The 130,803-nt window shown below is 43.0% G+C and overlaps 20 protein-coding genes and 1 pseudogene across 31 annotated transcripts; 10 read left to right on the forward strand and 11 right to left on the reverse strand.

Moving 5' to 3' along the window:
- The first annotated feature begins 1,784 nt into the window (after positions 1-1,784).
- Positions 1,785-3,717, forward strand: LOC127765813 (uncharacterized). The gene is made up of 3 exons (XM_052290774.1): positions 1,785-2,165; positions 2,564-2,730; positions 3,253-3,717. Exons 1-3 carry the CDS (start codon positions 1,898-1,900, stop codon positions 3,463-3,465), a joined length of 648 nt encoding a protein of 215 aa, XP_052146734.1. The 5' UTR covers positions 1,785-1,897; the 3' UTR covers positions 3,466-3,717.
- A 6,026-nt stretch (positions 3,718-9,743) lies between these two features.
- Positions 9,744-11,287, forward strand: LOC127768504 (cysteine-rich and transmembrane domain-containing protein WIH2-like). 2 transcript variants are annotated; one of them, XM_052294098.1, is made up of 3 exons: positions 9,745-9,964; positions 10,051-10,384; positions 10,564-11,287. In XM_052294098.1, the coding sequence occupies exons 1-3, from the start codon at positions 9,916-9,918 to the stop codon at positions 10,607-10,609; spliced, it is 429 nt and encodes a 142-aa protein (XP_052150058.1). In that variant the 5' UTR covers positions 9,745-9,915; the 3' UTR covers positions 10,610-11,287. The 2 variants fall into 2 exon arrangements, with proteins under 2 accessions (XP_052150056.1, XP_052150058.1); XM_052294096.1 differs by lacking the exon at positions 10,564-11,287 and having other exon boundaries at positions 9,744-9,964; positions 10,051-10,507.
- Positions 11,288-13,454: 2,167 nt separating this feature from the next.
- Positions 13,455-15,662, forward strand: LOC127766480 (40S ribosomal protein S3a). The gene is made up of 6 exons (XM_052291516.1): positions 13,455-13,586; positions 13,705-13,810; positions 14,618-14,755; positions 14,826-15,011; positions 15,107-15,307; positions 15,393-15,662. The coding sequence occupies exons 1-6, from the start codon at positions 13,528-13,530 to the stop codon at positions 15,489-15,491; spliced, it is 789 nt and encodes a 262-aa protein (XP_052147476.1). The 5' UTR covers positions 13,455-13,527; the 3' UTR covers positions 15,492-15,662.
- A 294-nt stretch (positions 15,663-15,956) lies between these two features.
- On the reverse strand, positions 15,957-20,422 carry LOC127766479 (protein NPGR1). 2 transcript variants are annotated; one of them, XM_052291515.1, is made up of 7 exons: positions 20,281-20,416; positions 20,009-20,207; positions 19,124-19,434; positions 18,764-19,037; positions 17,217-18,430; positions 16,981-17,128; positions 15,957-16,572 (listed from the first exon to the last, which is right to left on the reverse strand). In XM_052291515.1, the coding sequence occupies exons 3-7, from the start codon at positions 19,325-19,327 to the stop codon at positions 16,238-16,240; spliced, it is 2,175 nt and encodes a 724-aa protein (XP_052147475.1). In that variant the 5' UTR covers positions 19,328-19,434; positions 20,009-20,207; positions 20,281-20,416; the 3' UTR covers positions 15,957-16,237. The 2 variants fall into 2 exon arrangements, with proteins under 2 accessions (XP_052147475.1, XP_052147474.1); XM_052291514.1 differs by lacking the exon at positions 20,009-20,207 and having other exon boundaries at positions 20,281-20,422.
- Positions 20,423-22,022: 1,600 nt separating this feature from the next.
- LOC127769039 (surfeit locus protein 1) lies at positions 22,023-25,448 on the reverse strand. The gene is made up of 6 exons (XM_052294738.1): positions 25,218-25,448; positions 24,994-25,097; positions 24,637-24,887; positions 23,909-24,092; positions 23,329-23,612; positions 22,023-22,492 (listed from the first exon to the last, which is right to left on the reverse strand). Exons 1-6 carry the CDS (start codon positions 25,354-25,356, stop codon positions 22,423-22,425), a joined length of 1,032 nt encoding a protein of 343 aa, XP_052150698.1. The 5' UTR covers positions 25,357-25,448; the 3' UTR covers positions 22,023-22,422.
- An 884-nt stretch (positions 25,449-26,332) lies between these two features.
- On the reverse strand, positions 26,333-29,150 carry LOC127768904 (ADP-ribosylation factor-like protein 8a). Its single transcript, XM_052294576.1, has 5 exons — positions 28,866-29,150; positions 27,886-27,967; positions 27,654-27,808; positions 26,790-26,951; positions 26,333-26,705 (listed from the first exon to the last, which is right to left on the reverse strand). The coding sequence occupies exons 1-5, from the start codon at positions 28,901-28,903 to the stop codon at positions 26,588-26,590; spliced, it is 555 nt and encodes a 184-aa protein (XP_052150536.1). The 5' UTR covers positions 28,904-29,150; the 3' UTR covers positions 26,333-26,587.
- Positions 29,151-33,045: 3,895 nt separating this feature from the next.
- On the forward strand, positions 33,046-35,735 carry LOC127768534 (uncharacterized). The gene is made up of 4 exons (XM_052294142.1): positions 33,046-33,399; positions 34,107-34,431; positions 34,810-34,903; positions 35,005-35,735. Exons 1-4 carry the CDS (start codon positions 33,137-33,139, stop codon positions 35,304-35,306), a joined length of 984 nt encoding a protein of 327 aa, XP_052150102.1. The 5' UTR covers positions 33,046-33,136; the 3' UTR covers positions 35,307-35,735.
- A 456-nt stretch (positions 35,736-36,191) lies between these two features.
- LOC127768533 (peptidyl-prolyl cis-trans isomerase CYP65) lies at positions 36,192-39,934 on the reverse strand. The gene is made up of 11 exons (XM_052294141.1): positions 39,648-39,934; positions 39,230-39,292; positions 39,034-39,137; positions 38,839-38,930; positions 38,657-38,746; positions 38,486-38,561; positions 38,034-38,395; positions 37,686-37,942; positions 37,298-37,586; positions 36,921-37,031; positions 36,192-36,822 (listed from the first exon to the last, which is right to left on the reverse strand). Exons 1-11 carry the CDS (start codon positions 39,773-39,775, stop codon positions 36,634-36,636), a joined length of 1,761 nt encoding a protein of 586 aa, XP_052150101.1. The 5' UTR covers positions 39,776-39,934; the 3' UTR covers positions 36,192-36,633.
- A 115-nt stretch (positions 39,935-40,049) lies between these two features.
- On the forward strand, positions 40,050-42,411 carry LOC127768535 (uncharacterized). The gene is made up of 5 exons (XM_052294143.1): positions 40,050-40,345; positions 41,244-41,388; positions 41,476-41,546; positions 41,640-41,843; positions 42,108-42,411. Exons 1-5 carry the CDS (start codon positions 40,094-40,096, stop codon positions 42,135-42,137), a joined length of 702 nt encoding a protein of 233 aa, XP_052150103.1. The 5' UTR covers positions 40,050-40,093; the 3' UTR covers positions 42,138-42,411.
- Positions 42,412-42,598: 187 nt separating this feature from the next.
- On the forward strand, positions 42,599-51,824 carry LOC127768532 (pentatricopeptide repeat-containing protein At2g16880-like). 8 transcript variants are annotated; one of them, XM_052294137.1, is made up of 8 exons: positions 42,599-46,784; positions 47,266-48,048; positions 48,140-48,218; positions 48,645-48,859; positions 48,967-49,047; positions 49,633-50,301; positions 50,860-51,025; positions 51,100-51,824. In XM_052294137.1, exon 1 carries the CDS (start codon positions 42,635-42,637, stop codon positions 45,029-45,031), a length of 2,397 nt encoding a protein of 798 aa, XP_052150097.1. In that variant the 5' UTR covers positions 42,599-42,634; the 3' UTR covers positions 45,032-46,784; positions 47,266-48,048; positions 48,140-48,218; positions 48,645-48,859; positions 48,967-49,047; positions 49,633-50,301; positions 50,860-51,025; positions 51,100-51,824. The 8 variants fall into 8 exon arrangements, with proteins under 8 accessions (XP_052150097.1, XP_052150099.1, XP_052150093.1 ...); XM_052294139.1 differs by having other exon boundaries at positions 51,117-51,824; XM_052294133.1 differs by having other exon boundaries at positions 47,266-47,336; positions 47,939-48,048; positions 50,860-51,822.
- Positions 51,825-54,602: 2,778 nt separating this feature from the next.
- On the forward strand, positions 54,603-58,154 carry LOC127765093 (endo-1,4-beta-xylanase 5-like). Its single transcript, XM_052289899.1, has 6 exons — positions 54,603-54,724; positions 54,901-54,983; positions 55,197-55,246; positions 56,195-56,417; positions 56,542-56,705; positions 56,796-58,154. Exons 2-6 carry the CDS (start codon positions 54,923-54,925, stop codon positions 58,020-58,022), a joined length of 1,725 nt encoding a protein of 574 aa, XP_052145859.1. The 5' UTR covers positions 54,603-54,724; positions 54,901-54,922; the 3' UTR covers positions 58,023-58,154.
- Positions 58,155-58,361: 207 nt separating this feature from the next.
- On the reverse strand, positions 58,362-61,326 carry LOC127765094 (uncharacterized). Of its 3 annotated transcripts, none has more exons than XM_052289901.1 (6): positions 61,138-61,326; positions 60,149-60,370; positions 59,567-59,742; positions 59,180-59,471; positions 58,973-59,054; positions 58,362-58,468 (listed from the first exon to the last, which is right to left on the reverse strand). In XM_052289901.1, exons 1-5 carry the CDS (start codon positions 61,212-61,214, stop codon positions 58,997-58,999), a joined length of 825 nt encoding a protein of 274 aa, XP_052145861.1. In that variant the 5' UTR covers positions 61,215-61,326; the 3' UTR covers positions 58,362-58,468; positions 58,973-58,996. The 3 variants fall into 3 exon arrangements, with proteins under 3 accessions (XP_052145861.1, XP_052145862.1, XP_052145860.1); XM_052289902.1 differs by having other exon boundaries at positions 58,406-58,522; XM_052289900.1 differs by lacking the exon at positions 58,362-58,468 and having other exon boundaries at positions 58,679-59,054.
- A 281-nt stretch (positions 61,327-61,607) lies between these two features.
- On the forward strand, positions 61,608-65,075 carry LOC127768973 (elongator complex protein 5). The gene is made up of 9 exons (XM_052294647.1): positions 61,608-62,183; positions 62,281-62,373; positions 62,675-62,850; positions 62,923-62,969; positions 63,578-63,647; positions 63,806-64,032; positions 64,120-64,209; positions 64,316-64,391; positions 64,525-65,075. Exons 1-9 carry the CDS (start codon positions 62,014-62,016, stop codon positions 64,728-64,730), a joined length of 1,155 nt encoding a protein of 384 aa, XP_052150607.1. The 5' UTR covers positions 61,608-62,013; the 3' UTR covers positions 64,731-65,075.
- Positions 65,008-67,984, reverse strand: LOC127768972 (endo-1,4-beta-xylanase 4-like; annotated as a pseudogene).
- A 476-nt stretch (positions 67,985-68,460) lies between these two features.
- Positions 68,461-73,249, reverse strand: LOC127765800 (endo-1,4-beta-xylanase 5-like). Its single transcript, XM_052290760.1, has 5 exons — positions 73,040-73,249; positions 72,864-72,925; positions 70,241-70,463; positions 69,978-70,144; positions 68,461-69,879 (listed from the first exon to the last, which is right to left on the reverse strand). The coding sequence occupies exons 1-5, from the start codon at positions 73,098-73,100 to the stop codon at positions 68,653-68,655; spliced, it is 1,740 nt and encodes a 579-aa protein (XP_052146720.1). The 5' UTR covers positions 73,101-73,249; the 3' UTR covers positions 68,461-68,652.
- A 5,110-nt stretch (positions 73,250-78,359) lies between these two features.
- LOC127768726 (adenylyl-sulfate kinase 3-like) lies at positions 78,360-84,342 on the reverse strand. Its single transcript, XM_052294355.1, has 7 exons — positions 83,937-84,342; positions 82,824-82,964; positions 79,947-80,096; positions 79,760-79,878; positions 79,606-79,690; positions 79,428-79,474; positions 78,360-78,748 (listed from the first exon to the last, which is right to left on the reverse strand). The coding sequence occupies exons 1-7, from the start codon at positions 84,121-84,123 to the stop codon at positions 78,650-78,652; spliced, it is 828 nt and encodes a 275-aa protein (XP_052150315.1). The 5' UTR covers positions 84,124-84,342; the 3' UTR covers positions 78,360-78,649.
- Positions 84,343-85,587: 1,245 nt separating this feature from the next.
- LOC127768458 (mitochondrial outer membrane protein porin 5) lies at positions 85,588-89,151 on the reverse strand. Its single transcript, XM_052294038.1, has 6 exons — positions 88,998-89,151; positions 88,807-88,874; positions 86,723-86,833; positions 86,553-86,639; positions 86,277-86,485; positions 85,588-86,198 (listed from the first exon to the last, which is right to left on the reverse strand). Exons 1-6 carry the CDS (start codon positions 89,047-89,049, stop codon positions 85,892-85,894), a joined length of 834 nt encoding a protein of 277 aa, XP_052149998.1. The 5' UTR covers positions 89,050-89,151; the 3' UTR covers positions 85,588-85,891.
- Positions 89,152-89,881: 730 nt separating this feature from the next.
- Positions 89,882-94,260, reverse strand: LOC127765150 (uncharacterized). The gene is made up of 8 exons (XM_052289989.1): positions 94,014-94,260; positions 93,717-93,882; positions 92,846-92,956; positions 92,515-92,649; positions 91,781-91,885; positions 90,955-91,124; positions 90,763-90,862; positions 89,882-90,411 (listed from the first exon to the last, which is right to left on the reverse strand). The coding sequence occupies exons 1-8, from the start codon at positions 94,151-94,153 to the stop codon at positions 90,169-90,171; spliced, it is 1,170 nt and encodes a 389-aa protein (XP_052145949.1). The 5' UTR covers positions 94,154-94,260; the 3' UTR covers positions 89,882-90,168.
- A 1,116-nt stretch (positions 94,261-95,376) lies between these two features.
- Positions 95,377-98,602, reverse strand: LOC127768314 (uncharacterized). The gene is made up of 4 exons (XM_052293868.1): positions 98,375-98,602; positions 97,909-98,185; positions 96,536-96,593; positions 95,377-96,450 (listed from the first exon to the last, which is right to left on the reverse strand). Exons 1-4 carry the CDS (start codon positions 98,518-98,520, stop codon positions 95,840-95,842), a joined length of 1,092 nt encoding a protein of 363 aa, XP_052149828.1. The 5' UTR covers positions 98,521-98,602; the 3' UTR covers positions 95,377-95,839.
- Positions 98,603-98,781: 179 nt separating this feature from the next.
- On the forward strand, positions 98,782-109,923 carry LOC127768312 (uncharacterized). Its single transcript, XM_052293867.1, has 11 exons — positions 98,782-99,038; positions 99,614-101,117; positions 101,308-102,678; positions 102,868-103,169; positions 103,820-105,498; positions 106,548-106,965; positions 107,056-107,218; positions 107,470-107,573; positions 107,644-107,735; positions 107,860-108,111; positions 108,186-109,923. The coding sequence occupies exons 1-10, from the start codon at positions 98,824-98,826 to the stop codon at positions 107,934-107,936; spliced, it is 5,925 nt and encodes a 1,974-aa protein (XP_052149827.1). The 5' UTR covers positions 98,782-98,823; the 3' UTR covers positions 107,937-108,111; positions 108,186-109,923.
- Positions 109,924-123,371: 13,448 nt separating this feature from the next.
- Positions 123,372-124,961, forward strand: LOC127767107 (strigolactone esterase D14). Its single transcript, XM_052292332.1, has 2 exons — positions 123,372-124,134; positions 124,226-124,961. The coding sequence occupies exons 1-2, from the start codon at positions 123,623-123,625 to the stop codon at positions 124,656-124,658; spliced, it is 945 nt and encodes a 314-aa protein (XP_052148292.1). The 5' UTR covers positions 123,372-123,622; the 3' UTR covers positions 124,659-124,961.
- The last annotated feature ends 5,842 nt before the right edge of the window (positions 124,962-130,803 follow it).

Raw genomic sequence — 130,803 nt, forward strand, 5'->3', positions numbered from 1 at the left:
TAAACTCCTAACTTTTTTTTCAAACTACCAACTTTTTTCTAAACTTCTCTACAGCCTCAAGAAGTCAAGAAGTAACGTAGTACACGACTCATGTCAACCGAGGCCCCGGCGCGATGTTTCTTCAGTTCATCGGCGCTTTTCAGACGACGCCCCTGGTTGAAGCAAATGAGGCGAGCAGCGAGCGACACGAGTGCCACGTTGCCGATCCTCAACAGAAAGAAAGGCGGTTTTAACTTGATCATTAATCCATCAACATTGAACAACGACGCTAACCATGGCAACAAAACAAACGGATACGTCCGCCATAACGCACGGGATCGCGCCTTCGCTAACCGAGTGCCGGGACCATGTACATTACACGTTATCGCATCCAGCCAGTGGGAGTTGTTGCAAGAACGGAAGCAGAGAGAGCTTCTCTGCTTTGCTTAGGCTCGCAGTTTCTTATCTCCAGGCGCATCGTCGCAGCCTTCACCTCATCGCTGTGCCAATCGCAGCGTCTGCGCGCCGCTACCCTTGAGCGAGAAGAAAGTGTGGAGGCGGACACTTGCTCGTGTCGCATTCGGGCCATTTCCATGGCGTCTTGCTAGATCAGGCTGCAGGGGAGAGGGGTTGGGATGGATGGATGGATGGATGGATGGGCACCGTTGCTTGAACACCAATCCAATCCATGCGTTGCCTGCTACATAATCGCTGATCATATATGCTCGTGTTGCAACGCGACAAGCGCTAGATCCACGGTGACACGCCCGTCTCAACCTAACCTATCGCTGGCCGCTGCGGATGCGTGTTCGGGGGCTTCTTCAGACTCTCGCCAGAGCGTGATGCGTGCTTGTTTGTTTAGATGAGACTAAAACTTAATTACCTATCACATTGAATGTTTGGACATTAATTATAAATATTAAACGTAGACTATTAATAAAACCCATCTATAATCGTGGACTAATTTGCGAGACGAATCTATTGAGTCTAATTAATCCATGATTAGCCTATATGATGTTACAGTAAACATTCTCTAATTATGGATTAACTAGGCTTAAAAAATTTGTCTCGCGAATTAGCTTTCATTTATGTAATTAGTTTTGTAAGTAGTATATATTTAATACTCTAAATTAGTGTCTAAATACAGATACTAAAGTTTCCCTGGATCCAAACACCACCTTAGCGTTTTCAGGGGCGTGCAAAGCTGCCGGTTTGTAGTAGTGAATTTAATATGGGGATCCGACCAAACCGGCTGCTTTGGGTGAAAGCAATGAGATAACCACCGCCGTGGACGCGGCCGGAGCGAGGAGAGGGGGAGAGATCGGATCGTCCGGGTTGGTTGCTTACTGCAGGCTCCGGTTAGAGGAGTGTCTGGCACTGCATGCTTTGCTCGGTTGCTCCGGGCAGTGGCCTGAAAGTCTGAAACTGTTTCGCTGATACACAGAATGGATTATGGACAGTGTTGCAAAGGCTTCCAGAGAGTGTGTGGGTCAGTGGGTCTTCGGGTGTGTCATGCGTGATTGAGTGAAGCAATTAAATGAACGAGATTGATTTGTTGTCTTCAGAAACTAATCAATCTCCTATGCAAAAAACATTGGGGAAAACAATGAGAACTGATGAGTGATGAAAGGGATGGTGATTGTCTTTTAGTAGGACGTTGCAAAATGAAAAATGTAAAAGAAAACCGAGCTACTCGCCTACTCGTACTGATTAATGGAAAATGCACTCTATTCGCCACGTATCACGTGTGCTCTCATATGAGTGGTACCAACCAAAACGCAGTATAAAACGCTAGCCACTTCCACCTGCGGCGCTCACTCGCCAAGCCTCTCGCAACCTTAGCTACAGTCCTACAGAAACAAAAGGAGAGCGCGATCAAGAAACGGGCGTTGCGCGACATCGGCGCGGGTCGGCGCAGATGGGCAACTGCCAGGCGGCGGAGGTGGCGACGGTGGTCATCCAGCACCCGGGCGGCGGCCGCACGGAGCGCGCGTACTGGGCGATGTCCGCGGGCGCCGTCATGGCGGCCAACCCGGGACACTACGTCGCCGCCGTGATCACCTCGCCTCCCGCCGCCGGCGCCTCCTCGGCCACCGGCGCCGCCGCGCCTGTCAAGCACCTCAAGCTGCTCCGCCCCGACGACACGCTCCTGCTCGGCCGCGTCTACCGCCTCGTCAGCTTCGAAGGTACGCACGTACTAGTACACACGCCGCGCCGTCTGCTCTGGTTGCATTGCGCGTGTGCCGCGCCGCGCGCACGCTTGCGCCTAAAAGTTGGTCAGATTCAGTCATTCGGATGTGCTCGCAAGCATGCTGCAATTGGCAGCACACTGATGATAAAGATGAGTTCGTGCCCGTCGCGCTCGCAAAAATTGCATTTTCTTTTTGACTAAAACGGCAGGAGAACCATTTACTCTACTTTTTTGGTGTCGTCTATGATCATCTCTCTTGCATTTCTGGAGTTCCATTGAAAGTTTGGAGGCATCTCCGATTAGTCTTCACTTTTTTCCCCATTATTTTGGTCCTGTCGCTTTTAGTTGCCAAGTGAACTGCATGATTGTGTATTCGTGTGCGTGTGTGACCAGAGGTGCTGAGAGAGTTCGCGTCGAAGCGGCATGTCAAGCTAAGCCGTGTCACGATCAAGGCCAAGGATGACGTGGAGGAGGAGACGAAGCCCGCCAAGCCTCGCCGCCGGCGAGGCAGCGGCGGCATCGCGCCAGAGGAGGAGTACTCCAGGCGGTCATTCGCAAAGGTAGTACGTCCAAGCCCAATGCATTCTCCCTGTTACGGAATTTCATTTGACGTTTGCTTGTACGTGCACCGTATCATGATATCATATCCCAACTGCTGGCTCCCAGAATCCCCTGTGATCTGACCCGTCGCCATCGGTGGATCAAATCTGAAGCCCTGATGAATCACGCGCAAATCGCCATTACTATTTCCAAACTATACTAGATTTTGCTTGCAACGTTTGACCACTCGTCTTATTCAAATGTTTTTTACAAATATAGAAAACGAAAAGTTATACTTAATGTACTGTAGATAATAAAGTAAGTCACAAATAAAATAAATAATAATTTTAAAAAATTTTGAATAAGACGAGTGGTCAAACGTTATAAACAAAAACTTAAGAATCTCTTATATTATGGGACGAAGGGAGTATCCTATACAGAACTATGTTACCTTAAACTGTCGACATGGCCATGGCAACAACTCTTCATGTCCTCGTGAATATCCAGTAAATCCACTCACTCTCAAGATTCCATCTGTCCAGGTCATGCGCCAGAGTGACGAGCCGGAGCCCGTGGCGAGGGCGAGCCCGTCCGCCGCGCCGAAGCCGGAGAGCGACATTGATGACCACGCCGACGGCGAGGCGGCCGAGCCGGACTGCGACCTGGAGGCGCTGCTGCCGCCGCACGGGGTGGTGTTCGGCCGGCGAGTCGCCCGGCAATGGAGACCGGCGCTGCAGAGCATCGCGGAAGGGTGAGGCCGACCCACTGGCTCAGGCTGGCCGACGGCGAGCCGGCTGCAAGACTTCGTCGTCGACTCGTCGTTTCCGAGCACACAGCGTAGTACTGCAGTTGTAGTAGAAAGTGAAGTAGTGACAAGTCTCACTGGACGTGTAGCGTGACAAGTCATGTAGAATAAAGCTACGAGTACCTTGTGGATATATCCAGCTGATGCATGTACGTATACTATGGATTGATGATGGGTGTAACGTGACAGATCGTATACTCCATTTAGTTTGCACCTAAGAGGCCTTGCATGTGTCCGAAATAATCTAGCTCTTACTGTGTCCAGACAGCTGATAAGCGAGAACAAAGCAATAAAAAAACATATTTAGGTAAAAAATATATATCTATATATTTATGTTATTAATGATTTAAAATCATGCTAAAAAAGACTACCATGAAAACCCTACAAAATCAACTACAAAATTAACTTTTAAATAACTGATAACAGGTTAGTAAATAGAAGACGAGAGACACCACGTATTGCTTCCAGTATTCGCAATGAAAGCCGTTCTTATTGAGTGGTTTCAAGTGCCGTATAAAAGGGAGGAATTCTATGGGATGGGATACCGTGCTAACAGGATCGCTCCCTCTCCACCTCTCTCCACCTCCTTAAGACGGGAGAGGCTGACGCCGGTGGCACGGAGACACTAAGTACAGATCCTTCTATCTGTGACGGGCTCTAATATGTTTAGAAATAGCGGGCCGTCATAAGGAAGTCATCTCAATCGGGCCGAAAAATGTCCAATTGAGATATGGTCGCACAGACATGTTAGATGGGCATAAAACTTAAGCCCGTCACAGATGACCCCGTTTGAGATAACATTCATATCTCAAACGGGCCTCAAGTTGTGGCCCGTCACAGATGACCATCATCTGTGACGTGCACCAACTTGAGGCCCGTTTGAGATAACAACTAGGCTCGTCACAGATGACTCATCAGTGACGGGCTATATACTTAATCTCTATCGGGCATTAACTAAAACCCGTCACCGATGACTATTTTTCCATTTTTCATATGAAATGTTTATATTTGTAAGTTGACTATAGCAAAATAATTTAGTGCAGTATAATAATTCATTTTATGAGTCAAAATAATTTTACGGGTAGTAAATGATTTCAAATAGAAAAATGTCAACAACAAAGTTGTATAACTTATCAATATTTACAACTTTTAGTTTGGTCATTTTCAATATAACATTTTTTTGAACAGTTTGAATTTGAATTTAAAAATATGACAACTTCAAACAACATTTTCAAATACTAAATGATTTCAATTGAAAAAGTCATCAACAACAAAGTTGAATAACTCATCAAGATCTAAAACTTTTATTTTTGTTATTTCTTCATCCGACGAAATGTTAGTAATATTATTCACAAATTTTACATATATGTGTTATAGTTTATAAAACCAGATAAGAGATATGTCAATTTTGTGAACAATGTTACTATTACTTTGTCGTATGAAGAAATGACCAAAATAAAAGTTTTAGATATTGATGAGTTATTCAACTTTGTTGTTGATGACTTTTTCAGTTGATATCATTTAGTATTTGAAAATGTTGTTTGAAGTTGTCATATTTTCAAATTCAAATTCAAACGGTTCAAAAAATGCTATATAGAAAAATGACCAAAATAAAAGTTATAGATTTTGATGAGTTATACAACTTTGTTGTTGATGACTTTTTCAGTTGAAGTCGTTCGCTGATCTAAAATTCTATTTGAACTTTTCAAACTTTGAATTTCAAATTTCGAATTGTTTAAATAGAGTCAGATGGAGAAATGACCAAAATAAAAATTTTGCACCTCGATGAGTTCTACAACTTTGGTTTTGGTGACTTTTCCATTTGAAATCATTTAATAACCCTAATTTGACATCCTGGCCTAGGGCATAATAGGATTAATAGAATATTCATACCAACATGTTACAACTACTTTTCCGGAAGCCAATCTCCAAAGAACTTTGACGTTAAGTGTGCTTGGTCTGGAGCAATTTCGGGATGGGTGACCGACCGAGAAATTTGAACTTATGCATAAGTTAATGCCCGCATAAGTTAATGCCCGTCACAGATAAGGGTCATCTGTGACGGGCGCTAGTTGTGGCTCGATTGAGATAGGTCATCTGTGACGGGCTATAGTTTGACTGGTCGTCTGGGTCAAAGCTATCGGTGACGGGCTTTACTTAGGGCCCGATTGAGATAGAATCATCCGCACACGAGTGAGGGCTAACCAAAAAATAAAATGTATTTATTTTTGGATTATACTCATTTGTGACGGGCATTAACTTATGCATAAGTTAATGCCCGTTACAGATGACTCATCTGTGACGGGCTATAGTTAATGCCCGTCACAGATAAGGGTCATCTGTGACGGGCGCTAGTTGTGGCTCGATTGAGATAGGTCATATGTGACGGGCTATAGTTTGACTGGTCGTCTGGGTCAAAGCTATCGGTGACGGGCTTTACTTAGGGCCTGATTGAGATAGAATCATCCGTGACGGCCGTTTGCCCGATTGAGATAGCTCTTCACATCAGTGACTTCTAGCATGTGACGGACGCCATGCCCGATTGAGATGGGGCTTACCGCCCGATTGAGATGAGGGTATCCGTTCTAGTGAGACGCAGCTCATCCGCTGCCCCTCCCCCCTTACCCCGTAGTTACACTAGCCACGGCTGACCATTGCGTCGCCCATGACGCCCCCTAGGCCCCAGTCGACGTAGCATCTCTGCCATGAGCTCCCTTGGCACAACCCTCCCGCCTAACTCTAGTGCCTCCTCCTCGGCGTCGACGCCGGATTGACGCGCCGTCGCCACTTGCGCATCCTTTCTCCAGTAGTGTTGTAGTTCCCATCACGACGCTGCTATGGGATGGCTCCCTCTCCGCTCAAGTCTCTCTCTCTCTCTCTCTCTCTCTCTCCCTCTCTCTCTCTCTCCCTACGAGCTTGGCTGCCACCGCTGGTTATGAGCTCCGGTGTGGCGTGGGGAATGGACGGCAGAGGACGCAGCCGCAGCGCCAAGCTCCGGTGTGGGACGTGGACGGTGGGGGCACCTGATACCTAGTGGAAATCACCTGACACCTGGTAGGTATCACTTGATAGTATCACCTGATACATGATAGTAATCGCCTGATACTTCATTGGTATCACTTGATACCTTGCAAGTATAACCTAATACGTGATAGAAATAGCCTGATACTTGATAGGTATCACTTGATACCTCGCAAGTATCACCTACTACGTGGTAGGAATCACATGATACCTGATAGGATCATCTGATACCTCGTAAGTATCATCTAATACGTGGTAGGAATCGCCTAATACGTGATAGTTATACCTGATACCGGTTAGGTATCGGAACATAAAACCTAACCAGTATCATCCCGTCCGAACGGGATTCCGTTGTATAGCAGCCCTCTATAAAAGCTAAGGCCACTCATCTAAAAGTATTCTTATATTATAAGTGACTTCAAATAACATCTTCTATTTTCTACGTCAGTCTTTTTTAAAAAAAACATGTCACTCTTGATTTTTGCACTAATACCAAAAATCCATAAACTAATATAAACTCACTACTCTCATCTCCCCCTCTTGCCCCACCCCTCTATGGGATTGACATTTGGCACCACTGTGCCTCCCTCTCGACAATGAGCTCTAACGCCACAACCTCTTCTCTCAAGTGAGAGACAAAGGACAGTGGACGCACGGACCAAATGAGGACGAACCTACGCGAGCTTCCAAATTTGGTGATGGATCTAACCATTTGCCATCACTGTGGTCCTTGCACTGCTAACTGTCACTCCACCTTAATCCTGGTTTGGGTTATCAACGATGGTGACAACTGCCGATGAGTGGTTTGTTGTAGCCGCTCCCCACGAAGGTTGCTACCATCGGTGGCCACCTACATCGTATGTCCTTGTCTAAGACAAGAAAACCCAAAAAAAAAATGCAGACCAACCCTATGATGGCAATAGCAAGTTCCTTCTAGTCGCATCCTCCCTGTAGATCTGCCCCCCTCTACCCGCTCTGCCTATCATCCCTCATCCCTCTTGATCTTCCTCTCCTCTCTCCAATCACCACTTTTCCCAACCGCCAAGAACAACTCAAGGGCATGTGGTGGGAAAGGCGAGACCTGATCACCGAACGTAGCTTGTGAGCCATGGCCTCAACCCTATAGGGCACATGTGCCATCGTACAAAGCACGAGAAGCCGCACAAGCAAACTACGTGGGCTTAAGCCGGAGGGACAACTCCGACTTGATTTAACAAAGCGCCACTCACTATGTCTTCGGGTTGTGAATGGCCTACCGAGTAAAGAATATCTATCTATAATGACACATGATAGCAGGGGATTGAGATCATCTATCTTCAAGTTACTGTGTCTGTCGACGTTTGATGTCTCGACTACGGTATTTGCATGGCATGAGGATCGTTGATACTAGGATATACGTGAGACTGAGGTAAAAGAGACGGAGGCGAGGGTTTTTATACAGGTTCGGGCCCCTGAATTGTCAAGTAATATTCCTAGATCCTGTTGGCCGAAGCCGGTATTGCTCTTATTCATGATAATCACACCAGTATAATATTTGGGGTAGCCTATCTAACTGTTGTCGACATAGCGGTCTGACGATCTGACTCGTAGTCGACAACAGGGTAGCCTTCCTCCTCGAATCCGTGCCCGGCGAGATCAGAGATAGCGCTTTCGTCTCTCCTGACAATATCTGGAGACACCGTAGGGTACTAGCCGTGCTTATCCCTAAAGTCGATATCCGACGGCGTGTCTTGGCGTATGTAGGCTTCTATGTTGTCTGTGTTGGGTGTTGATCCTCCTCCCTCTCCTCCTAGGGGGGCTTGTATTTATACCCATAGGCGCCCCCTTGTCCAAGTAGAACTAGGGAAACCAATATGGATACGATCTGAGTAGTCCTTGTCGTTTTCATGTAGAACTCTGGTTGTCTTTCCTTATCCGGAACTCCTCCTATATCCGAAGGTTGCTTCCGTATAGGACATGGTATATAGTGGGTCCTGCCGAGATTTAATCAACTATTATTAGGTATGTGGTATCCATAACCCTGACAATGTCTTTGACATAATATATGGGTTAAGGGTTTATTGGGTTCACATGTCAGTGACAAAGTCACTTAACTTGGTAGAAGATCTTGATTCATGCAGGTGCGCTCTCAGCCCTACGTATCGTCGACGTCATCTATTATCAATCTCAGCCCTCTCAAGTGCGAAATCTAATGCAAGTTTAGAGCACGAACAAGTGATGTATGCCTGCAGCGATTAGAATGTGAAAGATGCACAACGTTAATTTCTGCATACGGCCAACCGAAATTTCCATTTCGGAGCCCAGTTTTGTCCATGAGCGAGCCGGGTAGTGGCCGTCGGTTGGCCCGTCCACCATCAGGTATTCATGCTAGCTAGACACAGCTGCTACCTAGCGTGAGGCACTGCTCGAACTTTGTACTCGCCCGTGAGCTTGACAATTCAGGAAGCAAAGCCTCGCCAGCTTCAGCTAATTCCTCCCGGTCACTCGACTGCTGCTCGTCTCGCGTTGCAGCCTTGCAGGCCCGGTCCAAACGGCGAATACTCCAGCAACATACACGTGGGGATCTGGGTCTGGTCTCTGGGCTGAGCCATGATCAGAGAAAGAGCATTGCATTGGGTTTGCTCAGGGTTTCGTCAGTGCCGTTCGGGACGTGGAATGGATGGATGCGTGTGGGAGATGGGTTGGACTGGCAAATTAAAGCCACAGTGACATGACCTGACATGCGTGGTATGAGTATGACCGGTGATGCATGAGTGAGTGAGTTTAGTAAGTTTACCCTCCGGGCTGCAGCTGCAGCTGGTATCTGTGTCTGTGTGTGCACTGTGGCACGCGTGCACGCAGCGGCGATGCCTCGTGCCTTTTTGCGACAAGAAAAGTGCCTGCAGCATCCCCGGACGAAGCAAATTCCTCCATGCCGCGCAGTGCCCGAGTTTGGCGAAAGATTTTGCATGCATCATGCATGGCCTGGCATTGTACCCTTTTTACTCGTATGATAGTGGTACCCTTTTCCTCGTATGGTAGTGACTCGTCTCGTTTGCTTTCAAGACCGAGCAGGCTAGCCTAAGCAAAAAAAAGTCTGATGAAAAACCGTGTCAGTGCCGAGTCTCAAGCCTAGCCGTCCGGTTCTCCGTGTTCCTCGTTTAATTGTTGCCGAGAATAGCCATGGTTCCCTTGCCATTTGCGCGCAATGACCGCGACAAAATTAGCATAAACTCCGTCGTCGATCCGGTCTCGACCTCTCTCTCTCTCTCTCTTTCCTCCCCGTTTCTTGTCCTCCGAATCAGATCGAAACAGACAGCGGCCACCACATTCTTCCAGGTTCCAATCTTTGATTAGTTGGTTGCGTCTCTAGGCTGCAGCAACACGAGGTGATCGATCGATGAGCTACTACAATCCTCACGCCCATGTCGGCGTCCCCCCGCCACAAGGTCAAGACACTCAGACGTGCCAATCACAAGACTTGCAGATGTTATCTTGTTCCTGAACAAAAAATGCGGTTTGCTCTGATAACCAGGATACCCGCCGCCGCCGATGGATGCCTACGGGAAGGCCGGCGGCGTCGACGATCACCACCTCCACCACCAACATCATCAGTACCCGCCGCAGCCGCCGCCGCCGATGGATGCCTACGGGAAGGCCGTTGGCGTCGACGACCACCACCTCCACCACCAACACCATCAGTACCCGCCGCAGCCGCCGCCGCCGATGGGGTACCCGGGGGCGCACCCGTACCACCCTCCGCCACAGCCGTACGGATACCCGCCGCCGCAGATGTACCCGCCGCCGTACGCGCAGCCGCCGCCGCCTCCGCCGCACCGGCACGAGCGCCCCTCGTTCTGCCAGGGATGGTACGTGTACACAAACAACGTAATTAACCTCGCACCACACTGTCAAGCCTTGTGAATTCAGAATTCTGGTTTCAGGAGGGACACAACTCCAACACGTTCTTTTTAAAAAAAAAAACTTTCTGAATGCAGCTGTGATCACGTTTTTCTTGTATTCTGAATTCCCTTGTATACGTGGTCAGCCTCGCGGCCCTTTGTTGCTGCTGCCTCCTGGACGTATGCTTCTGACGACGAGGAGAGACGATCGAATTACCGAATGCAAAGCCCTGCTAAAATGGCGTGCTCGGAGGGAATCTACACGACGACGTACGTGGATGGTCCTTTCTACGTCATCGCAGGCTAGACTCTGGTTGGGTAGTACACTTGAATAGATTGTAGCTGTCGAGGTGCATGTATAAGTGGACATCTGGTTGTGTAACTTGTGCGTGACTATATGTTGTCTGGCTGGGATGATCGAAGAAGATTACTCAAATTCTGCTCCGGTGAAAACTTCATTGTTGTTACTTAGGTATTCGATCGCATTTCTTCTTGTTTCCTGGAAAACAAACTGTGTGTATAAGCCCGTCTTTTTTTTTTTGAAGCCTCAACCCTTCAAGTATAAGATGTAGTATCTGAACTCACACGCACGAACTCACACCACCACACGCACACTACACACAACCAAGATCTACGCAAATACCCAAAGGCTACACGTGGCTGAGAGATATGTGAAGTCAACTGGCTTCGCACGTGACAGGCATGTCACTCTGACCAATGTGGCACATTCACGTGTGAGGCTGCAACAGAAGGAAAGGGGAATAAAACCCCAGTGCGAAACCCGCGTCGAGCGGCGCTCGAACACGGGTGGTGGGCGCTCCACCGAGCGGCCCAACCACCGAGCCAATGGCTCGTTCGCGTGTATAAGCCCGTCTTATCCTAACTGCAAAGCCCAAAACCCGCTATAGCGCAGACAGGTTGCAATTGGCAATTGGCTAGGCGCTACCACCCATAGACCAGGCCCATCACACGTTTTTCGTTCCTTCTTTTCGGACAGAACGATGTCGTCGAGTCCAAACAAACTAATACTCCAAAAGGGGAGTAGTATTTTCTAGTGATTGATTAATTTTTATAAGGGCCCCTTTGAATCGCAGGGTAGAAAAAACGGAGGAATAGGAAAAACACGGGATTCTGACAGGAATTAAAGTGTAAAACAGAAGATTGCAAAACACAAAAAAAACACAGGAATTGTCGTTTGATTGGAGCGCATGAAAAACGCAGGAATCGGATGAGAGAGATAGACTCAAAGGAAATTTTCCAAGAGGTTGGAGCTCTTGCTAAATTTCCTCCAAAATCCATATGCAATGTGCCATTCCATAGGACTTTCATAGGATTTGGAAAGCTTCAATCCTTTGAATCAAAGGGCCAAATAGAAAAATTTCCTATAGGATTTGAATCCTATGAAATTCCTACATAAATCCTTTGATTCAAAGGGGCCCTAAGTGTTAACGGTTATCGGACAGTGAAGACGACAATGACGAAGCCCGAACGGTCGCTTGACCTAGCCGGAAGGTGGCTCCACCACAGATGACACGGGGTCTTTGTCACAGCCGTCGTTAGGATTGAGGCGAGAACGAGCAAGGGTGACGATGACGAGTGCGAGGCGAAGCAATGGAGTGCATCATGCAAACTAGGTACTCGCATCTTCTTGAGCTCTCATGTTAGCTATTCCCTCCGTACAAGACGTTTTGACTTTGGTCAAAGTCAAACTGTTTTAAGTTTAACTAAGTTTATGTGTAAATATAGCAATATTCATAATACTAAATTAGTGTCATCAAATCAATAGCTGAATATATTTTCATAATAAATTTGTCTTGGGTTGCTATTACTACTTTTTTCTATAATTTTGGTCAAACTTAAAGTCAATCTGTTTTAACCAAAGTCAAAACGTCTTATAACCTGAAACGGAGGAAATACTTCGTTTGGTGCTTCGTTGCCGCACAAACATGTTTAAGGTCATATTAGTGCTCACATATCTATCCAGACCCTTTACTTCTAATTTGGTCTCATGCGAATCATGGAGGTTTCTTTTTTCTGTTGTGATGTCAATTGGTTTCAGCTCTACATTTGGAGATTTTCATACATATCTTGGGATTTTATCATATGACCTAGACTTAGATTTTCTGTAAATGCACTTCATGAATGTTTTATGTATGATTCTCTAGGGCAAAAACTAGGATGTGGATGCCATGATGTTGGATTTTGATCTAAAGTAGTACTTTGCTTTATAATGGGTAGGGAGTACACATCAAGATTATGTGGGAAGTCTTCTAAAGTTAGTATCAACCAGTACCCTAAAAGACAACAGGGATACACGATATACACGATAGACTCTTGCTGCTACATTTTTAAAAAATAATTGTGTGGAGTTAACTTTCTGGACCTAAGTTTAATGTGTTCGTTGGGGAAGTGAATTTCATGTTGGATGTTGGAGTAAGTAGCTTCCTTTGTAGAGGACATATACGGTGAAAACGAACTAAATGTTGAAAACTCATAAAAATCATATCTAAAAGTTTTGTAAATTCAAGAAAAGTTTACTAGAGACAGGTATAGATATGAAATACATCATCACCAAATGTTAAATCCAAATTCAAGTTCGATTAAGAGAAAAAAAGACAAAATTCGGATGAATTACTATTCACCCAAAACTTGTCTTCTTTTTCTAAATAAAATTGAGTTTGAACTTGAGATTTGGTCAGAATGTATTTCATATCTACACCCATTACTAATATTTTTTTTCATAAATTTATAAAAATTTTTAGATATGATTTTTACGAATATCCAATACTTAACTTGTTTTCACTCATATGTCATCTTATTTGTAGGAAATGATTTTTACTTCTAGAGAATGTTAATATGCAGCATGGGCCTAATAGCATTCCTGGATCACTAAAGTGGGCCGTCCAAAGGTGACTCGAATGGGCCTTTACGCATCGTAGCCGTCCATCTAGTGGAGCGCCAAATCCAACCGTACGATCAAATGCCAGAACCCTCAAACCTCCTCGCGTATATAAAAGCTCCCCGGGTCGATCCGGAGATAGGGTTTCTCCTCGCCGCTTCCACCTCTCTCGCGCCGCCGCCGCCGCCGAGCGCCTGGAGCAGCGTCAGCCATGGCCGTAGGTAAGAACAAGCGCATCTCCAAGGGGAAGAAGGGATCCAAGAAGAAGACGTGAGTGCCCTCCTGCCCACCGTTCTCTCCTCCTCCTCCTGCTTAGAGATCCAAACCCCTTCATTTTTACTCGCTAGTCGCTACATGGGTTGTTGATGCAGCTTTGCATTTCTTGCAGCGTCGATCCCTTTGCTAAGAAGGACTGGTATGATATCAAGGCCCCGTCGGTGTTCAATGTGCGGAACATCGGCAAGACCCTCGTGTCCAGGACACAGGGTACAAAGGTATGAGCACCGCTTCCTTGTTCTTGGCCGTTGTATAATTCTCTGTTGTGTTTGCGCTAAGTGTTTGCTGCCTAACCCTTCCTGTGAACGAAGGGATCTATACGACCTTGACATTCTCAACTCGCCATGTGATGGATTTTGCAAATTTTGTAACTTTGCTATGTGTGTGTGTGCACTGCGTATGGTAGGATTGATCTATATGCTGTACTAAGGGCTAAGATAGCATGGGAAATATATGATGTATTATTAGCATGTTAGTTCCATTTTTGTTCCTGATGAGAGGTTACAGATGCTGGTTTGGATGAGCTTAGTTATTCCGAATAGATTTGTCTTCTGGTTTAGCTTGTCTAGTTGTACCTCCCAATTGTTTATTTCATCAAACGTCAAACAGCGTGGTTCAATTGTTGAGAGCTTCCTTTAGTGTGGGATTGAGTTTGTCTTCTAGTTTCACTAATTTGTGTGTTTACCTGCCTTTGTTTTTCTGGTTATGCACTATGCAGTATTAGTATGCATAATAAAACATAATGCCATATTGTTGTTACTTGTTAGGGATTCTTGTGCTGTTTTAAGACGTCTGTATAACTGTACTGCAATGGGTACAAACATTCTTCACTGTAGAGTTTTGGGGTTGCCATATGTAGGATATATGAGTAATTTTGTTCATATATTTGATGGTTACAGTGCTTCAATTGTAGGTATTATTTTAATTTGTCTGTTCATCATGCTTTAGGTCTGTCAACCTCTAAACCTGTAGCTGTCATAATTTATGATATCATCTGCTGATTCTCAATATTTCTTTCGTTTTAGATTGCTTCTGAGGGCCTAAAGCATAGAGTGTTTGAGGTCTCCTTAGCTGATCTCCAGAACGATGAGGATCAGGCGTACAGGAAGATCAGACTTCGTGCTGAGGATGTGCAAGGGAAGAACGTGCTCACCAACTTTTGGGTAATTATTCCTTCATAGGAGAAAATTACTTCTATTAGATTTATTTTGTTGCTAACCAGTTCTATTGCAGGGCATGTCGTTTACTACCGATAAGCTCAGATCACTTGTTAAGAAGTGGCAGACACTGATTGAGGCTCATGTGGATGTCAAAACCACAGACGGCTACATGCTGCGTCTGTTCTGTATCGGCTTCACCAAGCGGCGGCCTAACCAGGTGAAGAGGACTTGCTATGCTCAAGCGAGTCAGATCAGACAGGTAATTTCATTTCCAAGGTCTCTTACTGATTGATGTATATTGGTCCACTGTTGAGCAGCTGCTATATTTACTGTCTTTGATTGCAATCTGCCCAGATTCGTCGCAAGATGGTTGAAATCATGGCCAACCAGGCTTCAAGCTGTGATTTGAAAGAGCTAGTTTCAAAGTTCATTCCTGAAGTTATTGGGAAGGAAATTGAGAAGGCGACATCCAGTATTTTCCCCCTTCAGAATGTGTTTGTCCGCAAAGTGAAGATTCTAAAGGCCCCGAAATTCGACCTGGGGAAGCTCATGGAGGTGACTGTTGCATTCAGTACCGTTTCATTTCAGGCTTTATGTTGTGTCAATCAACAAACTTGACATGACTTGTCTCTTGTTCCAGGTGCATGGTGACTATGCCAAGGAGGACATCGGTACGAAGCTTGATAGGCCTGCAGAAGATGAGGCCATGGCCGGGCAGGAGGTCGCTGCTGCCGAGTAGAGATTATCACTTATTTTGCTGCCCGTTTATTTAGACAACAAGTAAACAGCTATCTAGTTGTGGATCGTGAACATCCTAGCCTGTGTCAATGGCAGATATTCTGAATAGTTTGTTGGGATTACTTGCCAGCTGCATATTTGCTTTCTGATGAGAAATGAATGTTTTTGAGTCTATGCGTTTGCTTTGTTTGGTCTTGATGAAGTTGTTAAGAATTTTGAAGTAATTGTTTGGTCTGGAGTAGTTGTTTTGATCCTGGCAGTCTTTAATTTCTTTGCTTGCTTTTGCAACCTGATAAAAAGGCTGTACTCGCCATTGATCCGTGGGAAGGTATAAGCCGCGTAGCTGTGAGTTATCAGTTACCACAGAAATGTCGAAGTGCAATGCATGTAAAGTAAAGAACGCCAAATGTTTTTTTGGGCTGCATGATGATATATGGACCGTTGTCTTCTACAAATTCTACAAACCTGATCCACAAAATAATAAATCACCTCCATTCAATGGGAGAAAAAGGCTATGCATAACATTATTTTTCCCTTGATAAAGGCAGCATGCTTCATTCGATTGCATTTTTCCTACATCTTTCAAAATCTAAGAACGAACAAAATTGGTAAGGACGTCAACAGAAAGACGCTCACAGTTGCAAGTTTGCAACTAGATCCACATAATTTCTGATTTCTACAGAATGCGTTGCCACAGTTTGAGAAGTGAGAGGTAATTTCTACAAGGAATCCTGGGCTATTGCGTTCCTATTGCAGCATGATGGGGAGGTGCTCTGAGAAGTCCTGTATCGGCGATAACTCCTGGAGCTCGTAGGCTGCCTGGAAGCAGTCGGCCGCTTCAAGCAGTGATCCTTCAGATTTCAAGACGAGTCCAAGGCGCAGCCAGGCTTGATGGCTTGTGGGTTCCAAACGGAGGGCATTACGGAGGAACGTTCTTGCGATCGACAATGATTTCCCTCCAAGAATGGTTAGAATTCCTGCCATGCAAACCATGCTTGGGACATAGTCTGGATCGATGGAGAGGGAGAGCGAGAACGCCGTCAGGGCTTCCTGGTGCAAGGACTGAGCCTGCAATATAAGGCCTGCAGCGGAGGCTATCATGTTAGCATTTTCCAAAATCATAAGCCGTGAAATGAATTACTACTATGTTAGATGACCATAGTACCAAATAATCTGAAAGGTGCATTCCCCCAGTTTTGTTTTTTTTGGGTTTAATTTTGCTCAGACACATTGACTAAAGTCTGCCAGTCACAACAAAATTTTACCAAGCACTAATAATATAGCTTGAACTAGTAACACGAGTACACGACACCATCGATCATGTTTCAGGGGAAGGCCTATCTTCTTCTGGATGCAGCCAAACTCAAACTTCTTCTGTATGGCCAAGGCAGAACCTGATTTTCTGGAGGTGTTTGCAAATGAACCCAATCTAACATTGAGGTTCTTTATGCTGCACATAAATATATTTTGAAGTGCTTGAGAATATTTACCTCTGACATGGCAGCACTTGGGAGAGAAAGAACTGATAGATTTGGCTTTGTCAAGACAGACATTTGAGTCATGCCATGATTCAAGCTTCGTGTATATTGACGCCAAATCTAACCATGCTTCCATCTCTAAATTCTGTAGGGATTTAACCTGCAAAGGCCAAAGTGTATAAGAAAGAAGAATACAACACAAACATTTTGAGTTCCAAAAAGAGGTGAAAGGGACAATGTGATCGTACCTTGTCATAAGGGGTCTGCTTCCAGATTTCTTTCTTTGCTTGGATTATTGCAAGCAAACTCCGAAATGATTCTACTGCAGACTTGAACTGTCCACGTGAGGCCTGAATGTGTGCTTTTAGCCTCAAAATTCCCATCTGATCCTCTTTCTCAGCCTCATCTATTGCAATATTTGCTACTGCTTCGGCCTCTTTTAAATTTTGCTGAGCAGATAACACAAGAATCAGTAACTTCCAGGCACTAACTAAACTTCCCATCACCATCTCAACGCATTCTGTTGCACTTTCAACAGCTGCATTCAGTTTACGCTGCATTGCATTTTCCCAAGCAAGGCTATACATAATTTCAGGGCTATACTTTGCCATTGCAGCAGCATCCTGTAGCAACCTCAGTGCTTCATCTTGTAATCTCAATTTTTCTGCATGAGAAGTGGAGGATCTAGCAAAAGGTCCATAGCAAACACCAAGAAGATGGTTTACAACACTGACAAAATGGAAATCATGCTTTCTGAAAGACTTCATGGCTTTATCTGCAAATTTTATTCCTTCAGAAGCACGCTTTGGGTTCTTACAACATAGTTTGGCTCCTAAAAGAAGAGATGGAATATGAGGCTTCCCTTTCCTTTCTAATACGTTGAAACCGTTCCTTATAATGTTTAAGGCGCTATCATCCATGCCAGCTGCACTGTAGCAGAGCGCAAGAATATACCATCTTTCTGATCGGTTATAGGTTCCAGGCAACAACATTTCCAGATGGCTAGCCAAGATTTCATAATGGCCTGATAATGAGAGTGCAAACATCAAATGGTTCACAAGGTCAGGATCCCACTTTATTTCTTGAAGGGCTAACTTTTTTGTAAGTATCAGCAACAACAAAATTGCTTCCTCCATGTTGTTCCTAGGAGTTGCTGGCTTGTGTTGATCAAATTCTTGAGTAAACTTCACTTGAGCACCACAATACAGCAGAGTCACTGCTAAATCTTTTTGTAAATTTGCAGACCTTTGAGAATCCAAATTCCATGGCTTTGCAAGAGCCCTCCTATATGCGATGATGGCTTCCTCACAACAACCACTCCTCATCCAAAGCTTAGGAAGATATTCTAGGGCAGAGTGGAAAATGTCTATCAACTTACACTCTTCAGAAGTACCTTCGGGGACACCATATGGCCATGCAGACTCGACAATGTCTATGATGGTTCTGCATTCTTCTGCAGCATCTGCCATTTCAAGATAAAATAAGAGTAAAATTCCTATTGGATGTGACATAGCTCTTCCAAATGAGAGATGATCAGTAGAAATAATCACTCCTATAATGTAAACAAAAGTATCACAACAATTTGGATTTGTCCAACACATATGTTTCCACTTCTGTTTAAAGTCTTATTAACTAAGATGGTAGCCCACGTACATTAGAGTAACAGTTCTTTTCCCAGGGCTTGGAGTTGCCCTCCAAATTTCATATGGCAAAAGTTAAAGTTCAAAATGAGAAAACATACAAATCGTTTTCTAAAGAAGAAAAAAAAAACATAGGGAAAGAATCTGGTCAGTACCTGTCACTCTACCAAGACCTTCCAAAGACTTCGCTTTAAGCAATATGGCCTCGAGAAGCAAACTTACAGAGTGCATAGACATATGCATCAGCATTCCATTCACTTGTGAGGTTTTCTTTCGTGAACGTGGAGGACCTCTAGGCTTGACACTGTCAGCAATAGCAGTAGTCATTCGTGGCATCAGGCTTCTTATATCAATTCCCTGAAGAACTTGCAATGCTGCATCAAAGTTTCCTCTCTGATGTTCCAGTCTACCCAGCAATGCCCGGGCTTCCTGTTACATTAGCCACAATGAATACAACACTGAGGAAACCAGAAATATAGCTTATCTTCTCGGAAGAGGGAAGGATTCAGACAAACCTCATAATTTAGTGAAAGGGTCTCTCTCAGGTCTGATTCCACTTCGCTTACTTGGTTGTCATCAGGAGTTGATTCTCGATTTCCTATCCTTGAAGAAGAACCAGTTGCTGAGTAATCCCGCGTCGCAAGAGATTCAGGCGATCGAGGCATTTCTTCAAACTTGGATTGGTCCCCGCTACAACTGCATAACATAATTGCCGGCATTTTCTGCTGTGCTGATGATTTACTGTAGATAAATATCTATCTCTCAAGATCTCCCCACCAGACCAATGGGATTAACCAGTCATCAAGTATATAATATACTATAGAACCTGACAAGTAAAAATGGAAGGTGCTTAGTGCACATTTTAAGTAATCATACCCTAATAATTAATTAAAGAATAGAGCTGTGGTGCTCTGATGAGTAAAAGCCGGGATGTTTTATTCCATTATCTAAAAAAAGAATACAGCTGTGGTCCTTGATTCTTGAACTTGCTAGTCTGATGTCATCCTGGTCACTAAACTCTGAAATGCATATTTAGGACTCTAAAACTTGTTGAACTTGTCGGCTTCACTAATTTGATTGGGCTATGGTGGCTTGGAGAGGCGAGTCGGAGGTGGCCAAAACAGAGCACGCGGCGGCGCTGACGGCAATCCCGAGCTCCAGCGGCCAATTTGCAGGGGCGGATCCAACTTGGGACATGGGGGTTTGGGGGAACAAACAACAAACTGTTTGTTACTTGTATTAACGTTAAGGCTCTGAAATTAAGAGAAGAGCTGAAGAACTTCTTCCAGAATCCAGATCTAGAAGAGAAGCTAGGATTAACGAACGCAAGCAAATTCCAGACAGAAGTAGTCCCGGCGGGAGAGAGAGATGAATTCTGAGGAGGATACGTGGGTGCTCACCTGCAGGATCCCCTCCCCTCCCCTCCCCTCCCCTGCTCTGCTCGCCACCTCCCCTGTTCAGCCGCGAGATGGCGCAAGGAGCGAAGCATCCGAGACGGAGATTTTCTTTCTTTTATACGCAAGGAATGGAAGGGGAAGATACTCAGAATGCTCCAACTTTTATCCCAATATTTTACTACTTCAAAACTATTGGATATTCCTATACGATAACCGGTAACCCATGTATCAAAAGAAATTAACAAACACACCTAGTGATTGTATCGACAACAAACCTTTTGGACCCGTCTAGGGTATCGCAGATGTTATGGTGCAGCTCTTGTGTTCTCCGCGACCGCGCTCACCCTCTTTGTTGATAAATTTGACATTGTGTCATTCCCTAGTGTCCAGCGTTTACTTGGTAAAAAAAAAAACTTTTTCAGACCACCAACATGGCAACATATCTAAGGGGAAGCTCCTCCCTTCCCTTAGAAAGGGAAGAGAAGTGCAATCTTACATTATCCTCCCTTTTTGCTATGTTTTGCTCATGATTTGTTTACAAATATGCCCTTATCATTTACACTTTGATACTTATATAGCCAGCCTGGCTTTACCGCACCTTTCTGTAAGTGTAAAAAAGCTTGGTAGCTTTACTAATGAAGGGCCATCGTATTTATTGGCCTCCTTTGTGCTAGGTGCACTGCCATGTGAGAGAATGGATTAGGATTCTGCAGTCAAAATTACGCGACTTTGTCACTAACATGTAGACCCGATGATTCTTGGGTCCACATGTTAGTGATAAAGACACCGTGTATTCTACTAGAGAGGATCTCAATCTGCGAGAGAATATGTCTCTTTAAAAATAAGAAAAAAATGGAGAGAGAGAGAGAGAGAGAGAGAGAGAGAGAGAGAGAGAGAGAGAGCAGGTGAGAACTGGAGAAGAGGAAAAGAAGGAAAGAAAAAAAGCTGGCAACGCAGTCATTCTGCCATGATTCCAGCTCCAATCACTAGGACGGCTACTCTTTGACATTTTCGGCCCCCTTCCAGACCTGTCACCGTGCTGCCATTGGTTCGCTAGAACCAAATCAATCCAGGCTTCGGAGTCGCTGATGCTAGTGATTTTTACTACTGGACTCATCATGGTAATATTATCATGCTTGCAGATTGCAACACTGCGATGTTCTCATGGTGCTCATTTTAGTGGAGACAATGGAGTACTGCTGCTACGTGCAAACTCTGCAAGTCACGTGACCATTTGTTCCCCGCCATTGACAGTTACCGGTCATGGACACAAGATGCCACATTGCATTCTCGCAGAACACGCATGGCCAAGGAACAAGAATCCTATGTTCAGCTATTTTTGAGTCCAAAACATGGTGTCCTGTGTCCTAGTCCTGGGTTTATTGTGGCCGTTGAGAGAGTGAGGAGAATTTAGGTGACCTAGGATACCTTTCGGTGTTAAATAAGTGTTTTAGTGTAAAGCACATGCTTATCATTTAAGGGGTTAGTGTGACGCTCCTTAATTGAGTGAAATATCAGCATAGCCGCATAGGTGCATATAAAAGATGGCTATTTATGCAGAACGTTGTACATGGTACTGACTGACTGTGCAAGGTTAGCCGGCTAGCATCTACTCTTCTCGAGGTACCATCACATGCATTCTTGACCTGCTTTTGCCAGAGAGCACAAATGTAGGGTTCAAAAAACCCTTTACCTATTCACATCTGCCCCCATTTATCAGATGGCGATAAAAGGGACAACACTTGACAGCAAAGTCCACAGGGTAAGCAGAAAAACAGCATCGACATTCAACAGTTCTATCAATTGGAGCAGAGACGAGGACTGAACAACACTGACTATGTACATTGTTGGGCAGAGGCAGCACACAAGGCCGAGTTTAGTTCCAAACTTTTTCTTCAAACTAGGGTGTGTTTAGTTCACGCTAAAATTGGAAGTTAGGTTGAAATTAAAACGATGTGACAGAAAAGTTGGAAGTTTGAAAAAAAAATTAGAAACTAAACCAGGCCTTAGGGGCAGATGTGTAACAGATTCGATGTTTTTATTTTTCAGATAAAATCAGCAAGTACTGTAAAATTGCTTCTGCAAGCACCATCAACCTCGTGGACGACTAGCTCATTGAACAAAAAAACTACAAAGAATAGAAACAAATAACAATGTCTACGTTGTTTCCTCAATGTAAGTTCCGTAACAAAAGAATCAAGGATATCAGAAGCTGCTAACAAAACTTTTCTATCCTCTGAGTTCAACTACGAGATGCCCATATGGATGCACATCATATCAAATGTGGCAAGACTACTTTGATCATTGCCTGAGAGATGAAGATGCAGTACTCAGGTTATCGAACATCTCTTTCTGAAGCAGCGGGAACTTGAGCTTCATAAATAAGTACAAGATGCAGGAGACAGGTTTATGTTCCGCTATAACTTAACCTTCTTTGCCTTTATCCGCTTTGCAGCCATGAAAGTCACAGCAGCAGAAAGAGTGTACCTAATAACAACGAAAGATAGTAGGTGGTCATAAACACACAAATACACCAGCAAGAATGATACCAACTGTAACCATAGCAGTCAAAGAAACAATTATGTATCTAGCTGACGATTGCAAAATTTTAGTGCATGATTACAGCGAGAAAATTTGCCTGCATATATATGTGCCATATGCAAGCTAATCTGATGTAATATGGGCAGACCTTAAGAAGAGTTTGGGATAATTTTTTTTTTCTATAAAGGAGACACAACAGCTTTCCAGTCTCAGCTGAAACAGAACAACACAGTACATAACCAGCCCAGAGAGTTTGGAATACAAACCCCATACTATGTGTTCCTACTCCAGTCCAGAGTCACATTCTTGTAATGTACATTCTCCAGTTTCTGCAACTCAATTTTCACTACAGTATTGCATTTCATGTGCATATATGATATCCTACCACTTAGTTGGAACATTATTTAGTGAAAGAATACCACATAACTATCTAAGGAAGCAAATGGTATCAACAGATTACACCTGGCAGTTCTGTAAAGACAAAAGGCTTAAATGCGATAGTGAGTACCCGATACGGTAGGAAATTGCTCTGAACCTTTCTAATATGAGCAATAGTATCTAACTATCTATTGGGAGTCTTAACATTTCTAGTAATAACAATCCAAGAATGAATGGAATAGTCATAATCAAGTAATCAACTAGATAGCACTTATAAAACTTGTCAAGTAAAGCTGTAGCAATTATTATAGATCATCATATAAAAATGTAGCAGTTATTATAGATTTCACACACCCCACCAACAATGAGGAATGTGCAAGGTATTGAAGTTAATAGGCACTTACCATGTAACGGTGTATTTTAGATGGTCATGTGGCATCACGGAGTGATGAATCAAAGTACTGACATCTTTTGGAACAGGATAAGGATTTGTTGGAGAGACATCCTCATTTATATCTTCTATATAAATAGTATTTTCAGGGAGGCCACATGCACGAGCAATCATGGGAACATCCACATAAAACCACTGGCCAACACTGGGTTCATTAGCTGGAACAAATATGCTGGGCTTCTCACTTCCTCGGATAACTCCCAAAACTCTTACAGGAGGTTTTACAGGTTTTTCAATCTGCAAAAGGTGGAAAAGCAATTTGCATCAAATTTATGCACGGACAATAATCACAGTGGTTTCCACACACAAACCATCAACAACTACAACCAATGATTTAAAGCACGCCTGGTTGGTTCTTCATAAAAAGATATTTGATAATGTGCTGTCACATTGTTATCATGCACAATGAGTTTATGTACCATGTTGCTGATAAGATATCAATGCATAAACTTGATCTGATGAGCAAAGCAGAAAGCATTAACATTTTTAAGCAATAGGTTGGAAACGACGCAAATAAAGGAATGCAAAATCACCTCACAAGATTGTTCAGGCTCCTTAGAGTTAGACCAAAACTTCCACCATGAACCTTTTCCATCTGTCTTTTTATCAGCCTCTTTATATTCTGGAACTTCTCTAACGCCCTGGTGATCCTGTACGTTCTTATCACGCCAATCACGAGGAACCCACCCTCTATTCACAAGTATAGGTGGCCACGAACTGACAATATTTTTCAGAAATACAAATATTTTAAGAAACATGGAAGAAATAAGACAATGTAGTTTGTTTCTATGGTTCAAGCAAGCAATACAGCATCAGGCAACTATGTTTCTTTTTATGTGTTCTCTGTGTTAGTAACGTGAGGAGAAACTTAATTCAGAACTAATTGTAAGATCGCAACATCTTCACGGGGAAAAAAAGAAGAAGAAAAACTTTGCTAATACCGGTCCAAGCATGGATAGATGGCATATCGCACAACACAACCTCAAGTGGAAGTTCAGCTTATCAGAAATGTAATGTAATGCAGAAACATTTATTAGAAGCTATACACCCCAATTTGAGATTATGGCTTGTGCAGAGCTTCTCTACTGAGACAAATAATGATACGTTAGTTCCATTTTAGTCAGGTAGATCTTATGTTCATCGTTGATTCGTTTCTCTATCCTAATCTTGAGAATAACTTAAACCAAATTGATGGCATCACGTTCACCGGAACTAACAGTTTCATCGCAAGAGCGCAATGCTGTTTCCAACAACCTTTTACCTGCCATGCTCACTAGACCGGGGTATCAATGGAGTGACCACATAATACCCATTCTCCGTCACACCAGAGATGCTCCTGGAGCGAGGCCCGACGAACACCGACCTCTCCTCGTCGAAATCACCCTCGCACACGATCCTCCGGAACTCCAGTGTGGCCGGATCGACCCCGGCACTGAGATCAGACGGGGCCATCTGGTTCCACGCAATGGGCTCCATCTCCAGCCTCCGCGTCCTGTAGTCCAGCATCTCAATCTGCGACAGGGCAAGAAAAAACCACGGCGTGAGGCCTCTTCCCCCCTTCATTTCCCTAGACATAGAGAACGAACCAAGGCGCGCATGCGTGGTGTGAACTTTGAACCTTCTCCTGCCTCCGGAAGAGCTGCCATGAGCCGAGGCCGAAGGTGATGGCGCCGGGGGCGAAGAGGAAGAGCTTGGACCACGCGCCCGCCTCCTTCCCTGCCCCTGCGAAGGGAAAATGAACCTAGTTAGAGCGAGGGGGGGGGGGGGATCGCACCGGTGGTCTCGCTCCGCAGATGTACTCGTGTGGCATTTCGCGGGGGCGGTGGAGGGTTGAGACCTCACCTGGTGGTGGCGGTGTGGCGGCGGAAGGAGGCGGCGGAGGTGGCTGGGAGGCGGCGGAGGTGGAGGGACGGGACGGGAGCAGGCGGTGCCCGCCGCCGCGCAGCCGACGGCGGAGGAGCTTGGACAGCGCCGCCGCCATCTTTGAGGTCAGGGGATCAGGGGGCTTGGACCGGAGGAGGCCGCAAGACAGCGGCGACTAGAACTAGAGTCAAGACCCCCTTCACCCTTGGTCAATTGGAGTTTGATTTTTTGTTTTCTTATAAACGAGTTTGAAATTCGTTTTCCCGTTGTTTGAAGCTCGTAACTGGTATATACTGCCTCCGTTCTTTCATTTTTAAATAGATAACATAGTTGACTTTTGAACATATATTTAATTATTTTTTTATTAAAAAAATTATGTACCTATAATTTATTTTGTTGTGAGTTGTTTTATGACTAAAAATACTTTAAACATGATTTATATCTTATATAGTTGTGTAAGATCTTTGAATAAGATAAATATTTAAACATGTTTGTAAAAATCAACAACGTTATATATTTAAAAAACAGAGAAAATACGTGAGATGATATGTTTATTCGTATCATAGATTAAATTAAGTATTTGGAATCTAAAAATGTTGGAAACAAAGCTTTGTAACTTATAACACTGGAAAACAGACCCGGGGGAAGACAAACCTCGGTCGATAGAAAATTCTTCGAGTAGAAAAACTTCATAGTAAACGAACGTATGCCGATAGAAAATTCTTCGAGTAGATAAACTTGATAGCAAATGAACGTACTTTCCCTAAACCATTTCTTCTCATAACGTGCAATTTCCCTTTTGCACTTCTAATTTCATATCAAATTGTACAAGTAGAAATCCCTTCTAATTTCATAACAAACTGTACAAGAAATTGCAAGGTGGTGCTCCAGCACCTTTACTTACCTGCACACATTATACAACTGTTCTCCCAGGATGATGCAATTCACTTAAAAGAACCAAATACATAGTTTAAATATTTCTCTCATGCTACATATTATTACTCTCAGAGTCTCAAGCACAAATTTGCAATTCATTGCAGCATCGATTTATCAACATTTTTGTCTCCCTTTAGTTTCATCCAAAGTAAACAATATGATCCACAAATCACGCATAATTTCAAATTCACCAAGCAAGTATGCAACACGAGGGTGGAACCTCTTGTAAGTCGGAAGGAAGCACATGCGTGCACAATACCAGATGCAGTCTGCCAATATAATGCCAAAGCAGGTTACAAAATTATGAACACAACCTCCCTGATCAACAATAACTCTTGCATAATTTACAGGCCAAGTGCTACGCAACATGCAAAAAGAGAGAATCTGCGTACTTCAAAAGCTAAAAATTTAGATCAATTCTTCTTTTTTGAGTGCTTCACGAGCCAGTCGATGACAGAGTCAATGTTTGTCGAGTTCTTGCATGATATCATGAAGCATGCAACTTCTCGGTCAGTGATTGTCTTTAGCCCCCTGCAATGTCACATATAACTTGTCGAACACAGGTTTGTGCGTAAGAAAACCTTATCGGTCTGTAATAGCTTAGCGTGTACTTACATTACGTCTGTGAAGCTTTGCTTAGGGAAAGCTTCAGGTTTGTCAATTTTATTGCCAATGACTAGTAATGGGATCCCAGTCAAAGAAGGCTTGCTCAGAAGATCATGGAGCTCGCTTTTGGCAATAGCCATGTTCTCTCGATCGGCTGCATCCACAACATACCTGCAGGAACCCAAAACATTCCCCATGGTTTGTAAAGTCAATTATTGCCACCAGCAACGAAAAATAAAATAATATAACAACGAACCAGATTTTAAGGGGAGAAGTCAGCTAGAGGGGTTACATATTAGAATTTAGAACATGCGCCAAGTGAACAAAAAAGCAAAAAAAGAAAAATAGAAGATAAAGATAAACAAGACATCATAATTATCTTCAATAATGCAAAATTAAAAAAGTCTGATCAAATAAATAAAAGCATCATCTTTTTCTAGAATATCCAATATCCAATAGGCAAGGCAAATTCAAACTGACTTATCCTTGCACAAGGATAACTACGACATAAGGCAGAGGGAAGAAAAGTGCAGTATGCCTTACAAAAGCCTAAGAACAGTTTAGTTGAGAAATAAAGAGGTTAAACTCAAGAACATAAGATCTGCACAAAATCCCATGTTTCACCTAAACTATCCAGGTTAAGCTTTTGAAACCAGTGAATGTGCACTACAATATGAAGCTACTTCTGTCTATGGGGTCTAGTAATTAAATTTCATTGATGAAGTTTGCCTAAATTTCAGCAGTGGTCAAATCAAAATGACATGAAAATAATTGGTTAGCATGTGTAAGCAACAACCAACTAAGCATGACAACTACTGAGTATAGTGCAATTCCTGCTGCACATGCATCAAATTAGACAGGAAAGGAACTTACACAATTGCAGAAACTGCACGACAGTATCTCTCCCACATGCTACGGAATCTTGGCTGGCCTCCAAGATCCCACAATTTTATTGTGACATTACCTTTGGTCACCTTTCTCATGTTGAATCCTACAGTAGGAATCATGTCCTCACTAAAGCCTCCTGTCTGCAGATTACATGGTGATCCATGAGAAATCATTATAATTCAGCAAGTGAATAAATAATTAAGAAACTGATACTTACAGCAATGACATTCACAAGCGATGTTTTCCCAGCATTTTGAAGCCCTATCAAGGAAAGCTCCATCTCTTGCTTGAAAAAAAGACTGCATATAAAGGAATATATGTTGAATCCTCATCAAGCAATATTAGTAACAAAGCATATCCATTTTACTCGCTAATATAAACCAGAAGTTGGCCCACATGTCATTACGTCGAAGTAGTGCCTCAAAGAAACAAAGGAAGTTCTCCACTACCCAATCAGTGCATGTGATGAGGGCTCCTTTGTTTTCATACTAACTTACTTGGCCACCGCCGGTAGGTAGATGTGGAACTAATCATAGCCTACCACAACTCTTTTTCATACCAATGATTGAAATTCAGTGCAAGCATGGCCAACATCGTCCTAATTCTACAGTCCATGATACAAGAACTTTGTAATGTGAATATTCATGACAATTAACAGAGTAGACCCCTCTGTTACATACAAAATCACTCTGCAAATTCTGTATCCCCTCACCTCCCTTGAATTTTTGATTGACACGTTGAATGAATACAGTTGGGCAGGCACGTTCAATTAATACAGTGATTGACGCGCCCTGATAATACTTCGATTGGCTTATACGATACTCCATTTGATAGTGTTGTTCAACAGATAAAAAAGCTTCTGCCATACAATGTTCCTACAGCGTACTTGTAAGTAGCAAAAGGGGCCAAATCTGAACTTGGAAAAACAGAAAAGGACCACAAGAAGCCAAATTCCCCTACGTATATCGGGAATAAACGCGGGTATGCGTGTATCGACCCATCAAAAACAACATTTCCCGTTAGTCAACGTTGCAAAAGGAAAAAATTATCTCAATACCATACTTATTCGCGCGCCCGCAAAACCATCCAATCCAGTAAAACTATCTTATCCTAACCCAGATCCCCGACGCATCGATCGATCGATCGATCCCCTCCCCCGTCAATGCCCCACGCAAGAGCGAGCTTCGACGAGCGTACCTGCGGAGCCAGTTGAGGAAGGCTTCCCAGAACCCCATGGCGTCGTCTCCTCCTCCCCCCTCGCCTACGAAGCGGGGACCCTGGGTGGTGGTGGCGGCGGTCGCCGGGAGCCGGGGTACGGACGGCGACGGGAGCCTCACCGGTGGCGGCTCGCGCGGGTTTACTTTATTTGGAGGGCAGAGCGTGTGGGAAGGGAGGGACGGGGGCAGCGCGGATTGGGAGGAGCGAGCGACAGCGAGGCGAGGCGAGAGCGACGGCGCGAGGAGGAAGAGACGAGAGGGAGGAGGGGATGGTATTATTATGTGGCGATCCACCAATCATATGTGGCCTCGCGTGCTAGCTCGCCGTTTTGTTTTGTTTTTTTTTTTTTCCGATTTGGATGTGCGTGATTGGTCCAAAGGCTCCAACAACCAACCCTGGTGACGGGATCCAGTTCGGTTCCGGTATCTGCTCCCCGGATTAGCGGTGGTGGTAAATGATGATTTGCGGTAGTAGGTGAAGCTTTTTTTTACTCCTTCCGTCAATTTTTAATAATCATATTTCATCTTATCACATAGACCAAAGATAAATAATTTTATTTATCATTTATTTAAACGTACTAGTACTAGTCATTTCTCGTAAACAAGCTATTCATAAATATTTACATTTCTCCATACCTATGTAGCTAATTTTATGTGAAAAAATGGAGAGATCTACATTAAATCTGAGAAATTTATTAAGAGGATAGGCTATTGGATTAAAATATACCTATCAAAATAAATTTTTTAGATTTAAAAATGTGATTATCAACCGTAGATGGAGGGAAAATGATTATCAAAGTAAATGGAGGGAGTAAACAAAATGTTTTAAGTCTCGCCATCTCTGGACCAATTGTTTCAGAGGTTTTGACTCACCGGGCGACTTCTTTGCATGGGCATTTGGCCTGATGAGGTGAACCCAAGAGGATCATCATATATAGCCCAATCGAGTCGAACAGCTCGTGTCACCGTGTAGATGCACGTAGACTCGGTGTTTGGTTATTTGCATCTAGCGTTGCTCTAACTTCGCATAGAACTGGTGTAAATGTAATGCAGGGGTGTTTGGGGGAAACTATTTTAACAGCTCGAGTGGACGTCCACCCGTTTATTACATGTCATTTAAATAGTTATGAAAAAAATTAAAAAATATATAAATAAGATAGATCAACATGTTATATATCAGTCCACAAACATGCAAGTTGAAATTTAACTTCTATAAGTTGTAACAAAAATAACAAACAAAACTTAAATTACTATATACATATTTACAATTAAATTTGTTATTTTTGTTACAACTTGTAGGAGTTGAATTTGAACTTGCATGTTTGTGGAGTGATATATTATATATTGATCTATCTTGTTAATTTTTTTGAAAATATTTTATAACCAATTAGTTGACATGTAATAAACGGTTGGACATCCACTCGAGTTATTAAATCCATCTACGGGTGTTTGGTTGTCTGCACAGCCGTCGGCGTCGGGTCCTGAGTTTGCTTGTGCAAAACGGCCTCCTAAAGTTAGACCCAATGACAACGATGGGATTCAAGCTCCTTTCGTTGTCCAGGGCAAGGCGGCAAGCGGATACAAACGTTGGGTATGAGCGAATGCAAATGCATGTGTAAGTAAGTACGCGCTGGTGTTGTGGTGCAGGGTGGGACTGGCCGGGACCGTGTGCATCCGGTCACAGCCAGGCACAGCGAAGCGGCCGCGGCGATCTCCCTTTGACGAGGAGTGCGAGGCGGCGAGATAGCTTTATTATGATAAAGTAAATATATTGCTTTAAAAATAATGCTCAAATGATAAATTTAGTGTAAATTACATCAGCAGTTCACGAACTTATCAATCTAGCGCACAAACTTGTAAAAATACTCGTTTTGGTGTATAAACTTCTGTTCGTGCGGACTAAGGCCAAAATAACACTACATGGCTAATCCTGTTGATTTAAGTGCTGATTAGGATACCATATAAACATATATGTGAGAATATCGCTATTTAGAAATACATATGTTCACTAAAAGATAGAATGAGATATACATGATAGTAGAAAAAAAATATAAATACTGATCAATGACACAAGAGTTAGAAATATATAGAATTCATTATTTCAATTATGAATGATAAAATAAAGATCAAAATTATAAATATATTGTTTTATGAATATTCAATACATGTATGCATGTCACATTCTAATCAACACCAGCTTGGTATAAAGTTAACAATGTCAAGTTATTTTCACACACAAACTAGATAAGTTCAAATACTGTAACGAGCATTTTACAAGTTTATGTATACTTAAATACTTACCTAACAAGTTTATATACCGTCAATATAATTTACTCATAAATTTAACAATGAATATGTTGATATATAAAAATGAAAATTCAGCTACAGTCATGCAACCAACGAAAAAAACATAATCTTTTCCGAACAATACTTTTGTGCAACCAAGAAAACAAAATCTCTGTCGTGAAAAGAAAAGGCTCATGGAAGCATCGACTGAATTCAAGCTACCGTTAGAAGCCAGAATTTATTGATAAGAATAATGTGCATCGCATGTATGTCTGAATAATGTGCATCGTACCTATGTCTCGTGTTTCAAACCTGGATAGTAATGTGTCTTGGTGAAGTTTGGCGGATATGGTGTTTATAAACTAGACACACCCATCACATTTTATCAAACTCGTCCGATAAATTCGTGGCTAGCTACTCTCCCTGTCCCAAAATAAGACAAACCCTGGGTTTCTGTGTCCAACATTTTACTGTCTGTTTTATATGAAATATTTTTATAATTAGTATTTCCATTGTTGTTAGATGATAAAACATGATTAATACTTTATGCGTGACTTGCCTTTTTAATATTTTTCATAATTTTTTCAAATAAGACGGACAGTCAAACGTTGAACACGGAAACCCAGGGTTTGTCTTTTTTTTTTACGGAGGGAGTATATATGAACCGGAACACATCTGAATCTGACACAAAGCAAAGCATCGCGATTGAGTTAGTACTATACGACCCTGCGATGGAAAGTGGATTTTGATCCGTCGAGGGGATATCTTCTTGTTGCTTGCATGTCACTTAAATGGTTATGAAAAAATTTAAAAAAATTTGAAAAGATATATTAACATGTGATATATCACTCCACAAACATACAGCTAAAAATTTAACTTCTACATATCGCAACGAAAAAAACAAATTTGACTTTGGATATACGTTAACCAGCTGCGGTTTGATTTGTTTTTTTACGAGATGTAGAAGTTGAATTTGAATTTACATGTTTGTGTATTGTTACATCACATATTAATACACCTTCTTAATTTTTTTATTTTTTTTCATAAGAGTAAATTTCACAAAACTACGTGTTTTATGGTTCAAGTTGCAGAAAACCACACACATTTTGACACTTGGCACTTAAGTATATATATTTTGGTAGTTTAGTTTCACAAAATCACACTATCGATGAATGGATTCACCCGTGAGATGATGTGGTTGTTCCATCTAGGATGGGGACGTGGCATCCTGTTAATTTTGTGTGATGGCTGGTAATAGGATGCCATGTCCTCGTCCTATGTGAAACAATCACATCATCTCGCGAGTGAATCCATTCATCGATAGTGTGGTTTTGTGAAACTACACGACCAAAATATATGTACTTAAATGCCAAATGTCAAACTGTATGTGGTTTTCTGTAATTTAGACCATAAAACATGTAGTTTTATGAAATTTACTCTTTTCATAATGACATCCAAAGAACAATAGAATATCCGGGATTAAAATAGTTTTCCCCTTCTTAACCTTCAAAATTCTGTTGCGCCGGGTTTCCTCGAGTTCCGCGCAAACCCCGTCGAAAGAGAGATCTGTTGTTATCCACGGAATTTAACTTCTAGAACTAATTTCGCGCAGCTAAAATAAAGATAACCATCGAACTGAGCGGCTATCGCGGGATACGATCCCATCCATCCGTTTCCCGTTGGACGGCACTGATCTGGCCGAACATTTCACCATGCGGATCCATCGGGCGAGGGGGTCCCGCAGCCGCCAAGGCAAATGGGCCATTTCCTTCCTTACAATAAAAGGAAAAAAAAATCCCACGCGTTTTTATCCGCAGCGATTATTTCCTTTTTTTTTTTCGTTTCATTTTCACCGCTATAATAATAGTACTAGTTTGTTCCAACGTACTCCCGCTTCCATCTAATCGCTTCTCCACCGGAGCTGCTTTAGGGCGGCGGCGAGATCGATTCGACGGGAAGCCAGCCATGGGAGGGGGGTCCATCCGCGCGGCGGCGAAGGCCGCCATGATCGGGGGCTACCGCTCCGCCTCGGCCGTGCGCCGCGCCGTCCTCCCGGCCTCCCCGGCGCCCCAGACAGCCCCATCGGCGGCGGGCGAGGGCCGCAAGGCGGCGTCCACCTACGCGGCGATCGACGACTGGGTCATCCCGGACCGCGAGGTGTTCGGCCCCGTGCCCACCCACGAGGAGGCCATGGCCGCCACCCTCGACCTCAAGGAGTCCTTCCAGTTGTGCGTAACTTTGCCACCACCTTGCCCTTCACGCTTTTAGTTTTCTCATAGCCGTTGAATGTGCTCGTGTGATCGGTGATCCTATTGCTCCATCCGCTGCATGGTTGTGGCCTCCGGTAGTTTTATTCGAATCATGCATGTGTGTGGTGTGATCTATGGTTCATAGTTATTGGACACTGATGCGTGGATAAGTTTATTCATTATACAATGACTTCTAGCGGACTATAATTTCTTTTGCAGTAATGAAAAAAAAAGTTATTCGCATCTATTGGCTTTTGATGAAGTGACGAAGCATATATTCATAGTATTTGTAGTAGAGCGTTAGAGTAGTATTACTTGTGATGTTTTTCTCCTTGTTTTTAGAAATAACATATATAGAGATTGTTGCAACATGATGTGCCTCTTTGCTGTTCATTCACATGTTTATTTTAAATATGTTTAAAAGTTTTTGAATCTTTCTTTCTCATCACTGCTTCTTAATTTGCAGTATGTTTCGACAATGAATATCTCCATATATATATATGCGAAGTATGCCTGAGAAAAATGTTAACAATATGTAGACAAATTATTTTGAAGTTGTTCAAACCGTAAAATCATTCTATTGTGCTTTTGTTATTTTCCTTCTATATAAAGGTTTTATGCTTCACTGCTCTTCCTTGTTCTTTACCCCCCAAAAAAAAACTGATGACCTGTTTTCTCTTAAATAGTGCTAAGTCTGCTCAATTGGAGCCTCTCCCCTCTGGTGACCTTGATGTCCCTACAAAGGTGGGTCAGGAGGGTCTTGTTCACTCAGAAACACCTCAGGATCTTGTTCATTCAGAAACACAGGGTCTTGTTGATTTAGGAGCATCCCAGGATCTTGTTCATTCGGAAACATCTCAGGGTCTTGTTCATTCGGAATCATCTCAGGGTCTTATTCATTCAAAAACTTCTAAGCATGAGGATAACCATGAAATTTCACTTGTTTCCTCTGGAGCCCCTGGACGCGTTGTGCAAGCGTTCACAATGCTACAGGATAGCCCTGAAGCACAGGTACTTACCACAAACTTTGCCAATGTAAATAGAGTCAACTACTAAGTTGTTGTGCCATCGCTTGCTAGCGTCAATGAGGATTACATGTCTCTTTTTCAAACACTAAAAGATAATGATGTTTTGTGAAATCTGAGCCCTATTATTGAAATTTCACATGCAAGCTTGACATTTGATCACAAAATCTCTAGCCTTCATATTTTCTGGAGTAACACTTTCCATTTTATTATGTTAGTTTGGTTCAAGCGCTCAATTTATTCCTTATTAAAATATCCTGGTTCTACTGCAAGCATAGATTCTACTTTTAAATTCTGAAAGTTCTTCTCTTTGGAAGCTTATAAAAGTTGTTACAGATCATTTTATGATAACTGTTGGTTGCAGGAAGTTGTTGCCTCACTTGCTTCTGATCAGAATGTTTGGAACGCTGTAATGAGGAATGAAAAGGTTATGAAGTTTTACAAGACCTATGCGACGAGTAAGTATTAGTCTAGGTGCCCGGCCTATTTTGCTCATCTGATTGAGTAGATTTTTCAAAATTTAACCTGCTATCCGCTCTTACTACTTTCCCTCTCTCAGAGCTTAACGAAGATGAGGTCGAAGGCAGTGAGTCAGACTCCGTGCAGAACAGCAGTGAGTTGGGCAGCGCTGGAGAAGCGTTCATGTGCTACGTGGAGAAAATGAAGGCACTGGTGTCTGAGATGATGACGAACCTTTCAAGCATTATGCAAGATCTAGTTGCAACCTCGGACGAGGGCCAGAGCAAGGGGAAGCTGAAGACTATGATCCTGGACTCCAAGAAAGATTTTGCAAATGCTCCATCAGCCTTCGTCCTCTTGGCTATTGCTTCGATCATGGTAGTTTTACTTAAGCGCGCGTAGGCCATTTGCCCAGTCATAATGATAAAATAATAAGGTAGGATTCTTTGGTGTTCAGGACATTCGGGTTCTTTTTTTGGTCAGATTTTTTTTTCTTCTCAGTTCAACAAGTAGTTGACTGTACGAATGAATCCTCGTAATCGTGTTCACCTGATACATTGAGAGACATCGCGAGAGCTTGAAGTCTTTGGTATTGTAAAGTTTTCACTCTCCTTATAATATAAAGCCAGCTTCTGCTGGATCTTTCAGGAAAAAGAATGGCAGGAATGCATTGCATGGTTTTTGAACTATTTAGGTTGATGATACGTTCGTGTACGTCTGGATAGCATGTATTGTCATCGCGTGCATACAGTTTCATACTTTCATTATTAAGCTATCGGACTATCGCGAATCCATTTCGTGTTATTCTCAGATTTAAAAATAATAATATACACTTCACTGATAAAAAAATAATAATATACGCTTCACTGATAAAATCAAATTAGCTACGATGACACGTGTAAATCATGCACACAAAGCAACAGATTGATTCAAGTTGATTTCAGTGATTACTGGCAACAAATTTATCAAGTTGATTTCAGTGATTATTGGCATACAAATTTATCGGTATAAACATGCAATGAACCAACAATATCAACAGTTCCAGATTGAGCATAACTCTTGCCATAACAATATCAGCAGTCCCGGATTGTGGCAGTAAAAGGCTTTTCGAATCAACGAGGGAAAGTTAAGATCCCCTCGGCGGCTCGGCCCTCTCAAGTTTTATTTGTAATAATTCAGACACAGACTGATGGAAGCATGAATTTCCAGTTATTGAACCAGTCAAATTTCCTAAGTCCCAAGCATCCCTCTTATAGCTCAGTGTGCAACTCTGCAGAGAAAAGAATAAGGTAAAATTGAGAAAACTCTCTTTTCATAGTCACGAGAAATACTGTCTGACAGTCAAATACACATACTTTCATCAGGGTTGACTCTTGCTCTAACATAAGAAACGCTAAAGGCTTAGAATTGAAGTTCCATTTCTAGCTTACACCAACTTGCTTGGGAAGTCTGTTGTTGTATAGAAGAAACCGCTAACAACATGGCTTTGATTTATACAAGACACAACATAAGTTTACAGTAGAAGAATCTAGTAATACCTTTTGCCGCAAAACACCCACCCAGAGTGGATCATGTCACTCAACTCGGATCTGCTTACAGAGAATCTTAATTGTGGACCTTGAGCATCTTAGTTTAAATCCATAGCAGAAGATTGAAGAAATGCCACAGTGCTGCTACCAAAGTTTCCACTAGCCATTTCTTCTGAGAGAAGGGGAGGTTCATCAGGAATCTACCACCCAGAGAAATCCTTAAATTCTACATTAGACACACTCGCTTTTCTTTTCTTGTTTGAATCATCTGCAACCACATCAGCAAAGCCAGCTGTCCGAGCTTTTAGGTACTTGCCAACGCCACCACCAGAGCTAGTTGAACCAGCAACGCCAGTGCCTGGATTGCTATACCATGATCCCACCTTATCCTGAATTACCAAGTAAAATTTTAAACAAATGATATAAATAAATGAAACAAGTTCATGATCACAAGTTCATTACAGAAACAAGATGATAGGCAACATACATAATCCTCATCCCTTTTCTTCTCCTCTTCCTTTGCCTTTTCTTCTTCTTCTTCATCTGGTTCCGTGTAAGGGTTCACAAATACACTTACTTTTAATATCTTTATTTCCTCCTGTAGATTAAGGAAGAAATAAGAATCACATGTTAAAAGAAGACCGGAAGAAGAGTAGAAAACAGCAGTATAAACCAGTACAGCAAATCAAAGCTAAAACATAAATGAATACAAAAAGCAATCCTTAAAAAGCAGCATACTGCAATTGCATAAAAGCCAATGGATCCATATATTATAGCAACTGTTTTGCAACAAAATTTATGATAGTTCATGTTTAAAATCGAGTTAAAAATGCAGATGGAAGTAAAAGTAACAATCACACTAACCAATGGTCGATCGTCATCATCAACAGGAACCTTTTCCATAGCTGAAAGAGTGGTCAAGCCACCGACCACCATGCCAAATACCGTATGCTTGAAATTTAAATGTGGTGCGGACTTGTACAAGATGAAAAATTGGGACCCGTTGGTATGAGGCCCAGAATTAGCCATGCTGACAACACCTCTTCCTGAATGTATAAGTTTTGAATTCAGTTCATCCTTGAAAGGTTTACCCCATATGGACTCCCCTCCACTTCCTGTGCCAGTTGGATCACCTCCTTGAATCATGAAATTTCTGTAAAAGGAATTATTAAACAGATAAGATTTAGATATGACCATAAGTATGCATAAAACAAATGACTAGGTAAAAAGGACTAATGTGATCAGAACATACTTGATACTACGATGGAAGATAAGACCATTATAGTAACCATTTTCACAATGTGTGAGGAAATTTTCACATGTCCGAGGTGTTATATCACAATGAAGCTCCAAATTCAAATCACCATGGGTGGTATGCAACTGAACATATCCCTTCTTTTTTGGATTCTTTTCAACCTTAACATACTCAAGTTCATTTTTGGTGACAGGATCATAGGCAGTTGATGTGAAAGAACGTGAAGCTGCTCCTGTGGTGTAACGGCTTTTAACCTGAAATCATTGAATCATCTCCATCAGAGAAAATCCACTGCGTATGTAACACAAACCAGACAAAATACATTGAGATGATACGAAAGTGTACCAGTTTCGCATTTACAGGAGCTCGATCTCCTGCCATGTGCATTGCTATTCTAGCAGCTGTTTTCTCAGCAGTAGCAGCCTTTGCTGCGGCTGCACTTCTGCCATGAACAGAAGCAGAAGCAGCATCTACAATACTGAAAGGCTGATGAGGTTTAGGTTCTTTGCCAGATTTTGAGTCATCCTTCTCCTTTTTTGCCAATATAGCAGCAAGTGCAGCAGCTCTTTCCTTTTGAGCTTTCTGCCCTCCCCCACCATGCAAAAAAGCTAACTTTCCCTTTTCAGTTCCAAGTTCCTTAATCATTTGCTTAAGATCACCAGAAATATTTATGTTGTAGGTTGGATCATCTTTCATTCGTTGCAACTCTGAGCAACAGTCATACAGATAAAGCATGTAAGTTAACTAGGAAATAGCAATATGAAAGAAGTAAGAGTGAAAGAGGGACCGGAATCAACCTTCATCTTCAAGTTTGAGGCCTTTCTTGACATGGTCAAATTCACCTAGGATCTTGCTATCAACCGCATTTGGATTCTTCAAAGTTCATAAGATGAATATAATTAGATTACAGGGCTAAATGTCAACAAATTGACACTGAGTACAGTAGACATGCAGTTCTAAATACATACCTGAATTGTTATCAAGTCATTTCGTGTAAAGGGCTCATCAGTTAGCAATTCTCTCCAATTCTTTGGCTTGATGTTGAGTTCTTGGATTGCCTGCATTTTATGAGTCAAGAATGCATGAGCTAAAAAGTACCATAGGTCCATAATACTAAATTGTTCACTTGAAAAAGCTCACCAAACCCCACCTCATAACAGAAGACGTTCCCAGTAGTCTTTACAGCAACTATATGCGTGAATTCTGTAAAAACTTTATTCAAAACAGGGCACTGGAACTCTCCTGCAAGAAAAAGGACAGATATTTAATGTCCGAGATAGAAGAGTACATGTACCGTAACATTTGGTTCAAGATACTCTGAAATTTTTGCGACAGTTTAACTCACCATCTGAGTTCTTGTGGAATGTTAAAGGCATTAGATCTTCCTGCTTGAGTGGTGTTCCTGTTACTGGGTGCTTCCCGAACTTCTTAATGTATGGAATTATGCTCCTACATTTATACACAGGCAACACAGGATTTTCAGGATCTCAGTCTCTAATATTTTCTCCAAAAACATATACAAAGAAGAACAATGAACTTACATCAAATCAAAGACGCTTCCATCTGCTGTGCACACTGGATCCTCAAATGGTAAAAACGTAAGCCTAAACCACCAAACCAAATAATTATAATCAGTGGAGAACGGAGGAAATTAACATTTGGTATACAGATCCATCCACTACTAAGCTCAATCAACATAATCTAAAGGTTAAATATCATCAAGTACTGAAGTTGACCACAAAGAAATTACTATACTTTGCTAACCGCCTTAACTGGTAACATATCAACTAAAAGATCAACAGGAAGCGCAATAATGAAGTTTATGCACTAAATAAGAAAAGCTACAAGCTCAGGCTCTCCCCAAACCCTAATTAGAATAGTAATGACTAGCAGAATACACAGAAGGAGGAAAATCTCCCTTCCGGCTAGTTCCAAAAACAGTAGAGGAAGGGTAATTACGCGCAGCAGTAGAAGGGAAGGCGCTTGAAGGGCGTGCCGGCCTCCTTCTGCTTGGCGCCGCCCCACTCCGTCGCCCACTCCGTCCGCGTTATGAACATCCGGTCCTTGCTATGCTGCTTCTTCCCCATCTCCGATGAGCCTACAAGATCGCGCCTACAGCCGGTGGTGCTGGTGCCGCTGCTTCTGCTGCTCGCCGGCGGCGAGAAAGAGGGGAGATTTGACGGCGAGGAGCGTTTGGGTCGGATTGGTCGGGGAGAGAGAAGGAAGAAGAAGCCGATTCGCCCGCGGCTCGGCTCGGCTCCGGTTGGAATACGGCTCGAGCCGCCGCCTCACTAGGTCGGTCCAGAGATAGTTTCGGCTCAGCTCGGCCCATCTGGAAAGCCTATGGGCCGGCTATGGCCCATGGATAGAGCGCAATAGCACACGCGAGATTCGGGGTAGCGCAAATGGGCGGCGGCGGCGGCGGGAGGCCGACGGCGAGCGGGGCGAGCAGCAGCAGCAGCAGCGATGATGACGGGGACGCCGCCTGGAAGGCGGCCATCGAATCCATCGCCGCAGTGGGTTTCGGCCTGCCGCTGTCCAACGGCGCGGCGAAGGCCACCTCTGGCGGCGGCGGCGAGGCCAGCCACGGCGTGGAGCAGCAGCCGCCGCAGGAGGGGAAGGCGCAAGCACCTGGGCTTAAGCTTTACCAGATCAAGGTTATTTCGTGATTTATTCTTGTTTGCTGCTGCTTCCCGTTCCTTACTTATAATCGATTGGTTCGTTCATGCCCCCCAGGGATAGGCAGTTAGGTGAGTAATGTGTTACTACTAACTTAACGCATTCACTTCTATGATATTCTAAGCTGTTTTGCTTCCACACAATTATTTGTTCTATGGTTGATTTGGATACTTTGGGAAAACGCATACTACTTCGTATGAATTTCCTAGCAATGTTACTACCATGGAGAGCACATACATGAGTCATCAATTTACCTATGACCCCCTTCATAATTCTAATAGCAATAACTCCTGATGGTTGGTACCCTTCTCCATCTACCGAGATTCTCGATGAAAAGGCAAATCTAGTGCCATTGTGAATGATAACTCTCAAAAGCATATATGACAACTGACAAGAATATAAAAAAAATTAGCAATTTAGGAAAAAAGAAAAATAGAAACAAAAGAAAGAGCCATAGATTTTCAGAAACATTTGAGATACTCTGTCAATTTTATCTCATCAGTTAGCATCATCTAATTATTGTAGTGAGTGTTGAGTCAACCGATGCATGGCCATTTGAGAGTTAAGCTAGTGGATTTTATTCATATATCCTATGCAGTTATTCGTAGCTCTCTTGCATGGTTTTTTTATGCATAATTGAGTTGATCCAAACTGGAAAGCCTAGAGAGAAACTGTAAGATGCTGTGACAGTGTTATTGATTTGGAGCTGTAAATCTGTAACTACACCACCACAGTTTCACCATTTCATTATGGTGAGCTGTTCCTACTTTAATTTTCTCTTTGCCTTTTGTTCAGTTATGTTTATGTGTTTCCTTTTATGGTTGGGAAATTTCATGCTGCGTTGTAATCTTTCAAGTTCCAAATGGTTTGTTTCAGGTAAGGAACATGTTGGACAACATGTTAGAGAAAAACCTTGAAATAGTGAAAACTACCTGTTCGAACTTGGCCGATCCTATGGAAACAGATGGAGGGATAAAATTATTTAAAAAGGCTCCACCTGGCATCAGAATGGATGCCATGGGTAAGTGTCGAACAAGTATTATTTTCAACAATATTATTGGGTAAGATCTCTTGTGTTAGCAAAACATACTCAACTGTATATTTCCAGATAAATACCATGTGCAACTGAAGAGACCAAGAATTCTGCCTGGAACAGATATCGATGAGAAATCCAAGAAGGTTGGATAGCCATTATCATAATATAATTATAACCATGCTTGAAGTTTTTTTGTTTAACTTATAATACTATTGTTCCGTTGACCATGATTTCAGTTCAGGCATATGCTTAAGTCTGTTGCTGTTGATGGCAATGATATACTTGTTTCCGCAAAGAAATCATCAGAAAGATCATTGGCTAGATTGGAAGCAAGAGAAGCTGCAGCGAAGGCAGCAGCCAAGAGGGAAGAAGAAAGGGTGCGGGAACTGAAGAAGACTAGGGGAGAGAAATGGCTTCCTTCAATTGCTAGACAAATGAAGGTAAGACCAAACATAAAATGCATACTGTAATATGTTCTTCCAGAGAAAGGCCCGGGGGTCTTCCAGCTAGCCGGCCCGGGTTCGATCCTCGCTCTTCTTGATAAATTCCAATATGAGAGTCCCTCATTTTTTATCTAGCGTAACATGTTCTTCCATTGATAGTTTGGTGGGATTAGGATGGGAATCAATTGATATTTGAGCGGCTCTTCTACACAGACTATGCAATCACACATTGAATTGCTCCTCTTTCTTTTCCCTGCGCAGGAAGAAAAAGCTTGGGAGCAACGGAAGTGATGATGCCACCATCATATCAATAGGGGTACCTGTGCTAATCTCTGATGCCATCATCGGCACTTCGGCAGTGACCTTCTTCACTTTCTGTCTATGACAAGGGACAGTAGATAGATCATAGATTAATGGATGATTTTGCGGTAGCTGATAATTCAGTTCTGGATGTCAGCATTGCTCTGATCCCTATATGGGCCTTCTTTGTAGACAATTTTGTATTGTAACATTCCAGGATCTTGTGTGATGAAAGTAGCGTATGTATGCATTATTTGGATATGAATCTAAAAAGCTCAAACAACTATAGTTTTGTCTGAAGTTTAGAACCGGAAGAAAGTGGCGAGTTGTCACCAGCAGTAGCTTCAACGAGGCTGGCCAATTCAGCCCATGGGCTGCAGCTTGTAGCCTCTTTACGGCCCAACCGGAGCCCTCCCTTGCCCCAGGATTTCTCCGCTTCCCTCGTCCCCCACCTTGCCGCGCCGTCACACCGCCGCCGCCTCCTCGCCATGGACACCCCGCCGTCCGCCGCCGCCGCCACCGCCACCGCCACCGCCGTTGCGTCAGACTCTGATTGCGACTCCGCGCTCGTCGCCGACGTGGCGGAAGCGCTCGTGTCGGCGTCCCGCCTGCCGGAGCCGCCGCCCATCCCCGCCCTCCTCGCCCTCTACCTCCCGCGCCTCGCCGCCTCCCACCACCCGCGCGTGCTCTCCCTCGCCGCCTCCCACCCGGGGCTCGCCTCGCCGGACCTGCTCCTCGCCTACCGCCGCCACCTCTCGCCGCCCTCCTGCCTCCCCTCCCTCGTCCCGCTCCTCCCCGTCCTCCCCTACCGCCACCTCCTCCCGCTCCTCCTCTCCTTCGTCCCGCTCGACCCGCTTCGCCACCTCCACCGCCACCTCCTCGCGCACCTCCCCACGAGTCCCCTCGCCGATGCCGCGCTCTCCGCCTACGCCCGCCTCCGCCTCCCCCACCTCGCCGCCCAGCTCCTCCACTCCCTCCGCCGCCGCCGTGGCGTTCGCCCTTCCCTCCAGGCTGCCAACGCCGTCCTCTCCGCGCTTTCGCGCAGCCCATCCACCTTGCCGCAGGCCTCCCTCGATGTCTTCCGCTCCCTCATCGAGCTCCGCCTCCACCCCAACCACTACACCTTCAACCTCCTCGTCCACACGCATTGCTCCAAGGGCACCCTCGCCGACGCTCTCGCCACGCTCTCCACCATGCAGGGGTTCGGCCTCTCCCCCGATGCCGTCACCTACAACACGCTCCTCAATGCGCACTGCCGGAAGGGCATGCTCGGCGAGGCCCGGGCACTGCTGGCGAGGATGAAGAGGGACGGCATCGCGCCCACGCAGCCAACGTACAATACCCTCGTGTCGGCGTTTGCTAGGCTTGGGTGGATTAAGCAGGCGACCAAGGTCGTGGAGTCCATGACAGCCTACGGGTTCGAGCCTGACCTGAGGACGTACAATGTGCTCGCCGTGGGGCTGTGCCAGGCGGGGAAGGTGGACGAGGCATTCCGGCTGAAGGATGAGATGGAACGGCTCGGCACCGCGTTGCCGGATGTAGTGACTTACAATACACTTGTTGACGCCTGCTTCAAGTGGCGGTGCTCATCAGATGCATTGAGGCTGCTTGAGGAAATGCGTGACAAGGGGGTGAAGCCGACTTTGGTCACACATAACATTGTTGTGAAGAGTCTTTGCAAGGAGGGTAAATTGGAGGAGGCATTGGGGAAGCTGGAGAAGATAGCAGAGGAGGGGTTGGCACCAGATGTAATCACGTACAATACGTTGATTGATGCATACTGTAAGGCTGGTAATGTCGCAAAAGCATTCACATTGATGGATGAGATGGTCGGAAAGGGGCTCAAAATGGACACCTTCACACTTAACACCGTGCTGTACAACCTATGCAAGATGAAGCGTTATGAAGATGCTGAGGAGCTTTTGCATTCACCCCCGCAGCGGGGTTTCGTGCCTGATGAAGTCAGCTATGGTACTGTAATGGCTGCGTACTTCAAGGAGTATAATCCGGAGCCTGCTTTGCGTCTGTGGGACCAGATGATTGAGAGGAAGTTGATACCAAGCATTTCAACGTACAACACGTTGATCAAGGGGCTTTGTAGGATGGAGAGGCTGAAAGAAGCAATTGACAAATTAAATGAGCTCGTGGAGAAGGGGTTGGTTCCTGATGAAACCACATATAATATCATCATTCATGCATACTGCAAGGAAGGGGACCTAGAAAATGCCTTTCGATTCCACAACAAGATGGTTGAGAATTCCTTCAAGCCAGATGTTGTTACCTGCAACACTTTGATGAATGGCCTTTGTCTGCATGGGAAGCTAGATAAAGCATTGAAACTCTTTGAATCATGGGTGGAGAAGGGGAAGAAGGTTGATGTTATCACATATAATACCCTAATTCAATCGATGTGCAAAGTTGGGGATGTTGATACTGCTTTGCACTTCTTTGATGACATGGAGGTCAAGGGATTGCAGCCTGATGCATTTACTTATAATGTTGTGTTATCTGCACTATCTGAAGCAGGAAGATCAGAAGAAGCACATAATATGCTACATAAGTTAGCCGATAGTGGAAAATTATCTCAAAGCTTTGCTTGTCCTCTGTTGAAGCCTTCTTCTGCGGATGAAGCAGATGTCAAGGAACATGAAGGTAAACCTGAGGCAGAATCCAGTGAAAAAGCACAAGACAATGCTCTGGAGACATACATGGAACGCCTAAATGGGCTATGTACCGGTGGGCAATTGAAAGAAGCTAAAGCCGTTTTGGATGAGATGATGCAAAAGGGGATGCCTGTTGACAGTTCAACATATATAACTTTGATGGAAGGGCTTATCAAGAGACAGAAAAGGCAAACCCATGCAGCTGGACAATCCACACTATAGATTTTTGCTGCCGTGGGATGCGGGCATGTGACATCATTAGGGCTTTAGTCATAAATCTGGAAAACTCAAGTGCTTGGCTACCAGGATTACCATCATGGACAAAAAAAAAAAGAAGTCGGTATGTCAACATTTTTTTTCTGCAGTCAGAACCTTATATTTGTAACTTTCAGTACAAAGTATATTCATTTTTAGTTTTTTCACTGCACGCTATGTTAAATGTATAAAGAATACCAGCAGTGATTTGAATCTTTTTTTGCTCCTGGTAAAATAGTGTAGCTTCTAGATTCCCTCCAACATAAAATTGTTGAGCTTCTACAGAAAAATATATAATCATGTGCGAGTTCTTGATCATAACCTATTAAATCCTAACCACCCATCCATCTTCAACAGATAAGAATTGAAATTGTCGATGACTATACTTAGTAAAACAAAGTATCTTCTGTGATATTGTAAAATACATCTTGACAATACGGTCCATGTTCAACCAATATATATGTCTTAATCAACCTTGTAAACCATAATTCCGTGCAATCAGGCATTTACTCTTGGACCTTCTCTGCTTGAAGTTTTCATAGCTGTCACATATGCTTGTGTGATTCCATCAGCATGGTTGAGACTTCTGTTAGTTTTCATGAAGTATGTACTGGGTAGTTGGACATTCGGGCAATGATAAGTTTACTCATTATACAATGACATCCAACAGACTATAGTTTCTTTTGCAGTTGAAAAAAAAAAGATAGTTACTTGCATCTATTGGCTATTGATGAAGTGATGAACCACAGATTCTTATTTGTGGTACAGTGTGATTTTTTTTTGTTCTTGTTTGTGAGGAAAAAAACTGTTGTAGAATGATGTGCGTTTTTGCTGTTCAATCGTGTTTATTTGAAATATGTTTAAACTTTTTTTATATTCATTTCCTACTAATGATGCCTTGCCTGAATTCAGAATAATATGTTTCGACAATGGGTGTCTATACACACACATATGAAGTATGCCTTGAGAAATGTTAAAAGTTATGTAAATGAATTGTTTTAAAGTTGTCCAGACCATAATTTGTCATTGTACTTAAATATATTTGGATTGTATGTTCTTTTAGTCAGTGGCGGAGCCAGGGCCCAGCAACCTGGGCAGGTGCCTGGGCTCCATCCAACGCATGCATTGACTAGTAACCTAATTACCATGCATGCTTAGCTAGTCATTGTCCCAGCCATGTGTAGCAGTAGTATTATTTAATTACCATGCTTAACAAAATAGCAAAACAAGTGCTTGAGGATTGTCAATTTTACTTGCTGTCATTTTGTATGGATTTATTTGTACTAGTTATTCATCAATTTTTGTTAGCCTTGCCTCATTGCCCAGGCTGAAGATAATTTCTAGATCCACCACCGCTTTTAGTAATTTTCTTCTATATTTAGGTTTATACTGTACTGTTCTTCTGACTGTGTTAAGCCTGGTATTTCTAAGGCTCATCTCTCAACTAGCCACCTTGATGATCCTAGAGAAGTTGCCAGGACACTGCACTTCCCGATATTGTTCACCCAGAACCATCTCAGGGCTTTATTCTTTCAGAACCATATCAAGATCTTAGTCATTCAGAACCATCTTAGGATCTTATTCATACGGAAACATCTCAGTGACTTGTTAATTCAGAACCATCTGAACATAACCTCGAAGTTCAATTGTTGCTGCCTCTGGAGCTCCTGGACGTGTTGTGCAAGCATTCATAATGTAACAGGAGAGCCCTGGAGCTCAGGTACTTCCCCCCAAATTTTTCATTGCTAATTTCAATAGAGTCAACTGTCGAGGCAAGCTGTTCCCATAATTTGCCGGTTTCAATGAGGATTAAATGTCTTTTATTGACATTAAAGTTTCGTAAAAATTGAACCCTATTATTAGAAATTCATATGCAACTTAAATTGACATTGAGCACAAAAATTCTAGTCTTCAATGCAACCTCTTTTATGAACAGAACACCTTGGGAAAACACTCTCATTGGATGCTTTTAAAGGGAAGAAAACTCCACACAAATAATTGTTCACTTAGGTGCCTAAAAATTTTGTCCCCTGAGTGCTTTTACCATTTTATGTTAGTTTGGTCCAAGTGCAAAATTTGTTCCTTAAAGTATCCTTGTTGTACTGCAAACATTTATTCTACTACTTAAATTTGAGGTTCTTTTCTCTTTGAAGGCTTTTGTAACAATTAATTGGAATGAACGTTTGGAGCGTTGATTGCAGGTCGTAGAACGTTTGGAACACTGTAACATGGAATGAAGAAGCTATGATGTTTTAGAAAACATATGAGAAGAGTAAGTATCCATCCTATAATTCACCAACTCATTCTTACACCTACAATACTCATTCATCAAATCCAACGACTCATAATCATCGAATCCAACGGATCACATCATCCCACGTTTCCCCTCACCCTCACCTTGGACCTGCACGCTCCCCCTCCCCTAATCTCTCTCGCACACCAGACACCACCATCGCCGCATTGCATCGCCGCACACCAGACGTCGCCGCCGTCGCCTCGCATCGCCGAACCTCCATCGCTCCCCCTCCCTCCCACTCCATCGCCGGATCGGATTCCCTGCCCCTCACCGATTTCATTCAAAATGCTGACGCTGGATCGGCGGGAATCTGCCCGCGCCCTCTCTGCCACCGGAATGCCATCACCACGCCTCGCCGCTCTCCTCCGACAACACGACGCCGCTGCCGCCTCAAGCACCACCGCCAGTGATCCATACTCGCGCTGCCGATGCCGGATCGGCGGGAATCGTGCACGCATGGGCTAGGGGAGGTGCTTGTGTGCGCACGGGCCGTCTCCATCGATCGATCGATCAACCTGCCTGCTTGCTCAACCAATTTGATTAACACCAATTCTGAATCTCTGATCATGCAAGCGCAGGCTGGGATGGTGGAGCAGCCTCCACAGATCCGTTCTGTCAGGCATCTTGGCTTACGGGTGAACTACACAGCGATGGCATCAATTTGCAGTTGACGTGAACAATCGGATAAGTATATATTCTTGTGCTTTCTAAATTATGAAATGGAATATATTGTTCTTTTGTGAAATTTGATTTATCTCATAAAAAATGTCTGTCCTCAGATATGGATTGGCTATTTACTATTGGGCAAGAAGTGTTTGGTGCTTTGCATCCAACAGCCATATGAGGCTCAGTCTCTTGGTATGAATTCATCAGATAACTCTTCTCTTCGTAATATTCATCTTTCAAAATATCATTTCAGGATCACGTCAATTTTTTCACCATTGATCTTGGCATAGTATGAACTGGACAGACTTTGGTCCATTCCCCTGGATGTATGCAATATTTATTCCATTTCAGGAATGTACATAAGTGCATCATACTTTGTATTTAACAGACATTGTGGCTAATGGATGATGATATAAACACCTTTGTATGCATTTTAACGAAAAACCATCCTTTGAAAGCTTTTTAATGGAAGTTCTAAAAGGTTTTAATTCTTGTTTATTGTTTATTGATGGACAGAACAATTTCTATCTTCTTAAGTAGATGGCTCAGGACTTGGTTTCCAATGTTACTTGAAAATGATACTGCAAGCTAATCGGATCAAGTTTTGTTATATTGCAGGAGGCTAGCATTATCCAATCTGCTGCTTTGACTGCATGGCGTGCTTTATACGACAACTGCAGGTGAACGCGATTCGACTTGTACCCCTGATTTTGTCTGGCATCTTGTTCCACCAGATCGGCTGCAATGCCTCCCGTCAAGGAGTTGAGGAAGAGCCACAGCAACACCTCCTAAGCTGGTTGCCCTGATTGTGTCCCGTCCCTGCAAAGTGCTGGGTACCCATTTTGCTGCTTCTTTTAGAAGAAAATCATTGTTTGGTTTATAGTGTGTCCCCTTTGTTCCCCTTTATTTCTTATTGATGAATGGAACTCATTGGATTTAGTTTGGATGCAACTGCTTGTCGATAATGAGGTAGCAAACTCTCCTGCATCAATACATTGGCTCTCTATGTGGACCTAATGAGGTAGCAAACTCTCCTGCATCAATACATTGGCTCTCTATGTGGACCGTGCATTTGTTTTACTTAGTACTTACAAGATATATGTTGTTTTCTTTTTTAAGTTGATCTTCCCATTCTATTACAGTAAAGTCCAAGTTCTTAATTTCAAATGAGATGTGACCTTCTGCTCTGTTTTATGGTTGCATGTATTTCAACTTTGTACCAATGCATGCTACTAAATTTTTATGCTTTTTCTAGCAGAATAAAATCCTATAAACTGGTAAATAATTTATGGGCTTCTTCTGCATTATAATGGAATGCCTAGGCTGTAAGGAAATTAAGCACTTTCCAGTATTTAGGCACACATATACGGATTTTTAGATTAATATATCAATCTTCCATGTATCTCTTATTTATTAACTTCTGCACATCTCTACCCAAAGATATATCATATATCTCATACATTGACTAATGTGATCATTGGTGTGTAATGTGATCATTTTTGTCTACTTAAAGGAAGTCCAGGTTCATTATTCCAAATTCATTCTAGAACTACAGACCAATGTTTCTGAAAGTGGTTTCAAATTTAAGCTTCTTAATGGCCCCTAGGGTGATGGAGGTCACGGCTGAGGCACTCACTCGGGAGGAGGTTTGCTGGTTATATTGAGTGATGACCCTGGACTCTGCTGCCGAGGTCGCTGCAATGATTGGCTCTACCGCTGAGGCCAAGAGGCATCCACTCTGCCGCCCAGGCCGCTACACTGCCCCTGTATGATGGGCTGCGTTGCCTTGCTGACTACCACAATGTTCCCATTCTCTTATTTATGAATCACCACCCTCAAGGCCATTCTTCCACCCCCCCCCCCCCCCCAGGTATTTATCCTATCGATCTCTTCGTTATAATGCAAATTTTGATGACACGCTACAGTACAATGTGCTCTGAATTGATGGGGCTATGCGGATTAATTTAGCTTTACCACTGTTAAGTTGCTTGCAGTTCCGGTTCTGAACAGCTTTGTGTCTACTCTTTCCTACAGACCACAGATTGATAGCACCACCATTACTATGCTGAGACTGTGAGCATGCACAGCTCTGAAACCTTTTGTATGACAAGGATCAGGAGTTCAGGATGCAAGTCCACCATATGGATTGAATTTGGTGGCCGTGTAATTTCTGTGTCCTGCAAAGGACGTTGCTGGTTTCTTTACGGCTGCTATGTTGCTACCTTTTCAGAGAAGGTATTGCAATCTATATTCGCAAGGCTTTATCAGTTCATAGGTATGTTCTTATCCTATCGCCCGACAAATATTGTTCTTTCATCTTTCATATTATTGATGAAACATCTTTTAATTGAGCCACAATGAGATTGATGTAAACTATCAGCATACAATTAAATGTAGTGCATGGAGTTTCAGACCAACATATTCTAACAAGGAATACTTTAATAGAAGGTTCAAGTTAGACCTCATAGCTCTCTCTCATTTGTGCTATTCTAAAATGAAAGGAAACGATGTGGTTTATGTTTCTTTCTTGTTAGACTTCATAGGTCTTTCTCATTTTGTGCTATGATGGAATTACAAAATTGTAGATGCAAAGTTGATTAATTGGGTTATTCATACTTAAATCTTTTTTTCTTTTTTTTTGCCATTGGTAAATGGCATGCATCATGCCCACCAATTAATTATTAGTTGAGCTATTGATTTTTACTGTAAGTACAGAAAAGGATGGCCAATTTACATACATTTCTCTCATATTTCTCAAATAATAATTAAGAATTGTTCGGTGTTGTTCAAATAGACTCAAAATAATAATTGGAATTGTGTTCATTTGTGCCAGGCGGTGCTATTGCGTCTCTTATTTCTCTACCATGAGTGAATAGAGGATATGGCTACTGTTGATTGGAAATAGAAGATGAAGCTTTGAAGATCTGTTCTCTATGAACAGCTAAAATTCTGTAAACAGTGCTTGTGGTGCATCATTCTAAAAAGAAAGGAAACGAATGGTGAGTATGAGCAGAATTATTATTCCTGCACATGACTTTGAAGTCCATGCCACTTCCATCTACATGACTATCAGTTTTTGTAACTTGCAAGAATCAAACTGGAGAAGGAAAAACAGAAGAAAGATGGAACAACTGCAAATCTGTGCACTACTACGACTATATATGGATTTGTTGTGTTTTTTTTGTGATGTATGTTGTAATTGATATTGTGAAATATTTATCGACTGTTTGTATAAGAAATCAATAATACATGTGCATGTATTAGTTGTGTTTTAGCGTTTCAGATCTCAGCGGGATGAGTTGTTAACAGCCATCTTGTTTATTCTGAAATTGAAAGGAAAAGAAATTTCAAATATGAAGTAGTAGAGCCAAAAAAAAAAAGTACGCCCATCATTTTCTTCTTAATCAGTTTATGCTATCATTAATTAATTATATAATAAGGAAAAATATGTGGAAACTAAGAATAAATAAATATCATCGTAGCGTTAGCACGTGCATGTTACTAGTTAGCCTATAGGTGTCCGACCTATTGGTTATGTACTGTTTTGTCTCCACACAAATTTTGGTACACAAAATTGCTTAAAAGAAATTTTCATTGTTATCAGCATCAAAATTTGACTTTGAGAACCCCTCTATAGAAGTCTGGAGGGGAATGAACTAGTTCCAACTGCTAAAGTGCTCATATATTCAATAAAAGGATCATTTATTTTTAACGTGATCGTGCCTAAATGAGGATGAATAGTTTGTTTCATTGAAAGATCATTTAACCCTTTTTTTTTCCTATTCCATTTGAAGAAAGAAGCTAAGCATACGACACTGCCGTCTCCATCCCATCGCCGGCTTTATTGGTCAGGCGCGGTCCATGCAAGGGACTCAGAGGGAAGATTCCTCGTGTATATGTATCATTGGTCTTGCCTTGATGGCCGGTTATCTTAGAGCAGGTACAATAGTAGGCTATAAACCAGCTGCAAACATATTTTAAAGAGATAAATAAGGAGAGAGGAGAGCAGTGGGCTACAGATTTGTAGCCAGCTGTGGCACGGACTCTAAGACGCGGTGTGTGTATGCCAGGTGGGACCAGATATTAATAGTGTAGTATGTAACTATTGTATTAATGAGCTATTAGATTGACTATAGATAAATTGGAGCCAGTAGTTGGCTATACTATTAAACTTGCTCTTACATGTTTGTTTTTGTTTTGATGGAGGTTGTCCTAGAAGCTTACTACTCCCACTCGTCTTATTCAATTTTTTTTTGCAAATATAAAAAACGAAAACTTGTGCTTAAAGTACTGTAGATAATAAAGTAAGTCACAAATAAAATAAATAATAATTTTAAAAAATTTTGAATAAGACGAGTGGTTAAACGTTACAAGTAAAAACTCAAAATCCCTTATATTATAGGACGGAGGGAGTACAAGTGTACGAGTATTTCAATTCATCTGAGGGCATCCATAATGTAGCAAAATAGCAGGTAGTAAGCATTAAATATTACCTTATTACCTGGTAATAAACACTGTGGAGGTGGTGAAGAACTAATACCGGATCATAGCGCTACTATCAGGTATAAGCAAATAAACAATGTTTCCTTCTGACACATCAAGCCAATGTCTGCAGAAAGCTTGCGAATTTTTCTAAAGCGGGCCCCACCTTACTTCCCCATCCCCTACATAAACATTGTGGATGTTGTGAATAACTACTACTACCCTGTTACTATGGCCACGCTATTGCTGACTTCGGTAAGATACATTGAAGATGTCCTGAGTGGTGAAAGGTAACTTCGGTGACCATTTTGGGATGAGATCGGGCTGTTTACATTGCATATTGCAAAACTTGGAACATTTTTATTTGCACTTGGGTATGGTGCTTCCTTGCTAGCCCTTAACTAATAATTGGATGAAGGGATAGATTATACATGAACATGTTTGTACATACCAGGAGCGAATTCTGAATTTGCGTGTAACTTTTGTTATCGGTACAAGATATCCATCGTGTTGCAACGCCACTGTTTTTCCTTAACCATTTATCATTTATGGGTCACATTCTCAAAAATTTCTTTGAATGACCTGTCCAAGTATGATTGGTGTTAACAATTTACAAACTTTGCGTGCATGTCTGTTGCATACGTACAGTGGATTATCCTTTGGCAGTATGACCTGTTTGTAATACACATCAATTTTGAATCTCATCCGCATGAACCAGATTATAGTTTAACTAAACTATTTGCATTTTAAAAAAAAAACTGCAAGGGTAAGACTACTGTGAGTAGGCTTTCTTCGTTTAAGAAATGAAACATCACGTCAAGTATATATGTTTACCCAAGTAAAGAATGCTGGAACGGCAACAAATGGGAGAGGGAATTACACTCCCTTTTTTCGCTCATCAAGGAACGGCAACATGATGGAGACGATAATATGATATCATGATAGCAACATGCTTGGGCCCTTCATTTCTCCATTGGTGCCATCTCCTACCAATTCGCCATGAGGTTTTGGCCGTTTGTACGCGCAAGCATTTCGATGCCGAATCACGAGCTGATCAGCCTGGGAGTACGCTTTCCGGCAAGCATCAGGGAAAACCAAGCCGTATAAGTTAAAACCGAGCGCCCAGCTGAACCTGACCCAGAGATTCACATGACGATCGACGAGATCCATCCATCGCTAGAACATTCGATTGCAAATATTTTGGGCGGTTGGTTTAAGTTTACCCGTGCACAGGCAAGGAAAGCTTGTGGGTCTCAACTTCGACTTTTGTGTACACACACAGCCATGGATGGCACATATACTCACTCTCAACCTGTTGCCAACACAAGCACAGTTCCCTATTATACTATATTCAGTCAAGAGTGAAGGACACTCAGCCCATTTTAGAACCTCAGAGATTTTAAGAAGTAGCTGAGACAAATATGAAAAAGCTTAGTTCTCAGCTTTTAACTTTCAGTTTATTTTCTAAAATTCATACCCATAAAGGTTCTAGGAATCTAGACTAATTCGAAGCTAAAGATTTTCTAAAAAAGCTACAACTGCAAGAAATTACCATGTAAACAAACAAGACGTCACTCTGCACTGTAGGCTCCCAGTAGATGATACAGTCCCTCATGTGATCGTTAAACTAGTTCAGAGCCCAGAATCCGGAGTTCTGGGATTAATAACAACAAGCCAAAATCTCATAACACAGCAAGTGTGCAGCGCAGCTGCAGGCCATGGCCATATACAAAAACCAAATACCAAAGCATCACCAGGGCCGGATGCCTAGCTTTGGCAGCAGCAAGTCACACTCCGTAGGCAGCAGTAGCAAAATAACCAATATACTAGTAGTACTAGTAGAAAATGATATGAAACGGCAAGTGTCTTGTGTGGGCGATCGCCAAGTCAAGACCCTCTCTTCCACGCTTGCTTGGCAATCTCGTTCGCGTCTCCCTCCCGTGCAGGCATGCAGCAAGCCAGCAGTTAGCCGGTGAGCACAAGAAACAAGCAAATGCAACGGATATCCTACTACCACCTCAGTTGGCCTTCACCTCTTCGTTTCCTATATAAATGGCACAGCCACGCTAAGATCATTCCAGTCCAACGTAGGAAGAGCAGATGCATATATGGTCTCTTCATCTCCTCGACCTAGCTAGCTGCTTCTGTTAACTACTGAGAGGAGTTAGCAAGCTATAGCTAATCAAGAGTGTGCTGGTTTTGTTCGATTCTGCAGGGTAATGTGCTGCTAATGTAATCAGTTTAAGATGCTCACATGATGCACCAAGACATGACCTAAGCTAGCTACCTTTGTTGCTTTGCATTCTGCCGTTATTTTCGGCAACTTATTGACGTGGATTATTAATTGCATAGAATTGTTTAAGAAGTTGTGTTGTTGATGCTTACCCTGCAGTGTCCTGGGAGAGACGATAGATATGAAGGTTGATCCGATGGGGAAACTGTTGTTCTTGCTTGCATGGATTACTCTCTTGCAAGGTAATAATACCAGTTCTTTTAACTATTCCTTTGCCCTGTTTAATTAGCTTGCAAGTGCAGTATCATGTCACACCAATTGTAGAGGTTTTCATATATGCTTTGGAACTTTACTGAGCGTCACGGTCATGTACTTAAATTATTATATATCACTATACTCTGTTGTAAATCGTTACTGAGATATATAAATTAAGCTACTTCTGAATTTGTCTGCAGGTTGCTGCATGGTGAAATCCTTTTCTTACGACTACTCATCAAGCATTGAGGCAAGTCGTTCTCTAATATGATCTGTAACTGTTAGTCGTAGTACACACTGTACACTAGCTAGTACTTCATCTGCTACATGTTATCGACGAATGTATCGTTGGCCGGCCTAAGGCATCGACAGAAATTAATTATATTCCTGCTTAGATTAGCGAGCAATTAATCTCGCGATTAACAATTAAAAGCTAGCTCGATTGGGATGACAATAGCTATATCACGGGCGGGAGTGGCGGCGCGATATGTTAATTATTACGATTATCGGCCTCACGCAATGCGTTTCCGGTGCGAGTTAGCATGGAATTTCTTTCTTAATTTGCCCGTACGTACACTATATGCTTTTCAGTACCATGCACGATAGCGGCGGCGGCGGCCGGCGCAGCGTGTCATGTAAGCTAGCTCCAAACAAAATGCACACATCATTAATCATTTATCATTATTTGGTTTTTTGACTATAATATATACTCTCTTATTCCCTAAATGTTTAACGCTGTTGACTTTTTTAAACATGTTTGACCGTTCGTCTTATTCAAAAAATTTTATAAAAATATGTAAAACTATATGTATACATAAAATTATATTTAACAATGAATTAAATGATAGGAAAAAAATAATAATTACTTAAATTTTTTGAATAAGACGAACGGTCAAATATGTTTAAAAAAATCAATGGCGTCAAACATTTAGGGATGGAGGAAGTATATATCAATATATGTAGTTATATGTACACCTTTTCTCTTTGGTCCATTCTTGTGCTCTTCATCATTTTATTTTCTTATTGTCATTAGTTTGATGATCACGTTTAGGTATGCTTCAGATGTGTCTGCAGAGCAAGCAAAGCATCTCTATGTTGCCGAGATTAGAGCAGCATGCACTTTTATGCATGCTTAGACAAATTAATAAAGTTAATTAATTAATTATGGCGTCTGAGTGTGTGGGCTTGTTCGGTACAGTGCTTGCCTGAGCCGCCGGAGCCCCAGTACGGCGGCGGCGTCGTCCGGAACGCCGACTTCAGCGTCGGCCTCCATGGCTGGTCGGCCTTCGGGTACGGCAGCCTCGCCGAGGGCTCGTCGCCGGCGGGGAACAGGTACGCCGTGGCGACGAACCGGACGCGGCCGTACCAGAGCGTCAGCCAGAAGGTCCTCCTCCAGAACGACACGCACTACACCCTCTCAGGTCTGGTGGTCAAGAACTCGAACGTGTGAAATTAATGTGTAGCCGTCACGTCTCACTTTGTGGTTTTCCATGTGCATGCAATTTGGGACTGAGACGTCGCGTACTACGTGCGTGTGCGGTGCAGCGTGGTTGCAGGTGAGCGACGGTGTCGCCGACGTGCGGGTGGTCGTCAAGGCCGCCGGCGACTTCATCCACGCCGGCGGCGTCGCCGCCAAGTCCGGCTGCTGGTCCATGCTCAAGGGCGGCCTCACCACCGTCTCCGGCGGCCGCGCCGAGATCTACTTCGAGGTAACTAATTAATCACTTTCACTCCGAGTTGATTTAATTCTTTGCAAATACTACGGAGTACATGCGAACGTGACGCGTGCTTGCGTGCAGAGCAACGCGACGGCGGACATATGGGTGGACAGCGTGTCGCTGAAGCCGTTCACCAAGGAGGAGTGGAGCAACCACCGCGACGCGTCGGCGAGCACGGCGAGGAGGAAGACGGTGAGGCTCCAGGCGACGGACTCCGCCGGGAACCCGCTGCCGGGCGCCGCCGTGTCGCTGGAGAACGTCCGCAACGGCTTCCCCCTCGGCGCCGCCATGAGCGGCGAGATCCTGCGCAACCCGTCGTACCAGCGGTGGTTCGCGTCGCGGTTCACGGTGACCACGTTCGAGAACGAGATGAAGTGGTACAGCACGGAGCCGGCGCCGGGGAGGGAGGACTACTCGGTGCCGGACGCGATGCTGGAGTTCGCCAGGAGCCACGGCATCGCGGTGCGCGGGCACAACGTGTTCTGGGACGACCCGAACCAGCAGCCGCGGTGGGTGCAGGGGCTCCCCTACCCGCAGCTGCTGGCGGCGGCGTCGCGGCGGATCCGGTCGGTGGTGGCGAGGTACGCCGGGAAGCTCATCGCGTGGGACGTGGTGAACGAGAACCTGCACTTCTCCTTCTTCGAGCGCCGCTTCGGGTGGGACGCTTCCACGGCGTTCTACGCGGCGGCGCGGATGCTGGACACCGGGTCGACGCTCATGTTCATGAACGAGTACAACACGCTGGAGCAGCCGGGCGACATGGCGGCGCTGCCGGCGAGGTACGTGCAGCGGCTGAAGCAGATCATCGGCGGGTACCCGCAGAACGGCGCCGGCATGGCCATCGGCCTCGAGGGCCACTTCACCGCGCCGGTCAACATCCCCTACATGCGCGCCGCCCTGGACACCCTCGCGCAGGCCGGCGTCCCCGTGTGGCTCACCGAGGTCGACGTCGGCGGCGGCGCGTCGCAGGCGTACTACCTGGAGGAGATCCTCCGGGAGGCGTACGCGCACCCGGCGGTGCAGGGCGTCATCCTGTGGGCGGCGTGGCGGCCGCAGGGCTGCTACGTCATGTGCCTCACCGACAACGACTTCAACAACCTGCCGCAGGGCGACGTCGTCGACCGCCTCATCACCGAGTGGAGCACGGCGCCGCGCGCCGGCACGACGGACGCCGAGGGCTTCATCCAGGCCGAGCTCGCGCACGGCGAGTACAAGGTCACCGTCACCCACCCGTCGCTCAACACCTCCGTGTCGCAGAGCGTCAAGGTTGAAATGGGATCAGGGAGCCACTACTTCATCCAGGTCTAAGCTCTAGCTCATCACTCATCAGCTAGACAGCTACCCGATGATTTCATTCAGGGCTTTGGAAATGATCATACTGGTCATTCATGCCCGTTAGCTGTATCTCTTCATAGTATCAAGATGCATGTGTAGTCGAAATTCTGCAGCTTATATAGCCTAATAGTACCCATATTAGCCATTCATGATTCATGTACCAATTTTACTCTGAAAAATTGCAGCTGAATTGAAATGGAGCTACACAAAAGGGAAAAATATAGCCTAATAGTACCCATATTAGCCATTATGCTAAACTTTTGGAGTCTCTTGTACTCATTTCCAGTTATTCTTTCTTTCTCGCTGAAGGATTTCAGCAGGTTTGCTGTAGCTTGGACGGCCGATCCTTTTCCCATGGCCATTAGCGTATGATTGTTTTTCTATCGAGATGACATCATCTCCGGTCATGATTCTGACTTCTGTTACATTTAATCACCAACAAAGAGTATACTATTTCAAATTGAATCATGATCCTATAAAAAAAATAGAAAAATGATGTCATCCGGAAGCAAACAAGCGAAGTCACGAGCAGAACACGGACAAAACAAAAGGCACAGCACACCCAAACTTCCAAACTGAGTTGCCATGTCGCGTTCAATCCACACACCACAACTACGGGAGACATGACGTAAACACAATATATACTGGAGATAATCTAGTGATTTTTATATTAAAATCCATTACAATCAATATTTCTTTTAGCTTGTATAGGCATGCTAGTGTAATCTACCATAGAATGAACTGTAGTGTAGCAACCGAAGTTCACGTGATACTGTAAGGGCATTGACATTGAAACAGGAAGCTGACACCTTCTGATTCAGAATATGAAAAAGAAAAGCACAAACAACAACCTATATTCTGGTACAGCACCTAACTAAGCAAGAAGCCAGATGGATAACAAAGGGACTAGTATTTGATGGTACCAATTTTATGAGGTCAACAAGTTGTCACCAAGCTTCAACAAAGCCAAACTTGCCGAGCACCGCTGTCGTTTCCTGCCTTGAACTGCATTTGAATAATGTGTAAAACATCCCATCAGTACATTGTGTAAAAAAACAGACCCATCTCTCGATTTTCCAAGGGATTCAAACGGAGTTTTGAATAATTGGCATCACTGTTATTGCTCTTACCTTCCATCTCTCAATATCTTGTAGACTCCTGGTGTTATTAGGTCCACAATTGTTGAACCAGCACGCCCAGAAGGGAGGATTCCACCATCAAAGACATATGAACAATGTGGCCACAGATCCTCAAAATCTTTGACGTTGACACTACTAGGACGCCCGCTTAAGTTGGCGCTTGTAAGTGCAAGCGCACTTCCAGCACCACGGGAAATGGCTCGAATGAAATCAAAATCTGGCACACGAACTCCAATGCTTTCCAAACCAGGATTAAGAGATCTCTCCAATATACTGTTGTTACCTAAATGTAAATGAATGAAGAGTTTTATTAGACACATTATGCTGCTTAAGAAAGGTGCAAGATAGAAGTTTTGAAGCATAGGCTGGTGTCCACACCTCGTTTTAAAACAACTGTGACAGGCCCAGGAAGTAGACTATCAAGCAGGCCATGAGGTAGGTGATCTACAACAGCAAACCGTGATATGTCTGGGACATCAGCAACACAGATTGCAAGAGGCCGTGTCTGTACGCGTCCTTTGATCTCATATATACGATTAACTGCTTCTGCAGAGCTGTCATGAAGATTGAGAGACCCATTTTAAAAATAACCAATGGATGAATGCAGCCAACCAGTCAGAGAATCTCCAAAAAAGTAAACCTAGCTTAAAATGAACAAAGTCACGAAACATTGCTTCCAAGTCTAAATGAAAGTGAGATTCAATAGTAACTAATGAAAGTTTCTGAACTGTTTGTGAATATTTTTTGTACATGACTAATTTAGATATGAGCACACAAATTCCTCATAACTAGAATCTGGATTTACTGATCAGAGTTTCTTTTAGGGGTTGGCCTTGTTAGACATCTACTCACATCATTGCAGAAGGTGTTAAATTGGAGTTAACATGAGAACAATAGGACAACAAAGCAAATGAGAAGAATAAAATTCTTGGCACAAAATGTACTTTTAGTAAAACTAACCATGCATCACAAGCAAAGCCATAAATCGTATCGGTGGGCACCGCAATCACTTGCCCCCTGTTAATTGAGTCAATTGCTTTCATGACATGATCATTTGTTGCTGGAAGGATGTGTTCTGCCGTGGCTTCTATTCGGTGTGTCTTGTCATCTGACACCCTTACCGAGCAGGATACCACAGACTTCGTCTCATGTTGAGATGATAATCTGTTGACCTTAACAAAACTGAGAAAAACAAGTGTGTCAGTGCAGTAATCTGAATAAACATTTTAACCAAAGAAATACACAGTTCTCCCATGTGCCAAAAGAGATTTCCATACAGTATGAAATTTTACATAGCAATTAACAAGTGTGCTGAACAAGATAATATATACATCAAGTCTCAAGGAACCATGTCAAATTGAGAGCATCACTCAATTGCATTAACATATATATGAAAAATTTGGGAGAACCACGGATGGAATTTGTGTATAAACCCCAAAGTTCCTCATTACTATTGCACCACAGTCCTTAGCAAACCAAGAAAGCCCCAAATTTGTTGAAGAAAAATAAAAAATCTTATGTGCAGATACAATTTACAGTAAGTAGCATTGTGAAGTCGGTACTCTGATTATAGCAAATTCAATCATCAAAACATCCTAGATGTTCACTTCTTACCATTAGTATTAAAAGACAATTCCCGGGGATTATCCCACATGAAAAGGTATTATACAAGATAATTCAATTAAATATACAAACACTATCTCCTCTTGAATGAATTGGATGAAAAACAAGAGTACAAACACAAGTCGTTTGGGCGAAGTAAATAAGTAGTAGCCAGTAATTCAACGTCCGTGGAACAATGTCAAGATTCTAGAATTAGAATTACTAGCATGAGAAGTGCAAATTCTAGCCTTTTTCACAAATAAATAAAAGATGTTTGAACAAACGAAAGCTTAGTATATTTCTAGGGAGCGAGCAAACAAGAACCCAGAGTAACGAAGAGGGGATACCTCCGAGCCAGGGGTTGCCTGGCGGGAGCACCGACCAGGGGGAGCCTCTCCCCCGCTGCCCTCGCGCACGCCTTCATCTCCCTCCTCCTCCTCCTCCTCCTCTCCCCCGCCGCCGGCCACCGCGAAAGATTACGAGCCGCGGAGCGCGACGCCGAGGCGGCCGGAGCAAAATTTCTCCCGGAGAGAGAGGACTAGTCAAACCACTAAACAAAAAGACGGTTTTACTGTATATCATCCGAGCCCGACCCGGGGAAAGGGTCTCTGCCTCAGTGTCTCACCGACAGGTGGGCCCCACCCCGCTCCTGCCTTCTAGGAGGGGCTGTTCCGCGAGGAGGCGTAAAGTGGAGGGGCTCTTTTGCAAAAAGATAACGGAATTGCTATCCTTCCGTCGATAGAAAATACTACATCCCCAAATCTTGGGGATTTTGGATCACTGAATGTGCTTCGTGATTCGTGCTCAGTTGCTTTTTTTCCAACTCCGGCGTCCTCCTCTTCTTCTCCGGCACCGGCGTCAGGGAAGACAGCTGCGCGGGACAGCTCACCGCCACTGGCTTGAGGAAAAGGAGAGGAGAGGGAGGGGGAGGGGGACTCGCCGGCACCGTTGACAGTTGACACCTTTCGGCCAGCCGGCGAGGCCGCAGGAAGCGCGCGGTGTCGAGACTCGAGAGGAGGAGCGCTCGAGCGCTTTGTGCGGCGGCAGGGAGGAAAAAGGAAAAGTGGTTTAGGGTTTTGTGGATTTTGCACGAATCTCAAACCAATTCAATGGTCTAAAATTTGTAAGATATTAGGAGGGGTTTTCTATCAAAGATTAAAAAATAAACTCCCCCCTCGCTTCTCGCTAGGGTTTAAGCCGGCGGCGGCGGCGAGGTTGTGCAGATGGCGGAGGCGGCCGTGAGGTGCCTCCGGGACGGGCGCCTCGACGGGGAGCACGCTCCGGCACTTGCCGTGGCGAGTAATATCCAGTGCGGCCCGCTCGCCGCCGGCGCCATGCTCCACCTCGCGGCCGCCGTGGCCTCCAACGCCGCCGCGGGGAAGGCGCAGGCGAGGTATTATTGTTGGGCTTCTTCGATGGTTTGCTGCTTTAGCTCGGGGTGGTATGGGCGATGACGTGAGCTGGCTCCGTTGCGACTTGTTGTGGCGCAGGGGACTGGTGATCGTGGCGTTCGATCGGAGCCCGGAGGTGTATCTCGACTTCATGCGGCGCCGCGGCCTTGATCCAAATGCTTTGAATCGATGGTAATGGTCTTAACATTTCAGAGCTTACAATTTGAACACAACTGCCACTTAACAATTATGATCTTAACTGCAAAACCAGAGCTTTGCGTATCTGAAGAAATTTATTATGCTAGTGCGACCTCTTTGGCAAATCTAAAATTTAAATAGGCTAAGTTGGCACCTCACACTCACGGCCACCTATAGGGAAATGCTTGAGTCAACAGTATTCACTCATATTGTCAACATAGCTTATTGATGGTAGAACCTACATAAATACTGAGTGCTCAGTAAGTTTTAGAATCTTTTTACATTGTTCCAACAGTGTACGGATATTGGATTGCTATTCAGACCCAATTGGATGGAATCAGAAGATTAGAAGTCAGCAGCAACAAGAAAGTGGTGCAGATCTCTGCTCAGCGAACAAAGAGAATGTTACAATTTTCAGAAATGTGAAGGATCTTGATAAATTGATGTGCTCCACTATTGATCTTGGAAGAGGTAGAAGCTTTTTGACTAGCTACTTGTCTCTCTTTGTGATCTTAAAGCTTATGCTGTTGCTATGAATACCAGGGTTTGCAGGAGAAGGCAAAATCTATTTTTCAATTGCTGTTGACTCAGTAAGTACCTTCTCGGAGACGTCTCTATCTTATAGTTTACTTGGAGTTTGGATCTCCCATCAATAAAATTTTACCCCATATGTTGCAATTATGCCAAAGCTTGCTTCATGTTTTTCTAGACATGTTCCTCTTATAATGCTGTATCAATTGTTGTCAAGCTGTTCTAATTTGGTTGCTGTGGCTGGTGAGTTTATTGAATCTTGAGCTACTGGATTAGAAATGTTCCATCTCAACAACAAAAAAATTGTTTGTTGGACTGTCTTGCTTAGATCTGGAAATAAAGTTAAGCTTGCACTTTTCCAGAAACCAAGTTTAGTGTTTTCTGTATTGTATTGTAGCTATTGTTCAGCAAGCTGTCATTTCAGTACGTTTGGATGGTATCTGAAAGCCAAAGCATGATCTCACTTTTCTCCCCATCTGTATAACACCAATATTTCACACACAAGTCACAAGCTTTCCACCATTTGTGTCTTACCATATGCTAAGTTGACATTGATTACTCTTTGAAACAAAATCATCTTTACTTTAATTCTGAAGTTACTTTCACTTTCGTGATACTGTTTTAGCTTTTGTTAATGTTAACAGCAAGATCGTGTATGATATTTCAGATTAGTTCTATGTTAAGGCGTGCTTCAGTGTCATCAATTTCAAGCTTCCTCAGTAATCTTCGGAGCCATGGTATTTACTTTCTTTCCTTCTATTTGCGTATTCATGGCAGTTGGAAGTTGGAACTCAATGCCAATCATTTGTATTAATGATGTTTTGCTTGTACGTAACAATGATGTGTTGTTATTCACTTGATCCTTGAAGTATAAATTTGTGTTCTCATATTGCAGATCAAATATCATCAATATTTTGGCTAATACATTCTGATCTCCATGAACCCAAATTTTCCCGAGCCTTTGAATGTCTCTCTACCATGGTTGCTTCATTAGAGCCAGCTGTGGTTGATTCTGTTTATGAGGAAGAAATTCCAGGGAATATTTCTTTCCTGGAGGAAAATTATTCTAAAGCAAAGTTTTATTTACGCCTAAAACGGCGGAATGGACGGGTCAAGCACCTTGTAAGGTTTTGACTTCAATGTTCAAATCATTCTGAATTTCACGTCATGAAGAGTGTACACTGATAAATATTATTCCTTCATTTTCAGTACGAGGAGTTACATGTTGAGGGAAATGATGTTAGATTTGTTTCTGCTTCTTCTGTAAGTACAGAAGTGAGCCAAAGTCTGTTGCCTAAGGTTGGGCTATACATTTCTTACTCAAGTTAAAATACTCTTCTGTCTTCACTGCCAACTAATCTAGTCTTCTCAACATTGACTGTGTTGCAACATGTGGATTTAACAGGTTCAGTTCAATCTTGAGCTGTCAGAGAAGGAGCGCAGTGACAAGGCAAATGTTGTTCTTCCTTTTGAACATCAAGGTACTTACCTTACCGGAAGTTATTTGCCAAAAGTTAGCTTATGTTTCAGGTCTCCTTGTCAGCTGCATTCTGACTGCATGAGCTACATGGATGATATATCTGCAACTAAATTCTTTTAACACCCTAATCTCAGGAAAGGGTGAGCCTATCCATATATACGACGGACGGAGATCTCTCCCAGAGGCTCAACAAGATAGCAATTTAACTGCATCCGCTCTCCTGGATGAAGTAAAATTTCCTAAATCTGCAGCTCCAAAGGGTGAAATTCATTACTTTCGTGATTCTGATGATGAGCAACCTGACTCCGATGAAGACCCAGATGACGATTTGGATATTTGAGTTCCACCCATGGTGTGAGCACCTTATCTGCATACAGAATGCCTTGATCGTACTTGCGAGGTAACCGATAGCCCCGATCAGAACTTATAATCATGAGTAGTATTAGTATTTGTTACACCTCTGTTTTCTGTTCTTTACACTGATGGTAGTGTTTTTGTGACAAGATAATAGAATGATAGTCCGTCCGTGCTACACACTACCTTGTACTGTTAGTGCATGCATTCAGTTATCCCCAAAATGTTTAAAAAGTGTTTACATATGCAAAACAGCAACAAACTACAATTTCTTGGGGAAACTAAAATGGAAGCAGGCGACCTTTTTTTTCCCTTTATTAAAGGATGGTAGACAAGGAAAGTTTTTATGAGAACTATGTACCGTGCTGATTAAATTCTCTCATCACAGAGTCCTTACAAGTTACAAATGAAATGTAAGCATTGGATCTACGTATATATATAAAAAAGTTACTAGAATCACTAAAAAAAATGGAAGGAAATGAAGTGACAATGCAATTAGCCTAGAACTAGAAAAAATAGCAACATTGTGACCAAGGAAACGACTGCTGATCCAGTGGGCAGCAAAGTCTAGGGCGCTCCTACAATTCAAACTAAATCATATCATATTAATTAGTACGTACTGGATCTGAGCTCGATTTTGGCCTCTGCCTTGGAGTCGAGGTCGAGGGTCATGCAGTTCTCCTTGAACTCCTTGTGCTTGACGGTGGCATTGTACTCGCCGTGGAAGATCTCCACCTCGAGGACGCCCTTGGAGTCGGTCTTGCCGGTGTGGCCGGCCGTCCACTCCTTGAGGAGCTTGTCGATGGCGTCGCCGACGGGGAGGTTCTTGAAGCTGTTGTCTGTGAAGCACATGACGTAGCATCCCTTGGCGTGCCACGCCCCCCAGAGCACGATGCCCTTGACGGCCGGGTGCGCGAACCCTTCGCGCATCACCTCATCCAGGTACTCCACCTGGTTCTTGCAGGGCTTGACGTCCACCTCGGTGAGCCAGATGGGCACCTTGGCCTGCGCCAGCGTGTCGATGGAGCCACGCATGTAGGGGATGTTCGGCGCGGCGAAGTGGCTCTCGAGGCCGATGCCGTACTTGAGGTCGGCGTTGCCCGGGAACTCGCGGATCTGCTTGAGCTTGGCCACGTACTTGGTCGGCAGCGGCGCCGCGTCGTTGGGCTCCTCGATGGTGTTGAACTCGTTCATGAAGAGGATGGGCTTGCTGTCGAGCTTGGCCACGTCCCTGAAGATCTCCGCCGACGCGTCCTTGCCGAGCTTGCCCTCGAAGAAGTTGAAGTGGAGGTTCTCGTTGACGACGTCCCAGTGGATCACCTTGCCGGCGTAGCGGGTGACGATGTCCTTGAGCCGCTTCGCCATGGCCTCCTTGAGCTCCGGCACGCCCAGCTTCTCCACCCAGTCCATCTGCTTGTCCTGGTCGTCCCAGAACACGTTGTGGCCGCGCAGCGTGATGTTGTGCTTCTCCGCGAGCTCCACCATCTTGTCCGAAACCTTGTAGTCCTCCTCGTTCTGGTGGAACTCCGTGCTGTACCACTTCATCTCGTTCTCCAGGGTCGCGTACCGGAACCGCGCCGCGAACCACTTCTCGTACTCCGGCATGTCCAGGATCTCCTTGGTCATCGCGTTCCCCAGCGGGAACCCCTTCCCCACCCGCTCCAGGCTCACGTCCGCTTCCGGCACCGGCTTGCCGTCGGGGCCCACCACCGTGATCTTCACCTTCTTCATCCTCTCCTGTGTCAATTGCCAATTAATTCCACCATCAATCAATGTTACTCTTCTCCAGCTCTCTGATTAATTCTTCAGCATCAGCAGCAACGACATGATGCAATCGAGTTCATGGTGCATATATATGCACCTTCTTGACGGACTCCGCGCGATGGCCCTTCCATTCGTCGAAGCTGAAGGGCTGCAGCGCCATCCCTTCCGCCATCACCTCCGCCGTCACGTTGGTCTGCATGCACACAAAATACGCTGTTCATTCCCGTTCATTCCTCTATCCGACTTAAACAGCTAGCTGCTCCCTTCGTCCCAAAATATAATTGATTTTTAGTAGATGTGATATATCTTAATACTATAAATCTGAATAAGCTCTCTCATCAGATTTACAGTATAGAATGTGTCACATCCAACAAAAACCTCTTATATTTTAGAACGGAGGGAGTATGATCTACTCTCGTCGCGTGGCTGATGACCTCGAAGAAGATGTCGCCCTTGCCGTCGTCGTAGGAGGTGGCGCCGCCCTTGAGCATGGTCCAGCAGCCGCACTTGGCCGCGATCATGCCGGCGGTGTTGAACTTGCCGTCGGGGGTCACCAGCACGGCCCTGATGTCGCCTTCCCCCTTGGAGAGCTGCAGCCACACTGCGTATGCATGCGCACGACGATCAAGATCAGAGCGAAAGAGATCATCGGTCTAGGAGTCGGCTAGCCGGCGGCCGTTACCGGACAAGGCGTAGTGGTGGTCCTTCTTGAGGTCGACCTTGAGGGCGGAGCCCTTCACTGGAGCGGCGCTCTTGCTATTCTCCGACAGAAGCTTCTTGCCGCTGGCATACCCCTTAGCCTCGGTCTCCTTCAGGATACCGCCGCCGTACAGAGGCTTCTCCGGCTCCTTCACGCACTGCACGCAAATATTTGCATTTCAAGAATCGATCTCGTCCTTTCTCATTGCATATCATAGTGTACATAAGTGAGGACGAAGAATGTAACCCGGCAAAAAGAGGACGAAGAATGTATGTGTCACTTGCCTCAATGTTTGCTGAGTAGTCATATGGAACACTTTGAGATCTGACCAAGCATCCTGCATTCGTTGACAAGAGAGGCGATTAGGCATTAGCATCTTGATCTTGATCATATATATATACGCAGGCGTATACGGATTTGACAACGGCAAAAAAAATTAAATGCTAACTGAAGTTCTCTGAAACTGAAACGGCTGGAAGTCTGAAACATGTTTCTAGTCACATGGCCAAGTGCCAAGTCTGTGTGATTACGACAACTGATGGATTTCAATAAAACAGTAATTTAAACAGTAGCACATCACATTGTTTGCAATTGAAAGGAAAATGCAAATTGAAGCGATCTAATTGAAAGACCCCTAACCTTCGAAGAGGATAATGGCCAAGAAAAAGACCAACTTCCCTGTGAAAACCTTCATATATATTTCTCTATCACTGACTACGATTAATCCGTGACATAATATTGACATTTCTGCTTATATAGCTATGGGATGAGAGAACATCGGAGATTTAACAGTCTATAAATAGGAGGAAGACAGTTTCACATGTAGGGAGGTAATTAATCCACAATGTTTAGTGCCTTAAAAATACATTCAGTTTAGAGGATCACCATTGATTTCCCTAGCTTTAGCTGCACTCCAACCAGTGGTTCTGCTTTGTACTTGATACTCCATAGAAACCACTAGAGTTTAACAGTTTAATCGTTGGCTTTAGCAACAAAAAAAAATTATAGGTAAGGACTCTTATATCAAGTATCCTTAGCTCTTTAAAAGCTAATGTTAGAAAATAAACTATGATAATAAAAACTCAAATTAACTCTAGTTTCGAAATTTAAATTTTGGCTGATAAGCCGATTGGAAAACGATGGTGCGGCAAAAATGGAATCTCTTAAGTTTTAGGATGAGCCTAAAATCCATTTAGCATTTCTCGTCGTCTTTCTATACGATGATGGGAAACAAGAACATGCAGGGTAGACTAGTCTCAATCAAGAGAAGTATGTATATAAAGAAGAACAAATGGAATTTCTTCTTCCTTTTAATATGAACATCCAATCAATCGCCTCTCCAGGAATGATAAATCAATCCATGGGCGCCTATGAAATCACACACAACAATCATGCACATGGATACGTATACATGTTCCTAGAAATAAATCGAGCTAATAGCTAGCTAGACGTGTATGGTGAACTCGTTGTCGGACTCCCTGTCGACGCTGAGGCTCTGCGCCACGGTGGAGTTCGCCGCCGGGTGGGTGACGGTGACCTTGTAGTCCCCGTGGAACAGCTCGGTCTCGTAGTAGCCGTCGGCGTCGGCGACGCCGACGTGGGAGCGCGTCTTCCACTCCCAGATGAGCTTGTCGACGACGTCGCCGGCGGGGAGGTTCTTGAAGTTGTTGTCGGTGAGGCACATGACGTAGCATCCCTGCGGGTGCCACGCCGTCCAGAGGATGATGCCGTGCACCGCCGGGTGGGCGTACACCTCCCGGAGGATCTGCTCGAGGTGGCGCGCCTGGTCGGGCCCCGGCGCGACGTCGATCTCGGTGAGCCAGATGGGCGCGTTGGCCTGCGCCATGGTGTCGAGCGCGGCGCGGATGTAAGGGATGTTGGGTTGCGCGCTGAAGTGGCCCTCGAGGCCGATGCCCATCCGGGCGGCGTTGCCGTTCCCCGGGAACGCCTTGATCTGCCACAGCTTGCGGAGGTACTTGCCGGGGAGCACCGTCAGGTCGCCCGGCTGCTCCAGCGTGTTGAACTCGTTCATGGACATGAGCGCGCCGCCGTCCATCTGGTGCGCCTTGCGGTAGAACGCCGCCGACGCCTCCCACCCGAACCGGCCCTCGAAGAAGTCGAAGTGGAGGTTCTCGTTCACCACGTCCCACGCGATCACCTGCCCGGAGTACCGCGACATCACCGACTTGATCCGCTTCTCCGTGGCGCGGCGGAGCTGCTCGCCGGAGAGCGCCTTCACCCACCCCATCTGCGTGCTCGGGTCGTCCCAGAAGATGTTGTGCCCGCGCACCGCGATGCCGTGGCTCTTGGCGAACCGGAGCATCGCGTCGGGCACCGAGTAGTCCTCCCGCCCCGGGATCGCCTCCGTGCTGTACCACTTCATCTCGTTCTCGAACGTGGTCACCGTGAACCGCGACGTGAACCACCGCTGGTACCCCGGGTTGGTCAGGATCTCCTTGCTCATCGCCGACCCCAGAGGGAAGCCGTTGCGGACGTGCTCGATGTGCATCCGCGCGCCGGCGACCGGGTTGCCGGCGGCGTCCCTCGCCTGGAGCCGCACCGTCTTCTTCCTCGCCTTCTTGATGGCCGCCTCGTGGTGCGCGCTCCACTCCTCCCTCGAGAACGGCTGCAGCGACACGTTGTCCACCCATATGTCCACCGTCGCGTTGCTCTGCCATGGCATCACACCATTGCATCCCCGTCTCGTCAGAAACAGAGTAATCTTGAATTCTTGATTGCTATGGCGATGAGATCGATCGATTCGTTTACCTCGAAGTAGAGTTCAGCCTGCCCGGCGGCGGCGGCGGTGAGCCCGCCCTTGAGAATGGACCAGCACCCGGACCTGGCCTCGACGCCGCCGGAGTGGATGAAGTCGCCGCCGGCCGTCTTCACAACGGCTCTCACGTCGGCGATCCCGTCACTAACCTGCAACCAAGCTGCACACGAGACCGAGCACAAAGCTTCCATGAGCTACCGGAAACAACACGGCGAAGGAAGAACAAGACGGCGGTGGTTCTTGTCGCCGGACGGACCTGAGAGGGTGTAGTGCGTGTCGTTCTGGAGGAGCACCTTCTGGCTGACGCTCTGGTACGGCCGCGTCCGGTTCGTCGCCACGGCGTACCTGTTCCCCGCCGGCGACGAGCCCACGGCGAGGCTGCCGTACCCGAAGGCCGACCAGCCCTGGAGTCCGGCGCTGAAGTCGCCGTTGCGGATGATGCCGCCACCGTAGTGAGCGTCCATCGGCTCAGGCAAGCACTGCAGTCCATAGCTTCATTGTTCAGCTAAACAAATTTTACCGAAGGTAACAAATAGTAATAGTTGTTCACTGTGGGGAAACTATTCTAATCCCTCGAGGGGATGTTCCTTCGTTTGCTTAAAAACCATCTAAACGGTTATGAAAAATTCTGGAAAAGTTTGACAACATTCATACAACGCATATATGCAACTCCACAAAATCCTAAGTCCAAACTCAACTCACACGTCGAGATATAAAAAAGACAAATTCAGCGTATGAATAGTAGCGTACTGTTTATATCTAAATTTGTCTTTTTTGTTTCTCGATGTGTAGATCAAATTTGAACATGAATTTTGGTGGACTAGTAGGGTATCATTATACTCTATATTGTCAATTTTTTTCAGAATTTTTCACAACTATTTGCATCGAATTTGAAAGAAAAAGGTATACGAGGGGATATTCCCTCGAGGGATTAGAATCCACTCCCGTTCACTGTGATAAAGGAAATGTGATAAAGGAAATTTGTACAGTAATCAAGATTAACGAAATACACTGTTCATAAATCATTTGCACAAGAAAATGTAAAAACTTCAGAGAAATGTTACAGAAGCAGTGGTGGTTTACACTTTACAGCGTGGTAATAACCGTCAAAACTACCAAAGGATCCTGTCAAGATCACAGTAAAAGGTAATACTACCAAAAGGTTATGTACGGTTCAGACTTCAGAACTGTACCTATCAAGATATTAGTAGCAGTAACCGTCGACCAAACTAGCATGAGAACGGTATGGACATGCCAGATTTTGTTTGGTACGGTATCACCCAGGCCAAAGCCAAAACCTACACATATTTGGTCTTCCACTTGGGTGCGGTAACTAATTCTGACCACAAGCTGAACCTATCACAACAAAATTCTTTGACCTGCCTTCAAAAGTCCCAAGTGACGGCACCTATATGTCTAACCCTGCAGCTAACATAAGACTACCAAAAGAAAAAGGTTCAGAAAAGACAATGGTTAAAGTTAATTACTCGGGAACAGTACAAAGCTACTTGTTTGGAAGCATTTGACTTTCCTATCCTGGCCGGGCAGTTTCACTGTGCAGGGTGATGAGACAGTCAGAACAGAGGACAACACAGACAACATCTTCACCAACCAACTAATCAAGTACCAGGAGAAAAGTTAGCATCAGCGCATGATTTGCCCAATACAGCGTGTGGCGGACAATGGGGTACACACGCCCTCCTGCTCGCCGTTCGCCGGAAAAAAGCTACCCCTGCCAACTCCGGCACGCTTTGACCGGCTCCATGATCAAGCTGCTCCTGGTGCTCATAACGATTCTTTCCAATAAAAAAGATCGTGTTCACAACAAGCACAGATAGGTGCGTGATTGGGTCGGGTGCGTTGCACGATGGGTTCTCAGTTAGGCTAACTGCAGCATGTACAGTTCAAAGACGGGAGTTTTGTTAGGCTCGAATTGAAGTGGTAGTCAAGAAGACCGATTTGGAAGTTTAGATTGGATGGTGAAGGGTTGAAACGATCGAGCCAGACCGATAGATGGACGTGTGTGGTGAGGTTCTCCAAGTTCGGTGTACGAGGAACTAACTTTTGGTTTTTTTCCGTGGCAACTGGCTCGGTTTTGGGAGGCTTTTGAAGAGGCTTTCGGTTCTTGGTGTGCTCCTCACAGATTTTTTTTTTCTTTTGTTAAGTGAGGTATCTTGCAGCTGAAACATGCAAGATTTCATCTCCCTCATGCTTGTTTGGTCTGTTTCCACCATCTACCAGATGATCAATGGTTAATTAAACTTCAGTCATATTCTTGCTCCTAATTGTAGCTTCGTTCACATTAGCACTAAACATGTCAGGGAGGCCCTGCCTACGCGAAGCCAACATGCAGAAGTTCTCGATGGTGACTGGTGAGTGGGGTGAGGCCGGCAAAGATCACACAAAGGCAACTGCAACAACAAGAAGGAAAAAAATATTCCGGCATATGTATGCATGGCCCGCAAAGCGCGCCCACACTTGTGTCACCTGTCAGTAACAAATCGGCTCGCCCAACTAACGACGGCCGGTGTTAGCTGCACATACTACGCTTGCATGATCAAAAGGCAGGTCGATCGAATTAGTGCAATCTGATCTCTGCTGGCTCAGCCAACTAGGGAAGCAACTAAGCAATCTTAATCATAGTATTAATTTGTTGCACTGGTCTGAGCAGAGGTTGTGTGCAAGGAGCAGTCAACAGCAGCTGGTGGTACCATGTTCCAGTGGGGTCCAATAACTATGTGACCAACAGAGGTTCTGCATGACGCATGAGCTGTGGGAGAGTGCGACGCAAAGAACGACCATGCTCACATTGGTACCATGAAGCATGGATTTGACGATGATAATGGTGAGAGAGAACGAGAGAGAGAGAGGCTGCATACCTCAGAGCTTGACGAGTAGTCGTAAGCAAGCGGTTGCGCCATGCCAGAAGCCGCCTCAGCAGCTGGTGAAATGAAAGAAACGAGAGCTTCTTTAACTTAACTATCCTAAGAACAAGATTGCAAGAACATGCAAAGAAGGAGAGATCGAGCTCCATGACCATGAATCTGCTACGTACCCTTCACCACGCCGGCGACGAGCCACGCCAACAAGAACACAGCGCTTGCCCTCCTCCTCATGGCTGAATCCCGCCCGGCTCCCTCCCCTGCCCCTCCTCCGGCAAGAAAAAAACCCACGATGTTTCGCACAAGCGAGAGGGAAAGAGAGAGAGGTGCAGCGAGCGCGCGAGAGATGTTGTAAGCTAAGCTAGGCAGGCGCGCCAACTGCACCGTCGTCTGTGCATGCCACGGCGTCTGCGTGGGCTCCCACATTTATAGGCGAGGCAGAGAGAACTACCGGTGTTTGCCTGTGGCTACATGCTCCCGCCCGCGTCGCGTCTCGCGTTGCTTGTTGGTTGATGTTGGAACGGAAAACGACTCGATGGCCTCACCCACGATGGGATCGATCGATCGCTGACGCGAGCGCGGCTGCAATGCCGTGCCGTACGTGCATATGGGGTTGCGACGGCGGGCGGGCGGGCGCGGCAGTTTCGCTGCGGCTGCGAGAGCGGGCGAGCCATATGCCAGTGGCTGCGCACTAACGAACTCACTCTGACTCGCTTCTGCGGTTCGCTCGCCTTTTTGACCATCCACGGCTCGACCGAGTTCAACGGACGCGCGCTGTGTGTCTACTGTCTCTGTCTAGCTCCACTAATCTCGACCGCGGCCATCCATGCGGTCGACTTGGTGCAAAGCTAGTAGTGTTCGGTTCAACGTTCGGTATACTAGGGACGAAGAACATGGGAGTGTTAATTAAACGGTTTGCTAAAAATATGACGGCACAATTTTCATTCAATTTCGGTCACTTTTTTTCTTCATATTTGATTGTTCTCCATTCTATATGTATGCTTCTGGTATCTCTTGTATATGCTCTTCCAAGCATATAATAAACTAATACATCCATCTTAAATGTAAAAACTTGAGTTAGACACGTGTATTAAGGAAATATGTGGAGTTAAATAGGAAAAGGTTGTGATTGATTGAAAATAAAATGTAGGTGGAGAAATTAAATTGGATAAAATTGTGATTGATTGAGAATATAATATAGATAAAAAAGTTATAATATTTTAGAATAAATTTTAAATGCTAAAGTTGTATTTTCAAATAGATGGAGTACTATTAATCCTAACCTTTATGTATACATAATTTATTAGAAAAGTTACAATGTAAATATCATTTACAATATAATTATAATATAAATGTAAGTATTTTACAATATAAGAATGGTTTAACTATTTCTTAGAAATGTGGTGTAATAAATATACTTCCTAATTAATTTGTTTGAAAGAGGGGTAATTTTAATCGGAAAAATCAATTGCAAAAGGAAAAACACATCAGAAGAAGAGGAAAAAAACACATCGTAAACGTACAAGCACATAAAAAACCTAATGTGCTATTGGATGTTTTAAAGAGTTACTTCCTTGTTTATTGTCGGTAAGTTTTCCAAACTGCTAAGTTATATGTTTGATTTGAAAATAAGATACGATAGGTTATGTTTATCTTGTTTTTTATAAGATGGTCTATATATATGATTGGCATAAGGGATGAAATGGTTGTATTTTTTGATAAATGAGAGGGTGTGGCTTATATGTCCATGAGAGAAAGTGGGTTGGATTGGTATATTAATTTTGAGGTATGAAGCTGACCCGAATCTAAAGAGAATATTTATTTTATGGGCCATTTCATTTCATGTGTCCTTAACTAAACATCCCGAGGAATATATTCGCTCCAATCTGATTGATCCAATCCCTCCAACCAAACATGAACTTAACATCTTTTTAATGTCTTTTGTGAAAACTTCATACATCAAAGTTAGTTTTCTAAATTTGTAATAATTACTATTCAATTAGTTATGCTCTAATGACTCATATTGTTTTGCGTGTAAGCGATAAGCCTCAGCCCATCCCTCCATCTCGAACGGAGCCTTGTCACAGGTGAGATCCGACGGCATGGGGTGTGCTGTAAATGGACTTCTCCCACAACTCGAGGCTAAAGAGGGCGCCCCGGTGGTTAACAAACGGCCGGCCCGGTTGCCGATGTGCGCAAGCGCTCATCATGCAAAGCTCCCGTCGTGTGGCACGCGATGCCACGAGACGAGGACGAGGCCACGAGGGGTGTTGCGCGATGACGCGCGGCTGCTGGCTCTCGCGCGCGTACGTTGGTGTTCCGTGGGGGCAGCTGCAACGACGTACGGCTGGCCCAGGCCTCGGCTACGTGCCACGGTGCCAGTTGCCACACAGTAGCCGATCTGGTTGATAAACAACCATTTGCGTTCCGAGATTAGTTCGGCTTAGCTCCAATCACCGAGTTGATCCGGTTGATTAAGCCTTTTTTGCGTCCCGTGAACAAACTGCCTTTGCTATACTAAATAAATGATGAGCAGTGGCCGTATGGACACACATGATAGCTTCAGTGCCACTCTTTTGAAACGGTGCGAAATTTTGAGAAATTTTCACCTTTGTATAGCTACTAGTGTTTGACACTAGTTCAGTTGGGGCGAACAGGGGCAACATCAGAACAGAGTACAATGGCCACGTTAATGACCGAGGGTAATGTGTGGGGTGTTCGATCTCCGACGTCCATATCACCGTACGAAACCGCGCCTGAAGAGAGAGAGAGATCACCAAAATCATCCTGCGGATCGTGCCATGACGCGCGCGTGGATACCTGCGCTTTTGTCAACGCAACAGCGACGTCCCCCTCCCCGTCCCCGGCATCCCACCGATCCGGAAGCGCACGCCGCCGCATCGATCGCCCAATAATCTCCTCTGCTTCACTTCACTCCTACGCCTCTCATCTGATCTCCTTGCCAATATGCAAATCCCTCAGCTCGCAACCCGTACGCGCGGTTCACACTTCACATGCATGTCTGCTCCACGAAACACGCGAAGAAGAAAAAGAAAAGAAGAGGATTTCCTCGCCGTTTGTGCCGTGGAGGCTTTTCGCGACCGGATTAGTCTCTCTCTCTCTCTCTCTCTCTCTCTGTTTTTTTTTCTTTTTTCCGTGTCGTGTTCGTGCGGGCGAGCGAGCGAGCGAGCGGGTGCGCCCGTGCCGTTGCGAAATCTTGGACGAATGCACGCGTGAGTCGCTGAAAATGGTTGATTGGTTGCACACGCCGCGCACGTAAGGGAGACTACACATGGCGGTGAGCTATTGGTTGGCTTCTGTGGCTACCAGACTGCTGCTGGGATTCGTGGCCATGGATTCGTTCCTCGTCTGCAGCCCAGACCTGCCGTTAAGTTCGGTACAGGCGTTGTCGCGTTGAACGGAGGGAAGCAGTTTACAGAAAGTTTCTACGCGTAGTAGTGCTCGAGTCGAAGTCTAGTTGAGTCCGACCGACTCGAGATGTAAATCGAAGAATTCGACAAGCTTGGGTTCGACCGTCAGGCCGTGAAAAAAAAAACGATCGAAAACCGCAAGATTTCAAAGTTTAGATGTGTGATGAAAGCAGATCCCGAGTAAAATTGTAAATAGTATTCGAAAATTCAAATTTGAAACAGCAAATTCGACCAAAACCTGATCAAAATTTGGTGAAAAAATTATACCAACATGGGTTGGGAATTCGGACCTGGCACTAAATCGAAAAGATGAACCTGGCCGGATGTACTTCCTTTGTCCCATAAAAAACTAATCTAATACCGGATATGAAATATTCTAGTACTATGAATCTTCGTATTACTCCCTTCATCTCAAAATAAGCACAACCATGAGTTTATGTGTCCAACTTTGATCGTCCGTCTTATTTGAAATTTTTTTATAATTAGTATTTTTATTGTTAGTAGATTATAAAACATGAATAGTACTTTATGTGTGATTTATGTTTTTTAGTTTTTTTTAAAAAATAAATAAGACGGGTGATTAAAATTGGACATGGAAACTTAAGGTTGCGTTTATTTTGAGACGGAGAGAGTACTAGAATATGTCACGTTCATTAAGGTTGCGTTTATTTTGAGACGGAGAGAGTACTAGAATATGTCACGTTCATTCTAGATTCGTTTTTTATGGAACGGGAGGGGTAGCTTGCTGACTTGACAGGATTAATTAGAAATAGTGACATTGTAGGATTAATTGTCTCGTCCACGGGTGTTAACTACATGTACACAGTGACGGAGCCTCCGCCGGTGACCCCAGGCAATGGTATGGGCTCGTCGCAATGAACACGCTGTAAAATTTGTTATATTATAGAATTGAATACAAAATTTTCGTAGTAAATAATTGTTGTAATTCCGTTGTGGGCTCTCTCAAAATTTTACCTAACATTTGGCGTGATTTGCGATTGATCCGGCAAAAATTTCTTCTGCTGGATGAACATGGTCACGTGCGTGCATGCTTTAATTACTCGACTGTTAGTGCGGATTTAACGTAAAAATGTTAGGTCAATTGGTTTGAATCGTTCTTTGTTTCTCTCTTTCTTTTTGTCCTTTTATTAATTCGTTTTTGGTTTGCTACTTTGACTTGGACGTATGGCAGGCAGTGATCAACGGCGTAGAACACAGCTCCAGAGCTAGCTCCTTAGTTGACTTGATATTTCCTGCCTTGTTTAATCACAGCCGCTATATGTTTACGTTATATATACTGCCATTGGTGTATACCAACATAAGAGGTAGTAGAATTCAAAGGAAATAAAAGAGTTAGAATGGTTTGCTTGTTTGTTTCTGTTAGTTAGGTAATTTGGCTGGACTTGGTGTAATGTGATTTCTGCCCCAACCCTTTATCACTAGTCACTGAAACATTTTTTTTCATCAGCTGAACCTTTCTTCCTGATAGGGAAAAGGTGGTTAGAACCCCAGAAATTCAGAGAATGTATGCCCAAGACTACAGACAATCAAACTTCAGAGAGAATCCGACGTCACTGTGGCTGAATGGGGAGCCCACTAATCACTGGGATAAGCAAAGAAAGGCATTGCAACTTGGCTAGTGATCATACACTGTCCAAATGAATGTAACAGCTCTCCAAGCCCGGTCAAACCATAATCAGATGCTGGTCGGCTACATTGGCACCTGATGTGAGACGTTCATTTCCTGATTGCTTTGCGGCTCGTTGTCTCAGACTGTGAGTGCTCTTTCTGCTTTGATGCTCATGATTGCAACTAGAGTTCATGATAATTCATCACACAGAGAGTTTGTACACTTGAAAAACAGCAGCAGCAAGATCAAAAGAAGATAGCCAAATGCTCGAAATATCTTATGAATATGACAGTCACTGAGACACTGACTACCATATTGGTGTAAAAAAAGACTTCCATTTACTCTGTTCCCATACGATCAGCATCTGGAAGGTCTTTGAAACGCTAACTTGAAGGAAACTGTGCCACAATTTTTTCCTTGGAAGTTTAAACAGTGAGAGCTTAAACTGCACAATTTATTCCAAATAATTGGGATCCAGTATCAAATTATACATTACTAAGAATAAATACATCTCACACATTTTTAACCGGAATGTGCATGCGGAGCCAACAAATTACAGCTATGCTAGAACAGTACACAACTACACAAGAGCGAGTAACCCATGATGATAGGCCACATGTATTGATTGCAAATTGATGCATCTTATTCTGGATCAAATGGATCACACTAGTGTCCACGAGTGGAGGACACTCAGGAATCAAATCAATCTTCACAAATATATGCTAAGCTTGCAAATATCCGTTCTCTTCAAGGTAGCACAGAACATGCTGGGCCATTGCTTTGGGTGAAGGACATTCCCCATGTACCATCTTAATTACTATCTGTGGAAGGCCAGAAAAAAATCTATTCAGCTATGTTCAACAAGCAGATAACTTTGCATTCTACATGTGGGTAATGTCATTCAATGTAATAGATAAATGATGACCCTAGTTCTTTTTGTCTAAAGTAAATGATCAAATCAGAATTCAGATTCATTTATGTTTGGCAACATGTATGTCAGATTCAAAAAATAAATTAATAAGAAACTCCGACACTTGTTTAGTTGTTTTATCCAGCTTTAATCAAACCAGCCAAAGCAGAGAAATCGGAATTGTGTATCCCATCACAAGTCTTAGATCAAAACTAAATATATTTTTTCCTCATGCCATCAATTAAAGCAAGCTACAATATGTGCATCAATAAATGATAACACTACTTTTTGGTTAAATATTGCCAATTCTTCCGTGAATGAGGTTGCTGGATCTAATAGTGATAGATATGTACACATATAAACATTAGGAAGGACTATAAATGAATAAATGTTCATAGTCTTATTTCTATGGCAGGAGCATACAATGTAAATAGTTATAGCTAACAGCGGAATGATGATAGTCAGCACTCGGCAGTAAAGCACTTTTTCAGTAGTGAATACCCTACACTTAGACTTTTAGTTTACCGTAGTCCGTATGGAATGGTAAGGTGTGGCCTAGTATGAATGCAAGGCATGATCTGCAAGCTCACCTCACTATTCACTGGTGATTCATATGGATCATCAATTCCAGTGAAGCCTGTTTGTCAAAAAGGAAAATTTCAAAATAAAAATACCATTAGGCGTTCAATCCGTACGCTCTTTTAGTATACTGAATGAACTAAATATAAAAGTTAATTGTCCCACAATGACTCAAAAGGTATCCTGTACCTTTAATCTTTCCAGAGCGTGCAAGCTTGTATAGACCTTTAGGATCACGAGCTTCACAAATTTCTAGTGGCAAATCCATAAATACCTACAACGCTTGTTTCTGTTAGATGCTTAACAGTAACGAGATGATAAAAGAAACATAACAGAAGCATACTTCAATAAATCTAGACTCTGGAAGCAGCACACGGCAAGCATCACGGTCTCTCCTATATGGAGATATCAAACTAGCAATGCATATGATTCCAGCATCTGCGAATAGCTTTGCCACTTCTCCTGCATAAGAATTTAAGTTGTAGTGAAACCATTTCTAACAAATGGACCTGTTGTTTTTGAGAACTTACCAACTCTTCGTATATTTTCTGCACGGTCTTCTGCCTTGAAGCTTAGATCTCGATTTAGGCCATGCCTTAGGTTGTCACCATCAAGGACATAAGTAAGGTGGCCGCTGCAATGCAACTCCCGACTCAGTGCACATGCAAGAGTGCTTTTCCCTGAAATATGAAAAGGTGGTAAGATCCTCATGATAACTTCCATGTATACAGATAATTACACAGCTACTGGAGATTCAAGAGATCCTTAGTTCTGGTATGATACTATGAACTGAAATGTGCCTCAGGCTCATACAGAGTCATACTTTCAACGTGGATGAAGGTGGTAATGAAGCATGCAAATATGTGATAAATTCTAGTCTAAATGGAGAAAATTACATTTTGTGTGATCCATGATCAACTAGATGTCAGCTACCTACAGAGCATCTACTGAACTAAATTTGAGCATATTGAGTATTGACTCAACTGGATTTACAAAAATCCTCTCCCGCCGCCTAGCCCCTCTTCTAGATTCCCTGGTCGCACCAAACCAAAGCGCGTTCATCAAGAAACGATGCATTCAAGACAATTTTATGCTTGTCCGTCAGTCTGCAAAGAAACTCCACCAAAAGAAGCGGTCGTCTCTTCTCCTCAAATTAGACATTGCACAAGCATTTGACTCGATTTCCTGGCCTTTCATCTTGGAGGTGCTGGAGCACAGGGGCTTCGGTGGAAGATGGAGAGCTTGGGTCGCATTGCTGTTCCGCACCGCAACAACTCGAATTCTAATTAATGGTGCCCCGGGAGAGCTGGTGCAACACAGGGGAGGAGTCCGGCAGGGTGACCCGATTTCACCGATGATCTTCATCTTAGCGATGGACTTTCTGACATTGCTCTTTCATCAAGCCGAAGACACCGGTCTGCTGAATGGGTTGGAAATTCCTCATCGTATCTCCTTATATGCCGATGACGTGGTCGTTTTCATCAAACCTGAGATTGAGATAGTGGTAGCAACTGAGATCTTGAACATCTTTGGTGAAGCCTCCGGGCTGCGAACGAACTTCGCCAAGTGCTCAGCTATGCCCATTCAATGCACGGATGAGCAAATCGCCTTAATACAACTGGTGCTACCCTGTGCTATTGCGCCCTTCCCGTGCAAATATCTGGGTCTGCCCTTATCCATCTTCAAGCTGAAGAAAGAGGACCTGCAGCCTCTTGTTGATAAGATTGCCCGACGGCTGCCCACATGGAAATCCAATCAGATGCCGCCGATCGGTCATGTAACCATGGCCAATGCTGTTTTGAGCGCCATACCAATCTATCTACTGGTCGCAATTGATGCACCCAAGTGGGTGATCAAAGGTATTGATAAGGTACGGCGTGGTTTTCTTTGGGCGGGCAAGGCGCAAGTGAATGGTGGATGCTGCCAAGTAGCCTGGACCAAAGTATGCTCCCCAAGGATTATGGGGGTCTTGGAGTGCCGAACTTGGAGCTCATGGGCATTGTACTACGTTCCCGCTGGACGTGGATGCAAAGGATTTCTCTGGCCAAGCCTTGGCAGGGATTAGCAATCCCCTGCACACAGAAAGAGCGTAACTTCGTCGCCGCCTCCACCGTCTGTCAGTTAGGTAACAGGTGAACAATCCTTTTTTTGGGAGGACAGTTGGTTACAAGGAGGAGACATCCGAGCTATTGAGCCCTCGATCTACGAGCATGCCTCTGCTCGCATCCAAAAGTGCCGGATGGTGGCTGAAGCGCTGATTAACCGTAGATGGATCAGAGACATAAGCGGCGCGCTTAGGACTCAGGCAATACTTGAATACCTCAAGCTTTGGTCGTTGATTCAGTCAGTTGTTTGTTCATCCTCAGAACCAGACTCACTCTCCTGGAAGTGGGAAAGCTCAGGCAAGTACACCTCAAAATCTGCCTACCGAGCTTTGTTCTTTGGACGAATTGCCTTTGAATCCACACCGATCTGGAATTCGTTGGCGCCACCTCGCTATTGTTTCTTCCTCTGGCTGGTCACTTTGAACAGATGTTGGACAGCCGACCGACTGCGGAGTCGGGGATTGCCACATCCCGACTGTTGCATTCTCTGTGATCAGCAGGAAGAGAGCATTGATCATATCTTAGTCGGTTTTCCGGAATCAAGGCAGCTATGGTGGTGGGCTTTGAGAGCAATCGGGCACCCCAACTGCCTACCGGTGAATGAAGCTTCCTTTCACCAATGGATGTGTGACAGCAGAATGGTGTTAAGTGAGTCACATCGTCGAGGCTTCGATACGGTGGTGACATTGGTAGCGTGGACAATCTGGAAGGAACGGAATGGTCGGATCTTCAATCAGCAGCACAGATCATGGGTAGATGTGGCGAGAGGGATGGCTGACGAGGCTTCTCTTTGGCGTAAAGCAAACCCGGCGATCCCTGCGCTGCAATTCAGGAGGGAGTTTGGTCGCCAAACCTAGCGCGAGAGATAGATCTAGGATTAATTGTCAATGTCCTGTATCAGTCCCATGTTGTTTTTCCTTTCAAATGTAAATAACTTTTATTTCTCTTAACGGAAAAAATGCGCTCCTTGTGTATTCCCGAAAAAGTATTGACTCAACTACTAATCATCATATGGATCTATAATGATCGATGTTCATTTCAACCTTTATGTGGTTAATCACGACCAATTATGTTATCTGATGGAAGGAAACGAACTACACATTGATCAAGAGTAAACATTCCAATTTAAATGATAAAATCATATTTCTCTAGCACAGAGCTAACAAATCAAGTGGAGTTATTGAAAAAATAGTAGCCAAAAAACATATCTTACAAAGTAGAAAAGCAATTATTATTAAACTTTATCAGGGAAGTAAAAGGGGACCAGGCTGTAAATCAAGGGAGTACTGAACTGAAAATAACCTGAGCCGCTGAGTCCTGTGATCCAAATGACACATCCTTTTTGCCCCAACAAGTTCTGCCTCTCAGATTGTCCAATTGGGCAATTGTGCCACAGTATATTGGTTGATTTCCCAATGGTTGACACTAGAGGCTTCTCTTTAACTGCAATGGGAACCAAGACATGGTTAGTGGCTTAGCGCAACTCTGTTCCTGTTGTTGAACAAACCCATTTGCATATAGTACAAACAACATGAAAAAGGATAATCTATATAAAATATAAGGGAGAGATTATCTTTGACACCTTTTCCTTCACATTATTACTTGTATAATACAAAAAGGTAATATCTACTCTGATTAAATGCACATGAATTCCAGAGTTCTCAATGCTCCCGAAAGAACACTGAAAAGTACTACTATGATTTTCTCATAACATTCTCTTCTTGTTGCTAATCATATCATCCATCAACCAGACAAGTATGTGTTCTCTTTATCATAACTTCTTAAGAGGGTTCGCAAATTGTGTACTCACGTTCAAAGTATATTTGAAAACATCACCAACGTCATTCCATTGCCCCGTCACCAACTTAGTATGTAAATAAACTACTCCCAAAGTCCCAATATAGTAGAAGATTCTACCTATGATGGTAAAAAAAAAAAAAAAAAAAAAAAAAAAAAAAAAAAAAGCTCTAACTTCTCCACCATGTAGCAAAAACATCCAATATTCTCTCAGATTCGTCACAAAAAAAAGAAGCAAAACCATTCAACATTGTGCCAAAATAGAGTATTCCATCAAACTTCAACCAGCAATTCACCACCCAAAGGCCCCATACACAGCAAAAAGGACAAAAAGAAAGAGCATCAGGCATAAAAACCATATGCCCAAACACATCACGGTCAAGTGTCCCATTTGTTGAATTCTGTTACAGCACGTATTTGTTCTCACCAAAAAGTCGTGATCACTAAATATGTGGAGGTCACCAACAGAAGCAGCATCCAAGCAGCGGGAACAAACCAATGCATTATCTACCACGCCATTCCCCTCGAGAGATTCTGGACCCATCGAGACGCCGACCCACGGCCAACTAACCACCGAGCTGGAAGTAGGAGAGGAGTAGACCGACGACGACGACGAACCTGGGCTGCGGGAGCCGTCCCCGGCGAGCTGCTGCTGGTGCTCCATCCCTCTCCCGGCCGGGCCGCCTCCGCCCAATGCCGCCACCACACGCGACGGGGCCCTCCTCCCGGTCGCCGCGGCCGCCGCCGCCGAGGGTGCCGGGGGCCGCGCTCGCAGAAGCGGGGAGGGGATCGCGTGCGAGGGCATGGGTCACGAGCGGGGCATTGCAGGGGGGGAGGAGGAGGCGGCGGCGGGATCCCGTCGGTGGCGGCTGCGGAGTGCGGAGGCAGAGCCGCAGAGGCGCTGCGTTGCGGGAGAGCGGAGGTGGGAGGGAGGGAAGGATTGTTGTTGATTGGAGAGGGAGGGCGACGTCACCCGCGTGGGGATGAATTCGATGAGCTGCCGTGTCGGTCTGCCTTGCCAGTTGCCACTGTGACTGCGAGGGGCGAGGCTAGGGGTGGCCGGCCATTTGTGCATTTGACACGCTGTGGCAATTTTTAGTGCCACATCAGCGAGCTCGACGTTAAGGTGGTATAGGTCGCAGGGCTGGGAGGAGAATGATCTATCTCAAAACATATATAGTGCAGAAATACTACGTAACGATATACGGTTTCAATAGGAAATATCAGATCCGATATCTATCGTACCATGTTGATGTCAATATGGTTACTAGATATCTTATATCTACGAAGTATCATGTTTTGATACCTTAGATATTAGATCCAGTACTTACAATATCATACTAATATTACGCTAACACAAACACACATTAGCTATTTACACATTAGCTATTTTGTTTGAACATATACTGTTATATAGTCTCTCTTAAATATATATAGCTATTTTAATCTAAATTCACAAACAAAAAATAACCATATTTTTAAAACGAAGAGAGTATATCATTATTATCATGATCGGAATCGATGATCAGTGACATCCATCGTAGTCGAGAGACTTTGTTAGCTTATCAGCCACAAATATAATTCAATTTTGAAACTTAATTTTAGAATTGTCTTTAGGTTTTCTTTTATCGTAGAATGCTTTTTTTTGTTTTTAAATAGTTAATAGCACAAGTATAAAGACTATCTACAAAATATTCTTTTTGAAAGGAATTTAGAAATTAAATTCGGTTGCTTCATTCTTTTCTTTTATGACTTAGCAACCGAGACTCGAACGATCGGAGCCTCAGGAGGGCAAAAGCTTAAAAGATGGGTTTAAATTTGTACAAAAAAAAATTACTCCATTTCGAAAGGTGTAAATCTCAAACTTGCACCGTAATGATCGTGTTGGCTGCACTTTGAAAGAATACATGTCCATTGTCCAACCATTTCGACACAACAACAGTAAGTTCGCGGGTTGTTTTTTCTGGCAAATTAGCGTCACAATTGGCTTTCGCAATAAATAAACGAAGCACTCAATCAACCAATCCTTATCACCTAATTATTTATTTGTCATATCAAAACAATATTTATTTATTTAGTAGTCCCCTGATTTTCCATATTGAATTTTATTTGATTGGGACCCCTCCTCTGCTGGGAAAATGACTTTTAGTAAGGAAGAAAACCGACGATATTTTAGAAAGAGACTTTTCAGGATACGTGAGCAGAAGAAATGAGCTTCAAACAGGTAAATCCCAGATTTATCAAATCAATGAACACGGCAAGAAAAAACTCACGTACCTTGTGCAAGGAATATCAATATAGACTACTGGTGGCATGGCACCTCAGTAGTACATAGAAAGTGAGCTTTAAGCTAAGAAAGAGAGGAAAACAGCATACATCTAACAATGACTAGATGCTTTCATCAACAGAAGTAGCGGATAAAATCATGTAAAACACCCATTGGCTCCTGCCCACAGAGCAGCAAAACTTTAAAAGATTGAAGTAACAGGTCTGCGGAACAAATTATTGGCCATTGCTTTGCAAAACAACCAAAGAATTCGAAATTTAACAGCCATCAACCACAGACGATGTTATCAGGGCCTGAGTGCAAGCGCTAGACCAAACTTGGGGGGTCTGTCCAAGGCCTTGGTGTCGAATTCACCAGAGATTGTCAAAACCGACTTGGGTTTAACCTCATGCTGGAGAAGAGCAGCAAGCTTTCCAGTGTTGTTGAGCCTTGCCTTCACAGCTGTCTCGGGGTCAACCTTGTACAGGCCACCAACAGTGAGAGTGTTCTCATTTGTTGAGAGCCTGCGGGTTAATTCAGCAACAACAGAGGATTTCTGCTTATCATCAAGGTGATATACACCTGACACTTTAACGGTGTCACCTTTGTCCGCCCTGCACATGTTTGTGTAATGTATCAGTACTAACATTACAACCCAGGTCATGACAAGTTACAATGAAGCATGTACTTACAGAACGATTGCAGCATGATAATCTGGCTTGGTTACACCTATCGCAGCACTGTATTTGGTAAATTTTCCTGTAGCAGTGTCAAACCCAGCTTCTGCACCAAAGGCAAGTCCTTGAGCACCAGCTGTTCCAGAAAATTCAACCACAGGAGATGGCTTCATGCCAACAGCAGTGGCAAAACTTGCATTCTCATGGAAGTATTGCATCTCCACCTGTCATTGAAAACTCAGCTATGGATCGTTTTCAATTTAAAAACATAACTTGACACGATAAAATTACCTTTCCAGAATTGTAGTCAGGCAGCTTGACACTTGTCGCAAGCTTTGTGGATGGAAGGACATCAAACACAGTCAAAGTAGTAGAGATCTGCAGAAATCATATATTTGTGTTACAGCTAGACATGTTATGGAGAGGAAAAAATATAAATCCGAGTATTCCATATCACGAACATTAGATTCTGTGTCCACTTTGACATCGACGAGAGTACTCTTGTACTTGTAAACTGAGCTGACATCAAGAGTATAAAGCCCCCCTTTCTTCACAGCTGTGGAAGTGAGGCCCTGACAAATAAAGGACAAAATACATGAGAACCACAGCATGCAAGTTTATAAAGGGCAAACAAGCATACATAATAAGTTAATATTACTGAAAAGATAGGGCAGTATTATCATAGCAAGTAAAACCATTATACATGTGACAAAATTTTGCAACAATGGTCATTGTGTATGTTGACCATTCATTGTATGAAAATGGTGGATGGGCACATGGGGGCAAAAAATTATATGAGAAGTAATTTACACAGCACCATATGCAAAGGAGTTAAATGCAATGCTTGTCGTAGCTTCAAGCCCACAACAAGTAATAGCATCATACATGCATGTATGTATGGAATGTAACTCATCTATATTCCAAAATCAAATATGAAATTCATTTTTTCCAGTTAACAGTGTCTATTTCAATGCACCCAGATAAAATTATAGGATGTGTAGTTTCTATCAGGAGAGAAGGGACTATGGTTGGCAGGTTTTTACAATATTTACCCTATCACCACCAATTTGCATTGATATATTCTTAACAGCCTTAATTACTTGAAAATAAAAGGAAGAACTGGAGAAGTAAACCTTTTTCAATTCAACAAGCATTTCATACTGAACAGAATATGCATGTGTGATAGCACAATAAAGCTAGTCAACTGTTGCATAAACAGAATGAATATATAGCTACCTTATTTTTTGGGGGAGGAATTTATTTAGATAGGCTTAAAGAATGGAAACTCAGTAATATCACATCTCATGAGAGCGGAAGGATCTTGGTAGTATAACATGGTAAGCACGACATGACCTAAAATAATAAACCCAGATCCTCATAGCAGCCATATGCTTGAAAAGAAATGCTAGCGCAAATGAACACTAGAAGGACAACTGCAGTTACATAATTTGTTATTTGTTACATTGATACATCCAATGAAAGCATCTAGTGATTGCAATTTATAACCCATCCTAGAAGAAGCCTGCAACTACAACCAGAATCCTTCAAAACGGCAATATAAGAAACGAAGTTCTAAAATAAAAGAAGAAAAGCAAACGCATTGTGCAGAACTGTTATATTCAACCTTGAATATCAGAATATATCAACTAGCAAGTAGAAACACTTCTTATGTTTTACTATATGTCTATATCATACCAGAAGAGTGTTTGTACTGGTCCACTGATACAGATGAGTTTGGCAACAATGGTAAGTGGAAATGTGGAATAACCAAACAAAAATTGCTGTGGCGGAAACAAATCATGATAACATTTTACACATTCAATGTTTCCAAGAGTACTGGTTGGCAATGATACAGGTGGCTAACCATAACTTCAACTCTCTAGTTTCTCCAAATCGTAGCTACAACTTATGTTTCTCCTATTACTCCAATCACAGCCTACACACTCCTACAGAAATACTAAAAGGTCTAACAACACTGCCACCAAGATGTCATATTACAGATCAAGCATGTATACTTCGTAACTGTTCATCATAGACAAACCCCCAATGATATCTCTATTGCTTCAGACACATGCAGAATCTTCATTGAGTCAGGAGGACAGCAGCAGCGCCTCGAACACCGGTGCTGACTACACTACCTCCTGTAGCAGAATTGAACTTTATACGATCTAGCTCCCCCAATTAATTCCCTCAAATATACAAGTCACTGAATTGCTCTACAAAATGAACGATTTCCCATTTCCTATCAGGCTATCACGCAGCTAACGGGCATTAACACTACATCCATTCACATGAAAAAACAGCAAACACGCCAAGGAATTGCAGCCACGGAAAGACCTGACAAACCCGAAACCTAAATAGCAGCAATTAAACAGGCCATGAGCCCATGACTACAGCACGCATCCTACCCGTCAACAAATCAAGACTACGCACAACCACAACCACGACTAGATGGCAAAGCTCGCGGGTCAACCACGAACAAGCGCAACACGGAACTCAGCGCCAGATCACACGAGCGCGATCGGATCGGATGGGGAACCCTTACCACTCCGGAGGAGCTGACGGTGGAGACGGTCAGCTTCTGGTCGTAGGTGTAGTCCTTGGTGAGCAGATCTGCAGATCACCAAACCCCAACAACAACGAGAAACGAAAACAAACGAATTAGGGAACGGAAAGCGAGCGAGCGAGCGAGCGAGAGAGAGGATGAGATGGGAGGAGGGGTAAGATGCGGGTTACCCTTGGCCCTCTTGCCAATGTCGGAGAAGAGGCCGGGTCCCTTCATGGCCATGGCGGCGGCGGCGGCGGCTTGGGGAAGGGGGGGAGGGGGGAGGCGGCCGCCGAAGAGGAGGGAGAGAGAAAGGAGAGGTCAGAGAGGTTCCGCCACTAGTAGAAGGGAATGGTGGGGCGCCACGAGAAATACTAGCACGGGCAGTTGCAACCTGGAGTAACGCCAACACTGCAGTCACGGCACATGCCGCCGCCGGCGGTATTTCCCGGGCGACGAATTGGACGTTCCAGATTTGTTTCCAAGAGACGAGCAACAGTTGCAATGCCGAACATCTGGCAGAGCACGTACGAATCGCAAAGACGCAGGAAGCGGCACAGCTCATGTGCCTGAGAATGTCTTTTTTTTATATTTCTTTTAAACCCTTTCACCTTTTAATTTTAAAATAAACCCTTCCAAAAACATACTAATTTCAAATACGAACTTTTTGCCACGCCAGTTAATTTAGTGTGGCAAAATAACACCGCAGTCGATAGAAGGATAATTTCAAATAAGAACTTTTTGCCACACCAGTTAATTTAGTGTGGTAAAATAACACCGCAGTTGTTAGAAGGTTCGTATTTAGAAATAAGTTTATAATGGATTGTTCTTATAATTAAAAATTTATAAGGTTAAACAGTAACAAAAATTTATGCCTGAGAGCTTCTTCACGCCCTCGCCCAACATGATCCCCACCTACTTGCCAGCTCCACGCAACAGACACGCTGTGCGCATGTGCCATCACACTTCCAGCAACACCAGGTCACAATACCCACCGACAAAGCGGCGCAGTTAACCGAAGTAACCAAACTCAAGCAGCAAAGAAAATTCTGGCGCGTCCAGTTCCAGTCAGATATGCAAGGCAAAGCGATTTTTCACTAGTTGTTCATTGCAAGGATGGGTTGCTGAGATAACATTACCCCATCTACAATAACAGGGTTTGTTGCGCAGACTTTCGCGTAGATAGTTGCCTATACACAAAAGCTGGGGCCTTTTGCCAATGTGTAGCAAACAAAATTGTGCCTCCCAAATATGAAGGGAAACACACCACACCGGCCAAAATCAACTTTCCATATTTTAAACCTGCATTGAAACTATAATGCTAGTTACAGGTATCTTGTGAGGATTTCATCTTTGATGAGGTCAGATCCTGATGTCTTCAATGTCTGAGAGAAGGGTGGCACCACCCGCTGATCTTTCATCGGGGAGGCTAACCACTAGCTGGCCACAGGCGCCAGCTATGTCTTGACCCATTTGCTGGCGAATAGTGGTTCTGATGTTGTAAATTCCTCTTAGGATCTTCTGGAACTTCTTCACATTATGTTCGCTGCTAGTCTTGAAATTGTTTGATGAGCCAATGGGATTGAATGGTATCAGATTAACAACCTGTTAGTGATCAAGAGAGGAAGCAATCAAGAGAGAATTGATTCAAAGGTTCCAATATGAGGATATAACACATATTATGAAGACAATAACAGGCAAACCAACTGAAGATGTTAATATATGAAAAGTCAAACCACTAAAAGGAAATTCTCCAAACAAATACACCGTGACCCAACAGAAAGACCATGGGTCATAAATCATAATACAAGTGGGCAGAAATTAGAATATCAAACAATTGAACATCCAGGGTAAGTATACCGCAAAGATGATCAGGAAGGTTTTCCAACCATTTAAAAGAATCATTAATAAGATAATCAGGATGAAATGAAGCAGAAAGAACAGAAAGTTTCTTACCGCTTTAAATGTTTCAAGTAATTTACCAAGCTGGTGGGCATGCTGCTCCTGATCGTTAACTCCATCAAGCATGATGTACTCAATAAAGATGGTCTGCTTGCTGTGATCGAACATTCAGGTGTTTATTGAAACTCAAAGCTATCGGTTCTTATATTTGGCACTGATGATGATATTTAGTAATCTTATTCTTACCTCTCATTTTGATATGATTGCAGTGCATTCATTAGCTTTACTAAAGGAAAGGCCCGGGCAGCAGGCATTATATGACAGCGTATGTCTTGGTCAGGAGCGTGCAAGGACACAGCTAGATTTATATTGGGAAGATCATTATTGAACTTATTGATGGAATGGATAATCCCAACCTGCAGTACGCAATATTAAGATTCAAAGTCACAATTACTGCTGTTTCAGTCCTAACAAAAGTTCAATCTTTCAGCTGCATCAATCCCAAGGAAAATTCAATTGCTAAACTAAATATTAGCAGGATTTACAACTTAATGGATCATATAGGGACATGCATCATAATCACAACGATTTACTAATGTCAAAACACGAGCATAAAACTGTAAAAGATCAAGTAAATCAGCAGCAAAGCTTTCACCAGTCAGAATGATAAGAACCATGCTATACTGAAAAGTAAATCTGAGGAGTAAATACTAGAAAGGACTCAATAATAGGTGGGTGGAAATATATTTTTGATTCCTAAGAAATGTATGATAATAGAAACCTGATAGAACATCTGAAATTCATTATTCATTTAGAAAGGCATTGAACAATATTAAAACAGGATATCCTTAGAATATCCAAAAGCCAACTGCAATACTTGCAAAGTTGGTGAAACTCTTTTCCGTATTTTCCAAAATGTGTTTAGCATGGCACAGGAGCAAGTACTAGGTTGTTCAGAAGGTTAAATTGAACTTTTAAAAGGTTAAATGCAAACACAAGATAGCCTTCCAACAGCCATCTCAAGAACAATTATTCCACATGCAAAATGAGGTACTTGTGCAGTTATACTCACAGTAGATACAGTAATTCTCTTAGGTGAAAGCTGGAATGGAGAGCCTATCAAGACTTGGATAGCTTCAACCAAAGCAGTATAGTTGTTTAATGGCTCCCCCATTCCCTGCATATAAAGCAGAACTATGAGGTAAAACTCCTCTGCTAGGTACCAATAAGCAATTCTTAAAAACACAAATTCAAAATTGTTATCTGCTAATTTCTGTCAAATGGAATGGCATGACTATAGAACTGGGAGAACAGTTCATTAATAAGAACAATTTAAACTCACAAATATGCACCAAAACAAGCTGATGTACCATGCATTCATGCAGTGTGGTGGTTTTCTAATTTCTCAGATGGGAAGCCATCTAAGCATCTAACCCATGTAATGGAATACAATACATATCCTTTCTACCTTAATGAAGTAAAGTGGGAAAACTCACACAGCAAGCCCGTTTTTCCTATGGAAGACATAAAATCTAGCAAAAACAGTACAGAATAAATACATATATACATAGGCAATACTTCATAAGCATAGCATGGCTTGCCTTGCCATGGCCTGTATGAAATCCAGTGGGCAGTACAAATAAAACCAAGCAAACAACTGAATGAACAGTGTGAGGCCACTAGGTCTGGATGATGAAAACATGATGGCACTCATTGTTGCCTTTTTGCACATCCAGTGGACTGTGCACGATTTCCTTTTGAAAAGAAAATTCAGGCAAATTCCAACAGCTTGAAATTTTATATTACCATGAAAACAACATTCCGAATCTGAGAATAACGGGATGCATGAACCAACTGCTCCACAATTTCTCCTGAAGACAGATTGCTTTTGAAGCCCATCGTTCCTGTAGCACAGAATCTACAGCCCATCTTGCATCCTACCTGTGTTAATTTTAGATGCAAGGTCAGTGTCTATCAAGTAAGCCACCAGCTTCCCAAGGATAACTTACATTGTCACAAATATAGTTGCCCACAGGACGACAGGTCATCAGAAGAAATATTGGCAATACATGAAGACATTAAAGAATGATTTTCACAAAACAACTTGCCACCCAATGTGCAAAGCAGATATATCTACCTGTGAGGAGACACAGAGGGTTGAGCGCACGCCACCAGGCCGAGGCTTCCCGTCATACTTCCCCAATCGCGTGTCATACCGCATGATCACTGCTTCTACAGATTCCCCATTCTAGGTTATGAAATTGAAGAGGAATAAGTTGATATTAGCAGAAAAGGATCAACAAAAAAAAAATCAGACAACAGCAGTAACAAGACAACAACCAAACGGAAGGGCAACTGACAGTTGACAACTTGGCATGCATTTACATGTTTGTTATCAGACAAAAGAGTAACCAAGATCGAGTCAAACTGGAGCTGCAAAATATACTCAGAGTTTAATTTATGGTTGGATTAAAATTTGAAAATAACCTACCTAATACAGGACACGAACTCATTAGGTCATAACCCTTACATTGAATCTTCCAAGCTTTGCATCGAGAGCGCAATGATAACCTAGGAAACTATAAATGGCTTCCCAAGGGAGAGATAAAAGTGAAAACACATGCTAGACCAAATCCTTCGTTTCTAATGTACAGCTTGAGATACTCATTTAAATTCAGTCCCTAAAAGAGTGGCGTGCCAATTGTGCAAGTATGCGTGAGGCCTTCTGTTCATATCCACATGCATTCAAATGGATTTAAAATCAATAGAGCGGACGTTTCGGAAATACCCAGAGCAAACTGCCCACATACATCGATGCTATTAGGTGATAAGTGCTAGCAGGTTAACAGCGGTAAAAAAAATTACAAACCCTAAAACATCTTGCAGACTTCTCCTGATCCCATAATCACCATTAGTACTGCATGTTCAAACCACCAAAATGTGCAATCTACAAAATCCCCCAAGTTTGAGCATACAGCACGAAAGTGGCACAATCTAATTCAATTCACCTTGAGTCGGATAAGGAGCTTGGTAGTGGTGCGGTCCTTGGACTCCGCGGCGGTGGTGAGCGTCGACGTGGTCGGCTGGAACTTCTGCCGAAGGAGCGCGTACGCGGCCGCCGGGAGCGACGGGACGGCGTCCAGGTCGCCGCACCTGGGGTTCTGCAACACGTACCTGCACGCGAAGAGGAAATCACCCCTTCAGACCAAGACGAGGTTTCTATCTCTCGGATGACAAAAAAAAAATCGAGAGGGACAGAGACGGCGAGCGCTAGGGTTCGAGGGGGGCGGCGGAAGGGCGCGTACTTCCAGATGAGAGGGATGAAGTGAGGGGAGATGCCGGCCGCCGCGAACTCCGCGCGGATGTAGGCGGCGTCGAACACGGAGCGGCGCGGCGGAGGCGGCGGCGACGACGACGAAGAAGAAGACGACGACGACGACGCCATTGGGATTCGGGAGGAGTGGAGTGTGAGGAGGGGATGCGGCGGGGGGGTTGGAACTTGGAAGGCTGGTGCGGACGATGCGCTGCCTCCAGCAGTGTGGGTTTTGGGGGTTTTTTTGCAGTTGGAAATGCTTCGAAATGAAATGCTGCCCTGTAATAATATGGACTGCCAGCTGCCCAGCTGTTGTGGAGTTGTGGTTACAGGCAGTAGAAAAGTATTGATGCATTGCTACTTTTGCAGCGTAAATTATGATTTATTTCTTATTTTATTATATTTGTCGCGTTCAACTTTATTTTTTATGAACTAATAATATGACTGTGCATTGTAATGTGTCCATACAATTAAAAATGGGCTAAGAAACATGAGTATAGCGTAAAGTGAGGTATTTTCTGAATTGCTAAACACTTTTCCTTTTTTCTTTCTTTACCGGTTTCTTTTTTAAGTGGCGCAATAGCCGCTTCTCTTTTTCTTGTGCGGTGCGCGTGAGGAAGATGGAGCGGGAAGGAGGACGACTGTTCTTATACGTTAGGAGACATCACATTCAACTTTAATCACTTTTAAATAATAATTTTGTAAAAATTTTAATATACTATGTTATCGAAAGATGTGTTATTGTGAGATAGACATATTCACATTAAACAATGCCGGCAAATATTTAGAAACATTTGCTAAAAGAGACGCGTGTTTTGTACTAGAAATTTGCAGGTATTACAGCTCTCAACCGGCATGTTAATTTTATCAGCCATCAAAAATTTAAATTATACAAGTTAATTTATATAGTTGAGTTTAAAGTAGTTTTATTTGTCAGTCTATTTTTTTAGCATTAGTTTTTAAACTACGAATAATATATATAAAACGATTCCCCCATCAATTTTTTAAACTTGTTTTGTTTACATTTCTACAACCATCAGCTGTATCTACCAATCATAGTTACTTATTGGGTTGGTATAGATGTGTATGTAACCAATGGGAGTCCTTTTGATCATGGTGGCATTTTCCATTCAAATGAACATCGAAGCTATTTGTATGAAAAGTTGAAAACCACCTTTCGCTGAAGAGATAAGCTAAAGTTTTGCATACCAACTGCGGAGAGAAATGTCGAATATACATGAACATATGTGGGCGCATGTACCATCTTAATCGTCCAGATTGCTCCAAAATCTATACATGATAGAAAGGGAGATATCTATGTCATAGGGCATACCCCTCAAAAAAAAAAACCCTAAAAAAAATGTCATAGGGCATGTAACTACATGAACACAGCGTACAGGGAGTGCAAAGTGGAGTTAAAAAGTTCGCTAGTTCGTAGTATTCCGTTACAGAACTAGCAGGTGCATAGCGACCAGCCGTGCCTAAAAGCATGTCTAGAACAAGCCACAGCACAAACAAAAACGTGACTAGACATCATCTTACAAGAACACATTGGCCTCCGATAGGCATTTTAATGGGAGGCAAATTGTTTACTCTTGTTCTTAGTTCATGGATCATACATAAAGTAAACTGAGAATATTGAGCACATTTTCTTAGTCTCAAATAGAAGAAAACATTGTCAACCCCAAAATTCAGCCAGCTGCATTTGAGGGACGCGGCATCAAGACAGACGGTCTGACAGCATTCAACACCAATGACACCAAGTATCATCTATCTAGCCATTGCAAAATATGTCCAGAAAGCAATCCCAAGCCGTAGCTACAGCGCCAACAATGCCTCAATTTTTGCAATCTGCTCTTCTTCGGTCTTAGGAGTAGGGCTTCTGTTCGTTTGGTCATAAAGGTCATGCTTCCATTTTTCTGCTTGATCACCTGCAGCCTGGTGCATGCTGTTTCGCCCATCATATGGGTTGTTAAACCTATCTCTGCCCCTTCCTCTACCAGCAAAACGCCCCCATGAATCATAGCCATTTCTTTGGCCAGCATTCCTGTGATCAGAAAATCCCCTCCTCATACCTCGACCATCTGGCCTTCCGAATGGTCCCCCATGCCTATCAAATCCCCGTGGGTGATAATTTCTCCTTTCTTCTCCTATTGCAGAGGTAGGCCCAGCTTGATCATGTTTCTGTGACCTTGAATCTGGTTCTGTAACAGCAGTCACAGATTCTTTCCCCTCCAGTGGTATGCCCATCTCATTAAATGGTGGCCTTCTTTTGGAAGGGTGAGCTTCTTCCTCCAACTGGAAGAACCCATCATGCTTCCATGTAGACTCACCATCATTCTGTTGTTCATCCTGCACAGCCTTTCCTTCGTCTTTGTTTTTCTCTCTATCTCCAACATGCTCCTTTTCATCCCTTTGTCTTCCCCGGTCTTTAAAACAATAACAAGCAAACGCAAATGAGGGAAGCTGGAAAATAAATAAGTGCAGAACATAAAAACTAAGGAGGCAACTCACCACTAGCCTGGCGGTAATAGCGCCGACCACCTTGCCCAGCACTGCCACGTTCATCGTGCTGTACATACAAGCATAAGTAGCCTAATGTTGTCAAATATAGTGGGCACTTGTAGGTATATGCCATAAACGAAGTTCCACAACTACACAAGGTATATACTACTCATGCATATTGAGCTGTAGACAAAGACATAACAACAAACCAATATCCTCGCTGCATATTTTTGAACTTCGCAACACTATGAGAAAACAAACATTAACATGGCAGCCATTGCAAACAATAAAAAAAAGGACCCAGGAAACAGCAAATTTAAACCAAAATCATATGCAACTACTTACAATTGGAAAACATTACAAGAAAGTACATCCCCCTGCCTCAAAATGTATAAAGAAGGAGATGAAGATGTCAATTCGTTTTAGTACAACAATACAAGATCAATTACAGTGTAAGCTACCCCTACCACTACCCAAAAAAGAAATATATGATTTAGAGATAAATTACTTGTTGCTTTTCCTGGAGGAATTACTTACTACTGAAAGAACATCTGTTGTAAGCTCAACCCAGCTCATTCAGAAAGATATCAAAATGTGTAAACTTGAATCACAATATGGAGGAACAGCTGGCAGACCATGGATCTAACTAATATATACACTTGACTCTAATAGAAGAAAAATGTAACATTGAAATAGAAGAACGATATATATATTGGTATATTGCTACATACTCTACTAACAAACACAGGAAGTAACTTGTGACACAACATATTTCAGTTAGTGGGGATCACTTGTTTAGACAATACTATATTGGATATGTGAACTAAATATAGAAATTAAATGAATTGGCTATCGTGCAAGCTTGCATATTTTTTAAAAGGGCAACAGAAATATATTATATAAGGAGAACCGGCATTAATAATTGTTACTGTCGGGGCATATGTATGCTGTATGCAAACATACAAAGCCAGGCTAGTTTGGTATACTAAAACTTCCATTTTTTCTTTTTCCCACCCATAACTCATTTTCGATCATTGGTATCCTGTGTGAATATGTTGCAATGAAGCACTCGAGAGTCAAGAAACACAACATTTTTCACAACTTCCCATGGTTTCTCAGAAGAAACCCACCATATCATATACACAATCGTTTGCACATTGTACCTCCAGCAACTGGGACCAATGGATTCATGGATTTTAACTAAAGCTAGCTACAAATGCTACATTCGGCAACACTTGTAGGGTTGCAGAACCAAAAACCATCCTGCTTACACTGAAAGTAGCTACCAAGCACACGGTTAACAGCTAGTATTAAACAATTGGAAGCAAAGAGTGTAAAACTGGGGGTAGTCCCTTGATGCACATTTGAGAAAAGACAAGAACCTGAAAGAACGATCGAGGCCGCCTAGCATCTCTTGATTCAGGAAACCGTTTGGTTCCCCTAGGAGATCTCTCATGCCTGGTAGGAGAGCCATTTCTGGCATCATCTAGGGGCTTCGTCTCCGCTCGCAAAAGATCATCGGGCTGCGCGGCATCTTGCAATGGCCTATCCCTCTTCTGGTCACGGTCAACTGCCTTAGCACCTTCTTCAGCTCGACTTCTGTGGCGATGACTTCTGTCTGATTCATGATGCCTCCTGTCCTCTCTTCTCCTCCTCGGACTACCAACAGGAATCCCCGATGAAAAAATGGGTTAGTAAGCGCACAGATTGCATCGTCCAACAAGTATGGAACGCAAATTGGACACTGCAATCAACAAATCCCAAATCCCCAATTCTCCTAGCTCGAACCGGAACCCGACCAGATCGAGAGAGCGGCGGGGGATTCGCTGCGGGATTGGTTGGTACTACCTGGGATCGTCCAGCCGCGACCTGGACGAGGAGTGGGGGCGCCTCCCGTGCGTGTGGTCGCGCTCCCGCTCCCGCCGAGACGCGTCGTGCTCGTCGCGCTCTCGCCCATCCCGCCGAGACGCCTCCTGCGCCTCCCCCGTCGCCATTTGCGCCTTCTTCTTCTTCTTCCTCTTCTCCCCTTTCCCACCGCCTTCTCCACCCACACAGGCTAGCCTCCCTAGCCGCTTGCGGTGCGCGAGCTAGGGTTTTTACCCTGAACCAGATGCGGAGAAACCGGTCGGGCTCGACCACCCGACCGCGCCAGCGGCGAGCGGCTCTGGACCGGGTGGCTTTAAGATTCGTGCACCGGTCGGAGACAGCACGAAATCCGTCGCGTCAAAACGGGGCTCAGCGACGCAGGCAAAACCCAGAACCCTAGCCTCCTCCTTCGCCGCTCTCCTCGCGCTCCCATGGAGACGGCGACCGCGACCCCAGGCGCGGCGAGGAAGCGTCGGCGGCGGCGGCGGCGGAGCCAGTCGCCGCCTCCCGCCGGAGAGGGGCCGAGGGAGCCCAAGTTGTCCAAGCTTCGTTTCGGTTGCGGCGGCGGCGGCGGCGGCACGAGGAGTGGCTGGGAAAACCTCGACCTCGTGCTCTCGCTTCAGGGAAAGGAGCTCTCCCTCGAAAGGTCGTTCTCTTGCTCCTCCCGCTTGCGAGTCGATGCAACATAGTGCTCATGTAACTCTATTATGATCCGGATTGCAGGAATTAGTTGGTAATTTCTATGATTCTAGTCTGATTATGTAGATAACTCGGTTGATGTGGGCTGGAAGTGTTTGTTTACTGCTGCAAGTGTCTGGACGAGCACATATACCTGATTTAGTTCATATAGGATTGCGTAACTCATAAGAGATGCTGTTCCATTGTAGCTTGGATTTCAAGGTGTTAGTTGTTTACATGTCTCCTCATTGGATCAATGTTGACTTGACCTAGTAACATAGAAAAATGTGCGCTTTGATTTAGGTCAAAATGACAGTTTATAGTCATTTTCTTATGTTTCAAAAGAATTAGCGCAAATAAAACTGGATGAACTTTTTGTACTGTATATTTTTATGACCTCAAATCATCAACAGAATCTGCTTAGCTTATGTATTCCAGTTCCTCTTTTATTGGTGGATAGGCATGCTTGTTAAACCATTTATGGATGAAAGTTATTATGCTTGTCCAGTTTGGGACTTGACAGTTTGTTGTTACATCACGCAGAAAGATTGAGCTAGCCTTCAATTTTACAAGCACAGAGTCAAATTGGTCAAACCATGGCCGTAGACTAGACATCGTGCAGTTACTACGAGCAGTATCATTTATTGGAAACTGGGTGCAGTCTATCTTAATTTTGCCTGAGAACAGTAAGAAAACGTCAGAACCTTTTGATCCTGTGCTAGATTATAGATGTTGGGCCATTTTAAGAATTTGCATTGAAAAGAAGCCATCCATCTCCATTTCCCCAAACGTACTTAAATCGCTTGGTCGTGTTGCAAGGAATGGTTTGAGCAGAGTTGATACTGGTGCTTTATATGATGACAAGGAATCTTTTGATCTCTTTGGACACATTTTAGGGTGCATGTCCTCGGTGTTCTCCATCAATACAAGAACCTTCTTCAATGCAGGTGTTGATTTGTGGGCTTCTTGTGCCATAGAGGTTATCAGCCTTGCCCAGAAGGTTTCACATAATGAGAGGAATGGCTGTACTGTTCTTTGGAACCTTGGAAATTGTCTGTTTGAGCAATTTTCAAGCTTTCTGAGATTCTATGCAAATCCTAAGAATATTTTCCGCACTTTTGTTGATAGGATTCTTGACCCTCTGTTGGAGTTGTTGGTTTTGCTTAATTCACAAGTGAATTCCCTCACGCACAAGCAGGACAGAACCATGTTGAAGGTCGTTGAAGAAATTTTGTCCAATGGATTGTTTCACCCCCAACATCTCAGTGGATATTTTGGCCTCAAGAATTTGAATAAATCATCTACTTCCAGGGATGTCATAGGAAGCTACCATAGGCATCTATTTGAGAGATTCAAAGCAATAAAAGCAGAAAACAAGTCAGTGATGCTGGCTGGGTTTGGCTACTTGCTTCAGTTGTTTGTTAGAAGATCTGGAAATCAGAGAGCCTCTCTAGGACCCAGGGAAACAAGCTTGCAGAAAAGTAGTGAGGGCTCTGAAGAACCTCATCATCATAGGGAATCACTTTTTGAAGTGTTTATGCAGTTTATGGAACCATTGATTTTAGAGTGTAAGTCATATTCGGAGAAGAACTTTTCTAATTTAGGGGTCACAAAGCTAGTAGAAGTTCATTGTATGTTGAAGTCCATCAACAAGGTATTGACAACAGTTATTGAAGAGAAAATCTATGTACCTACAGAGGACACATCGGAAGGATCTTACTTTGAGTTCTTGCAAGATATTTACAGGGTCTTAGTCTCAATGGCCGAAAAAATGTATGAATTCTGGGTGTCAGCTGTGCATTTGGAAGATGCAAACGTTAAGAAGATGCTACCTTTAATGTTTGCTGAGATTGTCGATGCAGTTGGTCATTTGTTAGATATTGAATACAAGGTCATGGGGCGGGACCTTGTAAAATTATGGTTAATGATATTTGCTTTGTCAGCTACTAATGCATCTTCCAAGGACATTAAACCCTGCTTCCTGCTAGCCTTAAAGATTTCTGGCCTTTCATCCCAAGTGATTTGCACATTCAGTGAGCTTCGTCAGGTTGGTTATACAACTTTTCAGAAGTTCTTTATGTTCTTATACTCTGCTTTGTGGTCCTTAATTGCCTATGGACCTCAATTCTATATTTGAATTATCTAAATATCTTTGCAGACTGCCATGTTCATTAGGTTGGTTTGTTGATTTTCAGTATGATGCTTTCTCTCCGTTGACCTTATTAATTATTATGTAGGTTTCCTTCTCCATTTTTACATTGTGTGGTGCTGTGAGAACATTCAGAGCTGCTGTTGGTACTGGTGTTGCAGCGAGTTCATTTTCTGTGTCTTCGTTATCCTCAGATAAATGTTTGGAATCGCTAGCAGCATTGTTAAGCTCCCAGACATTGAGGGATGCTATTCGTACTTCAATAAACTCAATGCCAGAAGGACAGTCTAGTCGTTGCATTGAGGAGCTAACATTAGACCTTACAGGTACATTGAAGTGGATGAGAACTTGTGGCCTTTTGGATGTTAAATTGGAAGTGCAGGGGGAATCATCCTTGGTTACAAGGGATTCAGTGTTTGGTCAGAGAGCTGAACTTCTAGGAAGGCATTTATCGGAAATATACACAAATGTGCTCGAGTCAATAACTGTGACCACATCAAATAGTACACTCGTTGCAAAATCTGTTGAAAGGTTGGTTGATGCAATCAGACCAAATTTATGTCATTTGGTGAGAAATGAATCAAATAGTTCAAGTGAGTTTGTTTACTCAGTTATAGGAAAGCATATCTCTAACAAACAAGGTGCCAACTGGCAGAAGATCCCAAGTTTATCTTGGCTTTATGTCTTCTTTTTTCGCATATATATGTCATGTAGAAGTTTGTATCTGCAATCTATTGGCCTCATGCCTCCTGATTCAGCGATAGAAGCAACAGAACTAGTGGGGAATTCATTCGTTGTATGCTGCGGGAAGGAATGGACCAATTCAGCCAATATTCTCGCAGAAGGCTACTTTGCTTGGATTGTCCATAATTCATTCCCTCTTTTTGATGCTATCGAGATTTTAACACAATCTCTTTCGAGAAATTGTTCTGGGTTTACTCTGCTTGTTTTCATCCTTCATGTGATGGCTCTGCAGAGACTAAATGACCTTAACAGGCAGATTAATGCTTTTGATTTTTTGCTTGAAGATGATACAGATCAATTTGACAAGGAGAATAGTGAAGGCACTGAGTTATTAAAGAAGTCTAGCTGTCTCGAGGCCACACAACTCACCAGTTTTATGATGAGCTATGTGAGACTATTATCATCAGGAGAAACCGGCTCTTTTTGGTGTTATGAGATTAGTTCTTCCTGGGATTCAAGTCTATGCTCTTTAGATGAATTTTCATTTCCTATAGCAACTTGGCGACTTCTGTGTGAAAACATTGATATTTGGAGCCCCCATGCATCTAAAAAGGATTTGAAGAACTTCTTTTCTAATCTGATAAAGTTTGCTTTTGTTGAAAAGAGGTCATGCAAAGATGTGGAGAATAGTGGCAGCCAATCTTCTCACCGAGAAATTACTCTTTGTAATGTTTCAGTGCAGCTCCTTTGTGATACTATTATTTATGACCGAAAGGTATGTCCTCTCTTAATCCTTCCATCCAAAGATAATATAGTACCATTTGTCTATGATTTATTGAGTATGATGACAATATTGATGTGCTGTAATAATGATCAATGTTAGTCTTTAGTTCTATGTTTTGGTGATTTCTTTCTTGTGCCCTCTCCAAATTGCTTGGTCTAATGCAAACTTACAACTTCTTAGGTTCTGTTGAAGAATTTGGTGTCAGGTGTTTGCCATGCTCTGAAGAAATCGGTATTGTCTTTTGTTACTGATGCTAATGAAGATAATGACTTGTTGGACTCGCCACCTGATTTGGTGGATATATTAACTAAACTGGAAAATGAGAAGTTTTTTAGTACAAATTCTGATGTTACACACACAAATGGCATAGATAAACTATGGATTTGTGAGAATTTACTTAATTTTTTTAGTACAGTTCCTGGATTTCATGCAAACTCCAAGTCATTGTTGCAACTTATAGCTTACATTCTCCATCTGGAAAGGTAAGTTTGCATTTTATATTTTTGTTCATGTGTACTAACTACAACGGCTATTCCTTGTATAATCATAGTACAAATGTATGCACGCCCTTTGTTTATAAGTACTAGGCACTTTTGACTGAGAGTAGCAATGCATAATTTTTCACACTATGCTCTATATCATTGCCGTTAATTATTTGTCTCATGGCAGTAATTGGAGGGCACAAATGTGAAACACTTGAGACTTGAGAGAAAGTGTCCAATGTTTATTTGTTCTTATGAAGATCTTGGTGGTCTTTTTAGTTGAACTTCTTGTTTATTACAATAACCAGTTAACATAGTTTCTGATCATTACAACTTAATTTCTTTCTTTGTAAATAATTGTTCTCTGGGTTATTTCTAGTGGATTTTGTGTTGTCTTTATTGATATTGGGGTTCTCTAGTCTTTTTCAGTATTTCCTTTTTGTTAATAAGGCCTATGATCAGTTTTTGATGCAACGAATTGTGATGGTGAACTGCGTGCATCCTAGTTAGTCAAAATGTCCTGGGAATCTGTATTGACAACAATTTTGGGAAAGTGCATGGTGATATGCACATTGCACATTTCTTAGCTGCAACTGAAATCTTTTGGTTATCTCCTTGCTGAGAATGACATTTTTTCAATTTTCTTGCAGACTGCTGCTATTGGCAATGGTATGCCATCGTTATGAATCTTGTAATTCCATGGGGCTACTTCGTCTGTTTGTATGCTGTCGAAGAGCAATGAAAAATCTTATCTTCAATTTTGGTAAAGAATTTCCAGAGTTGAAGCAATACTCAGCATTTTCCAAAATTTTTGGTGGCTCCTGTCTGATTTGGCTTTTGAGATCTGTTCAGGAACTTGTCAGTTTGTCACACAAAATATTTGAAGAGCACACTGATGAGTTGAAAAATACAATTTTCTCCCTGGTAGATAAGACATCAGAAATATTTTCAACACTAACTAACATGAATTCTGTATTTTACTTGTTGGGTGCAAAGAAACAAATCATATCTTCCAGCGGAGAAAGCAGTACTCCAAAACATGATGATCGGGCATTCAATATACTAGAAAATTCAGCTTTGGAGCATGTCAAAATTATGGCTGAACTGTTACAGAAGTCTACAACTGGCATTCCTGTAACTGTTAAGGGTAGTCAGTGTGTTATCAAATTAGAGAACTGTTATGACACTGTATGCTGGGATAGATTATTATGCACCATGTCTTGCATAAGAGGATTCTTGTGGGGTCTTATTTCAGCACTAGAAGGCACATGCAAAGATTATCTATCAAGTCCAGAGGAAAGGAACGTGATGTTTCAGTATGCCTCCAGATTCAGTGGGTGTGTTGCTAAGTTTGAGGCCTTTGTAGATATTTGCATGCATGTCTTGTTTATGGAGACCAAGGATTGTGAGTTGGCTGATTTAATCTCTGTTCATCTTCCACAAGAGCTGGACTGCGAGAACAACTCTCTGAATATTACTGCAATCATGGATGAATGGACTAGGCACCAACCTGAGGAGAACGGATTTCACTCAGATGGTGTACTAAATATTTCAACTGAGACTCGTGGTTTTGATCTGCCCAAAGTACAATTTGTGAAAGGATTTCTTTTAGAAAACCTTTTAAGTGGTGAGGGTCCATCCATAGCATTTACTTTAAGGGAGCTCTACAATGCATCTGCTGCTATTGTTAAGCTGAAGGGAATCCTATCATTTCCAAGTGAGGTATGTAGACAGATATGCAGTCCTTTCCAAAAGCTTCCATTGGGTCCAATGGTTGCGACAGCTTACATCGCTCTACACAAATTAGCAGACATGTCTAACTGGCCTGACATGTTTTCTCTTTTATGGATTGATGGAATATTAAGTTATCTTGAAGCTGTAGGAAACATTTTGGCATTATCTGAGATCAACATGTCAAAAGAATTGTACACTCAAGTAGTTAATGCTCACTTGAGAGCTATTGGAAAATGCATTTTGCTTCAAGGAAAGAATGCAACTCTGCCTACCCATGAGATTGGATCAAGTACAAAGACACTATATTTGCAGAATAGATCTGGTCATGTTGTTGCTAAAGGTATCATCAATAGGCAGAACAGATTAAATTCACTGAAATCAAGACTTAGACTGTCACTGGGAAAATATGTCAATGTTTCATCAAACATGCATCTAAATACAGCTGTGCAAGTCATTGAAAGAGCATTGGTTGGAGTGAATCGTTTCAGTCATTCAATATATGAAATAAACACAGGAAATTGTGATGGTGGGACAGTTTCTTCTGATGTTGCTGCTGGGATTTATTGCCTCTATCTGGTTCTTGAAACTGTGCCAGGTTAGTAGACAATTTTCTGTCTGGTACTTCCAGATTCACTATGTTTGTAATGCAATGTGGTTCCGTGCACTGCTTCAAAGAAGTCAAAAATCTACTAAATATTTTCAAACATGATCTCATGTGCAATAGAATTGTCTGCCAACACTGAGTGTGTTTGACAATACCACAAATTATCATGACTAATCTGTCTTTTCAAATATATGCTCAAACGCCAACTAGTTAATATCAGGTAATAAGCATGGTCCTCATAAAATATATGTAGGTCTTCAATAATTAGGAATTTTTCACAGAAATGCTTGACACACTCCTTTTCATATTCATGGCATCTCTTTTGGTAGCATATTAATATGCTGTCGGTTCTTGTCAGTCTAAATAGACTATCGCGTTACATGGACATTGTCCAGAATGCATGAATTATTCTCAACTGAGTGGAGTAGTTGAGCAATTCAGGATGGACCTACTTCTACCAGTTCACCTCCACCTGCTGACCCTCCAAAATTTAACTGTGTTTGCCTCGATCTTGTTTTGCTCATATGTATGCGTATGAGGATTTGGCAGGTAGGGCCTAGGACTAGCTGTTGGGTTATTTTGGAATGGAGACAAATAGTTCCAGTCCAGGAAGACCAAGAGAGGTGGAGGGGGGGGGGGGGGGGGGGGTTGGGATTAAACACAAGGGGTGTCAGAATCATACATGCACCAGGTCATGTTCAAGTCCTATCAACTTGCACCAAAACTGAATGGATTTGTCGGCAGGAAAAAGATTTATCTGGTATTGAGAGTTGAGGGATGAGCTTTATATGGTTTTGAGTCAAGGGATGATGATTAAACGACACTAAGAGTTGAGGACGAAAAGTATATGTTCCTAAAAGAAACTGTTGTATGATTTTTCCTAGAGTTATTTCAAACACAAGTCTTGCTAGTGTCATTTTAACCACATGTCCGCAGCCCCTTGCAATGCATTATGTGGTTATCCTACTTCATGGCAGCACATCTCTTTAGAAAGGATTGTTTTTATACTTGTTTTGACTGATTTTCAACTTATATTGCAGGAAATAAACGTGTTTTTAAGAGAACCGTCCCAGGCCTAATTGGTGCTTTATTCAATATTGTCTTACATCTTGAAAGTCCTTTTATTTTCTACACAGAGAGGATGCCTGTTCATTACCCTTATTTGCACCCAGATGCTGGAGCCATTGTCCTAATGTGTATTGAGGTTATAACAGCATTTGTGGGGAGACATTCTTTTCAAATTGATTCATGCCATGTCTCTCAGTGCTTGCATGTTCCCATGACACTTTTTAAGGGCTTCAAACATCTTCTTTCATGTCGGAATATGCCCCATTCTTGCAACCAGAGTGAAGAGCAACTGGCAGCTAGTAATGAATATATACTTGATAGACAATTTTCAGTTGACATGTATGCTTCATGTTGCAAATTGTTATGCACTACTATTCGACACCAACAGCGGTAAAATATTTTGCCTCTCGTATTTTCATTCTGTAGTTATATATTATTATTTTCATTCCATATTGTTATATTTCCTCCTTTTATGTCTAGTGAGGTTGCACGATGCGTGGCTGTCCTGGAAGATTCAGTAAACATACTTCTAAGTTGTTTGGAGTCTCCAAATCCCAAAATGGTTAGTAGGGCCGGTTATTTTTCTTGGAACATGGAGGAATCAATGAAATGTGCTTCCTTTTTTAGAAGGATTTATGAAGAGGTCAGTGATGCTTATATTTCTGTTATTTGAGATATATGTATCAATGTATACTCCCTTTGATCACGTTTAGTATGCGATGCACCTACTCCACCATTAGCCGCAACGTAGGATGTTAGTATCCAAAAAAGAGTATATAAACATGAACCCCGTAGAAGAAATGGCCCTGTGGACAATGTATACCATATATATTTAAGGTTGGTAAGCCAACAAATCATATGCACACTAATTATCCTTTTTTGTGGACAATGTAGATGCGCCAGCAAAGAGAACTCCTAGGAAAGCACTCGATGTACTTTCTTGCAGGTTACATTTCTATGTATTCTGGACAGGGTCCATTTCAGACAGGCATAACACGGTATGCCCTTACTAATGAAGCTCTTTCATTTATGCTTTGGATCAGCAATTTTACTTTTCTTACATCGCAGAGAAATTGATGAGGCCTTGAGACCTGGGGTTTATTCGCTTATCGATATCTGCGAGGAAAGTGATCTTCAACTGCTCCACACATATCTGGGTGGTCAGTAACTCCTGCTTAACCTTTTCTTAAAATGCTTAATCTATTTACGAATAAACAAATGTAACTACTATAAATACAAACTGATCCCCAAGATAATTCCTTTTTTCATTCTTTGGCTTTGCAGAGGGTCCATGCCGAACAACTTTTGCTAATCTGGTGCATGACTACAAATTACACTTCCAGTATCAGGGCAAAATCTAGTCAAACTTGCTAAAGGCTTTTTGGAGCATTTGATGTTGATCCGTCTTATTCTGCATAAGATATCCAATGCATCATCTGCATGATCTTGGGTTTGTGCTGCACTATTAATTGCTGACTGCTTATGCACCGAATTTTCACCCTTCAGAACGGAAAGGGAATATGGCTGTTGTTGAAGGTTTTTCAATCTACCCTTTTAACTTAGGAGCCAAACAAACAGGATGGTTCTGAATTCTTTCCTTTATTTTGCAGATTTAAAGCTCATCAAATTAATCTGCTGGATTTGGAACAAGATGAAAAGGAGCAAACAAGAAAATGAGCTTAGTAATCAAGATGAGAAGGACTTGGTGATCTGCAGCCTTTGGCTCTTGTTCCATAAATCACAACTTGGTAATCTCTAGCACATAGTGTTCATATTCTGGGGTAATATTTAACACACTTGCCCCCCAAACTAAACTAATTCGTTTGGAAGGTAGTTCAATCAGACTGATCCTATCCAGGCCATACTCCATATTACTAAAATTGAATTTGTTTTCACCAAAGGTGCTAACAATGATAAAGATGATACGGTTCTAAATGAGGTTATAATTTCTCCAAAGGGTATGTTTAGATGGGTCACAAAATGTTGGTGGAGATGTACTCCAACATCGTATGTATTCTGGAGAAACTTAGTAAAGATAAGTCGTCTACCCTGACAATAGACTGACTGTCCTTTCGTTTTCTTCCCTTCTCATTTCCCTCCACTCATCACAGACCATTCAAGCTGCCTGCGTGACACCACCGTCCATTTTCATTTTTGTTTGTTGTTGCCGGTTCATGCTGCAGTGTGCAAACCATAGTAAGTAATTGGGTAGTAGCTATTGGGGGACAGGAACACGGGAGCATCTATCTTAATCTTGCAATCTTACTTTATCCTGATAACTTAGGATCACTATAGTCTTTGTGATACTGTTCATCAGTATGATACTATAATATTTTAAACTGCCGATTTAGAGGTTTTGGATTATCCACGTTGCGATACGTGGTCAGTGTCAATTCGTGGCCACGAGAGAATATCTGAGGTGATTGGAGGAGGGGATAAGGGAACCATGGAAGGTGTGATGTGCTACACATGGTGGGGGCATGCGGAGGAATTAGGTGGATGCGGCAACAAGATAGCCGAGAAATGGACCAAAAGCTGGCGCACACACGCGCACACAGTAGCCACTATCATTGGATAAAAAAGAGTGTCTTTGCTAAGTTGCTAGGCCACAGGGATGAATCAGATTCCCACGATGTGTTATCCATCTCCCTGATCATGACTGGACACTTACAACCTGATCCACATGTGTGTATGCACCGCACTGTGCACCAGGTACCCTTGGGATTTTGCTTCAGCTTAATTTCGGTTTGTAGTCTAACCTCTATGAAGCAATTGGCCAAGCTCTTGTGATTGATGTCTTATCTACCCCAAGCACTGCCTTAATCATTCATTTTGTCGAATAATGGTTCCCGTATTAAAAACGTGCATATAGTTTGGACTTAATCGTTAAGCTATTCGTTCCTCTCTTTTTTGGGTTAGTGGAATGTGATCTGTGTCTTATACTTTGGTGCCAGGTATATATATTGCTAGTTCACCTGGAAGTTTGCACTTTGCACTTTGAGGACGTGCTGTAAAATCCCTCTCCTGTTTTTTGTTGGGAAAAATATAAAAGCCACTCCAAATATTACCTTAGGTTTGAGATTCCCTCCTATAAGACAATTTGTTGCAAATATCTCCTTCCTAATTCCCTTGGTTTGAGATTCTCCCAATTAAACCTTGTTGGGCAGTGTGATGAGTCTCCATGCTTGAACATCATGGTTATCGGAAGATGGGCTGTTGCGCTTGCCTCATGAGGAAGGGCGACTGGTTTCTCAGCAAAGTCGACGAAAATAAGTTTTGGTGTGAAGCTGTTTTGTTGAGAAAGATGTGCTAAGGCCTGGTTTAGTTCCCTAATTTTTTTTTTAAAAACATCACATCGAATCTTTAGACATGTATGGAGCATTAAATATAGATTAAAAAAACTAATTGCACAGTTAGGGAGGGAATTGTGATACGAATTTTTTGAGCCTAATTAGTCCATGATTAGCCATAGGTGCTACAATAACCTACATGTGCTAATGACGGATTAATTAGGCTTAAAGGATTTGTCTCGCGGTTTCCAGGCGAGTTATGAAATTAGTTTTTTCATTCGTGTTTGAAAATCCCTTCTAACATCCGGTCAAACATTCGATGTGACATCAAAAATTTTCTTTTCGCGAATTAAACGGGGCCAAGTTATATAACACATACAGAAAGAAGGAAAAAGAAAGTGAGCCTAGGGAGGAATCTCAAACTAAGGTATAGTTTTTCAAAAAAAAAAAAAGAAAAAAGTTTGCATCGTGGGTTTTGACTTCTGGCAACATCTTTGCCTTGGATGAAATTTCTCGTTCATTCGTTGAATATCTGTAAAATATTTGCAGCATCAACCAGAAGGAGAAGTTCATGGTTTCCCCACTAACAAAAGAGCAGATGTGTTGGTCAACCTGAACCCCACGAGTTGACCCAAAGTATTTCCATGCTCAACCCAACCCAACATGCACCAGGATTTCCTCTCCCATCTTCGCATGCGCAATCTGCAATTCTCCCCCTCCTTTTTTTTCCCATCAAGATATTGTTCTTGATTTGTTAGTTCCAGTTTTGTCTTGCAGCCATCATGAGGCTTATCTTCAACCATCATCTTTTACATAGGATGCACAAAAAAAGGCTAGAGCTTCCTGGAGGCTCCATCCTCTCTTTTGTACCCTTTGTTGCTGACTTTTTGGCCCTCTAACCTGCACTACTACTGATACCAGTTGCAAAGCTCTTGCCTCCAGTTTACATTGGGCCACGTGTGCCAATGCCTTGTCACTCCTAGTCAGCACACTTCTCCCACTAACCAGAGAAGTCCAAGCACAAAAGTTAAAGCCTCTCACATCGCGCGTTCCGTGCACTATGCAACCTCCTAATCCATCTAAATTATGCACAGGCATCTTCAGTCATAAGCCCGTAACCAATTTTGAATTTTAGTATGACTTAAAAGTTCTTTTCATTATTATTTTTGCCACTCAACTTTGGTTCTAGAAGTTAGAACAACATGGAGTATAAAGTTTATCATAAAATCCAGTTTTACCACCAAACTATTTTCCACTACTTCCATTAAGATAAGCAGTCATCATCTTCAATCTCTCTTGGGGGTGATGAATGTTGTGAAATCCCATGAATTCCATTCAAAATTCAACAAGGGAACGGCCGCAATGAAATTCAAACAGTTTTCTGAATGCAGCAAAGCCGCAGCCTCAAAAAAAAAAAAAAAAACGCCTTGCCATGCATAAATAAAGTCCAATGGACACTTAATATCTGCACAGGAGATCAGAGGCTCACGTCACCCGATCTGTCATGAGGAGCCAGAGTCCTTTGCTCCTCAGAGCAAGTTTAATAGTATACCCTATTACTAGCTCTATAGCCAATCTAATAACTAATTCATACAATATTTGCTTACTATACTATTAATATATGGTCCTACCTGTCATACACATATTGCGTCTTAGAGTTCATGCTGCTATTCTCTTTAATCTTTTACTCCCTCTGTTTTTTAATTGATGATGCCGCTGACTTTTTCTCACATGTTTGACCATTCGTCTTATTCAAAAATTTTATGCAAATGTATAAGATACAATTCACATTTAAAGTACTATGAGTGATAAAACAACTCATAACAAAATAAATTATAATTACATAAATTTTTTAAATAAGACGATGGTCAAACATGTATTTCATTAAAATATACATGCTCTCACCGGCGAGAACACCCGTCACCCGTGCCGTCGTCCAATTATTGGTCCCGTGTCCCGTCAGAAATCCCGCACGCCACGCCAGAGAGAACCCCAAGCCGCCACCCGCGCGTCGACACGGCGACGCGTCGCAGAGCCAGTGGAACAGAGGCACGACACGAGGTTCCAAGCCCGTGTCCTGTAGCGTATGCATCCTCCGCGACGCGGGGAGACAGCGATCGGTGCAGCGCCAGCGCCAGCGCTACCGTTTCGCGCCGGTGGTGGTGGTACTACGTACGTTGGGACGTACGGCGCGTCTCGTACTCATCGTGGAAAAAAATGGCAGGGAAACGATGGCATTTTCCGCCCACGGCGTTGCGTTTTTTCTTCGTGTTGTGTTGACGGGGGGTGAGGCTGTAATAATGCTGGTAATGTTGACGGTTTAGGGGCGTACGTGTGCAGCGCTGCAGCCAGTCGTGAGGGCCTGAGGGGCGCTACCCGAGCATTGTCTGGTGTGTTACTTATTGATTGGGCAGGTCCGGGCCCCGGTGTTTAGTAGGGCTTGGGCTCGGATGGTAAGCTTTAGTTTGGGTAGAAAAATAGGGTCACTCACTCTGACTTATTACTATCTTCTAGAAGTGCAGATTATCATCGGAGTATAAATGCAATTTCTATACTAACGTAAAAAGTGGTAGTGGTGGTGGTGGCGCTACCACCATCCTATTACCATATGGGACCCATAAAATATGATATAAAACTTTGCTGGTTTCTTAGCCTTCATATGTTAGACCTGGTCGAAAATAAAATATGACAATAAAAATTTATAGAATTTTTCATCTTTATGAAATGATGGCAAAATTATCACAATGATAATATATTAGAGAAAAAAAAACCATTGCAATGCATGGGCATTATACTAGTGATTTAAAGAGTTAAAAAGTGGCGATTTCAAGAGTTCGATAATTTTATATTAGAAAAGTTTCGTCCATGGCTACATAGGAGAGGGTTAACCAGATCTACTACCTCCATTCGACTTTAAATATAAGCATTTCTGATTATACAAGCTTTTTGTACCATTTTTTACATTGAACTTAGTCTGGGTACTTATCCAAACATTTTTGTTGAATGAAATCAACATGAGATTGTGCTATTTTCAATATAGTAGAAGAGAAATACAACCCCTGAGAGTAAGTTATGCAGAATTTAGTATAAGCTCCCGAAGCCGTTTTGCTCCAACCAAAGCCATCTTCTTACTTTCTCCTTTATTTTCACCAGTAGGCTAGGTGCTCGAAAACTCGCTGGTTTCTCTCTTTCCAGATCCCAAACAACCAAGAGAATCAGGGCACGTAGATCTTTCTTGGGCACTTCTTTTTTGTTGGCCAGCATCTCACACCAGGCTCGAACGTTCCAACTGTTGATATGCCACCCAGGATGCTATTAGGCTTCGAATCCTTCTATTATATCTATATTGGACGAGTATGTGGCATGCTGACTTTATTAAAACAGATTCACCCATATAAATATATAATTAAGCTAGCGAGGAAAGGTGAACAATATTATTCTTATCTGCTCCCACTTGTTTAGCCTACAAACTCTTCCTTTGGAGCATGTTTCGAACTCAAGACATCTTTTTCGAAATGAGAAAAATATGGATTGCTAAAGAGGAACTTAGCAACCCGGCCGTGCACGAGAGGGTTCGAATCGAACACAGGCCAGTCCAAAGCTCCTGTAGCTCTCATACCACTGTAGTACGACACCGTCTTCAACAGCGTGGGTCTCATGCATGAACGTAAACAGCTGATCAGAAGGGTTTTCCAGATGGTGATGTTGCTGTTTAATTGCACGCTCTATCACGCAAGCTTGGACTTAAAGGTTTACGAGAAGAATCGAAACAACTGACGGATGCAGAGACACGCACACGTACAAAGGGCTGATAGCCTGATATTGTCTGCGATTTGTGGACTGCGTTTCATCAGGATCACATTCTCAGTGTCAGCTATCCCTGGATGGACTGCTGCATGAGCGCTTAGACCTAACGCATTGGCACAAAGGCCCAGTGAGGGAGAGAGCGGCTCGCGCACATCTCCTAACGTGGACAAAGAATATCACCAATAAAATGAGAGAGAGAGAGAAATAAAAATATACCAATATGCGGCTTAAGAAAATTTTGTGGTGATAAGGATGTCCCTAATGCCGACACCTCAACAACCACAACAACAAAAAAGCAGGCTTAGCATTCTTAACTAGAGCTCTCCAATCAACAGCTTACCAGTGTACTTTGGCCACCTTCTCTTTTTTCTTTCCCCTTTTCATTTGGTCAGCTGTGAACTGTATCTGAACATATCTTGGTATGAGGATCAAAGGGCAATTTATATATCCTCTTCTATCATCATGCATGCATAATATGAATTTCCTAATTAGTAGAACATGTTGATAATTTTACCAAAACGGCTTAGCAATTTTATATTGTTATATGATAAATTTTACGGTCATCGAAAGTTATAAGAAGGAATCATATTTTTTGAAGTACAAAATTTGGTGTATCTAGCCTCGGTTCATCTCAAGATATGTAAGATCACTCACATATGTAGAGTATTTATATACATTAAAGAAAGAAAAACGGAAAGGGGAACAAGTTTATGTCTTGCAGAAAAGGGAGTGTGTGCTAGTAATAAGATGGTTCTTGACAAAGGTACCGGCAATGCTTATTCGAAGTACTTTCGTACTATATGATGGATAAAGTAGAAGTAGTGAGCTTTAGTGCTCTACGACTTTTATGAGGATTGAAGCAAATTGGGTCTTTGCATCAGTAGTTGGTAACATCAGCTAAGAAAGAATCAAATCACAGATGACTCGGATGAAAATAACTATCTTATCCTTGGGCCATCCACCTATTGTTTTCTTTCATTATTGTTGTACCTCCCAGCCGTAGTTGTCTTTGATGAGATGGATGTGATGGATTTTTTCTAGTAATACTGGAGTCCTAAATTATTCTAACTTGGTTTTACATTAAGCTAATAAGCTTAATGCTATCAGACGATCATCTTCCAGATATTGATTGGCCGGATATATCCTGAATACAGAGTCTGGATTGATTTCTATTATCAGAAAAAAAAATCTGCCAGTTTTTTTATTTCTAGTAGGTGTCAGAGCAGAAAGAGATGTTTTGAAGGTTTTAGAAAACAAATATTTCTCTTTAAAGAAAAACAGCTTGTCTTGAAAGAAAAAGAAAAACAACTTTCTGCTCAAGCCAACGCTACTTGACAGCCGACATATAGGTTCCATCTTTAAAATGGTTCACAATAGGATTATTCGGTGGTGTCCAGTTGCTTTCAGCAGAATTTTCCTTCAGATAACACAAGGCTGGTGGTGTAGGGTCGCCACATTCACCTGTTATTTAACTCATTAGCCTCTTAATTTTTGTGGTGGATAAAATCCTATTTTAAAGTATAACATAATGTGCTACTCTGGTATTGCTTGTAGTGAAAATGTTGTGTGAACATAATTGCCATGTCCCCCACAAATCATATGATTACAAAAGATCCCTGAAATGTCAAACAGTCAGTGCACTGCATAAAGTTAATCTAATTAATCCAAATCACAGTCTGTCCTAGTGTCCTTCAACTAAATTAAGGTTAATTATAACTCTAGATATGTTTTCATTTACTTGTCATTCTTAACCCATGTTAATATTTTTAGAAGAAATTTTCATATTTTGTTGAACACACATACTTTGTTAATATGCTGTATTTTCAAATATTTTATGAATCGCATTGCTCAAATAAAATTGTCCAAAAAGTTGAATGCGAATAGTATCTGCTGACAAGTATTTAAAAAGGAGCATTTCAACAACGATCTTGCTAAAGCCTTGAAATTAAGTGTGACACAAGTACTATAACATCAACCAACCATGTAAGAAGCAGGGTTTACAAATTAAACTGTACGGTTGTCGTGGTTATCACGTGCGGTGACCTTCTCAGTTTTTGAAATATACTTCGCGATTACCGCGGTAACTGTTAAACCGTGGGGTGACGGTACCCACATCCTACATGGTTTGGTAAATCCTGACCAAATTTAAGAGTAATGTTCTTAAATAAAAAAAAAAGGCTGCAATGCCACCCCCAACCCCAAGGAATCCAAATTACAAGTCCCAAGATGCCTGCATCTCTCTTCAGAGTTCAGACAGACAAGCCGATCTCTGATCTATCCACGAGAAAACGAAGCAGGGAATGCAGGATTGATCCATCCATCCATTCATCCATGGATATATAGCTTTCAGTACACATGTGTAGAGATAAGAAGGCTTGTAGGGCCCGGGAGGGATACGACATATGTGGAGCACGAGCCAGCGTTGTGCATTGCCCTCGCCCCCGGGATCTTTCTCCTTTACCTCCCGATCGATTCGGTCGGCAAGCCGTGTGGCTGAAGGTGTAAATCAGTCAAAAGCTTTTGGCATATGGTGTGTGTGTATATGTTCTTTGCAAATATTGGGTAAAAATTCCTGTGCCCACGGGCTTACTCTAACCTCACCGGAGAAGAAGAAGAAGAAAACAAATAGACGACGACAACAATAGACATACCATAACCCATGATATGGGTTTGGAAGTACAAAATTTGGACAATGCGATTACAAGATCCAAACAGGAACTTCAATCAAATTGATCTAAACAAAACGAAATCGTGATGACGATATCGTAGTTTTGTTTGCTAGCACTGACGATTGACGAACAATTTGCCTATTGGTTCTTAAGATTAAACAAAAAAAAAAGGGGGCCACCTAGTTGGGGTTTGGAAGGTAGCACTAGCTGGGCAAAGCTTGGAGAGCATCAGCACGCGAAGCTACACGCCAATACATGATGATCGATCAGAGGACTTCGTTGGATCACAGAAACAAATATTTTTGGCTTATCTTTGGATGAAGCTGTGTGAAGGTGCGACCCAGCAACAAATGCTGTTGCTATTGAGCTCGCATAAGCTCCCATTGATCGACGCCGACGTGCCAATGGTTTCACGTGGGTTATGACCAGGACAAGCTCGTGGGTTCTTATCCGTAGTCGTCGCGACACACTGCCTTTTTTTTTTCTCGGTGTTCAATGGAGTAATGGACCATGAGCTATAGCTTCTTTGTCTTCAACATATTATACACCTTTCGTGGGCTCCTTGGAATAGATGAGCTCACGCGAAAATTCTACAAAATTCATGTGTTCATTTTGAATCTAATTAGATAATTATTTAATGGATGAATCTCAATATAGAACCAATAATATGAGAAAAACCAAGTGAAGCTCTCTTCAAGATGTTTAGCGAGATCTTTAATTCATTAGTATCAGAAATGAACCGCATAACAGTGTTCGTGCGGTAGTTTGTGTGTATGATGCATCTTCCATGTAATTGAAAAATAAATGAAAATTTGTGGACTCAAAGAATCAACTGAATTATTCACCAATCGAGATAGGATCTTTCAGGATTGGGTGTCTGGTCCATGGAACTTTTCACCCAATGAACTTGCAACTAGTTCAAGTCTCATCCAATGAACAGCAAGTCTGGCCGAGCGTGAGCGGTCCAAGAAAGCAGCTGGTTTAGGTAAACCGTTCTCTTTCCATTTTATGTGGCTTTGACAAGCATAGCGCACCAGGTGAGATTTTTTTAAATAAAACCCTATAGGAAAATCACCTTATTTACTAGTGAATTTGGTTACATACTAAGCCAGATAAAAACCATAAGAATCGGTAGCATCTTTTTAAAAATGATGCTCGATTGGTCGAGAAATGATCATATTATCAATTTTTATATGTAGCTAAAGATAGTTCGATTGGAAATGGTACCAGCTTCATCTCTCAAAAACCACTCATCATGCTTGGAAGAATAGTCTTGGATCGTAGTGTACCAACTCAGATTCAGATTCCAGAGAACATGAAAAACTTGGTAAAGAATCCTGTATGATTGTACCAGACGGTACGGTATGAGGTGAGTACATGCTAAACAGCTACGCGTAGTAGGAGTACTAGTCATTTGTGTGCCTAAATTATGTTATTCCCTCCATTTCATATCATAAATTATTTTATGGTTATATTCTCTCCGTCCCATTTTAAACGCAACCATAAGTTTCTTTATGCAACTTTAATCGTCTGTATTATTTAATTTTTTTAAAAAAATAAAAAACATAAGTCACGTATAAAGTACTATTCATATTTTAGCATCTAATAACAATAAAAATATTAATCATAAAAAAATTTAAATAAAATGGACGATCAAAGTTGAACCCAGAAACTTATGGGTACGCTTAAAATGGGATGGAGGGAGTACTAAATCAAATCTTCTTAAGTTTAAAAAAGCAACATTTTTAACTTGGAATAAACTTGTAAATATACTATAAAAACATATCGAACGATGAATTTAATGAAACTACTAAATGTTTTCATCTGTTTTTGATTAAGATATAGATTTTACCTCAATTTTCGTCACCACGCTTTTCAAACTATTAATCGTTGAATTTCGTCCGAAAACTTTCGATATAAAAGTTGCTTTAAAATACCAGATGAATCTATTTTCAAGTTTTAAATAATAAAAATTAAATTAATCATACGCTAATGGTTTTCTTGTTTTACATCCGTGTACTTAAGTTTTATCTACATCACTACCAAAACATTACCTTAAACTTGTTATAAATGTTGCTATATTTTTCTACAAATTTGGTCAAACTTGATAAGGTTTGACCTATGATAAACTTAAATTAACTTATAATATAAAACGGAGGGAGTCCCAAACCACTACTCACTAAAGTATAACTACTTTCAACAGTATAAATTCTATCTAAAATATAACTACTTCTCTACCTACTCCATATCTTAACTAATCATACATTTAACTTCTTCACTTAATTCTAATCTCTCATCATTTACTCTACAAGCTGATCAGCCATAAAAAATAAATGAAGCAACTAAAATTGATCTATGGATAAAACTTGTATATCTTTGTTCTTAGTGCTTTTAAAAGTCGATCCTGAAAATTAAACTACGATGCAAACAATCTCAAAATCAATTCTAAAATTAAATTTTAAATTTTAGCTATTATTGATAAACCAACAAGCAAAACAATTTGTTTACTTATTTTCTCCACTTATTTATTTTTTAAAAAATATATAACCATTCCTCATTCGATTTCACAATTATGCATGGTCTCCGTGAAAAATTCTAAAGTGATTATATGTTGGGAAGGAAGTAAAGAATTGATCTACGAACCATATTTTTTTTAGATAATGGAATGAAATAGCATCCCGGTCTTTACTCAAAAGAGCTACAGCCAATTATTACAAAATAGCACTCTGTAAGAGTGAAATCCAAATAGAAGCAAACATACCAACCAAACTAGACAAAATAACATTATTCTAGTCTATTGGTAAATCTCCATCCATGATTGGCAAACAGTTGTATAATCGTCGTTTCAAGCTTACGACATGCAACAATTAAGAAATCTGTATTTTCATCACACTTTTGTAACTGTGACAACAGACGAAGCCAATATGTTGCCTTGAAAATGACCTGCATATAAGTAACAGTAAGTGATTTGTCAAAAACCCTATCATTCCTACTCAGCCACAGAGCCCAACACAAGGCACAAGCTCCAACAAGTATCAGTTTGCTCTTTTTGTTTATGACTCCCTGAAGCCAATCATAAAAAATATGAGATATGCTAGTAGGAATATATAAACCAAAAGAAAACTAAACTGCTCTCCAAATAAACTTTACAAAATGACAATCAATGAACAAATGTTGGATAGACTCATTTTTCGTACAAAAGCAACATCTTAAATTACCATTCCAATCCCGTCTTGCTAAATTATCCTTGGTTAACACAACTCCCTTAAGCAAATACCACATAAAGATCTTGATCTTAAACGGCATCTTGAGTTTCCAAATTAACTTATTTCTGTCAATGTAACCATTATTAATTAAAGCTAAGTACATTGATCTAACTGAGAATTGGCCATTCTGATGATAGTTCCATCTAAAACAATCAGAAGTATTATTCAATTGAATATGAACAATAGATGCACACAATTCATGCCAAAGTGTTAAATTCTGACCAACTAAAGCTCTCCTAAAAGAAACATTGAGCGGAACAGAAGCCATCACACTAGCAACAGAAGAACTTCTCCTTCTGACAATAGCATATAAAGATGGATACTTTTCTCTAAAGGCCATATTTCCTAGCCATCTATCTTCCCAAAATCTTATTTTTTCCCCATTATTCACAATCCAAGAACCCATAGTTAAGAAAGTGTTTTTGACATTCATGAGTCCTGACCAAAAATGGGAGTCACCTTGTTTCCTGTCAACTTGGGTTATAGACTTATTATAAAGATACTTTCTCTTCAATAGGTCTTGCCAAACACCATTTTCATTTATTAACTTGAACAACCATTTACTCAAAAGACATCTATTTTGAATATCTAAATTATGAACCCCCAAACTCCCCTGTTCTTTGGGTTGGCAAATAATATCCCATCTAGTAAGTCTATAATTTTTCTTATGGTCATCTCCTTGCCAAAAGAAACGAGATCTATAATAATCAATCTTTTAAAGAACCCCTTTCGGAATCTCAAAGAAAGATATCATAAACATAGCTAAACTTGAAAGGACAGAATTAATCAAAACCAGTCTACCCCCAACAGACATGTTTTCCTTTCCAGCTGCTAAGTTTTTTCTCTATTCTTTGTTCGATAACTTTCCAATCATTATTACAAAGCTTTCTAAAATGAATTGGAATACCGAGATATTTAACTAGAAAAGACCCTAACTTACAACCAAAGATATTAGAATATTGCTCATAACACTCCTTTGCCTGACCAAAGCAAAATAACTCACTTTTGTGAAAATTAATTTTCAAGCCAGATAATTTCTCAAAGATAGACATAATCAATTTTAAATTCTTTGCTTGTTGTAAATCATGCTCCAGAAAAATGATGGTATCATCTGCATATTGCAAAATAGACAAACCATCATCCACTAGGTGAGGAACCACCCTATGAAGAGATCCATTATCTTTAGCTCTTTTAATTAGTAAAGCTAGCATATCAGCAACTAAATTAAAGAGAATTGGAGATAGAGGATCCCCTTGTCTAAGACCTTTATGAGTTTGAAAATTATTACCAGTTTGATCATTAACTTTAATACCAACATGACCACCTTGAATAAAAGAGGCAATCCACTCACACCATTTAGTAGAGAAGCCTTTCATCCTCAAAGTCTGTTGTACAAATGACCATTTAACCTTATCATAAGCTTTCTCAAAATCAATCTTAAAAATTACAACACTTTTGTTTTTACGATGTAACTCATGCAAAGTTTCATGCAAAATAACCACACCTTCCATAATATTTCTCCCAGGAATGAAAGCAGTTTGAGTAGGACTAATTACCTTTTGGGCAACCGTCATGACTCTATTTGTGGCAACTTTGGTAAAGATCTTAAAACTAACATTAATTAAGCAAATAGGCCTATATTGCTGGATTTTCATGGCCTCAACATACTTAGGTAAAAGAATGATCGTACTAAAATTAAGAGAGTATAAAGGAAAAGTGCCATTATGAAATTCTTTAAAAAAATCTAATAAGTCACATTTTATGACATTCCAGAAAACTTGATAAAATTCAGCAGGAAATCCATCAGGACCAGGTGCTTTGTTATGTTCCATTTGGAAGATCGCCTCATTAATCTGTTTTTCAGTAAAAACATGCGTTAAAGCCTCATTCTCCAACTGAGAAACTTGAGGAATGTCAGCAAATTTATTCTCATCAAACTGAAGAGTAGAATCATCAGGAGGCCCAAATAAACCTTTATAATAAGTGGTAATATGCGATTTCAAATTCGCATCACCATTTATTAATTGGTCACCATCATGTAATTGAAAAATTCTAGTCTTCCTATGTTTTCCATTTGCAACCAAATGAAAATATTTTGTGTTAGAATCACCCTCTAAAATATCCTTAGATTTCGCCCTCTGATACCATTTAACTTCCTCTTCTCTCAGAATTGTAGATAATCTATTTCTACAAAACCATCTAAAATCCAACTCCTCCTGACTCAAAAGCATAGTTTCTGCCTTTTTATCTAGCAAATCCAACTTATCTAAAATCTCCTTTTTTTTTCTTTTTTGTACAAGCCACTAGTATGTTTAGACCAACCCCTAAGATGCTGTCTTAAACGACGAATTTTCGCCTGCCACCGCTCCATGGCAGAATTGCGTTCATCAACACTAGACCATATCTCCTTTACCATATCAACAAAGCCATCACGTAAAAGCCAACCAAATTCAAACTTGAAACTATGTTGAGCATTACTCAAAGAAGAAGTGTTTGTATTTAAAAGTAAAGGAGTATGATCAGAAATATCTCTATTAAGAGCCACCACAGAAGATAAAGGAAATTTATGTTCCCACTCCGTGAACATTAAAACCCTATCAAGTTTCTCATATGTTGGATTCACTAAATTGTTTGCCCAAGTAAATTTCCTACCAGACATCTGTAACTCCCGGAGACATAACCCATCAATAATAGCATTAAAAAGGAAGGGCCATCTATCATCATAATTATCATTATTCTTTTCATCAGGGCTACGTACGTAGAATATTAAAATCACCACCAATAAGAATTGGTAAGGTTTCATGACTGCACATATTAACTAATTCAACAAGGAATTGATCCTTAAATTCACTTTGTGCTGGCCCATACACCAGAACTAAAGCCCACTTAAACTTATCAACTTTATTACATAAATGAAACTTAATGTAGAAATCTCCCTCATCAATCAAACCAATATCAACATTAATTAAATTGATGCCCAAAAGCAAACCACCGGACCTACCTCTATGAGGCTTGCAATGCCACAAAAATTCTTTGCCAGCACACAAATTTTTAAGAACAGCCGGACTAAAATCTTTCTTAATAGTCTCTGACAAAGCAATAAAATCAAGGTAATGTTCCTTTGTTAAATCAGAAATAAACTTATGTTTTTTCGGGACCTTAAACCCATCACAATTCCAGAACAACCCTTTCATTTAAAAATATTCTTTTTTTTCTTTCCCCTTTTAGTCTTTTTCTTACTATTAGGAGAGGTATCTAAAGAATATAAAGTGGTCTGAGAATAATTATCATCCACACCACTAAAATCCATCACCTCCTTCATCAATTCACCACACAAATGTTGAAGTAGAGAATTATCATCCACCTGATCATCCAATATCTCACTATCAACATTTGAAGTATGTACCTGATTAACAGAAGAACTAACATATTCACTTAACCTCTTTTCCTCTATACTCTTTAAATCATTTATAACATCATCTAATATGTCTACAGCGTTTGCTGCAAAAATTCCCTTAACGCTGATAATCAAACGCTACATTACAGACACTAACAGCGACGTTCTTAGCTTGTCAAAATTCTCAACTACGAGTAATATTAATTGCAGTGGCATCTCTGGTTGGGATTGTGAAGTCAAAAAAAAAATAAAACAAAACGATAAGAGAAAAAAAAAACTTCTCCTGAGAAAAAAAAATCCAGAGAATTATAGGTGCCTCACTGCCTCTCCTTTTTATCTGCTGTGGATTGGATAATTGGACATGGAGACAAAACCCAAACACCCCCCTAAATAACTGAAGCAATCACACACCTTCTCTGCAAAAATCCCAATCTACCACCGCACCCAACGAAGCTTAAGACAAAGTGGAATAAAGCAGAGAGAGAAATCAAAGCAAGAAAGAGAGAGAAGAAGCGAGGCAAGAGTCAAGACCATCTCCCATGGCCAGTGGTGATAGTAGTAGTAGTAGTATATAAAAGGGGAGCGCGCCACGGCTTGCCAATCCGCCGCGCCGGTGTGATGCTGCGATCGACGCATCCGCCGCCCAGTAGCCCGAGCAGCAGCAGCAGCGGCGGCGGCGGGGGCGGGGGGTCGAGCTCGGAGAAGACGATGGTGGGCGGCGGGGGAGGAGGGGGAGGAGGGAGCGGGTCGGCGGCGCCGAGCGGGGCGAAGCTGCTGCAGATCCTGAACGTGCGGGTGGTGGGGAGCGGCGAGCGGGTGGTGGTGCTGTCGCATGGCTTCGGGACGGACCAGTCGGCGTGGAGCCGCGTGCTGCCGTACCTCACCCGCGACCACCGCGTCGTGCTCTACGACCTCGTCTGCGCCGGCAGCGTCAACCCGGACCACTTCGACTTCCGCCGCTACGACAACCTCGACGCCTACGTCGACGACCTGCTCGCCATCCTCGACGCGCTCCGCATCCCGCGCTGCGCCTTCGTCGGCCACTCCGTCTCCGCCATGATCGGCATCCTCGCCTCCATCCGACGACCTGACCTCTTCGCCAAGCTTGTCCTCATCGGCGCCTCTCCCCGGTACGCTCGCTTCCACTGATGTGAATCCTTTCTCGCTCTTAAAATTGAATCTGATCGGGGGCGATCGGGGAGCACGGACATGTGTGTGCAGGTTCTTGAACGACAGCGACTACCACGGCGGGTTCGAGCTGGAGGAGATACAGCAGGTGTTCGACGCGATGGGGGCGAACTACTCGGCGTGGGCGACGGGGTACGCGCCTCTGGCGGTGGGCGCCGACGTGCCGGCGGCGGTGCAGGAGTTCAGCCGCACCCTCTTCAACATGCGCCCGGACATCTCCCTCCACGTCTGCCAGACCGTCTTCAAGACCGACCTCCGCGGCGTGCTCGGCATGGTCCGCGCCCCCTGCGTCGTCGTCCAGACCACCCGCGACGTCTCCGTCCCGGCCTCCGTCGCCGCCTACCTCAAGGCCCACCTCGGCGGCCGCACCACCGTCGAGTTCCTCCAGACCGAGGGTCACCTCCCCCACCTCAGCGCCCCCAGCCTCCTCGCCCAGGTGCTCCGCCGCGCTCTCGCCCGGTACTAATCCAACGCCCCCCGCACGCCACCGCGGCGCGCCGCGCGTGCGCGTAGCCGCAGCGACGAGTCAAAACGAAGGAGAAAAAAAAAAAACCACCGCAGCTGCGGCTACGGTACGTGTGGCCCAGTAGGGGGACACGCATCCCTCTACTGTTTTTTTTTTTTTACCGCGTCGGATTTTACTGCAATTTTACCCTCCTCTTCTCAGGCCTAGAAAATATTTCGGCGCGACCTGCCAAGACCGAGAGTGTACTGTAGCATTAGTGCTCGATTTTTACCTACCTTACTCTATTGGAAAAAAATTACATTACTGGAGTGCTTCGTGCATACAATTATTTTTCTTTGTATTTTTTCACTCGCCGATTGGTGATGGTCTGATTGATGGACGACGCCGTGGGCCTTCTCACGGCGAGTGTTCGCGACGGCGCACACGGGTTCGTTTGTTTGTTTCTTCTTCCTCCTTGTCCCGGCTTGACGTCTTGTCGTTTCATTTGTCAATATCTAGCCGCAGTAATTTTTTCTTCGTAGTACTAATATGTTCAATTAATTTAAATCGTATCATTATTTGTTATTAACAAATATATAACGATATTTACTTTGTTATATAGAGAATTTAGCAACATCATGTTTAATTTATCCTACCAAAACTTAATAATGTTGTCAATTTATCAAAATTTTAATAATATAAATTTTTGAAAATGTTTATTTAGGCAGTAATTTCTACTGCTGCTGTAGAAATTACCCTTCATTTTTGTACGGTTAAAACGTCTCAAGGAATCGTCGGTTGTGGGAGCGGTAGCAGCTAAGCGATGGCAAATCATTGTCAACGACATGCATGGCCCATCTTATCGCCATTTATATCGCCGATAAGGAGGTTGACCCTGCCATCTAACCGCAGCCTACGGCCCCCCAGAGAAATCACAAGTCGCCACGTGTACCAACCTGATTAGTCACCAGTAGCTTTGTCTGCCCCAGTTGGCCACTACTCTCTCGGTCTTAAAAAATCCAATCTAATATAAGGACGGACATAATCTAGCACAACAAATCTAGATAGTCTTCTGCCAAGATTCATTATGTTAGATTACGTTACATCTCAATTTTATGTTAGTTTTTTTTTTACGGTCCATACGGAGGAAGTATGTTCTTGCTGAGAGATTCCTATGCTCTAACCTTACCTACGCCCGCCATCTCAAAAATTTGGTAGCCTTTCACACGGGTACAACGAGATGGATAAAAAGATTGCTCTTTAAAATAAGAGCGGGTACAATAATGAACGGTATTAGTTTCACGTAGGATTTTGTGATGAATTGAAGGAGAGGGGGGAAGAGAGAGCGCCCACGACTAATTTGTCGCCGAGCTGCACGCGTTGCTTAAAGAAGTTGTGGGGCTCGCCTGTAGATGAAGAAGCATTCCTACATCAGCCATGGTTTGCATTGGTGCTGCTCCTCGATACTCCATGGCTAACGCCCTTGTCCATCGTGTCCATTGGACTGTCACCCTCGGCTTGGCCAGCGCCGACTCCCGCATCTACCCTAGCCGCCATCGTTTCTCGCGTTCACTAGACAATTGAGCTCGTCTAGCCCAGCTGTCACCGTCTTTGCGTCCGCCGCACATGCACCGTTGCCTTCCGCCTCCACCACACAGCCGCCTTTGTCTTGCACGACAACCACTGTCTCTTGCGTCTGCCAGACCGCCGTAGTCACCTGCATCCGCCAGATCACCGTCATCGCCCATCCTCGCTGACTGCTCAAGCCCAAAATCGTTGACGAATCGAAGGTAAGAAAAGGAGAAAGAGAATAATACAGGAAATGATGAGGTAGGAGGAAGAAAAAAGATGGTGGATTCCATAAAACAATAAAATATTTATGTTATAATATTCCTATTATAGGTATTAGTTACTATGCTTACTATAGATGACACGGTCAGCTAATAACATGCTATCTTAACCTTGCTCTAAGTGAGGAATATAGATCGAGACTTGTTGGGACTATAATTAAGTTAAGTGGTAATTTTTTTTTATCTTATAAGTAATTGGTTGATATATTTAGAAGAATCTGCTATATTTTTGAACGGTCTCCGTTAACGATGTAAGTACCTTTAAAATTTGTACACGAAATTTATAAAGTATTCTATCTCCTTTCAACCACCTATCACTAAATTCTCGTCGAACCACAGGCTTCAGCCTTTCATCTCGTCTAATCAGAAGATGGCAACCGCACTTGAATAAGAGGCATCAAAAGTCTTTTATTTTCCTTCTTAATAATGTCATAACAATCTTAGAAATGCTCTACACACGTGGATGGACTCTGGAGGGAGTAGCATTACTATCTGAATTTGATTGTCGTGTTTTTTTTTCTTTCAGACGATGTGTGCAATTTTGACACTGTTTTAGGATGCTCTACGGTGCGCGTCTGTGTGTGAGAGTGGTTGTGTGGGCTGTGGGTGGGGGCCTTGATGGGGAGCCAACGTGATGATCTGCGTGATGCCTAGCTTTTGATACGGTAGTTGTGGTGTTGTTAGCTGGCCAAACCAAAGCCTTTAAGCTTGTGGACAATAATCAATGCTGATGGATAAATAACAGTTGATCATGGAGTATTAGCATTTGGCCTATCTAGTAGTCCGCATATTCTTATCCACAAGTGATAAGTATGGATTATGTCTGCAATCAGCGTCTTGCTAGTTGCTACTATGAACGAACCAAGCCAAACTAATCCAATCGAGTTCGTGCTCCGTAATACAGTTTCAGCCAATTGTCACGTAACGCCAACTTTTGTGAGCCCCATCGAAGCCACATCAATCAGTCACACACACATGTACACACGAGCTGTGAGCACACCCAGGTTATCCATGTAGTATGATCCATGGATCATCTTGCTGGATGTGTTGCGGCAGAGAAACCAGCACAGTGATAAGCAGTGTTACAACTTTTTTTTTTTTTTGCGGGGAAGCAGTGTTACAACTTACAAGCCTGTTGCTACAGTGCACTTTCATTATTTCATATTTGTTGGATTGAAATCAAGCCTAGCTCAGCTGGGTAGTTTCGTTGACTCGTTGTGGACTTGTAACCTGACCACCGGTATGATTTAGCGATGTGTAAATGCATGGACAAGGGGGTGGCAAATAAACGAAAAGGATAGGTGAAAAAGGAAAGGAGAGGGATTGGGAAAGACGACACGTGGCGATTTTGGATGAGACCAAGTTGCAATTTGGTGCATACACTTTCGTCTAAAAAATCAACTTCTAATCTTCTACAGACGTATATGGACAAATATTTGTTCAGATATATCTTTGTGATGATATGAAACAAAGAAGAAAGTACAAGGTAATTTTTTTCATCTCAATATATAGTAACTTAGAACCGGATGAAACTATAAATGTGAATAAATCATAATTAGGAGTAAATATCAAGCCAGCTCGCCTCGATCTAGCTCGTTAGGATAACTTATCCAAACGAGTTAAAAGGTTGACTCGGTTGCCGGCTCAAGCCAGCTCGTTTAGCTTGTGAGACCGAACAAGATATCGAAATTAGGATGGAGCAAGATACAACTTTTTTTTGAACGACTCGCATGAGACGGTGCGAAGTTCTATTGATAGAGCAGGAAAAAAATGCAGGATTAAAACCTTGGTAGATCGTAACCAAGAAAAAAGGGGAAAAATACCATCACCCACACACCGACAGCGCCAACACACAGGTCCAGGAGAAGGCTAACACCGGACCGGTCGCCACTACGCCAACAACGAATCATAGAAGAGATCGCCAAAAAAACACCCTTACAACCAACACAAAGCCCAACTCTATCCACGTCTTCCAGATTTAGGGAGAGAGGGTGAGAGAGAAGAACATATGTCCCTGCCCCTAGGCTCTCCGACGTGGCAAATTTATAGAAACTAGGACGCCGCCACAAGAGGATGAGAATCTAGAGCATGCATGCACCAATTGTTCGAGTGGTTCGGCAAGGGGATGCCTAAACGACGTCTCTAAGGAGAGAAGCGACGAAAAGCCACTGACGTCGTCCGTTAGGGTCTCAAAAGAGCCAAGACTGGGCTTATGCCCGGCAACCACCCTTAAGGGATGAGACAGCACGACAACGCTCTCAGGAGAGGGAATGACACCATTGTTGTCGGTCCGGCCAAGGCCGGGTTAGGTTTTCAGCCACCGCTCACCACCTGCTCCACCACCGACCGATGCTCCACCATCACCCAACTCTGCCGACATGTCGGACCACTTCACCGGCGCCCCCCCGCCGGCCAGCCTTCGTACGCCGAATACCGCGCCACACCTACCGGCAGCTCCTCGCACCATGGTCACCTCCTCCTCCGTGAGCAGGCCTTATCACGCTGCGCCGACCTCCTCACCACCGGACGCGCCTCATCGCGCCAATCCGGCCTCCCACCGGTCGCGTCCCTCACGCCAAGCCGGCATCCACCATCGTCGGGCATGCCTCTTGCGCCGTGCCGGTCTCCACTGCCATCAGCCGTACCTCTCTGTGCCGAGGACCAGCCTCCGACCCCTCCTCCAATCGCTGTCGCGCTGGCCAGATGCGGCCGTCTGCCACGCCCCCGACTAGCCGTTCGAGACCGTCGTGCCTCCTTCCATCGCAGCCACGGTCGCCACCGCCGTGCCTCCTCCCACTGCAGCCACGGTCGCCACAGCAGCCGATGCTTCCGTCGGCCAGCCACCTGCTGTTGCCACCATCGCCACAAGCTCCGCGCCACTGTCGCCGCTGCGACGGCCTCTCCCGCCACGAGTTCACCCCGTTGACGCTGACATTGTCGCCACGAGCTCCGCAGCACCGCCACCGCGAGCTCCGTAGCACCGCCACCGCCGCAAGCTCGCCCCACACCAGATCTGCCCTCAGGAGGGCCGGATCCGTCCAAGGCGGCTCCCTAGATTACCCAAGCGTGGTCCCGCCGGCGAGAAGCGAGCCTCGCCGCCGCCATCCTTGCGGCCGCCGACAAAAGCCGGCGGCCGCTCAGGCGGCGGCGAGGCGGAGGAGAGAGGTGGGGGAGAGGGGGTGGCCGGAGCTCGCCTCCCTAGCCATCCCCGGGGAGGGCGACAGGAGAGGTGGGGTTGACGTTCCTTGATTAATTCCAAGATACATCAAATTCATAATACTATGCCATCATATATGGGGAGAGTGGGAGTAAGGTTCTCTGCTCTCTAGCCTGCTCTCTAGAGCGGGCCCCCTCTCCGTTGGGGTATCGAAGGAATCCCGATCCCTGTACGCGATAAGATGGGGCCATGCCATGAACCGGGTCGGCGTCGTGCGTGCCGCGTACGTACACATCGCCTTGGTTGTGCCTAGTTGCCCTATAGCCGCAGCTTATCCTCCCCGTCGTAGAGGCGACAACCGACGGCGAGCCATCTCTCGAGTCCGAGGCCCTTCCGCTTTTGTCGTGCCTGGCGCGACGTTCCGTGCCACATTCATCGGCCGCACGTCGCGCTACAGCGGGCGGCGCTGTGTGCCTGTGTTGGCTCGCGGCCAAAAAGCCCAAGAGAGGGGAGGCTGGGAGAGGCCCCCCATCTCCATGTCGAGTCGCCACATGCAGTGACCAGTGATACAGTCATATGTACAGTAGGGCACTATGCAAGTATGCAGGTAATGTGTTGGAGGCACACGCGCACGGGCGGCGGAGCCGGCGGGAAACACTGCAAGGTGCATGAGATTGATGTGAGAGACGGCATTTTGATCCATTGTTCGTGGATGTGGATAATTTTTACCGTAATTTTGACAATTTGACCCTTTTAGAAAACTTATTTTGAAATTGAATCATCCCAAAAACTAATTTCAAAAATAGGCCGTTTTCTCAGCGCCATATAAATTGGCGCCGAGATGTTATATTGGCGCCGAGATGTCATCCGAAGTGTCACGGATTTTACACGTCATCCGAGGTCATCGCCAAATACTCTTTGTTCAATTTACAAATATTAGTTATCTACAAGCTTCCATTGCACACAAAGACAAGAAAGCTTGGTGAACTCTAGGTGCTAAATACTGCGTGGTAATGGGTTCGATCCTCAGCCAAGCAAGTAAGCATCTTTTGCTGTTCTATTTAAAAATCTCACATGTTTTTCAAATTCATTTTATTTTTAAATATGGATGTTTTTTTAATTTATTTTATTTTTAAATATGGAAGGAGCAAAATTATGT

Source organism: Oryza glaberrima, chromosome 3 (assembly GCF_000147395.1).
Source record: "Oryza glaberrima chromosome 3, OglaRS2, whole genome shotgun sequence".
In the NCBI taxonomy this organism is placed as follows: Eukaryota; Viridiplantae; Streptophyta; class Magnoliopsida; order Poales; family Poaceae; genus Oryza; species Oryza glaberrima.

Coding starts and splice junctions, on each gene's coding strand:
- LOC127766480 (XM_052291516.1), top strand. CDS start 13,528: ATGGCCGTAGGTAAGAACAAGCGCATCTCCAAGGGGAAGAAGGGATCC. Junction 13,587..13,704: donor AAGGGATCCAAGAAGAAGAC/GTGAGTGCCCTC, acceptor CATTTCTTGCAG/CGTCGATCCCTTTGCTAAGA. Junction 14,756..14,825: donor ACGTGCTCACCAACTTTTGG/GTAATTATTCCT, acceptor GTTCTATTGCAG/GGCATGTCGTTTACTACCGA.
- LOC127768534 (XM_052294142.1), top strand. CDS start 33,137: ATGGGAGGGGGGTCCATCCGCGCGGCGGCGAAGGCCGCCATGATCGGG. Junction 33,400..34,106: donor CTCAAGGAGTCCTTCCAGTT/GTGCGTAACTTT, acceptor TCTCTTAAATAG/TGCTAAGTCTGCTCAATTGG. Junction 34,432..34,809: donor AGGATAGCCCTGAAGCACAG/GTACTTACCACA, acceptor TGTTGGTTGCAG/GAAGTTGTTGCCTCACTTGC.
- LOC127768533 (XM_052294141.1), bottom strand. CDS start 39,775: ATGGGGAAGAAGCAGCATAGCAAGGACCGGATGTTCATAACGCGGACG. Junction 38,931..39,033: donor ATTCCACAAGAACTCAGATG/GTGAGTTAAACT, acceptor TTTTTCTTGCAG/GAGAGTTCCAGTGCCCTGTT. Junction 37,587..37,685: donor ATCTTCCATCGTAGTATCAA/GTATGTTCTGAT, acceptor TTCCTTTTACAG/AAATTTCATGATTCAAGGAG.
- LOC127765813 (XM_052290774.1), top strand. CDS start 1,898: ATGGGCAACTGCCAGGCGGCGGAGGTGGCGACGGTGGTCATCCAGCAC. Junction 2,166..2,563: donor CCGCCTCGTCAGCTTCGAAG/GTACGCACGTAC, acceptor GTGTGTGACCAG/AGGTGCTGAGAGAGTTCGCG. Junction 2,731..3,252: donor CCAGGCGGTCATTCGCAAAG/GTAGTACGTCCA, acceptor CCATCTGTCCAG/GTCATGCGCCAGAGTGACGA.
- LOC127768312 (XM_052293867.1), top strand. CDS start 98,824: ATGGAGACGGCGACCGCGACCCCAGGCGCGGCGAGGAAGCGTCGGCGG. Junction 102,679..102,867: donor CTATTATTTATGACCGAAAG/GTATGTCCTCTC, acceptor ACAACTTCTTAG/GTTCTGTTGAAGAATTTGGT. Junction 107,219..107,469: donor TTAGAAGGATTTATGAAGAG/GTCAGTGATGCT, acceptor TGGACAATGTAG/ATGCGCCAGCAAAGAGAACT.
- LOC127767107 (XM_052292332.1), top strand. CDS start 123,623: ATGCTGCGATCGACGCATCCGCCGCCCAGTAGCCCGAGCAGCAGCAGC. Junction 124,135..124,225: donor CTCATCGGCGCCTCTCCCCG/GTACGCTCGCTT, acceptor ATGTGTGTGCAG/GTTCTTGAACGACAGCGACT.
- LOC127768904 (XM_052294576.1), bottom strand. CDS start 28,903: ATGGGGTTCTGGGAAGCCTTCCTCAACTGGCTCCGCAG. Junction 26,952..27,653: donor CGTGCAGTTTCTGCAATTGT/GTAAGTTCCTTT, acceptor GGGTTCCTGCAG/GTATGTTGTGGATGCAGCCG. Junction 26,706..26,789: donor CAAAGCTTCACAGACGTAAT/GTAAGTACACGC, acceptor GTGACATTGCAG/GGGGCTAAAGACAATCACTG.
- LOC127768458 (XM_052294038.1), bottom strand. CDS start 89,049: ATGGCCATGAAGGGACCCGGCCTCTTCTCCGACATTGGCAAGAGGGCC. Junction 86,834..88,806: donor CCGTCAGCTCCTCCGGAGTG/GTAAGGGTTCCC, acceptor TTTATTTGTCAG/GGCCTCACTTCCACAGCTGT. Junction 86,640..86,722: donor AAGTGGACACAGAATCTAAT/GTTCGTGATATG, acceptor TGATTTCTGCAG/ATCTCTACTACTTTGACTGT.
- LOC127766479 (XM_052291514.1), bottom strand. CDS start 19,327: ATGCCGGCAATTATGTTATGCAGTTGTAGCGGGGACCAATCCAAGTTT. Junction 19,038..19,123: donor CCCTTTCACTAAATTATGAG/GTTTGTCTGAAT, acceptor CTAATGTAACAG/GAAGCCCGGGCATTGCTGGG. Junction 16,573..16,980: donor CAAGTGCTGCCATGTCAGAG/GTAAATATTCTC, acceptor CCTCCGCTGCAG/GCCTTATATTGCAGGCTCAG.
- LOC127765150 (XM_052289989.1), bottom strand. CDS start 94,153: ATGGCGTCGTCGTCGTCGTCTTCTTCTTCGTCGTCGTCGCCGCCGCCT. Junction 92,650..92,845: donor CCCTCTGTGTCTCCTCACAG/GTAGATATATCT, acceptor AAATTAACACAG/GTAGGATGCAAGATGGGCTG. Junction 90,412..90,762: donor TACTTGAAACATTTAAAGCG/GTAAGAAACTTT, acceptor GATCACTAACAG/GTTGTTAATCTGATACCATT.
- LOC127768314 (XM_052293868.1), bottom strand. CDS start 98,520: ATGGCGACGGGGGAGGCGCAGGAGGCGTCTCGGCGGGATGGGCGAGAG. Junction 96,594..97,908: donor GGCCTCGATCGTTCTTTCAG/GTTCTTGTCTTT, acceptor TTGTATGTACAG/CACGATGAACGTGGCAGTGC. Junction 96,451..96,535: donor CTATTACCGCCAGGCTAGTG/GTGAGTTGCCTC, acceptor ATTGTTTTAAAG/ACCGGGGAAGACAAAGGGAT.
- LOC127768973 (XM_052294647.1), top strand. CDS start 62,014: ATGGCGGAGGCGGCCGTGAGGTGCCTCCGGGACGGGCGCCTCGACGGG. Junction 62,184..62,280: donor GCGGGGAAGGCGCAGGCGAG/GTATTATTGTTG, acceptor GTTGTGGCGCAG/GGGACTGGTGATCGTGGCGT. Junction 64,392..64,524: donor TCTTCCTTTTGAACATCAAG/GTACTTACCTTA, acceptor CCCTAATCTCAG/GAAAGGGTGAGCCTATCCAT.
- LOC127769039 (XM_052294738.1), bottom strand. CDS start 25,356: ATGGCGGCGGCGCTGTCCAAGCTCCTCCGCCGTCGGCTGCGCGGCGGC. Junction 25,098..25,217: donor CGCCACACCGCCACCACCAG/GTGAGGTCTCAA, acceptor TTCCCTTCGCAG/GGGCAGGGAAGGAGGCGGGC. Junction 22,493..23,328: donor CTAAAATACACCGTTACATG/GTAAGTGCCTAT, acceptor CGTTGTTATTAG/GTACACTCTTTCTGCTGCTG.
- LOC127765093 (XM_052289899.1), top strand. CDS start 54,923: ATGAAGGTTGATCCGATGGGGAAACTGTTGTTCTTGCTTGCATGGATT. Junction 54,984..55,196: donor ATGGATTACTCTCTTGCAAG/GTAATAATACCA, acceptor ATTTGTCTGCAG/GTTGCTGCATGGTGAAATCC. Junction 56,706..56,795: donor GCGCCGAGATCTACTTCGAG/GTAACTAATTAA, acceptor GCTTGCGTGCAG/AGCAACGCGACGGCGGACAT.
- LOC127768504 (XM_052294096.1), top strand. CDS start 9,916: ATGAGCTACTACAATCCTCACGCCCATGTCGGCGTCCCCCCGCCACAA. Junction 9,965..10,050: donor CGGCGTCCCCCCGCCACAAG/GTCAAGACACTC, acceptor TCTGATAACCAG/GATACCCGCCGCCGCCGATG.
- LOC127768532 (XM_052294137.1), top strand. CDS start 42,635: ATGGACACCCCGCCGTCCGCCGCCGCCGCCACCGCCACCGCCACCGCC.
- LOC127765094 (XM_052289901.1), bottom strand. CDS start 61,214: ATGAAGGCGTGCGCGAGGGCAGCGGGGGAGAGGCTCCCCCTGGTCGGT. Junction 60,371..61,137: donor AGGCAACCCCTGGCTCGGAG/GTATCCCCTCTT, acceptor TGTTTTTCTCAG/TTTTGTTAAGGTCAACAGAT. Junction 59,472..59,566: donor CACAGTTGTTTTAAAACGAG/GTGTGGACACCA, acceptor ATTTACATTTAG/GTAACAACAGTATATTGGAG.
- LOC127768726 (XM_052294355.1), bottom strand. CDS start 84,123: ATGCCCTCGCACGCGATCCCCTCCCCGCTTCTGCGAGCGCGGCCCCCG. Junction 79,475..79,605: donor ACGCTCTGGAAAGATTAAAG/GTACAGGATACC, acceptor TTTGACAAACAG/GCTTCACTGGAATTGATGAT. Junction 78,749..79,427: donor AATCACCAGTGAATAGTGAG/GTGAGCTTGCAG, acceptor GGCCTTCCACAG/ATAGTAATTAAGATGGTACA.
- LOC127765800 (XM_052290760.1), bottom strand. CDS start 73,100: ATGAGGAGGAGGGCAAGCGCTGTGTTCTTGTTGGCGTGGCTCGTCGCC. Junction 70,145..70,240: donor CACGCACTACACCCTCTCAG/GTCCGTCCGGCG, acceptor TCTCGTGTGCAG/CTTGGTTGCAGGTTAGTGAC. Junction 69,880..69,977: donor AGGCTGAACTCTACTTCGAG/GTAAACGAATCG, acceptor ATGCCATGGCAG/AGCAACGCGACGGTGGACAT.
- LOC127768535 (XM_052294143.1), top strand. CDS start 40,094: ATGGGCGGCGGCGGCGGCGGGAGGCCGACGGCGAGCGGGGCGAGCAGC. Junction 41,389..41,475: donor CATCAGAATGGATGCCATGG/GTAAGTGTCGAA, acceptor GTATATTTCCAG/ATAAATACCATGTGCAACTG. Junction 41,844..42,107: donor CAATTGCTAGACAAATGAAG/GTAAGACCAAAC, acceptor TTCCCTGCGCAG/GAAGAAAAAGCTTGGGAGCA.